The sequence below is a fragment of the Pieris rapae genome, chromosome 7 (assembly GCF_905147795.1).
Source record: "Pieris rapae chromosome 7, ilPieRapa1.1, whole genome shotgun sequence".
Lineage (NCBI taxonomy): Eukaryota > Metazoa > Arthropoda > Insecta > Lepidoptera > Pieridae > Pieris > Pieris rapae.
The window spans coordinates 7,063,483-7,178,747 of record NC_059515.1 but is presented as its reverse complement, the minus strand read 5'-3'; the positions used below and the strand labels follow the sequence as shown (position 1 = coordinate 7,178,747).

At 31.9% G+C, this 115,265-nt stretch overlaps 8 protein-coding genes across 9 annotated transcripts; 4 read left to right on the top strand and 4 right to left on the bottom strand.

Moving 5' to 3' along the window:
* Positions 1–530: 530 nt before the first annotated feature.
* LOC110996959 (probable serine/threonine-protein kinase mps1) lies at positions 531–23,400 on the bottom strand. Of its 2 annotated transcripts, XM_022264872.2 has the most exons (10): positions 23,310–23,400; positions 23,061–23,205; positions 21,887–21,988; positions 19,779–19,962; positions 18,931–19,004; positions 18,773–18,865; positions 17,624–18,045; positions 16,098–16,173; positions 15,163–15,361; positions 2,754–2,864 (listed from the first exon to the last, which is right to left on the bottom strand). In XM_022264872.2, the coding sequence occupies exons 1-9, from the start codon at positions 23,339–23,341 to the stop codon at positions 15,191–15,193; spliced, it is 1,299 nt and encodes a 432-aa protein (XP_022120564.2). In that variant the 5' UTR covers positions 23,342–23,400; the 3' UTR covers positions 2,754–2,864; positions 15,163–15,190. The 2 variants fall into 2 exon arrangements, with proteins under 2 accessions (XP_022120563.2, XP_022120564.2); XM_022264871.2 differs by lacking the exons at positions 15,163–15,361; positions 16,098–16,173; positions 17,624–18,045; ... (4 more) ...; positions 23,061–23,205; positions 23,310–23,400 and adding an exon at positions 9,920–10,024 and having other exon boundaries at positions 531–2,864.
* Positions 23,401–25,938: 2,538 nt separating this feature from the next.
* LOC110996942 (all trans-polyprenyl-diphosphate synthase PDSS1) lies at positions 25,939–60,580 on the bottom strand. Its single transcript, XM_022264848.2, has 8 exons — positions 60,329–60,580; positions 49,282–49,467; positions 45,547–45,686; positions 43,093–43,234; positions 30,706–30,795; positions 29,287–29,418; positions 28,280–28,474; positions 25,939–27,730 (listed from the first exon to the last, which is right to left on the bottom strand). Exons 1-8 carry the CDS (start codon positions 60,476–60,478, stop codon positions 27,509–27,511), a joined length of 1,257 nt encoding a protein of 418 aa, XP_022120540.1. The 5' UTR covers positions 60,479–60,580; the 3' UTR covers positions 25,939–27,508.
* Positions 60,581–62,668: 2,088 nt separating this feature from the next.
* LOC110996949 (39S ribosomal protein L32, mitochondrial) lies at positions 62,669–64,532 on the top strand. Its single transcript, XM_022264856.2, has 4 exons — positions 62,669–63,008; positions 63,094–63,330; positions 63,410–63,537; positions 64,345–64,532. Exons 1-4 carry the CDS (start codon positions 62,918–62,920, stop codon positions 64,480–64,482), a joined length of 594 nt encoding a protein of 197 aa, XP_022120548.1. The 5' UTR covers positions 62,669–62,917; the 3' UTR covers positions 64,483–64,532.
* A 139-nt stretch (positions 64,533–64,671) lies between these two features.
* On the bottom strand, positions 64,672–66,729 carry LOC110996948 (protein spindle-F). The gene is made up of 2 exons (XM_022264855.2): positions 65,593–66,729; positions 64,672–65,292 (listed from the first exon to the last, which is right to left on the bottom strand). The coding sequence occupies exons 1-2, from the start codon at positions 66,326–66,328 to the stop codon at positions 64,943–64,945; spliced, it is 1,086 nt and encodes a 361-aa protein (XP_022120547.2). The 5' UTR covers positions 66,329–66,729; the 3' UTR covers positions 64,672–64,942.
* Positions 66,730–66,888: 159 nt separating this feature from the next.
* On the top strand, positions 66,889–69,151 carry LOC110996946 (major facilitator superfamily domain-containing protein 9). The gene is made up of 5 exons (XM_022264853.2): positions 66,889–67,237; positions 67,315–67,446; positions 67,598–67,727; positions 67,959–68,177; positions 68,412–69,151. Exons 1-5 carry the CDS (start codon positions 67,196–67,198, stop codon positions 69,116–69,118), a joined length of 1,230 nt encoding a protein of 409 aa, XP_022120545.2. The 5' UTR covers positions 66,889–67,195; the 3' UTR covers positions 69,119–69,151.
* Positions 69,152–69,184: 33 nt separating this feature from the next.
* Positions 69,185–69,626, bottom strand: LOC110996947 (protein PET100 homolog, mitochondrial). Its single transcript, XM_022264854.2, has one exon. It carries the CDS (start codon positions 69,471–69,473, stop codon positions 69,258–69,260), a length of 216 nt encoding a protein of 71 aa, XP_022120546.1. The 5' UTR covers positions 69,474–69,626; the 3' UTR covers positions 69,185–69,257.
* Positions 69,627–73,704: 4,078 nt separating this feature from the next.
* LOC110996958 (tRNA-specific adenosine deaminase 1) lies at positions 73,705–75,187 on the top strand. Its single transcript, XM_022264870.2, has 2 exons — positions 73,705–74,728; positions 74,892–75,187. The coding sequence occupies exons 1-2, from the start codon at positions 73,803–73,805 to the stop codon at positions 75,184–75,186; spliced, it is 1,221 nt and encodes a 406-aa protein (XP_022120562.2). The 5' UTR covers positions 73,705–73,802; the 3' UTR covers position 75,187.
* A 9,276-nt stretch (positions 75,188–84,463) lies between these two features.
* Positions 84,464–94,466, top strand: LOC110996961 (ras-related and estrogen-regulated growth inhibitor-like protein). Its single transcript, XM_022264876.2, has 6 exons — positions 84,464–84,759; positions 88,762–88,818; positions 89,943–90,019; positions 91,583–91,764; positions 92,591–92,777; positions 94,057–94,466. Exons 1-6 carry the CDS (start codon positions 84,696–84,698, stop codon positions 94,123–94,125), a joined length of 636 nt encoding a protein of 211 aa, XP_022120568.1. The 5' UTR covers positions 84,464–84,695; the 3' UTR covers positions 94,126–94,466.
* The last annotated feature ends 20,799 nt before the right edge of the window (positions 94,467–115,265 follow it).

Genomic DNA, 115,265 nt, shown 5'->3' with positions numbered 1-115,265 from the left:
CACAAAAATTACATCAATTACACTACATAAAAAATATAATTACAAAATTACTTATTTACAAAATCTAAATATAAAAAATAACAACCACCGCACACATTTCTGATGACTTTTATTATGTGTTGCCAAATAACAACATAATATCATTTATTGGGACCGTTCTTTAAAGAAGACATTTACCTAGCGTTGTCAAAGAGAAAAATAGGTATGAAAAAAGTGAACAACAACAAAAAATTAATATTATTTTTTTCAAACAAATTAAATATTTCAATATCTAATAATTTTTGTATATTTGCAATTGAAATTTGAATTGCGTATCGTCATTCTTGTTAAGTGTAGTTAATAATTTCTAGTTCATGGCTGTAGTTGACATGTATAATTTAAATAGCTTCGTATACTCAGATAAATCTAATGATTAAGAATTGAGCGATTCTCTGTAGTTTTTCCAATTCAGTAAATAAAACATGGGACAGGATTGTTTTATAGTTTTTGTATTACATATTAAAAAAACACATTTTTTATATTATTTTATTAAAGACAAAGACATAGGTTACAATATTTGTATACAATATGAAATCAAAACATATTATTTCGGCGGCAGTTTTTAAATGCTTATTTAAGTAAGTATCATTAGTTGTATCTTGAATTGTAAAAAAATATCAACCTATGGCAAAAGACAAATTCATTCTTAAGTATAAAATAAATATTATTATTAAGTAGTATTTAGCCATTTTAGTCTATCTTAAAAATAATCTGTAATACAGTGCAGACGACTATTTTATTTTATCTTTACATATTAATCAATAAAGAAAAAATACTACTCTAGAGAGTATGAACATAAGTTAACAAACCTTTGTAAATGTTTAATGGGCTTTTTTAGTCTCCATTTGTCTCTATTTCTTTATTAATATATAAATTGATAATTGATAACATTTCTATACCCTACGCCTTATAACTAACACTAAAATTACAAGAGTTTTCTTAAGCAAAAAATAAATTCATTCGCTGTAATAATTAAATATAAGTAATTTATGTGAGGTGTAATATATTTTCGGTAATACCAGATCCTAATTTTTTTTTCATTCGAACTTAGTCTTTCAAGCCTAAACCCACTATCTTTCTAAAATCTAGGCATTCTGAGGTAAAATATGTTTATATTATTTACAACCTAGATAGTAGTCAAATATTTTTTGTAGTATGCCCCTCTAACGCTCGCGTATCGCATTTATTCATTGCGTTTGAAACGGTCGTACATGTCGTCTGCTATCAAAATTTAATCGGTTGGATATATTTACTGGTACACCGTGATTTAGAGATAAAACTTTAGTTACAATATTTAAGTCTTCATGCGCTCTACCATTCAAACCAGTTTGGACTAATAACTGTTTTAATTCAGCATCTGGACTATATTGGTTCTGCTGATTTATTGGAAAGAATCCATTTGTATGAACCGGACTGAATGTATTAAATCTATTGTAGTTTGCGTTATTAATTCCGAAATTACCTACACCGCTTTCATGTCGAAAGACGCGATTTCCCTGTTTCGCTTGATTAAAATTTTGATTCTGAGCAAAGTTTTGGTTTGGTTGTAAGAAACCGCTTATTCCTTGAGGAAGGTGATTGTTTTGTAAAGGAAATTGTTCCGATTGTTGGCTACGTAAATGAATGAGAAAATCTATAGCCTCTTTGTTAGGTAATGCTTGATTAGCTAACGCATTACTTTGTGATATTGCTACACTTGGTTGAATAGTTATCTGAGAAGTAGGAGGCTGAATTCCTGATGGATTTAAAAGTTGCTGTACATTTTTCTGTTGTGCATTTTGTTGTTCCACTTGTTGCCTTTTGTATTGCTCCTGCTCAAATTGAAGAAGTTGTTGTCTTTGCGCTTCCTTTTGCTGAAGAAGAAATTGCTGTTTACGTAATAACTGTTCTTGTTGTATCTGCTGTATCTGTAATAGCCTTAGCTGTTCTTCTAGAAACCTTTGTTTTTCTTCAAGTTGCTTTTGTAAAGTTAGTTGTTGTGTGATGTAGTCGGATTGGGAGATTTTAGGGATTCCGTTGTTATTTGATACATCTTGTTGGCGATTTGAATCTAAGGTTTTCAAAGCATCTTGATTTGTTGTCTGTTGATATATAGGTATAACTTTTTTGGGAATGCCATGCGCGTCTTGATGAACTGTAAAAGCTGCGACGAGTGGAGCCTGATAGACTTGAACGTCGCGTTTATCAACCTCTTCAATATTTGTACCATCCTTATCATGGGTCGGTTTGGGCGTAGTGGTTGTAGTTGTTGTTGTGGAGGTAGTTGAAGTAGTTGATATCAAGCGTGGTTTTGATGTGCTTATTTTGTTTGCTTGGCTGCTTCCAAAATTTGATTTTGATGTGAGGCTTCTAATTTGCTGAACATTTACTCCCGACTCTTTGGCTTGAAATATCTCTTTGAAAGGCGTTTGTGTTGGAAGTGTTGCAGTTATATAGTTTTCTACATTACCTACTGTTGTGCTGAGAATAGATATCTTGTTGTCTAACAATGTCGGTGAGGCATTCGTGTTATTTCTAAAAGCTTCTTGGCCGTTTACGACGAATGAGTGAATCTGTATATTTTCTTTTGGCTTCCGTGTTCCGAAATTATTTTCACTTGTGCTCAGAGTTTCAGAACTTGAAGATGAAGCATCTGTCGGTTCTGGGTCTGATACACTTCCGCTCTCTTCAAGATCGCTTAGCGCTTTTAGTAAAGCTTTTCGAATATATGGATCCAACCGTACAGATGGATTTGGTTCTACACTATTTAATTTATCAATAAAACCATCGGTCGTGTAAGATTCTTGAGCTGCACTTAATACCAGTATGACTGATAACAATAGTATCTGCAAAAAAAAAAAAAAGTTTATTTTGTATATTGAGCATAGACACAAAATATAAATATTTAAATCACTATTTATAATATTTAAAGCCTAAAAGAAAATGTAAAACATACATGTAAGGTATGTCTTCTTATATAAGATAAGTATGAATATTATTATTGAGGTCATAGTGGTACATGTCACAAGTGATCTTAGTCGATCGCATCCAACGCAGTTCACGTTATTCGACAAGGCTTCAATTACCAAACAGTATGACCCAACGCTTTCTCTACTTAAAATCACGAATTTTCAAACAAGTGTCAAAATCGATACCAAACGATTGAAAATAGGATATCAGAGAAATAATAAGTCAACTTCGTTGTTTTATATGATTCAAATTTAAAACCAACAGATCACAGTTTGAAATACTCAGCTACTAAGTATTTACATATTATTTACACCTAAGTATTTATATATTATTAACATAAGTCTTATGTAAGCATACAAATTTATTTTTATCCAAATTTTCATTCACGCTGTATGTTTATCTTTCTTATTAGAATGATAATAATAATTTATAAACGTACGCTGCAAGTATCGGCTCACTTTTCTAGTAACTATTTAAATTAATGCTAAACTAAAATAACGTAACTTGTCATTCTTTTGATACATATTTTACGTAATTTTCAATGAGAATTCTGAAGCACAGATGGGGTGGTACCTAACCAAAATCTATGATTATCCTATATTTTACCTTATTTTGCTTATAAAACATTTAGTCAAGACTGTTTTAATAATGTAGTGGATTTTAAAAGCTCAATTAACGGCCATATTTTCACAGCTATGCCGTCACAAAAATGTCAATGCAATTTGAATAAAATTGACCCCATCTCAGCAATACGTTTAAGGTCCCTTAGTTCACATAAACACAATCATTCGTCACATTATGCACGTATTACTTACAAGTTACAAGCAACTTCGGCATTTATCTGTATACAATGGTACGTAATTACATAATGGTAATGTCAACAATAAGAAATTTCTCTTTCAATAACAAGTATACGAAGATCACTTTAATATGAATCTTACACACTTCACTGAAGATTATAGTATATAGTTCATACTTCATTCATATAAGAGCCGTTGAACCTAAAATAATATTCTCAAAGGTTTTATGCGTGCCATAAATTTCAGATTTACGGTACACAATTAAATGTATATTTTATATCTTTACTAGCTGACCCGGGGAACTTCGTACCCCCAAATAAATGTGTTACAGATTAGGTGAATTTATTATTTTAGAAAAGTTATACAATGAGTACAAAATACAAAATGATATTCACTACTTTCTTAAGAAATTAATAAATAAGAGTCTGAACGCACGCATAAATTTTGCCAATATATATTTTTTTCTGAAATTATTACAAATTTTCAAGTCTACAATTCGCCCTAATCCGAGTATTGTGGCAAATCTTGTCAATTCGAAACTTTTATTAAAATACGTTCTGTGATTTGAGAGGAGACTTTACACTTTACCGTGTCGACGGAGTGAAAATTAAATGTTTGACAGTTAATATGAAATAAACACATGAACATTCTATTTTCTTTTAACTTTAAAAAAAATCGGATAAATACAACAAATTAAGAACAGTGAAAATAGGCTTCTCGAGTTATAACAATTCGAACAAACCCAACTTTCTTTTATATATTAAGTATGCAATATTGCATGTGACTGTATGAATATTCTTCTGAATTTAGCGTGATCAAATATACTTCAATCAATGTCAATTTAATTAATTAAGAGTTTTGGTAAGTATCGATTTCAAGCAATTCTTTTCCCATAAATCATCTTTGTCACTGCGTTCGAGCCGACGGTGATGACTGGTGGCATTTAATAGAATCACCGTCATTGCGTAAATGATTATACAATGAAGTGCGTAATACACGAAAGAGGGGTCATCAGATTCCTAATTAAATTAAAATGTTTATTAATTTTAGTTATAAAGCTTCGAAATCAGATTGTTCGTGTCTTAAAAGGCTGTAATTAATGCCTATTAAGATTGAGATCGTAATTTCATAACTTTGAACTAAGTAGATACTTAAATAAGCACGCTTTACAATAATGAATGATGGCTGTAGCTTTCTCCGAATTATTTAATTTATCTATGTCAAATCTTATACATACAATATCAATATATGGTAATGAAGACTACTGGTGTGCCTCCCACAATTCATAATTGTATACTATTCTTTGTTGTGGACCAATAATTTAACATATATAAATACAATAATTTGAAGTTAATATATACAAAATTGTTGTGACTTCAACTAAGCGAGATATACTATTCTAAAATAAAAATAAGGTTCGATTCCGAATATTTATTTTTATTTTAGAATAGTGAATTGTACAGACAAAATCTAAAAAGTATGCTTTGGATCGCTCGCTCTAGTTTTGTGCAATTTGGAACAACATCAAAACCGTTACAAAGAGCTCAAAATGATGCATTTTTGAAAGGAACGATCAAGCCAAATTTAAATATGCACTTGGAGCGAATAATTTGGCTTTTACGTAACAAAATGTATACTAGAAGTTATATTAACTCATTCATAACTCACAGCTTAGTCGTAGTATTACTAAGACTAAGCTATGAGTTTTCTATAGAAATGGTATTGTAATACCAAAACATAATATAATAAAAACACTTCCATACTAGAAATGTCTCCACCATAATATGTCTTTATCATTATTAAACAATGATTTATTAAAATTTTCGAAAACAAGGATAAATTTGCTAAATGACTATCGATTCCTTAATTCGCTATCAAAGAACTTTTGATTTATTTACTAGCCTTAATTTACGCTTACGTACGAATATATCAAATGTGTTGTACCGTTTTAATGTTAAATTTACAAAAGAATGCTAGATCTACTCGATACAATTCTTATATGATGAGAAAACAAATTAGGTAATGTTCTACAAAACACAAAGCTCTCATTATAAGTTTAGTTACGCTTAGAAACATTGCATTTGCGTCACCTCATTAGAAACAAGATTATAGTATTATACTATAATCTTGTTTCTGAACGCATTGTTTTAGGTTTAAAAAGTAATATTTTATTACACCATTTTATTGCGCCGTTACAATGTAACATTTTTATTACTCTACATGACGAATTAATAATCACTCTAATATTATCGTGTATCTTACATATAATGCCACAATATTTATATGAACGTGGTTTAAAAGATAAAATCGTTTTAATGTCCATCTTTATCTACCACTATTTTTATTAAGATATATTTTTAAAACTAGCATTCGCATAGTGATATGTAAAGTTATTTTTCAGACGGCCTTGTGTTGTGACAATTTTAGTATACGAAATTGAAATATATATATATCCCCACTTGCTTTGGTGGGAAGTGGGCACGACCCAAGTATATTTGCTGGGGCTTTTTTTAAAGCACACATTATATTAAGTATATTTGGAAACACTACCTTTACATCTAACAATCATGTTATTAACATCAATTTCAAGTGTATGTGGAATCTTAGAGTACCATTCATAATACAACTATAAATTAAATATATCAATTAAGTCAAAAGTGACCTTACTTTTATGACTATCATTTAAAAGGCTCGACGTAATGATAAAGATTCTCACTTGCGAGTTGATTATTACTGGTATTAGCTAAGATACCCTAGAGCGAACCAACTATTAAATATAGTTCTCACGATTGTTAAAAACCGTTATACAGTATCATTAAAATCTATTAAAAGTTTAATCTTTGAGAATATGTGTGTAGCTATTTGGCTGACAAAGTTGTGTGTAGTACTTCCAATTTAACCCACTTCTTGGCGGTAGGTTTGATGTCGTAACTTTCTATAAAAGGACTATATATTTTACTGTCAACTGTCAATGGTCAATAGAGAAATCTCGAAATGATGACCTATTGTACGCTATACTTGTTTTATTCCTATAGAAACATAGAGTAAAAATAAAAGGTACATACAGATACATCAGCGAGTTCATTAAAAAGCATTCAGCATGTACCAAACTCAGTGTTCATAGATTTTACATCTACACTATTTTACAAAAGTAATTTATTTACTTACATTAAAATTGTATTAACCAAATGGAAAATGAAATGTATCAGCGCGCAAGACTGCATTATTTAAAACCTTCGATTTCTATATTTGCATTTTTTGGATTTGAAAACCATTATTATTAAATTAATTATGTTATCAAATCGTTGTACGAAAAAAGTACATTTTTTTAAAATTAGAGTAACCAATGATCCTACATGACTCTAGTATGGAAAGTAGTAGTCTGCCCATAGAAGTGGTTTAAAAGATTATGACAGTATGAGTTGTTTAAGTTTCTAAGTTTATAAGAATCAGGAAGAACATGTTATCCCTAACAATAGTTAAACATTAATTGTTAAAACTCGTTGATTCATTTAAATTAAGGATGATATCGTGAGAAATGTGATGACCAAAATTATTTAACTAACTGCTTTCACTGTCTCACGACTAGACATACAAGCATTATTTTTTACAGAACCTGCTTCTTTTGTTAGATTCAATGCTTTTTAAGTTTTGAATATTGCTTGATAGCGCTGCTTTTAGAAGAAGGGGCGCCCCAAAAAAAGGTGGATAGAAGAAATAGAAGCGGTAACAGGAAGCGAATGGAGAAAGAAAGCCCTGGACAGAGTTAGTTGGAAAAAGCTGGAGGCGGCCTTTATCCGCGAAGGTACAGAATTTAGCTAAGATATGGGATATATAACGAGATAAATAAAATAATGTATGTGTGCCTATAAATTCCAGAAGATATTTTTCTCAACCATAGAGACCTAGAGGCCTTCAAGAAAAGACCGTAACATTCCCTCAACACCCGCAAGAACGCCGGCTTTGAATGTGTTTATGGGCGGCGGTTAGACTTTAAACATAATTTAGTTGTACTAGTATTTTTTAAGATAGCACGTCTTAAAAATACTAGTCAGTACGTACATACATAATTTCATTTATGTAATAAATGCATATATTGGTTTATTTTTAATTTTTATATTTACTCTAGTTTACCACTTCATACAAAGTACTTAATCTACGGTATATGTTACAAACTATTTTATCTAAAATGTATCACAATTACGGTAAACATAAATTATACAAAAAAAAAATTAAATGATTAAATATAATTTCGAGTTTTCACGAACCAATCGGTTGACAAAACCGATGACGTAGGTCAATTAATAATAATTCAATATAATTGTAAATTTCAGCTAAGGAAAAAACAATTGAATTAGCAAGTCATGGCTGCAATTATTTATTTACATATATTTCAACATGACCACTCTCATAATTTCTTGTAATGATGACTATTAGAAACTCGCTTAATTAGGCCCATTACTCCTTTTAAGGTAGCAATAATTACTCCAAAATAAAAGAGTTTGACGATAATTATATGTTCTTAAATGCACTGCATAATGCCATGTACTACAACCGGCGATAATAAAAATACACCGAATTTTTTGACGGTTAACATAGATAACATTAATCTTAATGACTATCTTACAATAATCAGACATTACCTATCATAACACCATTAATATAAATAAAACACACGAATGCTCATCGTCTGAAGATGAGTTCTATAATCATTCTTACATTTATCATATTTAAGTTTCTTGCGTAATCATCAATTTGTTGATAGTTTTAACATGTTCGTTATTCCACTTCCTCAAGAGAGTGTCGTAACGGAATAAATTTGCGATTTACCATATAAATGAATGGTTTATAGATCTTCTAAGTAGTTTTTATAACCTGTTTAGTTCAAGATTGAAATATTTTCTGATTTAATATTCCTAATAACGTTATTATGCAATTCGTCATATGTTTATTAATTACTAGAATTTTTAATTGCACCTATGGCGTAACTATTGCGTCTCTGGTATAATGAGGATTCAAATCCGATCTGGAATTTTCTCTTATGATCTCTTGTCCTCTCTTTTTGCTCTCTTTTACGTTTTCATATTGAAGCCTTATAAAATACTGAGCTTGCCAAGTTACTGATCACTTCCGGTAAATACGAGTAGCTTTTATATTTAGAGGTCTATGGCTACATTATGTATTTCTACAGGCTATCACTTCCCACCTACAAGCGTATATGTAAAACTATATCAGGTAATAATAATATCGTTTACACATTACATGTTCCATGCGGATTTTTAAAATTTTTTGTGCATTAAACATAACATTAAATTCTAAACAATTCTTACGGGTTTTATCAAAAATATTGATAATTAAGTTTATAAGTTATATTACTGAGGCATAATAAATTACAGGTAATTTTTTTACTACAACATTTTTTCTTGTGTGTGGCTCCAAATTTTTTTGGCATTACTTTGAAAATCATTAGTATTTATATACATATTGAAAATTATCCAGCGTTTACTTAAAGCATTTTAACAAGAAAATAGTGGCAGATTTTTAACAACTGATTAATTAAAAATATAAAGTGATAATAGGTAGAGTTTACAAATTCCATCTCCTCCCAAATTAAAATTCAAACTTATAATCCCGGTACGATTAATTTGTATTTTGTACCAATGCTATTAGCGCATTATTTCCCAATATAGTCGAGAACATAAATTTACGTAACTCACAATTAAAAGAAAGCTTTCATTTCTATATGCATCATAGTTTCTCTTAATGCAACGGTCATAACACAAGCGCACATCTTTAGAATCCTTAATAGTAGTGCTCTTCCGACAACTTGTAAACGCCAGATCGCATCACGCATGCACTTTACGTAATATGGGAGAAAGCGCACCTTTTGTGAATAGCTTTTAAAATTTTCATTGCGACTTACATTTTTTTAAATAAATTATAGCACAATCTTCATTTAGGGTAAACCCTTAAGGTTAACATTCGAAATTTATTCTTTATTTAAAAAATATTCAAAAATAGTATTTGTGAACGCAACTAAAGAAAAATATTTTTGAAACCACAGATTAATTATAAATGTCATACCGTAGACACAAAGCCACAATAGTATTAATTAAAACACATGTACTCACTAGACGCATCGTGTAAGCCGTCGTTCACAACACCAAAGTGCACTAGCGGCTTCGTCGCTGTAACAGTGTCAACTGCGTGGAAAGAACATCTCAGACCCCCGCTATTGTACGGATAAGGATGTTGATAGATCATATTTACTGTTTACAAAACCATTCAATAAATGTCGGTTAAATATTTCAGTGTTGTGGGAATGTTACATATTCACCTCATTAGTTTGATACATGTTTAAACCTAATTATTTATTTATTAACACTTCGTTGCAATACATAAAAGGAAAATATTAAACATAATTTAATGACAAGCAACTGGCGGCCTTATCGCTTTAGAGCGATTTCTTCCAGACAACCAATTATGCTGATGTATAAGAAAAAGAGTTACTTTGGCAATCCAAAGTTCTCAATAATACATCACAAGATTTTACTAATAACACGGTATTGTTTAATGAATTTAAACACGAACTTATTTTTATTTCGAACGAACAAATTGATTTCTTATAAATATTGTCATTAAATTTGGGTAAAACATATGAAATTAAATTATAAGTAAATCACGTAAGATTAATTGAGATATATTTTTAATGTGTAATATTTTTAGATGCGTTTTGAATTTATAACACATTATGTACACTTGAATCATGTATTAAATAAACGTATCGAATATCAAGAGTACTAAGAATTGATCAGAATATCTAGAGAAAGCTATGTAATAAATTCTTGTCGATAACATTTGACACGGGTAATGCATTGAATACTTTAGGATCGATACTGTTTCTTAACATGAATGAATTTATTGAAATACATAGCGCGATATCTTTTTGCATTTGTATGTGTCAATAATTTTTTTCGGTAAACGAATACATATGATTGTATTGTCTCTGCTTTACGCGAGTGCTCAAGTTATAAAATATTTCGTGAGATTTGTAGCAGTTTAAGTCAGCGACAGACCACCATTTAAATGAAAATATTATTACTTCATATTAATTTAAATTAATATTATTATTTAACATATTAAAATAATCAATTTTATCCTAAATCAACGTTTAAATCAATGACCAGCTACTATTTTAATGTAAAGCTTTATCGACGGTAACAACTTTCACGTACAAAAGAATTCAACGCATGCTGCTACGTTCGATACAAAATTAAATTATAATTTAATAGTAATTATACTGTTTCATTAACGCAAAACGTTTAGCATTAGCACGTTTATAGTTAATTATTTTAGTTAATGAATTTTAATATAATTAAGTGTCGGAAACTGATTTTTTTAAATACTATAAAAGATATTTATAAATAAAAATATTTTATTAGAAAAAAGTATCTGATTATTTCGTTAGAGTTATACATTAGTTGAAATAGAATATAATGAATACGTAAACTTGTGAAATTATTAAATTATAAAATTATAATTTTTACCAGTATACATTGTTTTCAAAATTAACAATGCTTTCATAAACTTGGTATTGTATCATAGCTAATATTACAAAGGCGGTCCTAAGGTCAAAGCAGTAACCGGTCTACTCTCCCAGAGGTCTATGTACTTTCTTTTCCATAAACTTGAGAGTCTGGTGAATGAATCTTGGGATGTGAAATGTCAAAGTTATATTTCACCCGCTTTATTGTATTTTTATCCGAGTGTTGGTGTTAAAAGGTAAAATTTATCAAGATATGTGTGTGTACTTTGTATGAAATTAAAATTGTTTTCTCTCGTAATACAAAACACATCTGGGCTATAAAGTATTTGTAAACTGTAGGAAGGATTGCGGAAGCTCAATTAGTTTCTTATGTTGTAATGGTTGTAGATTCACACAAAATTCCATGAAATGGAGGAACGGATATATATATAGAAATGCCATAGAATAAAAAAAAAGTTGGTAACATTTACATATTTTTTTAATACTTCATTGACAAAATCATTCACTTTAATAAATACGGCGTTTTAATTGTGTAATATTTAAAATTACGAATTTAAAAGCTCTAAGATTTTAGCTTCAGAGTTCTACAGAGATAAAGAAGATTTTGGATATTCTAAATAAAAAAATATTAATGAATGTTAGTATTAGGATCTTTGTTATTTCGTGAGCATAATAAAGCTATTAATCAGTTGGAAATATTAGAGAGTTCTTGTTACCTTTGTATCATGAACAATGACCAACTAGTTTGTCACTCAATATGATTGGGTTAACAGGGGTCAAACATGACGCTTTAATTACGATATGGGTTTCGTGATCTTGTAATGAAGGTTTCGAAAACTGATTAAGGTACCTAATTATTATCATGTCAAAATAGAAAACACATACCTAACTTTTAGTTTATGGTAGAAATCGTATATATTCAATTCTATCATTATTCTGACAGCATCCCCTTGCTCATGCTCCCTTGTCATTCCTAGATTGTATTTTTCTATTAATAATGTCACTCTTTTCTTCTAATATTTGAATAAAGAATCAAATAATTAAAGGTTAATAAAATGTATTTATTTAAGATAATTGTGAGTCTTTGGTGATTGTTTTGTCAAGGGGTATTAAAAAAAATACCCAGACACATTACCGCAACAAAACCACCTTCAGTATTTTTACCATGAATGTCCATGTAGACCATGGTAATGGGCATTTAAGTTAGCGATAAAATTCTCTGGGATGTAAACGCTTATATCATTTCTTTAAATTGAAATCTCATTTGCTAAGTTGTTAACAAAAATATTAAATTTAGTATTTTGTTATTGCTAAAATAAATAAACTCTACTAAAGTAGCACACCATGAAAAATTGGTTTTTCGGTGATATTAAATAATAAATTGCATAACGCAATGAATCACGAATTAAATACTTTGTGACACCCTGACAAATGATTAAATTGTCGCCACGCCTTCTGCGCCGAGTTTTTGCCGCTTATGTGTATTTCGTCACTTCGCTTTCTCTATATTTACATATTCTTACGCACTTTTGTTTACTTAAAAAAATTTCACTATGAACTATCGACATGTAGACATTGTAGGTTCGGCTTTGTGTTTGCAGATTTCACAACCTGTTAGTATAATCCGAGATAAAAAGAAATGTTATATTCCTCATTTTAGTTGATGTCAAATATTCTAAATATACCATCTTATACTACTAGGAGCAGTGTTGGCCTAGTGGCTTCAGCGTGCGACTCTCTTACCTGAAGTCGTAGTTTCAATCCCCGGCTGTGCACCAATGGACTTTCTTTCAATGTGCGCATTTAACATTTGCTCGAACGGTGAAGGAAAACATCGTGAGGATACCGACATGTCTTAGCCTCAAAAAGTCGTCGACGTGTGTCAGGCACTGGAGGCTGATCACCTACTTGCCTATTGATCAAAAAATGATCATGATTCAGAAATCTGTTTCATGATCTAAAGAAGACCTAAGTTGTAGCGCCACTGATTTATTTTTATTGTCCATCTTATACTAACTCCTAACTTTTTTATTCGAATAATGATACTTAAAAAAATATAAACTCAAAGTAATATTTTAAAGATGAATTGAATTTGTTTGACTGCGCTGGCTTTCTTAAATTAAAGGAACTGTGTTTCTTAAAACAGATTTTTGTAAGGAAAGTCAATTTATGAAGATCTTAAATAAGAAATTTGAAGTAGAAACAACTCTATGTAAAAAATTGATAAATATTTTGACCATTTACACGTGTCAAGGCTATAATAACAATGTGCAACGATGATGTTACATCAAATCTTTGTCTATGGCCTTTATAACAATAGATGATTGATTTTGTACACTGTATTTTGATTACATTGTTCTATAATGAACGCAGGTGCATGGACTGGTCATTGAACCTACAAGATATGTGGGAATTAAGCTAGATTTAATAAAAAAAATATATGATAGGAGCTGATGATAGAAAAATATTCTGAATTTTACTTTCGTCAGCTTCTATCATTTTATTTAACACAGATACAGGCAAATAATGTTTTGCGTCTATAAAATTGTTTTAAATATTACATTTTATTGCAACAACTTCCTGCCTATATGAAAATTTATTCGGCTTATAAAACCGTGAAGAAATTATTTGTTTGTTATTTATTAAGTTAAAATGTTTTATAAATAATTTTGGGACGGGAATTATGAAAGCTTAACACTAAGCTAATTATCTACTTGATTACAGTGTTCGTATATATCAATAGAATGTGCTTCAAGAAACTCGGGTTCATATTTTGAAGTGAACTAATTTCCAAACAGGAAAAGTCTCTACTACAAAACTGACAAGAATCTGTAATTATCCTAATAATAAACTATCTCTTTATTATGGTCAATTTGGAACGCACTGCTATTTTTATTTCAAAATCATCTGCAGGGCTATTCTGTATCGGATCTCGAATCACCTCAATACAAACATTTCTATAGTATTCTCTAATATTCGTATATGTCAGTATCTGACAACTCGAACAGATAACCCAAATATGCAACAGACTAGCACACAATCTTGTTAAGTTCTAAATACGGAGCAATTATTGTTTCTCATGCTTAAGCTCATATGACAATAGTTTCGAATCGACCAAAAGCTTAGCAGTGCGAGGTGGATTCGTGATCGACAAACAATATTGACAGAATATGCAGTTACGATACGATCATTATTTTTTATTAGTAGCTTCGGCGTGCAGCATCTATTTTTATTACCAGAGCACCAATAAGGCTCCAAATAAAACATACTCGAAGTTCGCTTGAAAATATGTGAACTTTTTCGAAGTTATGCGTGCCTTAATAAAAGATTTAAGTAAATAATATATTATTTTAAATCAGATTCTATTCATATGATTGAATTAGACTGATCGTTTCATGTCATGTAAAATAATATATCGTATGAAGTATTGCAGCTATAATGAAATTGTTCTAGAAACAGAATGTTTGAAATTCTTTATAATACTGGGCGAAGTCATAAAAAAAGGCTTCTATTATCATTATTATACACATATGAGTGTCAACAAACAAAAATGACTGAAAATCTGTAATTAATGTTGGTAATGGCTGGTTGTTGTTGGTTAGTATTGAGAATCTAAGTTACATGTTGAAATTATGGAGAGAGTCGTCAATAATAGCCTTATTATATATGTACAAATAGCTCAATAAGCAAAAATACAAGAAAATTTTTTTTAATACAGAGATACTATATTTTCTAGTTCCGCATGCCTACATTGTAGAGATTATTATTAATTGATTTAGTTTTACTATGTGTAGAACCTGTCTTAAAGGTAAGTATACCAAAACTTACCTGTCCTAATCAGGAGCAGAAACGCTAATTATACGTTTTCTATGTAGTCATTGAAGGGTGCGACATATAGTAACTGAGCGAGGTTGCTCCGCGCATATCTACCGCGCTGTTGGGGTGCCCCATGCCCCGGACGGCCCCATAGAGATGACCAAGTAGCGTGATGCTGTTTCACGCTCTCCGCTGAGTTGCGACGATTCTCCTACAACAGACCATAGTTACATAAGGCTCAGGGGGTTTAGCGAACAAGTTAGGATTGTCCTACTGTAGTCGTTAAAAAATTAACTAAAAATAAACTAAGAAAGAGCGATTCACCGAACACAATGCAATAACCTTTCGGTTCTAATTTAAAGAAGTAGTAAATAATACTAGAAAAATAATTTTTGGCATTTAAAATAATAATATTTTTTAAATATTAGGTCCTTACATATGATATTGGCATTTTGTTGTACTAGCCACTTTGACCTCAAATATATCCTCTTTGGTAAGGAATTCCAAATTCAATTTTTTCACAACTATTTACAGGGCATTTGTTTTTCAAAAACTATGATTTATTTCTTTCTTTATGTTACTCTAAGACAGAAACCAAATCATGCCCCAATCGAAAATTTACTCCGAAAAGATAACTCGTGAGCGTTTGGTGAAAGAGTGGTGGGGTCGTTCAGTATAACTTTCTTAATTCTGGCCAGAAGATTACGGCAGATGTCTATTGTCAGTAACTAAAAAAACATGATGGAAAAGCTCGCTAAAGAACCAAGCCTGTTGGCTGATCAATCACTCTTTACTGCTGCTTCACGACAACTCTAGTCTACGAAACGACGACACACAGTTCACAACAGAATTGCAGAAGTGCACAGATAGCAATGGTACTATAATTAATTCTATGTAAAAAATATTCATCTGTAAACGTAATATATTTATTATAAGTGCACACTTACTTCCTTCTGTAAACATTTCACTCGCATCTGTTGCTTTAGTTGCCTCAAATAATCATCCGTCGATATATCACGCCATCTGTGTTTTAAATATAATTTTAGTTTTCGGCTTCACCATTTCATTCAGGCTGTGCACAATAAACTTTCTTTATGCCCGTTTAAGACTTGCTCGTACGGTGAAGGAAAACATCGTGAGTGGCCTACACGCCTATCAGAAGAAAACTTAAATCACGAAACAGATACTGAAATCTGAGGACTATACCTAGTGTTATAGAACCACAGTTTTTTAAAATTACAATTAAATATTTTTCTGTACTTTACTTTAAAAGTTTTTTTTTACGCACTCGACATTTTCATAAGAGATATTCAATTTTAATGCGGCCTTGATAGAATATTCTAGTCTAAAATTGTGTTGAATCTCATCAGCAAAAGACACTCCGTATTCATTTCTTTACCTTGAGTTAAATAGCTAAGTTTTTGATTATTATGAATAAATAGGTTTAATTATTAAGAACAAACTTGAATTTAATAGTCGCAATTTACTTTACACTTTTTCTTAAATGGGAGGCAGATAAACGTCTGGCTAAGTAAAAAAACATACTATTTTTTTTTGTACTAGTATAAGGATATATAATAATAACAAAAAATCCAGAAGTGCTATAAAATGACTTCAAAAGTAATTTTCGATAACATTAATTCTAAAGACAAGTTGGTGATCAGCCTGTGTTTTGAGATACTCTGGTTTCTTCACAATTCCTCAACGGTAGGAGAAATAAATGCATAGAAATGTCAGTGCATAGCCGCCGAACACACGACCTCTGGGTTAAAGGTCATTTACTAGGTCAATCAAAAAATAGCATAATCTTAATAAATTAAATGGGTCAATGCTGTATACAAATGCATCATGCAGACGTATTTACAAATAAAGCCTCTAGCTATGGCTCGCTTTAATGTCAAATGTTACATGGTGTAAACAGAATATTCATTAATGAAAACTTATGTCTTTATAAGCAATTAATTTCTAAAATTGTTGCGTAATTTCATATCTGAGAATACGATTATGTTGACGAAAGCGGTGACATCATGGCAATAGCGATCCAGGTGTTAATAATTTATTTAAAGTAAGATATTATTTTAAAGACAAGGATAACTAATATTCTCAATGGGCTATTTGGGAGTAATGCAATAAAGTGTTAAAGAGCGTTATCGGTGGCCGAAGGGCAAGTGTATTCCTATGAATAAGTATAGCAATTTTTTTTGAGTTTATTGCCTGGTATCTAAACCTTTAGGCCAAAATAACTATAGCAATACAGTGAGGAAATGCTGCCAGCATTAAAGGTACACTTAGTTTTAATTTCTGATTATCAATAATTATTGCTATGTAGGTTAAGTATATTGAATATTATGTAACTTCTTAATTGCAGCAAAATTTAATACATAACCACTTATATTTACTTATATATAACCGTTAAAAATGCTAAGATAAATATCAATGTAGGCAACATCCGCAGTACTAAAGTAAAACTCACTGGCATTTCTCCTCCGGAGGTCGCGTGACGTCACTAGAGGGCAGAGTTCGGGCGCCCACGCGTCTTCGTCGCGCCAAAAGCGGCACTAATTCTATGCCACCGGTCAAACGCAAAATTGTTTCTTCAGGTGTCAGCTTCTCATTTTTATCCTCAGCTCTCCGTAACCGATCGCCGTTTGGTATTCTTTTCACTAACTTCTTTTTCTTTTTACCATAGCATTGTATTAGCTCTTTTTCCCGCTCAATTCGCTCCTCTTGGGAACGATTTGACAGATTGATATTTGGCAACTTGTCACTTTGCTCTTTAGATGTCAGTTTTTTATAATCATCAGCTCTCTTTACGTTTGGCAAAGTAAGTGAAGATCTTTTTAGGCGTCTTTGGTCTCCTTTTATGTCATTGAATATTTCATTATCTGTCCAACCCTGTAATTTATGATAATATAACTTCAAGTATATGTAAATTCACGGCTAGGAAAAGAATTAAGAATTGAAATACTCCTAGAATGTAGTATGAAGCTGTAAAACTGATTGATATTTACGTTTCATAGAGTATGCAAATATGAAATAAACAATTATTAATCAGTACTTACAAAACACTCAATCTTTTACGACCTATAGTGAAATTTTACAAAATAAGAGTATTACAATGTAACTACTTACTTACTTTTTCTAGAATCAAATAAAATTATAATTAATGCACTTTTAATTGAATATTTTTAAATTAAGTTACATACATATCTAATTTAACCTCGACTGTCGCTGCATGGGCTATTAACACCTCAACTAATTCATAATTGAAAAGCAAGGGAAATAATAATAATTGTATGTAACTCGACTAAATAAATAATAGATTCGGGAAAGTCTTTTCGCATTATTGTAGGTATGAACTACTTTGGATATATACTATTTGAATCTGGCAGGTTTTGGTATCTGGTGGTGTAAAACTTTAAATTTAAAAGAAGATAAAACCAAATTCAAATTAGGAAAAAGTGTGATTTTTATTTAATTTTCGTTTAGTCAAGATGAGTGAATCTAATGAAAAAAATTGATACATTTTAAAGTTTTACCACAAAAAAGGTAAAAATGCAACGCAAGCTGCGAAAACAATTAGCGATGTTATGATGATGTATGACGAGAAGTTATATTTTACCATGGACTTTGAAAAGTTTAATCCAATATTACGTGGATTCCTCCAAATCGTGCCACCTGGACCTGGCTTGCCCCAAGGTCCTTCCATAGAGTGCTAAAACCGACCAATCATAAGAAATATTTAATTAATTTAATAGAAATTTCTGTATAAGTTTTTACCATTTTCCGTTCATATTCCAAATTATTTCTGATCTCATCTTTAATAACTTTTTGTCTTTCGTTAACTAATTCATCTGTAATATGTAAAACAAAATGTTAAAAGCAAGTAAATACATTTCCTTCATATTGAAAATGAATGGCGCGAATTTGCCGTATATCACTGAGCATGCGCTGAATTTGACGGTACCACAGACAACATAAAATTAAAATATGCCATAGACGTGTTTCTACTAAAGTAATTGTGACACTGACTTCTTGGTCTTGGTCCTAGGCCTAGGGTATACAATATATTGTTAACAAATTTACGTGATAAAATTATAATTGGATTAGAAAATATTTAAATTTTCATTTAAATAATGTACTTAGTGCTTTTTCACTAATTTTTAATTTTAACACAAATTAAACTCTGGGTTCATTATGCACATCGATATTGATTCATTTTACAGTTGTAAATATGATTTGAAAAAAAATTGGTATTAGTAGGACACTGAGTGTTAGTGATATTTAGTTTACATGGCGCTTTAAATAAAGGTTAATACCTTAAATCACTATTTTATAGCTAAGTATTTGACGTACATGAAGTACGTTGAATATATATTTGTATTGACATCATTTAATACACGGAAAAGAGTGTATTTTTCTGCTATTTACGCTTATGTAAAATCTACAGAAGTACGCTTTCCAAAATCATAATGAACCGATACGGGCATTTCAAACTATAAAAAACTGTCTATTTCCAACAGGATTCCGAATCTCTAGTCGATAGCCATCTTGGAATGTGCGTCAGTTTAATGACGTCTAGCAAGGTTGGTACATAATTTGTATAGTTAGTGGTAATAGAAAGCGACCTAGCATTTGTTTATAGGCCTGCTGTTGTTCCGGGGTTTGTCTGTATCTGATGTCATTTTCTACTGATCGTCTCAGGATTTCGGCAAAGCAGAGTTGAGGGTCCTCGCGAAGACGCAAGTGTCCATGACGCTGCCGTCTTTGTGGTGATGACCACCGTTGGCATGACTCGTGTAGAGAAATACCCTGGAATTATCACCTTTACATGAATACTTAGTTAGTAGAGACAAGTTTAAAAACACAGTTCTTATTATGTATGACTTCATGTATTTGGTATTATTTAATTTATCAAGCGATGACCAACTGTGCCATGGAAACGGTAAAATATGGACTCGGCTTGTCTTAAGTTATATAGGTACACGTAGAAAATGAAATAATTACGATGAATTGGAATAAAACCATCAATACTAAAGTGAACATCAATTGAATACTTAAGTTTTAAATTTTATCTACAATATTTTTAATAGACAGGAAATGCTGCCAGCATTAAAGGTCCATTCGGGGACCAAACGTTATTTATTAAAAAAAAAAAAATTAAATTTTCTATAAGTATATCGATTTTAAATAATTATTAGTGTTAATATAAGGTTAAGAAAGTAGTGCTGGCCTAGCTGCTAGCGTGCGACTCTCATGCGGTCGTAGATTCGATACCCCGGGCTGAGCACCAATGCACTATCTATGTTTGTATTTCCATTCGCTCAAACACAGAAGGAAAACATCGTGAGGAAACCGGCATGCTTAAGACTTAAGAAGTCGAAGGCATATGTGACGCACAGCAGGCTGATCACCTACTTGCCTATTAGATTGACAAATAATCTTGAAAAAGATACAGAAATCCGAGGCCCAGACCGGGCGAAAGGCGCCATTGATTTTTTTGTTTAAGTTTAAGAACAAAAATAGTAGGTAACCTAAATACTGTATATATCCATGGAAATAAATACATAAAGATATAAATCTTTAAATTAAATTAGTAAAAACACTGCAATATTTTCCATTCACATCACATGATTTAGAAATCCGAAATGGTCGTGAAATATTGAATTAATAAATTCTAGATGAGCAGTCTGATACTTAACGTAACATCGAAAATTCTGCGACACGATTACGAAATAAGAAATCAAGTTGTGTGTCGAAAATGAATCTGCAACGTAATAAATTTAAAACAACACACGCTTCCATACTTATACCTGGGTTATTAGCACAATTTAATCAAACTTACATCACATGACCCTTTACCTTTTATAGCTTATTGCATTCTGTGTCTTTACAACGTGACTGCCTAAAGCTCAATGTCGCTATTATGATTAATTATAAATAGCTTACACGATAATAAATAATACGCATGAAGTATATAACCGTTTTTCCTACAAATGTTTACCAAATAGTTGGTACTTTACATGAATTCCAATCTTGCCGATTCAATTATTATGGCTAATACGTAATATTCCGTTGACATAATTTTCTACAGTGAAGGTAATATTCACTAACAGTTTTCTATAATGTTCTGATACTATGTTTGCGATAACTGACTTGCACTTATTATAACTACACTACGTATTTAATAAACCTATACGCCTACTACTACCCATCCTCAAAAGGATTAGTTTTTTTAGGCATGTATAATTTTTATATACATTAAGTTTGTAAGTTAGTTTGCTACGAGACGAGAATCTACAGAAATCTACAGTAATATAAAACTTAGAAAGACTATATGTTTAAAGACAACCGCAACGATTAAAAATTAAATTTAAAAAAATAACCTTTATGATACATTAAGTCATGATATCTTTATTTTAAGTCTTCTTTAAACGATACAATTTATTTTGGTCAAAAATAGCATTCAATATATTATTATTAATATTTAAAAGTTTATCCAAACATTCGCATGCTTGACGTTTTTGTAGCATTACATTTTACTCAGAAAGTCTCTGCTATCATTACATGTTTTCATTGTTCACCCTTGAGACCATTCAATGGCTAGTCTTATTTGCGCGAAAATATTTTTTAGGCGTAGAAAATTAAGTAGCAGACTTTTCATTGCAATTTAAAACATGCACCATAAAAAACTACTATGAAATTAAGATGCTAAAAATTATAAAAATTTATTAACCTTTAGTTCATCGTCTGGGTAGATACCTTCGGCGCGAATATCGGAAAAACGAATTCCACCAGCACGACCCCATGGCTCGTATGAAGCCAGTTCTTCTCTTGCCTATATTCACACAAACTTTTACAACGGCTTAGTTTAAAAAAAAAAACAAATGACGACATTTTTAAAATTAGAAGCTATCGACTGATATGTTTTCCCGCCAAGTATACACCTTGACGTTTATCGACGTCTAGAGGCTTGAGACAAATTTACTTTTCGGCAGGGGTGACCCACTAACGCCAGAAGAATTTTGTATGAAAACGGTCACGTGACAAAGCGACAGCTAATGTCATTTCCATACAAAATTTGTTTACCGTGTGGTAGGGTTTACATTGACAATAACACCTAACATCTCATTGTTATGGCGTATGTGTAAGTTACCAACGATACATTATTTATTCGGTATTGTTATAATTCGAATTTCAGTTGTCTCAATGCCGTAGTTGTTAGAAACATCGTTTTTTATTATTAGAAAATATTTTTCTAGTATTTTACTAGGAAGGAAAATATTTATGTTCTATTTATTGACTTGTTAACTTTCTCCACCGTCCTAGGAAAATACACAATTCGTGGTTGTAACTTTATGTTGTTTTCTGTTTATTGTCACTTATGCAATGAGCAATAAAATTATGAATACCTACTGCAGTTGTTGCGTATAGAGTGGAACAAAGAGCTGTTAAATCATACTATATTAGCACATTATGTCACCGCTTACAGTAAACAGTTTATCATAAAATAAGAAAATCATTTGTTAAGTGTCATCAAAAAGTATAAACTAGGCAATCTAGTAAACAGATAACTTATTTTCATTAAATTGACTGTAATGTAGCCTAAAATTATATATTTTTATTAGCTCACAAATATCTAGAATAGATATTCTCCTTTCATTATAGCGTATACACCATAAAGTAACAGTAAACAAAGAACTTGAGTGTGTGTGTATAGTGTCTTTTTAATTCATCTAAAATTCGCCCACTCCTCAATTACTGTCCGCAATTTTGTTAATCTTGTTTATTTCATTGTACCACAAATGTATTAATTTACATTTTGCTGTGAAGAACTCCAGTGGAATTTCTGATTGACTGATTTAAACACTGCACATCTTCTATGTATTTTATTAATAATTCAAACTAACCTGTTTCTGGCTTTCGTACTTTTCACGTTTTAGCTGCTGTCGACGCTCGCGAGCTAGCCGTTCCCCTTCTAGCCGAGTTTGTTCAGCACGTCGTCTCTGAAATGCTCGTAGCCGCACTGATCCAGACGAGGGACCACTAAGCCGCCTTACAAACAAAACACATCTAATACTACGAAATTTAAATCAAGCAAAATTTGTTTTTTTTTTGTCGAAAAACACATTGCCATTCCAAATTTGAATTTTACCTACCTTCTTAAGCGTTGGTATGGGACATTAAACATTTATAGCACAAATTTTAATAACTAAGCAATTAAGTATATAAAGATTTAGAATTTATTTCAATAAAACGAATGTAGGCTGTAGCTATCCGTTTACAACTGCCAACTTTGCTTCTGAAATGACCTTACGTTTGAATAAATTCAAAGTTGCACGCTTAAGGAAATGTTTCCATTGTTAGTTTTCTTTCGAATGTTTTTATTATTTTTCACTTGTGTAATACAAATAACTAATAAATAGCTTTAGTGTTGGCTTAATACCAATTTTTCTTTCTATGTGCCTTTTCAACACTCGCTCCTATGGTGAAGAAAAACATCGTGAGGTGACCTTAGACCCAAAACTCGAACAAGGCACAGAAATATGATCACCAACTTGCCTATTAAACAAAATAAATGTTCACGACACAGATACGGAAATCTGAGGCCTAGACCGAAGGTTAACTAACACATATTAACACAGGGGTTTTTTTGTTTTGTATGATAAATTTCGACACTTTATGTTATGAGATATAACAGGGGCAAACGGGCTCCCCTGATGTTAAGTGATACAGTCGCTCATGGATACTCACATTTAAGAATTGGTAAATAAAGTTACTGTTAAATCAATTGTACTAATTCCAATAAAACATTTTCATGAAGGGTGACTCAAAATACTACAAGTACTTTATCAGTTGTATAGATAACTCAAGTTCAATCCATCGATGAATAATATAATAAAAATATCCAAATAACCTTGTATACAAACAGAATATCTTATGAACCCACGCATTGCATGTAAGAATTGAGACTTGCAAAATATTTCAACGGAACTATATTTAATGTATACATAATATCGTTTATGAATGTAAATTGTCATTAAATATATTTATACGGCAAATTATCTGAGCGATATAAATTATGTATCCGAAAAACACTCTTTAACAAACAGAGATATATCAGACTACACAATCTGTTAAAATATATTATTAGTAAATTACCAACAAAAGCAGTTTTGTGTAGGCGTTCTTAAAACACAATTATATTCAACATATATTGTGGCTCCTTTTTAAGGACACTTTGAGAGTAAATATATTAATAGTTATTTCATAGATATAACACCGTATTGATAAAAAGGGTACCTGTATATTTAGGGCTTATATAAACGCCAATTTTTATTATTACTAATTTATTTTGATTACTTTGTTAACGTAACAATATTAGTTTAGTATTTACAGTAGAACGATCGAAAACTGAATTAGAATGATACTTGACCTATAAAGAACATTGCAGGTTTGAACGAAGGTTTTTTATATATTGTAAGTATTTTTTCGGAAACACCGACCGGGCCGTACCTGTCACGAGGCGATCAATATCCGCAAGCACGATACATTGTACTCAATATACTAATACTTCAAAGAGAATATATGTACTGCGATAAATGTATGAAGTCGATATCCTGTATAATTAGATGGTTAAAATCTATACAATTGTCAATACATTAATGATTCATTTAATTTTTAAGTAACAGGGAGCAAACGGGTAGGATGCTCATTTGATGGAATCTCACCTTGTCAGAAGGCTCGTAAGTGCGTTGCCATCCTTTTAATACCTATAGCATGGCTGTATAGCTAGGGTGCGGTTGAGAATCGCACGCTTAACCGTTAGGCCATAGTTAGGTTAATGCAGTATATGAAAGACGAATTTTCTATTTATAAAACTAACTTCATTTTATAGTATCTGATATCGACGTTTAGTTTACTTATAATATTTTTCTATTGTGTATGTATGGACAGTACCAGAGATTCAGCAGCCGCCAAGTACATTCGCTCTTTGAATTAAATTCATTTTTGTTACATTTAGCCGCTGCCTCGGCACATAGTTTCTTTTTATTTACAAGAACATATTTACAAAGTTGAATTATGTGAAGACGTCAATTCAGAATCTAAACAAGAAATTAATGTTTGTTTACATTGGAAGCGTTACAAGGAAAGCGTGAAGGAGGAAACGGGCTTACATCAAAAAAATCGACGGCATTTGTGAGGCATTGGCTGATCACCTACTTGCTTATTAGATTGACAAATGATCATTAAATCCCGCCCAGAGCTAAAAAAAGGTTATAGCGCCACTGATTTATTTTTATTTTGACGTGAAAACGTCTTATAAAACGATGGATCTGGCTGCACGCACGAAATAAAATGACGCATGCGGCGTTACCTCGCTCTGAGGCGTTACATTTAAGGCTTGAAGTACAAACGAGAGCAGGGAACGAGCGACAAGCTACAAAGAAGCGACAAAGAAGCACAATCGGCCTCCGCGTTCGTTTGTTAAAAAAATGACATAATTGTATTATGCGTACAAATAAATGTAACTTGATCAATTCAATTGTGATTACCGTTTACTTTTTCTATATCCATACAAAATATCTATCAAATAAATTAAATTAAAATGTTCTTTTGAAAAATGCAACCATTCCATCAGTATTTTCTTATGACTTTACAGACAACCAATTTTTTAATACTTAATTTGGTTACTTGATAACTTATCATTGTCCAATTTGAAAATTTAATAGTAGTATCAGATAAGCTAAAGAGGAAGTAAGGGTTTCATTGAGTAAAATATAGTCATAAATGAACCATATTTATTTAAATAAAACAATGTGACTGTAACTATTATTTATAAAATTATTCATGATTTAGCACTTTACACATCAAGTATTTACAAACAATATGAGCTACATACATGACTACATACATAATATAAATAAAATTCATCGTCTCCCTTTATATATGTATACAACTTCCCATGACACAACGACCTCAGCGATTACATACAATATCGCTACAATAAGAAATATCATATGGGCGTATAAATTAAAGCGATAAAATATGCGATGATAATCGGTCGTCGAGCTCCAAACATATAACATTATGACTATATGTATTTTTGTTAAGTATATGTGCTACGTGCACTTTTACGACAATCGTAAATTCGTAATATCAACGTTATTTCATACATTATTTACAATAATATCAATTTTAACTGTACTAAAACTCTTAATTGTGCAAAAATATAACAGTAATACTATAAGAATACATATACGCCTCTTATTAACGTGTATATAAAGAAATTGAGGTAATCGGTTCTGAAGATACTTGTGGGTAACTCCAATCATTCCCAGTATACAGAAAAAACCGAGAAAACAATTTTGTGATACAGTAAGTTTTCAAATCTCATTGCACGTCAGAAAGAGTACTAAATACATCTATATACATCGAAATTAACTAAAATAGCCTTTTCCGCAAATTATAAGAAAAGTTGAGCATCATACAATGATTATAGCGATATTTGGCGACAAACAAGATCAATTGTAAGCACTCGGGTTAGTGTTATTCACATCAATAAACCGTTATAAATACGCCCTAGCGTTTACAGTTTTACAAGAGAAAACTTAACATAAATCAGGTCACAGAAAGGATAGTCTATGTTTCCGAAAGCAATCTAATAAAACTTTGTATAATCTGTGGTTTGAAGCGTGAATTCGATACTAGATGGCGCAAATCGAAATAATCATATACTGTCACACACGCGATATATGGATACACATTCAATCATCAATCACACATTCTCGTATATAATCTATTATCAATAATTTCTCGTCACCTTCACAAAAAAGGTATCCAGAATTCTTTTCCATTTGAACCTTTAACTAAAAAGGTAAAATGTTATTGAACAAAGGTAAAGGAGTCTAGCGATGTCAGTGATAGACTTCAGACCAAGGTAACAAACGTGTCGCAATTAAAACTGATCTTAAATCGAATCGATCTTATCAGGTCTTTAAGTTCCGTCTTCAAGAGAACTGTGGATGCCTTTCTAAATATCATAATTCTACGGTTCTGTAAAGTCGCCCGAGGAATAAACACTTAGAAACCAATATTTGAAGATAATTTACAATATCGTAACTATAGCAAGGTAGAACATTTTAGGCATATTAACGGTGATAATCCTTTAAACAAAACCCTATTTCTAAATTACAGTTCAAAACACAATAAAGCTTATTGAAAAAAAAATCACCACTTTTCCATGAAACAGAATCTAACCTTCAGTGAGTTCCCGGCCTATCGGTACATTTGTACCGCAAATCTTCCTCGGGCATCATTACCAAGTTCCCTATACTACACTTATCTTTAAGTCCCTCTATTTGATCCTATTAAGCACGAGGTCGGTGGTAACAACTAGGCCTTTTTGGTAGGGCGAGTCCGCGAGTTCAGAGGCTAAGCGTGCGGCCTCTAAGCCGTGTTTGCGAGCGAGGAAGCGGGTCTGCTCGAGACCACGCGATTTGTGCACCAGTTCGAAGGCTTTCTCAACGTCACCGGCCTCTTGGAACCGCCTCATTATCATTGGATTCAGTTCGGGATACTGTGGAAAGAGTGAAGTTTAAAACAAAACTATTTTAAATATAATGTAGTACAAATAAACCGATTTTTAAAGTGAAACTTCTTAAGGCGCATGGGGGTATTTTTTTACGGTATGTCACGAAGATGTGCAGCGTTTTTGTGGAAGAAAAAGGAGAGAGCGATTGAAACCGTTTGAGAGAGAGTGAGAAAGGGAGATCGAGAAAAATACACGCTATTGATTGATGTTTTCGTTTAGTAGTTACATATCAGAACTTTAGATGGCAATTCTGTCGCTTAACGTCTTGTGCAGTAAACGCAGATTTTTGTTTATTTATCATTAGCACGTATACAGTGTGTAGTGTATATATAGAAATGTATATAAATACATGGCGTGTTCATGTACTGGTACATGATCATCTATTGGGGCTTTTACCTTAGTAATAATTAATTTACAAAGAAGTTTCTCTTCTGACAAGTGTTCTTTGCACACATCTGGTTCTTTATAAGAAAAAGTTAAGCTTAAGTTAAGCCCTCAAAAGTACACATTTTGCAATTAATAAAATAAACAAACCTTTTCACACGCGAAAAGCACCGGCGCAGTAGCCAAGCCAAGTTTTAGGTCGGTGGCAGTGGGCTTTCCCATTGCTTGCGCTGAAGACACGAAGTCCAATAGATCATCAACCAGTTGAAAAGAGAGACCCACATTACGTCCATATTGGAACGCAAGCTCGCATGTGCTTTCGTCTGCGCCGCTTAGCAGCGCCACCTGCGATTAATATTTTGTTGTTTGAATCCCGTAACCCGCTAACAGTGCATTAGAGTTCACAAAAATTACATACTTTGGATTGTTGCATATTTACTTTATTACAATATTAAGATTACAGCCAAACAAACTATAGTGACGTAACCCGTATGACCCAACGTAACAAAAGTTAAAGCTCATTTACACGATGCCAATTTCTTGAACATTTTGAAAGGAATCTTTTCCCATTGATCAAGAATGTTACGTTTTGTTTAGTCTATGCAACTCATTTATTGCATCGATATATATATATATATATTATATAGTATGCTACAAGGCAAGAAACTGTAAATTTTCTTTTCACAATCTCTATATGCATAGGGCAGGGAGCCACTAAGATGGCGCTTTAGTCGAGGATTATACATTTAAACGCGCCACTAGAGGGCTCTTATCAAAATTAAAACATAAAATTATAGTCTAGTTATAAGTTAATGTATTTTGTGTCTAATAAAGTTATTTCTTTCTTTCTTTCTTTCTTTCAAGTAGTTGAAAAACACTTGTGAATTATGGGGAATGAATTTAGTACTCAATAGAGATACGCCGCCGTATCGATTGTAAATTTATCTAAAGTATGCATCTGTCACTTGTCATCACAGCGTAAACGCAATGCGACGGAAAGAGACAAAAGAGTATTTTAGTGGAAAAACAGCAAATAAATAGACGGAATAATTTTTCATAAATGCAATTTTCGTGAATGTATGAGAGACACAAATTTATTACATAATGAAAACGTGGCATAAAAACAATGATATGTATTTATAATTAGTTTAACTTACCGCTTTGACCGAGTTGGCGATGAGCGACGCCGTTTTCCTGTAATTCTTGGTGAGGTAGTGTGAGAATCTCTCGTTTTCTGTCTCTTTGCTGCCGAGCTGCATGAATTCGCCTTGAACTAAGTCAGTCACCACCTGGAATAAGAAATAAATATTCTACATATCGAATACCACTAGTACAAAATTTAATGAATTTATTAATCTAACAATATCTTTGCGATTCCTTTTTCCCTTGTATTTTTCCTTATTTTTTATATTTCCTTTTGTGTAAATTTGGCTATATATTGTATAAATATATTTAAACTTCCTGTTGAGCGGCAAATAGTTAAATACATAAAACCTTCTACGTTCGTTCACTGTTAACAGTTGGTAACCAAAAATTTTAATAATAATTTAAGTAAATCACTTTGATTAACTTAAAAAAATATTTAGTCTCTTTCTATACAATTAAATTTACGATTTTGATTTGGCGATAATGACATTTGGCGAGGTGCCTAGTTCGCTTCAACGTGTAGTACACTCTTAATGCCAAAGGGCTCGCGAATGCGCTGATTGACTTTTAGAAATTGGTCCACTATTTTCATCGGAAATACCTCAACGGGCAAGTCGTTACGCAGGGACGCGAAATTTCGTATTACATGGTAATCCCAACTATACTTTTAATGTTTAATGCTATATATTATCATTGAGTAGGCTAGATGATATTTCTAAGATTTAAAATTGCTCCGAGCGTGATAGCTCGCTATTAAAATATATAAATTAGATATAAACAAAAACTATGTATTGTTTCATGCAAAATCGCGTGTTACACTAGTATTTGAATTGAAGTGTAATAACCCGCTTCCTAAAATGATATAAGCACAAATGTTTATTTTCCACCATTCCAAATAGTCACTCGAGTGTGAAGTCTCATTTGCATAGAAGAGTCATAACTCAAAAATTATCAGAACTAGCTGAAGCTCGCGATTTCATCGTAGCATTAAAACAGTCACATTTACAAGGATTTTTATATATTTTAATTCCGATGTTCGATAAATGCGAAGGTAATCAAAATTTTATTGTGTCATTAATGTATATAATAATTGAAGCCCGCGATCACTGGCTACTTATGAGACGCTGTATGATGAAATTAATGCAAATTTTATTATAAGTTCTTACTAATAATCACAAAGAATACAACAAACAAAAATTTTTTACGTTTTGCCACGTTTAATTTTCCGATAATTGTATAGAGATACGACGGATTCTAATTTTTCAATTGTGTTTCTAGAATCTATAGCTATCACAGAAAGCGACTAAGGTTCGTTTTTCAAATTCTTCACAGATCATTAATTATAAAATATTTCAAATTTCGAAGTTTATATGTTTTATTATTCTGGTATGTTCCACATAAAAATAAACGATTTTTGACTTATCTAGTACCTGGCTGAGCACCAACGTAACTTCATCACTGCGCAGACGAGCTATCATCATCGACGCCACAGCGAGGATGAAGTCGCCAGCCATTGCCACCTGGAAAAATAAATATAATTTATGAGTAATGTGAATGCTGTGGCAATCTAACAGGAAATCCTAAAGAGAACTAAACCTTTTGAGTTACTAAAACTAGTGTAGGGAATAAAAAAGCAACCGTGGTATCGCGGACATAAGAACATAGTATCAAAACATAGCATAGAACACTAAGACTGTTAATAAACATTACTTCAATTTAAACTATTCATCAGTATTGTACAAAATTAAGTCAACATAACTTATTAACCATAATTATTGTATAGGCTAGATTGTTATTCATGTAAAGTCACACTCTCCTTTGTAAACTATTAGTTCTAAGAACTAATTTTTATATAATTTTTCAATAAAGTTCAAAAAAATTTCTTGAAAAAGCTTCAGTTTCTCAAATTAATATAAACAGTAGTTTAAATCGATACCATAGCGTAGGGCACTTAGGTTATATTCTTGACGAAACAATTATTGTTTCGGGAGTTAGTATTGCTTTAAAAATGACATGCTTTGGTAACTGCAAAATCTGTTTTTATGATAAACTATTTTATACGTCCTAAGACCATACCTATCTATTCTACTTAATATTTAAGCCACTTTAATTCAATACAGTTAAAAAATTACATACATTGATTAATGAATTTATTGGTCCTTGAAACAAATTAAATCGCGGGCGTGTTCACATTCGTTTTAATATTGACGTAATTATAATAACGCGACGCAATTTTTTTAGAAACTTAGAAAGTGGTGAGAATAATATATAACACCCATTCATAAATTGTATTAATAATTACTTCATTAAGTAAATTCGTCATTAGAAACCTAATTATAATAAATTAAATTATATTGCTCTATTGAAACCGAAAGGAGACTTTCTTCAAAGATGTGTGAAAGTTGTGCGAAAAATCAAAAGTGATTGGGACAGGTCAAAGTCGTATTACTATTTAATATAATATTTAAAACTATTGACAAAATCATCTCAATGTGTATATGATTTTCCTTATTATCATTTCTTTAACGTTTAAATAAAACTCAACTGATTTGTATGTAATACATTATTTAACACGGCATCAGGGATAAAATGTCCCAAAAAATTATTTACTTTAATGTTTTTCTGTATGAATAAATTATTTAAATTATAACTATAACTTCATTTAAATAGCTAGATTTTAGCTTAATTTAAATTATATTTATTCTAATAATTTAGCATTCTAAGTTTGATTTCTTTGATAATTTCCGAATAAAATGTTTATTTAGTATGTGAACATTTCGTATTCAGAAAAACATTCTTTTTAACCAGTTGTATTTCGACGGAATCCAGTTCAATGACAACCACCTGCCAGCTACCAGAAGATATTGGACCTAACCGTAACTGGGACACAATTAAACTAAATTAAGTATCTAAATAATATATACTCCAGTATTTCTAAACTAATATATAGTTAATTGGTCTGAAAACTTAATTGGCTTAAACCAAAGATGTTTATATGTATATATAATAAGTACCTGGATGGCCGAGCTTTGCTCGGTATTTTTATTTTTTTATAAATTGTGTTTTTGGAAATTATATATAAGTACGAATTACACACTAATAAAATGATGAAATATGAACAATATAGATTATATATGCTGGAATAGCTTTAGTGTTGTTGTGTCGTTAAAGCAATTTAAAAAAAATAGTATTATTATTCGCCGATAGATGTCAGGAAGATTCATTTTTCAGTTTAAATTGGGACTACTCAAACACCACCTTTTTGTTATTTTCTATAATTTATTCCTAGCTAGATCGAATTATCGCCCCCGAAACCCCCCGTATACTAAATTTCATGAAAATTGTTGGAGCCGATCCCGAGATTCCAATTATATATTCCAATTGTATAACTTCTGAATTTAATTGTTATTTTAATCACTGTTTGTGACGCTCTGGTGATATTTTAAACACAACTTTTGCGTTTTCTTTTAATAAAAGAGAAAACGCTGTACCTTATATATTAAAAATGTCTTAATTACACAGTAATATAAACGGAGACTAGAAGTTAGAATAAATATTACGTGTGCGCTCATTTCTCCCGCCACCAAGAATGCGTAGAAAGTTGTGATCCGTCCGCATACTAATACCGTTCGACGGTTTCGCCGGTGACTTGGCACCCCGCTCCGCTCATTAACAAACACTGGCCACTGGTTAGCCTACATTGGCTGACCGGCTTCGGCACTCCTACTCAGGTATGCAGGGACGAGTAAGGGGAAGCTAACTGGCACACCTCATCCGACCCGCCTTTAGATTTGGCCTTGACTAAGATACTTTCATTTATGATCTCCCGATAGCGTAACATTAAGTAGAGGAAAAGGAAATCATTCCAAGTGATTGCTTCGAATGTTTGATTGGTACGGATTTTTAAACACGAAACTAACTGTAACCATAACAAGCAGTAAAATTTTTACTTTTCCGCAATGAATTATTACATATATATAATAAGACTGTTTCATTTTTATTATTTTTAATGTTTCTAATTTACACACAATTTAGAACATTGTAGACCGCTCAATACTGTTTTTAAATGGTCGACGTTATTTTTTCTTATTGAAACTAAGTTCATTACAGACATAATCATTCTAATTCTAAACCTCCAATATTTAATAATATTTGGGAACTTTTATAAAAAAATACGAATACTCTATATAAATTCAATCTTTGTCCTGATATTAATTTCATGAACCACTGTGTATGACGCTGGTATGAAAATATAGAACTTTTATTTTTGATATATGCAGATAATTCCTATAAAACTATTTATTCAAAGGTAATATGTTTTCGTGTTGTTCCCTACAAACTTTCAAACGCCTTTTAAAATCGTTGTTATTATTTTGTATGTACTAAACTACTGTGTTTACATTTTCGTGCCAATTATATTTTGAATTGTGTTACTCATACTTTCATAAAAAGTTCTTATCTGTGAAATATTTATGACTTGCATATATTTTTAACATAACTGGTATTTGTGATGTGATCGTCATATTTCATAAATAAACAACTATTTATATATTCGTAAATGCTAGTATTTCTAAAATGTCATGAAACAAATAGAAAGTCGAGTCGGTAGTCGTTGTAAAACATGTGAATTGGATCGAATTATATCGGTTTCCGATCACGAACGTCACTTGGAATTTACAATTACAATATTAATTTTGTTTATAACAGTTTAAATTAAAGGTTTCTTGTAGGTAGTAGGTATTTGTTAATAAAATATAAAATAATAAAATCCATTTCTACAAATAAAATTTAGTCTCTCACGGTCCACGTTAGTAGAAAAGCCCAAAATGTCGAATTGCGTTTTAATCAATTAATGAGTTTTTAATATGTAGAACACAAGTAAATATTTATTTAAAATAATTTAAATACGTCTATTAAGGTTTAAATGTTAGATCTATAGCAATTTACTTTACACGTCATGTCTTGTCCAAACATTTGAAGCAATACGCCCTTGAACTGGCAAGAACTATAAGATTTTAAATAAAAACTCGAAATCAATTGCAAAAGAGGGTTAAGAAACATAAGCCGTTGTCAAAGACAACGTCATATTATTCGTAATCCTAATATGCATTTCATTTATAAAGCAATTTTACTATTTATATGCATTTGTATTTCGAATTATTTTTAAATGCATTTGCCGCGGTCTTGACAAGACTAATAATGTTACAATAAAACCTATGAGGTTTTCAAATGTTCTGTAAAAAAAACTATTTTCTAAGAAAACATCTCGTTTCAACATCACACAATCTTATTTTTTTTATAGAACAGGGAGGGGGCAAACGGGCAGGAGGTTCACCTGATGATAAGTGCCGCCCATGGACACTCTTAGTGACAGAGTGCTGGCGAGTGTTTTGCCGGTCTTTTAAGAATTGGTTCGTTCTTTTCTTAATGGACCCTAAGTCGAATTGGTTCGGAAATACTTCAGTGGGCAGCTGGTTCCACAAAATGGTGGTGCGCGGCCAAAAATGCCTTGAAAAACGCGCAGTTGTTTTATATATAAAAACAATCTATACCTCAACTAACACTATTTCAATGTTTTATTACTATTGCCTGGGCAACCGGGAAAATAAACTACCTAAAAATAAGAGTAGTTGGCCTAGTGGTTTCAGCGTGCGACTCTCATCCCTGAGGTCGTAGGTTTGATCTCCGGCTGTGCATTGATGGACTACCTTTCTATGTGCGCATTTAACGTTCGCTCGAACGATGAAGCAAAACTCGAGAGGAAACCGGCCCTTAGGCCCAAAAACTCGACGGCGTGCGCCAGGCACAGAAGGCTAATCACCTCCTTGTCTATTAGATTAACAAATGATCATGAAACAGATACAGAGGTATGATGCCCAGACCTAATAAGGTTGCCACTGATTTATTAAAAAAAAAAAGAAATTATAGACATTTAATTTAAGAGTCTCCATCTCAATTAATAAGTGTGATTTAACAGAAATTATAACGGCAAGGTGCGCGTATCGCGTGCGCTCTATGGTCGCTTGTGGCGCGTGTCGTACGCGCATCGTTGCGCAAAACGTGCACGCATTAACACACTTTCTGCAACCGCCCCTGTCCGAACTCCATCGCATCCGTTATTCTACCATCGTCTTATCGTTAAATAAGGCTACACCACATTAATTAGGTTTGATTTATTGCTGGAATCTATAAATTCAAGCGCGAATACTAAACAGTCAAAATATATGAGATGAATATTAATGTGTATAACCTTTTTAGGCAATAAATATAAAACGTGCATACATAATTGTTTTATTGGCCGTATTAAGTTTTGTTTTGTCTGTGCATGCCTTTGATATATGTCAAATGTTTCCATAAATTAAACGCTTACTTACAGATGCAAACAAATAAATTTAATATGTCAACGAGAAAGTGTAAGGTCATCTAACTTGATATTGCGCAGGCTTCGCACACATGACGAAAAGAGTGAAAGCCTTTCACGAGATCGTCGAAAGTCCCAGCTACAAGCTACATGAATAATTTACCAGAAAAATCTCTACGATTTCACGCCAACTTAATTCCCAATGCGTTTGAGTTTCTCTACAATTCATTTACACCGACACATTAAAATGCAGGATTGCGCCTCCTTACATCACAATTAAATACACATGTGTCAAGTGACACATATTAGTACTCTAATAATAATGAACGCATTCAGTTAATTTAATACTTATTTCAGTACAAACAAAGATTATTAATGCCGATCTAAATAACATTAAGTGAACTTGTGATTTATATTCGATGGACAGTTGCGGCAATATTTTCACAAGCTCTCGTGTAGGCTAAGTGGTAGCGTGTGGTGTTTCGCAAGGCAGCCTTGACAGTGGTGGTAGACAGGTGGTCGGAAGGTGAATGTGGATGTATGTCACGGCCGACCTTGACTCCCCTCTCAACCCCACTTCACTGGCCATCCAAATACTTAGACGAGATATCAAATATCTGGTTATTGCAAAACTTCAGACAACATTATAGTTAGCGTAGACGCTGTCGACATTTTCAATTAATTTGTTTAAAACATAGGATGATTATTTATGAATCTATGTAATAAATTAAAGTAAGTTTTCGTGCGTGAAGGAGTTCACTTGTTCGAATCACTAAAAACAAATTTGTGTATAACAATAATTGGAAATTTCAATACAATATTAATTTTGCCTCTATCTGTATAGTAATATACACTACTTACTATTTATACATGCGTTACAGGCCCATAAGGCTTTAGAATTTTAGGACCAAGGATTCGTCTAAAATTGGCGTTTGAATCGAGATTTATTCGAATTAATGTCGATTCGAGTATTTCGCATCAAGTGAGTGGTCAGCCCGGTATGGTTGCGAAACACACAGGCATGTAGTGGCGATTAGTGGCCAACAAGTGGGCATCGTTACAACACACCTAGATACCACTCACATATGGTCACTCAAAGAGACTACTATTATATCCTCTCAAATATTTCATACGTAACCTGTGGTTATTGACATCGTATTTATAAACAAAAAATAAGTTTAAATTATACTCTTTTTAAAACATATATACAAGTTTAGGAACTTTATAAATCCACGCGATGGATTTAATATCTCTAGCAATTCATAATCTACAATACTTCTTTGATATATAGTTCCCTGGTAGAAGAGAATGTATCGAGTTGTGAGTACGTGGCTTTATCGCCTTATCACGGCTGTTTACCAGCCACCAGGCACAATCTGATCACCCACGGCTGATCACTCGAATAATAAACGATCGCGAAACGGATACAGCAATCCGAGTCCATGACTGAACGGTTATGGCGCCTTAAGCATTTTTAGAACAGAATGTCCTATACTTTGTTAGAACGCTAACCAATGGTATGTTATGGTATGTGGACTCTGTTTCCTCCTTAGACGCTCAATAGGTCCGTTGTACATGAAGTCCCGGCTAACTAAGCCAGGCTTACTCCTCCTTAAAGCACAGAAGCTTCCTGGGCACTTCGCAGGATCTTCGTCCGAGGATTTCTGTACGTTGTTTGGCCATAGCCTGGCATTCCAGGACTACGTGGGTGACTGAACGCTAAACAAAAAACCTAGACATCCCGGCAAGCTGGTTTATCACCCTGAGAAGCAGAAGATTTGCCAACAGTTAGATGTGATCTACATGCCCTCGAACAGTGATATAGCAAAGGTCATTTCCACATAGCAATGTAATACTTTACATAAACTAATAATAATTTCCAAATACTACACATTTTAAGCAAACAAAGAATGAAGAGTGTTTCACCTTGACCCATAGATTTATAACAAATATATTAAAGAAAATAAATTGTGTAACAGTAGTATTACAAAATATTACGTTTTGTATCTTGAACTTTGGCTTCAGATTATTTATTAAGAAACAAAAAGATACATCAGTAATAGAAATAAGAAGTTAGACTAATTGATGTTTCCTACAACAGTCTCACAGATAATTAATCATATAGACACATGACAGCAGAACAGTAGACAAGAAGATAATAGAGTATAAAGGAGATCACATATAGTTCTTAAAGAATATATAAGACCAAACAAAAGTATCAGAATTGTTTTTATTTCTTAAATGAAATTTAAATTGAATTTTCTAGAATTCTATAAAAGGTGGAGCCCAATATAGGTTCTAGGAGTGGGTAGGTTCAAAGTTCGGGGCGTGCGGAGAAATCTGGCAGGAATTTAATGATAATCGCTCAGGGTTCAAAACACGTAATTTAATGCACACATATTTTTCTTAACATGACACAATCTATCAAGTGACTTCTTGGGCTCAGTGAAAGTAAATACTAATTATTTTTAAGAGTAAGGACGTCTGGTTAAACATGAGCCAACATATAATTGTAAAAGGCTTCTCATTATTTCCGAAATGACGACGGGTTGATTGAAGAACAGAGTAGCCCTTTAGTTAATCAATGGTAAATTACATTTTTAACAACACTATTAATTACATATTTTTAATCACCATTTATAAACAAGTAAATACTGACTCTTAATAAAATATTTCTTGCGTATGTTGATTTGGCTCTTGTAGCCACAAAAGTGAACTAGTTAACTAAATTTTACGAAATATGTTTTTTCCAGAACCGCTTAGTCAGCAGAAAGTTTTAGCTAATGAGTAGGGAAAGTTTTTTTGCTCCCTTTGGTTAGGTAGAAATATTTTCTTGTCATGATTTAAAAAAAACATACAAACGAATAAAATAATATATTTAGACATTGATTAAATGATCTCGTTGCCTTATTATAAACTGTAGACTAAAGACTTCGTTTGTTAACGAACTAAAATTCGTATATTAAAATACATATTAAAAGTACAATTACTTATATTAGCGAGATAAACTGACTGTCCTACCTTAGTAGTTTAAAAAAATGTGTTACGAAGGCCTGTAGTACCTCACGAACCACCATAAATATTATTTTAACAAGCAGAAAGCTAAGCCACTGCCTCCGTCTCACTGTAATCAAAGCCTAATTAAAAAGGATTCAGAATTTAAACTGTATTGTTTGGAACTAAGACCACAGACTCTAAATTTATCGACACGACACTCAGGTATAATATTATCATCTATATGAATATAAAGGTTTTTTTTATTATGGCCCGCACGGTTTGTATATTATGATTTATGAATGTATAACTATATGAATGAACATTCCACCAAATTTGATTGAGTATATGCTAATAAAATTTATTTGAGCAACTTAACATATTAATCTTAAGTATGGATAAGGATGTTTAAATACACTCATAAAAAAATATGAAAACTGATTGATAAAAAAAATAATTATCATAAATAAATATCCAAGGGTCCATTCAAAGAATGAGATGGATATATATTTACAATCATTACTCAATCAAATTCAGACATGTCCGCTGACACCCAGTGAAAATTACCAAGAAAATTGACATATCAACGTGTCGAGAGCCATAATTAACAATGATTACTGCATCTTTGCAGGAAAGGCTATATCATTTTTTTCTTACACCAGGTCACGAATAGCCAGACACGAAATTAACACACGAATTACAACAGCCCAGCTGAACTATTAAAGAGCCAAATGTTATGCAATTAAAATATACAGTAAACTCAAACAGTAAAGGGACACGAAAAGTAACAAGGAGATATGGAAAGAATACACAAGAAATTTGCTAAAAATTAGGCTGAAGTTAAAGGGAACAATTCAAAAATAGGACTCAAAAATAAGGATATAGATATGCAAACTTAATAAGACAGAGTATTTGATTGTATTGAGTGATTAGTAACGATCATTTTAAATATGTATCAAAATGTGAATGGTTAAAGAAGGAAGTTCAAGTTGGCTCCAATATATTGGCAATAAGAGTGAAAGCTTCGTGAGGCGACCGGCCTTGAAACTAGAATACGAGAGTTGGTATCCGATGACAAACTGTAAATTAAATCAAATATTTCAACACAAGGTTCTAATGACTTACAAATATACATTGTTTTACAGATGCCTAAAATTTATCATCAAATAGCAAATGAGGTAAATGCTCTGGGAAAATAGAACACAAAAGGAATTATCAACTGTAAAGAATTTATCTTGAACTTCATACTGAACTATTCACGTATTCTAGACGCGTGCGGACTTATTAAAACAGTGTCCCACGGAGTCCGGCAAACAATAAGTACAGAGACATATTCTGAACAATGGTCACATACGATAGGAATCGCCAATTCGTTGGTGACGTTTATTCGCATCCTTGACTACAATTGTCGCATCTACAAAGCTTTTACAGAATGCGCATATTTAAATTAGAATAAAAGGAAAACGAGTGTCAACGACCATCACTCAATAGAATGTGGTAGTGGACACCACATTCCACAATACAAAGCACAAATACGAAACAATAATAGCAATTTGTCATCAATGTGAACCACGTAATACATTTACGACATCAGTAAATATGTCCACAATGTGCATAGTAACGTGAGCGTAAATGATGTACAAACAGACGCACCCCGATATCATTGCGAAGCGATCTTCTGCTTAGAAACGGTAGGTGTAAATTCAGACAAAAACGAAAAATCAACATTACATTAAATTACATAACAAATACAGGTTATTAGAACGTTTATGGGATTCCACTGAATCAATATCGAGTACTCAAGGACGTGTAAAATTAAACTTCGCCTATAGGCCGATTATATTTGCCAATAAAAGCAAATCTGACGTAACAAAAAATACGAGCACCTTAGGCAAGGCTTTGGTGAAAACACATTCATTCAGCGGAATCCAAAATTAAAGTAGCTACAATAATCACCAAGCTTTTAAAGGAAATTCTACTATAAGATAGAAGCCAATAGCCGGAAGATAATAGCGTTTATCCTTGAGGACAATCACAGTATGCGTACAAGTGATCTTAGACAATGAAGATTTGCTATAAAATATGTATGTTGTTTTTTAAACAAAGGTTTATAGATCAGGAACTAAACGAATGCAAATCCAGAAGACGCTATAAATATGCAACGATTGTAATACGTTTAAGAGATAAAGTTAACGTGCTCGTAATGAATTTTTAATTTTAATTTTGATAGCTTTATCTTTGACTAGCAGACTCGGACAAGCGTTGCTGTGGCTAAGGTTTTTGTTATATTACATAGTAGTAAATTAATCAAGGGAAACCGTAGGAGAACTTATGTGAAACGTTGGTACCACGACACGGACCTAAACTAAACTACCTTTAACTCAGCGCCATCTGTTAGAATTGTATCAAATAATAAACAAATGTTAATGTTATCGTAATTTTAGTAAGGATGCCTATTTTTGTTGAAAATGAAATATAGCCTATGTCACTCAGGAATGATGTAGCTTTCCAACAGTGAAAGAATTTTTCAAATCTGCCAAGTAGTTTCGGAGCCTATTCAATTCATACAAACAAACAAAAAATCAAACCTTTCCTCTTTATAATATTAGTATAGATAATATTGTAACAGTTACAGCCATTGTCAAGCTTATCGTGAATTGACTTTTTAAAAGTTATTAAACGTTAAGCTTTGTTGAGTTAAAGTATTGTTATAAACATAACTGTTTTTTAGATTTTAATCAAAACTTAATTAAAAACGAATGAACACTTAACACGCAAATAATACTATTACAATACAATTAAATAGAGTTCTACTCTTAAAATAATGAGTTATAAATTATAAACCGATTGAAAAATTACAAGATGACCGCGAGCCACTTTCACCAAGGGTCGTCAGCTTTCGGTGGCTTGTTTCTCTAGAGTCTATACAATCACTCCGATGTTTACGTACACTATAGCCATCTCTCTCTGTCTAACGCGAGAGAGAAAGGTGGCATCGTCTGCCCCAGTCGCTCGTACGCGGACTACTTCCCACATATTGTATTCTCTTTTTATGTAGGGCGAGAACCTGAACGTGACTTAATGACCCAAATTCCTCAATTATTCAAAATACCACGCCAGTTGATTTTATAGCTATAATGTGAAATCAAACATAATAAATCCGTTTTTAAATCATCGTGTTCTTTGTATATGTAAATTCCCGAACAATGTGTGCTATATGCAAACAGTGTTATAAAACTAATATTTTTTTATGTCAATATGCTTATAGGACTTTGATATATCCGTGTTCCAAAAATATTGCGAAAACGGATACCACGAAATATCGCAAAAGGTGAAGAAAGTAATGATTATACGTTAGTCATGGTTGGAGAATGCTACTACGAGATCGGTGTGACTAATATCAGGTGCCTTCAATGGCCTGGTAGTGTCCTACATTTTCAAATCGTTGCAAATAATGCGATTAAATTCTGTGATATGTGACAAACATTTTTTTACACCACAGCAGCACAAAACAGAAGAAAAATTAAAATAAACAAATGAAGACAACGGATGTAAATGGACGATCAACCAAAGATAAATATTTAAAAAAAAATACTACTACGTTACTAATTGGTACGTTATATCATAATAAACTTGATATTCCAAATTGAGAGACATGCTAAGTTGATGAATCAATCGAATCGTTGATTCAAAACATCTCCGTCGGACCTTGTTTATGACAGGCTCATGTCAGCGACAACGTGTCATAGCAACATGGTAACCAAAAGTCAGGCGTAATTATCCATTGAATCAAAACGACGCATACATATGAAGCCTAACCATTCCATTCACATACATATTGGACTATAACTTTTAAGATTCAGTGCCGAAGGTTACACGGGCGTCTATTAAATCTCCCTTGACGTTACAATAGCAACCATTTCAAATTTATTTATTTATAAAATATTCGTGTCACGGCCGGTTATTCCCGATGTGTGCATCGAGCGACATACAAATTGTTGGACCTTGTGAAGGCTGCATTATATAAATTTTAATAAGTTTAAGATTACAGAAATAATATTTATTTTAATAAATGAGATTAGTTTTAATTCACTTATTAGACTTAAGTTAGGCTGGATCGTAATAGTAAATGATGTCTTCGTATAAAGACAATTTAAAAAAAGAATAATACAATAATGATTTTACGAATTACCGTCACTATTTTATTTTTCACAAATACGTTGAAACGCGTGACTGCGGGTACTTACAAACATTTTTAAAAATTTGGCGTCATGATTGTAAATTTAAAAGCATTATATACAAATTATTTACTGACGTTATAATTGTATATTGGTATAATTAAATATTTCGATTTTGAATGCATTGTAACGCAACCATAAGTCCAATAAATTACCTGTTCGTTCAAAAAAGGCTTAGGGCGGAGCATGTTATGAGAGATTACGTAATTGTTATATTGACTTACCTTCTTGTGATTCCAGAGCACGTTGACGGAGGGTTTACCGCGGCGGAAGTCACTCTGGTCGATGACGTCATCGTGGATCAGAGAGGCTGAGTGGATCATCTCGCTGATCATGGCCACCTGTCGCTGAGATGGCAGCAGTGCACTAATATAAACAACATATGATGTAATGATTAAAACGAAATTAAGAGCTGTCGAAAATTGAAATTGAAAAATTAAAGAGTACGAGGAAAACAGCAGTCGTAGGTTCGATTCCCGGTAATTAACTTGCCAACTTGCTGTCTTGCCTAGAACCAAAAAGTCGAAGGCGTGTTTCAAGCACATGATCACCTTCTTGCCTATTAGATTGACAAATAATCATAAAACACATACAAACTCTGGAGGCACACCAAAACGGTCGTGCCACTGATTTATTTATTTTTTTTACGAGGGGGAAGATCTAGCTTCTAATATTTTGAAATTACATAATTTTGAAATTAACATCCGTTCAGATATAGCCTTGGAAATTTTTCTTGAATGACATTATGTAATTGTGTTTTCCCAACGCATTATCATCTTTATGTCAGTAGGATAATATTCACTACTCTCGGATAGTACGAAGACGCGCTAATTATATTAGAACTGTACATATAAGCTATAGTTTATATAAGGTTCATATTATATAATCACTAAAAATAAAATATATTTAGAAATTATTTCAAGTTCAAAAAAACCGTTACTACTCGTAAAATTAACGGGGGCAAAAAAATTCACTCTAAACTAAGCAAGTAGGTTAATTATTTCCGCGTTTTTCCGAAGTTTTACACATTAAAGATCCTTACATCATTCGAAATGACATGAGTTTACATTTAAACCGACTTCAAAAAAAGTATCAGTGTAATATGTATTTGAGTAATGATTTATTTAGCGTACCAAGGAAATTTGGAACATTTCCTGGGATTTTTTTATGACTATATTCCAATTTAGGAAATTGTTCAACGGCTCAAATCAGTACAGTAGTTTTTAGATAATCGTCTACACATCTCTAGAAAATCATTTTTATTATGATTACATATGTAACATTAAGTAGGGGTACTGAACGCCGGGAGAATTTAAATAACTTTTATAAGTCAGTAGCTGACCTAGCAAACGTCGTAACATTTAGGGGGATGAAAAATAGATGTTGTCCGATTCTCAGACATTCGAAATATGCACACAAATTTCATGAGAATCGGTCGAGCCGTTTCGGAGGAGTTTAACTACAAACACCGCGACACGAGAATTTTATATACATATCTTTCTTTCTATGTCCGCAATTAACACCCGCTCGAACGGTGAAGGAAAACTTCACAACGAAACCGGCTTGCCTTAGACCCAAAAGACAGTCAGGTCAGGAACAGGTGACCGATTACTTGCCTATTAGATTGACAAATGATCATGCAGTTTCTGAAATCTCAGGCCTAGACAACTATGCTTTCGTGATCTTAGTCTCATCAGAGTTGGGGAGTTATGGTATAAAGAGCGCAACCATACTATCACAATAATATCTACTCCGCCCTGAAGCACATTATGAATCACTTTAATTCCTTTGTCATTTCATAATCATTACATACCTGATATTAGAACATTTAATAAGTGATTCTACCCACAACCGGGTTTTACACGCACCTTACATAAAATGTTAAATATTCCTCACGTGTAAGATATGCGAATGATATATACGTGCGAACAATATATTAAGATCAATAATGTCTTTAAATATCTTTTCAAGGATATCTTATATGCACATAGATAGATTAGCTCATGAAAGTTGAGTAATAAAGACGTAACATGTGCATAAAACAAGTGTAATCTTCGACAATGTGTAATCAATCATGGCATAAGGTTTTTGTTCTTTATTACGCGATATTAGGAAACATAGAATTGTAGTGATACCTGGATGATATTGTAGTCAGGTTGTTATACAGTAAACAATAATAAAAAAACAAAAAGTTAAGAAAACAGTCTTGTGACCTCGTCGCTGTAAAATTAAAGCAATATGTACGTAGTGCGCTATTTTTCAAGAATCTTTTGTACATATAGGTACTCGTATATGTAGTTTATAATTTTTTTTCAGCAGACTGCGACCCCTATTAAATCAAACTCGACTCTCCGCTAAAGAAACGATGGAGTAAGGAAATAAATTTACTACATATTTGTAACCTGGGAAGATGCAATAAAAGAGATAGGGCGGAAAGATTGTAAATTAGTAGAGACAATTGGAAGAATTTTGAAGCCTTTACTCTGTCGAAGGTCGTAAATACTATTACTAATATTAAATATAATAATAATATTAACTTAATGTAGTCCTTATTAGTTCCAAATTTATTATTTTTAAATTCACAGTAACCACTTTACCTCGATACTATTTGGGATTTTTGTTTAAATTTTGTATAACCCAAAAATTTTGGAAGCTTTACTAAACAAAGTTCATCTCACCTGTTTTCACCATATACGTGGTAGTTGACAGCTTTTGCCATAAGTATGGCAACCATCGGCCTCAGAGCTTTTCCCTGACCGTCGAAATAATACGTAGCAATGGTGTTTAATTCTGGTTGATTTGTGTTGCGCTCCAACTCCTGCGAATCAGATAAACTAAAGTCGAGTTGGGATCACGTTTTCAATGACGTAGTATAATAACTATTAATCTTTAACCTAGGCGTCGATTTATTATTATCCATTCATACACAAATTTTATACAACAATATAAAATTTGTGTATGAATATAAAGCTTTCGTTGAAAACGTGTTGAAGCTTTTGACGTTCCAATATGTTATACAATAAGAATGTTAATGAACATTATCGTACAGTCAATCTATTGTTAATAAATTTAAAAATAAGATTAAAAACCATAATCATTAAAGGCTAAATAAATATAAAGTCTCTATACTTTTGTAGCTTTAACAATTACAATAAATTTATACAAAAAAAATCATAATAACATAATTGTCCTCGTTACTTCTAAAGACCACTATCTTTCGTTGACTTGAGAAATATTCAGATAAAGCAATGTAGTAACAATATGGATGATGTTAAACAATGTAAATCTCGAAGGAAATCACTAATGTGTTTGTCCTTGTGAATTCTATTGTACAGTGCAATCTCTTAAGACAGTTTAGTTCACTTAATTTAGACTTAAGACAAATTTCGTAACACCAGTAGCATTGTCGTCGCGATGTTTATTTGCACGTATTTCAAAGCATATTATGGATACAAAATAATAATAATTATTGGTAACAAAATGTTGAGTAAAAGTTTTTAAGTTTGACTTAATATTTTGCTATCATACAGATGCAGCCTTCATTTAACCGGCTCAATCCAAAGGAAGAGGTTATCAATTCCACGTGTAATAATTTTTAATATGTAAGAACATGTTAGTTGAGGTGGTCGTGATAGAATTTTTTTCAGAATTGAAATTATATGTGGTGCAAGGTATAATGGCTGTAACCCCGACAAGTACCTATCAAAATCAATGATGGACGACAAAAAAGAAAGGCGACGAGTTTCTTTCCAGTTATTATTCTTTTAAGACAGTAAATGTTACGATTTATTTTTTAAGCGTTCACACATGAATAAATATATTTTCACAATGAATATACGAGTTTTATTATTTAGCATGTTTACATACGACTTTGAAGGTCCTTTTGGTCAAGTAACTAAAACTAGGAAGTATTTGTCAAACATTTCAGTTATACTTTGAACCGTCTGATTTCCTATTACGGTGATGCTGAAACATATATGGTATCACGGTATTGTCCAATGCCACGCTATGCTAAAATTTTAATGATTTGTTTGTTTGTTACCGTTAAGCAACTCAAAACCGAAAATCCTTAACTATTATATCCTTAACTTAGCCTGCGTTGTTATCTATTAATTTATTTAGCCAAATAAAAAATTACGATTCTGCATCAAAAATACCAAAGAACGTTAGTCTAACTCGAGGTGATAAGAACCAATTAAAATACATAAACCGAGTTCGCTGCGGAAACAGTTTGAATACAAAAATGTCCGCAATATGTCCAACAAAAAAACTTAAGCAAAACTTTAGAACGTGAATTACCGAATTTGTGCGGGTGGAATCGCAGAAAACAGCTAGTTCTTAACATTTTATTAGGACTATGACTTGTCAAATTCAAAATATTACATTATTTGCCATGCAATGTTTTTATTAGCGTTGTAATATTGAGGTCTTGTCGAGTTGAGAATTACTTCTGAAGGTTACATACGTAATGGTTAACACTGTTAAATAGGTTATGCAAAAATATATATTCCATTTAGGAATTAAGTCTCTAATGTTCATTAAATAAGCCTTAGTTGATAAATCGAATTCTAAGCGAAATTCAAAATTTAAAAAAAAAATCGGCGAACTAGTGCTTCCTAATATGAAACCTTAATCAATTATTTAACATATTAGTTTAGCATTTGATTAAAGACCTGTATAAGTGGACCTTAAATAATATGTGTTTCTGGGAATCGAACCCAGGGCCGGGACTATATTCGAAGATGATCAATTAAGTCATGGAAGCAGTCAACGACCTGTATTGGTCATTCTTAAGTAGTTTTTTTTAAGTTACTTTATTCTAGTAGTTTCCGTTTGCTCTGCAGAACGAGTACTCTCAAATTAGAACTGTGCTAGCCGGTTAAAAGTTTAGTATCCATAACGACTTAAGAAGAAAGTTTCGCGTCACGGTAGGCAATTCGAAAAGAAGGTCATTGTTCGTTCACTGCACTTTACGCTTGACATCATAATACTGAAACATTATTGCACCAAGGTCATACTAGATTGGGCAGGGAGAATGCAATTTTATATTCTTTTACATAGTCCTACATTAGGACTATAATTATACAAATAACAGCTTATGATACGACTAATTTTAGAGAGCATCCTGTGAACATCCGAGTCAAGGACTTAGAATGACGAGATCTTAAAATTTTGCAACTAATGTGAGGTAAGCAGTGCAGAATTCGTGTGTCAATAAGTTGATTATAAAAAAATCTTATAAAAAAATTAAACTGCATACTATATTTTTAACAGTAAAACAAAATTGGTAGAATTTTTCCATTCACCGTAACGTCGACTAACATTACATAAATAATATTATACTTATTAATAGTAGAATATTATTTATGTTTAAAATTAACAACAAAAAAATTAAAAATATTATCTTGTACTCAGTTGTTGGATAACTGAGGTCAGAATATTATCAAATTCTGTAACGAACTTTGAAACTGTTCGCCTTATAAAAAATTGGTTCCAAAGCGTTGAAAGTCAGAGTAAAACTTGATACGACGCCATAACTAAAGATAGTAATAAAAGCGATATCTAGGAAACATAGAAAATCGACCAACTTGCAGCATCCACCAGCCTAGTTCGAGACAGGTTTTCCATACAAGAAAGTAGGCGAACTACTCAAAGCTATCATTTCTAAGCTCTTAACAAGTTTATAATTATATTTGCTTATTCGAATTCTTTAACTATTTGCATATGTTAAACACGCATTAATTGATCGATAATCACGTGTCATTACAATAGTCGTCCTTGTCGATTTTATAAGACATTTGTGGAGTAACACAAGTATTTATGATGTATTGCATCAAGATGTAGCATAATGTATGCGCTACGATGTCACATAACACATAATTAGCATAATCGTAGCTAATCGTAGCTGTGTAGCACATCTACGAATATTACTGTGCAAATTTTATCATTTTAATAATCAATATTATAGTTCCATACTTACGATAAAAATTTGGAACATACAACAACGATTTCTAAAAACTAAGTTAATATTTTAAAAATCGAACAAAACCTATTAATAATATTATAGTCATCACCACAAAATTGAATTGCACAACCCTCGACCGCTCGCGTGTCAACACGTGATGACTTTGACACAATTTTACTAATCGTGAACACTGCTTGACCTATTCTTAACATTTAAAATATACTTCATTTTGTATTGGACATACTTATATTTTATTAACAGCTTATGTTTCTCTATAGTATGATATACGTGTGGATGTCTTGCGTAATCACTAATATAATAAAGAAACTATTTCTCTCAAACATGCATCTTGTAGTTTTGTATATATTTACTGTCATTCGCTTTGATTAGATATATATAAATATTAAACATCTTTTAATAACACAGCAAATATAAGAAATATTCTCACCGATCGTATGTCTTCATATATTCCATTAAGATCGTCTTCGAGGAGGCGGTAGGGGTCAACAATCTGAGCACCGTAGTCTGGCAGGGAGCCTGTGCTTGTACTTTGCATGCTGGAGGCCAGGCGTCGCATCGCACCTGACGCAAGTGCTCCGGAGGATCCACATGCTGGCCCACATGTGGTTACTCGCTGAAAAACAACATAGAACTTATAAACTTACAATAAAAAATAATTTTATGTCGCTTTATAGATAAGTGGTGCATTTTACAAAAACAATTAATACATTCACCCAACACATCACATACATTATAACGAACTTAAAATCATTCAACACTGAACCACAGAGCACATGACACATCAGACCAGAGGAAAAAATTAACAATAGATTCTAGATGAAACTATATCATATGTCACTCATTTTAGACGTAAGCATCTCATCATTCAATAGATTTCTGTTATCTCATTTTGTATTCTATATTTTTCTTTTATTTTTACTTGTATAAGGAATTAGTTTAGTTTAGTATAAGAATAAAAGACCGGACTCACCGTCTGTTGATTAATGAACATTTAATGTAAATATTGAAACATAAGTAAGCTAAGAAACAATATTATATTATAATCCTGTAAAACACGTCTAGTATATTTAATTTTAAGAAACAGACCATTGTAAATAGGAGGCTGGGAGAAAGAATGTATCAAATAGCATCAACTCCCAGCCCCCTAAAGGCAAATTTGTAAACACAAAAGTTACTGTAAATAAAAAACGTGTATTTTTTATTTAGAGGATGTATGAATGAAAAGAAAGGATCGTCGTCACCCCGGTGATAAAGTAGCCGGGGAAGGTAGGCTTATTAGGAAAAAAAAAAGTGGTGCATTAGCTATAGGTCTACCATACCAGTATTTTTATACCAATATTAAACGCCACATTAATGGTAGACCTACATGTTGTGTGGCTTAAGAGAAAGAGGAACCTATATAAAAAGCGATTACACATAGCCAAGTGATACCTACAAGATTTATACTTAGAAGTATTTAAAATGTAACCTAAAAACGATGGTAATTAAGCGAGTTGTTAGTGTTTTGAATATAAAATACGTTTCACTTTTACGCATTTAATTTAAGTGTTTCAATGTCAAATAAAAAACTTCAAATATGATGAACCCCTTAGAACCAGACAACCACTTCATAATCTAATATAAAATTGCTAAAAAATAAATAGGTCTAATTAAAGTGTTTATCATTTACTTGAAAAAAATCCAATCAAATTTCGCAAGATGTTAATTTTCATATGATCTTTCCAAACACGTCTTTAACGGTCAAAGTTCGCCATCGCTTAGCGTTCCAGTTAAATGTCATTGTTTACTGTGTCAAAACAAAATCCTTGCAAATAAAAATTCTCTGTGGTATAGATACTATAATCTGACAGGGTGCGGCTATGCCCTTAGCTCAACGGCGGCAGTGACCGCGATCCGAGTTTTGCAATTGGTTTATGCAACTGCAGTCGAGTGCAGTCTACACCTGATGGGCTTCAACCGGCTGGCCGCTTGCAAAACCACCGGCACACGTATGCACGTATTGGCATGAGACCTTTACAGGCCTTCATAACTAATAAATACTCCATTCTTCACTTCGGTAGTAATGATAGTATCGATCTCGTTTGCAGGGAGACTCCATAACATGAGTCATTGATACAACAAATTAATATGTTTTTTTATGGCGAATTATTAAATTTACAGCGTATTTAAATTAAGACTAAATTTTAGAATTACTTGAATAATTTGCCCCAGTTCTCATTATATGACATAAAAATAATACCCGGGAGTATATTTTTGCAAGCAAGATGCATGCAATAACCGACTTATCATTTTGATCTACAGTTAGAAAAGGCACATAAAGTAACGGTATTAAGAACGTTATTTTTTTCAAGGTCCTTTACAAGGCTGCCTTGCTTTTATATTTTTTATCGTATACAGTTTTGTAATCAAAGTATGCGCGTAGCGACATTACGATAATTACTGTTTTCGTATGAACAATTACATCTAATATTTTACCGCAACCTCCTTTTACATTTGAATGACTACATTAACTTCAGTAATCTATGAGTAATTACTATTATTTGTAATGCACGGGAGGTTCTTGGAAATAAATTGCTATTATCCTGTGAATGACCTCAAATTTCAACTGCAATATGCATTACGTTGTACCATATTTGCTTCAAAATTTGTGTTCGACTTTGGTAAATATTGGAATATCATTGCACAACCATCTTATTATAATCTCTTAGCATATTTGTATAGTAAATATATATGTATGTCCATTCGAAAAAAATTCTAATACGTTTTTTTATTAACGGCCATCATATGAAGCGCAGACATAAAAAACGTAGCACTCAAGAACAATAATAAATACTGTTAACTGATTAAGTGTCATAGAATTTGAAATATCTCTATACGTTATCATCATTTTGCAAGACCTAATTCGGTTTTAACGATGATACATAACACGATTAAAAATTTCGAGTAATTCCACTACAAATTAAACACAAAGTTCCTAATACTTGCTTCAATAGACCTGTGCCCTACACAGCCTTTGATTTTAGCTTCAGATTTCTGTATCTGTTTCTTGATCATTTATTTTTCGGCAAGACGATGAGACTCCTACTTAACGCCGTCGACTTTTTACACCAATGTAAGCTAAACTATCCTAGCGACGGTCTGGATGATCAGCCCAACACTGCGCGGCTTCAATATACTTGCGTACACATGAAATTGATACGGCCATTCAATGTAATGAAATGAAAACCGTGAACTCATCCATTCTTAAAGCAAATGAGGTGTCGAAATACATTAAAACGCTATCTCTTTGGCAATCTCGAACTCATTATGGCACCTCGTGTCATGAATAGCAACTTCCATATGATTTCACACACGTCATAGGCCATAGTATTTGACGTCAGTATAATGTAGAGTGTATTCGAGTCATAATTTATTAGACTATGTATTTATAAGGAATCAAGCTAATACTTTGTGGCTTAGTTTTACAGGATGTTTAGTATTCTTACGAAATAATTATCTAGAAAATATGATTCCACAGAGCACAAGATCTTTATCAACTCTTGATATCTTGTAAGGAAAGCATGCTTCCCGTTTATAGCGAGAAGATAGGGCTGTTGGGATTTTGTGGGTAAAAGGTTCATTGCACCTCACGAACACAGACTTACACTCTCCGCGTTACTTTAATAAGTTTAATAAATAAATAAATAAAAGTTGCCCCCTTCGCGGGGACTTCTAATTGGATATCTCAACAATAAAAATAGGGCCCAGAGGTTAGTCGAATAAAGACATAATCAGCAAAATTAAAAATATTTTTGTTTAAATTAAAATTAATTTTGTTTAAAAAAAAAAGATAAAGACGCAGATTCATTGCTACATATATTATTCGAAATCCTTAAACTTAAAATATGCCATACGTGTAACTTAATTATAAACCTTTAATTCCTAAAAGAAAAACTTTAATAGTAATATAGTATTTAGCAATAAAAAACGTTTTGTTTGATTTTATAAGTTCACTTTGTGAAATATTACGCAATATATGATCCTCATACTAAAGACTTAAGGCAGAGATTTTCTTACAGACAATAGGGCAATTTAAATTCCTTTCTATGGGCATCCTCCTACTAAAAAATCAATCTAATTGCGTAGCTTATTACTATTACTCATTTGTCTCTTCACCACAACGTAATACAATTTAAGAGAAAAAGACAAAAGAAATTTATACGCCTTCTCTGTTTGAAATAATTTAAGTCTGTAATTAAAGTAGAAATTTATCGGTAAAATTTTATACAAAAATAACAAAGACCAGATTGTTATGTAGCATTACACAATGCAATACAAGTTTATGCGTTATGCACTACACTAACAAAAAATCCAATAGAAATATACGACACGCCAATCATTATTAATTCTTGATTTTATAGAAATTATCTAAATACAAAGAACGACGGTTTAAAAATACAAAATTCTTTTATTTATCGGTCAGTTTTATTTATCTCCACAGACAGGTTGCATACGAGACACGAATCCCATAACGATGTGTGATTACTATATTTCAGAAGCCTGTGAGTATATGTGTGCAATATCGAGAATTAATTATAATAAATTAAATAATGAAACATTCAATTAATTTATAATAAATCACATACAGACAACGACGCCTTGAACATTAAACGGCAGCATGCTTTGTTTTTGTTATAGTAAATTTTATTTATTGCCATAAATACGACTACACGTACTCTATTATGCTCCTGATAAAGTGAATTAAACTTCAGGACCATGCGACTAAGTTATCTGTTTTGTAGCAATAACGAGAATTAATTATAATTATTAAAAAATAATATAGATTTACTGATATGTTTAAGCCAGTTAATGTTAGAATGTATTTCTTAACAAAAATACCTTGTAAATTTTTGTATATAACAGGGTTTTTCAATTGGACCGACCGTAAAGGTGATTGATGTATTTTTATACAATCATTACACAAATTAAATTTAAACATTACCGATCAATAATGACAAATAACATCCAAGCACGTAAAATTGCATGAGTCCGCACGGTACATAACAATTAAAACATGATAGAAAGTGACTGAGTACATCATACACTTGCGATACCTATTCTTAAAATAGAAACAAACTGCACGTGCCAAGGAAATTAAGGAAGCTACATAATCACGTGAAAACAAAGTGAAAAATTTAGTGGGGCCCACTAGACAGTAGTCCAGTTTCAGGCATTCTCAATTGACTAAGAAAGCAAAGTCCATCTAGCTGTACCTCAGGCATACAGTGCCTCTGTTGTTTATGAATTTTGTAAATGTAAGTTTGAATTTAGAACAATACAGTGAGTCTGTTGTTTATGAATTTTGAAAATTTACGTTTGAATTTAGAACAATGTTTTACGTACGAAAAACCTCTACGCTTTATGTTAACGCATTCAACAAGCATCTATTTTCTAGTGCGGCGCCTGTCTATATTCTCCTTATAGTCATTGATATGGCAACTGAATGAATAATACTACAATTGTATAATTAAATGAAAATACCCATTAATAACGAATTCAATTTCCGTAATCTACAGTTGTGAATAAATTACTACTTAACAGGCGTGATCAGTGATGACATTCAAGTTATGCATTCTTGAATTATTCAGTACGTCGGTTTCCCCGGCGACAAATTGTTTATCCCCTTATAGAAAACACGTCAGCGATCAATCTTTTTTTATACAAGATCGTCCAACATTTTAAGTACAGAATCTTCTTTTGGAATGGTTTGATCATTCTACTAAAATCTCACAATTCTTAAGTTGATTACAAATTGAAAAATCATTTTCATGCTATACAAGAACAAAACAATCGTACTCAGATAAAATCAGTCTATAAAATTATCATAAATAAGAAACGAAATGTATTGGCACATTAATAACGAATGATTTAAAGACGTTCACAGTTTTTAACTTCCAAATCGACTGAAGATCCTAGAGAAAGGTTTAACTTACAAGGTTTATCTGGTAAGTAAAACCTTTCTGTAGGATTCTCTCGGAGCTTTTTCTTTGAAGGTAGGATGAAGGTTCTTATAACTTCTGCAACGCACTGGCGAGCCCTGTGGCATTGATAGTCCATGAGCGGTATTATCACATCATGTGAGCTTCCTACCCGTATTCTATAGAAACATTGGACATGTTAAGATTTTCTTTAGAAGACATTCTTACTAGATGTCCCTAACTCTGTAAAGTTGTAAACCCCTTGTGAAATTTCATACCAGAAACAAAGTTGACAATTACTTATGATTAGTATAAACTACACAAATCTATAAGTATCATTTAAAATAATAAATAACAGTCCGTAGACGCTGCTACGGTTGACTTGTCCGCTACAAGCTTTACGAGTTTAAAACAATAACGCGCTAACAGTGCGCAAACGCATGTAACATGATTTCAGAATGCTAATAATTAATTGACTATAATACTATTGTATAATTTTTGATTAAAATTAAAATTATTTAATCAAAATCATTTGAAGCAGGGTTATTATAACGGTGAATAAATGTAAGTAAAATTCAATAACTTAAACAACATTCAATGATAAAAGTATGTAAAAGCAACGAAAGCCTATAATAAAAATCATAAGTTAACAGTACTAATTGTTTCCGCATTACGAGGATTCCTTTGACGAGTAAAAACCCTGTCAAAAGCAATAACATTAAAAGAGGAAAATTTTCCGTGTACATTTAAATAAGTTATCTCGGTACTTCACCATAGCCCGGACATGCCTGTAACCTTGAAGGAAGAATTCAACTTTAGAGTACTTAACATTCTTGTTACAGGTTGTATAAAGTCATCTTGTAATGCAATCAATTTTAAGCTCGACCATTTATACACTCCGTGCGTGCTTTTATATTTATCGTATTTATCGTCGAAATTAATCGCCATAAAAATTACATTTATTGTTCCTTTGTTTGCTTTCTATATAAGGACGTATAATATCAGTATTTTGTTTAAAATATCTATTGTATTTACAATATTTTATGTTGGTCAGGGCCTTAACTAGCTTTTTGTATTTTAATAAAATTGCTTCTTGTGTCACGAAAGGTTAAATATTTCAGCAACATAACGCTTAAAATATTTTTGCGAAATCACTATAAGTAGTAGTAAATAAAAATATTTCCATGGAAAATTTCAATGCGTTCAAAAAGGTTTGACATTCACAAGAGTTCGACATTTATACGTCAAGAATTTGAAAATGTATTTTCAATTAAGTTCCTTTCAATAAATCCGTTCTCTAGATATCGAAATAAGGTAATTGGAGGTTATAATAATTGAGGTACGAGCCAACCGGTAACTCGGTCAAAGACCGCTCCATCGAATGAAAGGTTAAAATCGAAGGACAAATGAGCTTTTACAATTTATACTTAGATGAACATTTGTAGCTAGAATAGTAAAAACGGAATTGGGTTCAGGAACACAAAAATGGACAAAAGTATTCAGATTTTATCCATTTTTGTATTGCTGATTAAAAGGAACCTATATATGTATATGACACTTTTGTTTAAAACTACTGCAACTGTAGCTACAACCAAAATATAATATAGTCATTGCATTTTTATACTGCCTAAAATATTTAAGTCTATGACATATTTTATTTTGATTAGCCTTATTTGCAATAGCATACAATTGAATTAATATGAATTAATATAAACCACATCTTTTATTATTATGTTAATATTTAATAACAATTTAATCGTTTCTTAGAAATGCGTCACAGTAAAGTTATATGCCTTACGAATAGATGTTAATATAATATACACAGAAGTAATCCCGTACCATCTTATTCAACAGTAATTAGAAAATATTTTATGTAATTAATAATAATAATAAGCCTTTATTCATCCACATCTTATAGACTTATAAAAAGGTACATTCTGAGATATCCGGGAGAAGGCCACCTCAAACTTTTTCCACCTTATTTTTTTGTGCCACCGTCATCCAATTAATTCCAGCTATCCTTTGAAATTTGTCTGCCTATCGCTCTATTAGTCTGTCCATGTTCCTTTGTCTTTTTGGACCTGTCCAGGCGGTTACTGTTATATATCATCATCATCTGTATAGCAGGCTACGTGCACTGCCTATAGACATTTAAGTAGTGAGGCATGTTGCACTGCATCATTTTTTGTAATTAAAATATACGAAATTCTAATATTTATCAGTGAATATTCAACGACGTATAAGTATATGAATTATATTACCTTCATCCCAAGTATTTATAGAGACTAATGTCTTGTTTTGTAACATGCACGGTTACGCTCTCAAAACTCTTAAAGTGTATATTTTTTTCATAAGTATTATCACTGTCAACTTGAACGCTTTTAAAATTGGGTCTCAACTTAATCAACACGCGTTCCCTAACTGATTAGTAACATAATAAATGCCGAGTTTTTGTTGAGTCTTAATGCAGTGGTATATAAGTTCAAAATATTTTACGTAAATCTTAAAATTGGCTAAGGAAATACAATTGCGCTATGAAGTAGTGATATCAATCAATTTACAATTTTACAAAGCTCGCAAGTTGCCGGTCGTCTAACGTCCGAACCCAATAACTAATCCACAATCTCAAATTGTTTTCAATCAGACCGTGACAGTCGATGGATCTCCTATCTGCATCCCAAAAACCAAACCCTACGAAGACAATCCATTTTTGCCGACGGATAGGATGAAATATCTTCGCTCTTTACACTAATATTTGATTATCAATATATAAATTAAATAAAGTAAATAAAACCATACAAATAGTATTAAAATATATGAAATAGGGTTTTTAATTATTTTAAAAACTGATGAAAGTTAAAATCTTGAGATATTGGCACAGTTGAACTGTCATTTTCAAACAATATCTAACCATATACAGCGATCCGACCTACCATGGATAGCTTGTATCCATAGATGGCTATTACAATCCGTCGATGGTTATTGACACTTTTATAAATATTTGGATTAAGATGTCTATCTCAGATGGTCAAAAATAGATTGAGATAGGGTTTGAGTTTAGTGGGCAGCGGGTTCCAAAACCTACACAAAATTATAAGTAAGTGCACACTTTACTTAAAATTTATAGTTTACAGTAATTATGAAGTTATGTTTGTGGAGCATCGTAAAATTAATTCCCAAGTGTATTTGTTTAAGCAACTAAACAACAAAATGAATTTAATGAAAAATCAACTACACGCCCACATTTCTGTCAGTAATTAATATTGCGTTTACAGATGATTTTATTGTTTGCAAGTCGAATAAAGTGTAGTTGCTCAACCGTCTAATTGCATTTAGAAAGACATTTGGTAACGCAAGATTGTCGTTGATTTTGCACTTTATATGATACTACGAATAATTTTTATATAACACATTATAAGTACCTTAAAATATTTGTTTTATGACAATAATTTAATTGAAAATACCCAATGTATTAGATGGTATTTATTAATGTAATGGTCTAAAGTGAGTGTTATTAAAAGAGTTAGACAGTGTATTTAATGCTGTATTAGAAAATATGTTCTTATGTACCCAAGTCGGACAGTGAATAAGATTAACAATAAATAATTGCAAAATATAGGAGGGGCCTGCATGTCACAATCGTAAAACCACAGTTTTCTGTGAGAACTCTGATGACCAAACAAATCACAAATTCAAATTCTATATCAAACATTAACAGTATTGTATAAATTGATTGATTGCGAAAATAAAAATTTGTCGTTCTCGGGAATTGATAGCTATATATTTTAATAGTAAGTAGTAATAGAAATATTTGTGTAACAGTATTGTACAGCAAATACAGCTTTTTTCGCCTAAAAATATGTATTGTAATCACGTAAGAATCAAAGAAAATGTTGTAAGTCGAAAATAACATATGCTGTGTCGCATGCGTTGTTGCAAACTCTTATACAATAATGTCGACTGAACAAATAGTTGTGTGTTCCGCATTTCTAGTAAGCTTCATTACGTGCAATTTATTCGACAGAACAAAAACAAAAACGAACATACAAGAGTAAGTAGAGTACTGTACTATGCAAGCTGTTTTGGTTTCGTTAAGCAGTTAGTTATTTAAGAGTCTAAGGGATTTCTTCTGACGACTTCAGGCAGTCGTAAAAGTCGTATATATCTTGAATATTTTACAAGAAAATTCTCAAGTATTTTATTCAGTTTTTATTTCTTTTATTAACTATTCTTTAATAAACGAGGTCAATGTCCGCGAAAACTAGAATAAAATAAGAAAGGCTATCAACCAAACAGCGACGCCTGCTACGTGACGTTAACAAGTCAGGTGGCTTACCCAGTTTCGGAGTTATTAAAAATTCGTCGAATAATTTCACAACTTTCACTAAGTAAAATTGTTTACATGAGCAATACATCCCTAGTCCGAAAATATTACACATAAACTATCAACGACTATTAAACTCTATTAAATTTTCAATTTAATGCTACAGATAAACATGACTATACTCGTAACTAAGGATACTAACAAGGATACTCCAGCATTCGTATAAATTTTCCTTCAATTCGAATAAAACCGTTCATTGTAATCAATGGGCGAATTATTCAATTGAAGAAGAAACTAAATGGAATATTAATGTGAAGAATAATTGTTGTTTAGAAAGTCCACTATACTATACGAGTATAAAGATTTTTCATTGCATGCTCGCACGCTGCGCGAGAAAGCACGAAGAGTCGCGATCGAACTCAGATCGAGGTTCTAATGATTTTTCTATTTTTAAATGTGTACTAATTATATATGGTACATAAGTCGGGATTCCGTCCAGCGTTCGCTATTCTAAGTTTCTAAGGACATTTGTGATAACGGAGCTGAAAAGTATAAAATGTCCTGTTAACTAGAGCCTAGAGTTTTGTATTTCTGAAAATAAACACGATTTATATAATACCTATTTTTATCCTAAAAAAAATTGTCGAAATGGAATCGAGAATAAAACCAGTGACTACATATTTGGCTTATCGAATTAACATAAAACTAGGTAAAGAAAGGGGCGAGAGTTTATTTGTCGAAAGTAAAAGTTATTAACATGGAGAAAATCGGCGAACAAACTCAAGAAACCTGTGCCCAGTGCCGCTAACCGACCTACTACTACTGTACCTACTGCGACGAAACGCAGTTTCACTTTTATTTTATCAATATTTTTATTTGTAACAATGACAAGGTACTGTGTGGGTAATTTTATATATATCTATTACAAAATAAATGTATATAGTGGTAAAATAACATAAATTTCTAAAAATTATCATAGACGGACTCATTCATAAATTGTGTAAGAAAAATACGAATTAGATCAGCTGACTTATAGGTTAATGTCATGCTGTTATGTAAAAAGGATTGCTGTCAGAAAACTAATGTGTAAGAGTTTTGTTTTTATCAAACGATGTAGAAGTACAGTAAGCATTTTATTATGTAAATACAGTAAAGATAATCATGAATTTTGTAAGTAAAATTATTTAACTAACCTGACATGTCTTTCCAAATATCCGCAATGGTGTTGGTCCGGGAGGTTTAAGTTTCACAAATACAGTCTGCCTTCGAACTTTAGGCCCGAATTGACACATAAACTTATCCTGAACACGAGCACAGAGCCTACTAGAACTTAAACACGCCATAACTACAACTGCAACGAAACGTTTGAAGACATGAACTACCTACATATCTTGCTATCAAACAAGCACTCGGCCTTTTACTCCCTCCTTGTAACTTACGACAGCTGATTCTGATTGATAATAAAATGTCACGTCAAGAAGGACGTCTTTTTTGGACGTCACTGTCAAGCTTATCCACAGATAGCACATCTTTTATAATATATACTAAACATTATCAAATTTATATAATATACTAATGTACTTCTTTTAATGAATCCAGTTTGAAGTTTATTAAGATTGAATATAATGAAACGTACTCTTTCTATAAAAAGGGATCTTTACATCCTGTGTTTCATTTTAATTAAAACATAATAATAGTTAATACCGTTCAGCACAAGAATAAGTTTTGTAAAGTGAGAAGACCGTCAACAGACTAGATCTGTGGTGAAATTTCTCACATATAGGTTGTCATGTGTAAGTTGGCGTGTGGCAGAAAAAGGTACTAATTTTGACAGTTGTGTTGACAGTTCTAACAGCTTGGTAGCCTCACGTGTGTCGGTGCTAATAATTTGTGTTTTAAAGTGTAAAAATCATTACGAAACATGCCAAAGGTAGTGCGGAGTGCAGCTAGAGAAATTATTCTAGCTGTAAAACGTTTTTGTGAAGAGGAGAAACGTAACAATGGGCCGATTATTCCATTTCAACAAGTGAATGCTCGAACAGCGGCTTTGACAGGTAAAGTATTGCCAGTTAAAAGTGATATTTATATCCCCAAATTTAGGGAAAAATAATAATTGCTTTTGAAAGTAAATGTGATTGATGGATAACTTAAAATATTTTTTGTTTTATTTAAGGTGTTTCTGAAAGAACCGTGAACCGTATAGTTTCAGAGGGAAAAATCATGGAAAGTAATTTTACAGCGAGAACTGAAGTCCCTAATCAAGCAGCTCAAGGACCTTCCACATCCACAGCTTGTGATGACAATTCCACACCAGAGAACACTACTTCCGAGGCTAAGACGATAAAACTAGTCACTCCAGGTAAAAGTAGAAAAAGAAAATTAACTGTTTCTGATTTGGATGACTTTGATCTTTGTGTTATTAGACGCAAAATCCAATCTTATTATTTAAATAATTCCGTCCCTACTCTCAGAAAATTACATTGTGATCTAAAGGCAGACATCAATTTCAAGGGTAGTATAGAATCTCTCAGAAAAATACTACACAAGTTGGGATTTAGTTATAAAAAGAATAAATCCAAAAGGATGGTTCTCATGGAGCGATATGATGTTGTTGCCTGGCGATCAAGATTTTTACGAGAAATAGACAATAATAGAAGGAGTGACAATCCGAGGCCAATCGTTTATTTGGACGAGACTTATTTACACCCTGGCTATAAAGTTAAAAAATGTTGGCAGTCTGAGGAAACTGAAGGTGTCCTTACAGAAGTCTCAGAAGGTCAGAGATGGATCATAGTGAATGCCGGAAGTGAGAAAGGTTTTATCCCCAATAGTCTTTTGTGTTTCAAATCTAAGACCAAAAGTGGAGATTATCACGACGAGATGAATGGAGATAACTTCAGTAAATGGCTACAAGAAAAGCTTATCCCAAACTTAGAGCCCAATTCATTAATAGTGATGGACAATGCGTCATATCACTGTATTAAAATAAATAAACGCGTGACAATGAACAGTAAGAAACAAGAGATGCAAGATTTCATAAAAAAAAACAATCTTTCATACTTGGAAACCATGAAAAAAGCAGAATTGTATGAAATTATAAAAACAATCAATCAGGAGAATGTCTACTTAATTGATGAAATATTAAAGAAACATGGTCATAAGGCTGTAAGACTTCCGCCTTATCATTGTGACTTTAATGCAATAGAATTCATTTGGAGTTCGTTCAAAAGAATATTTGCAGACACAAATGTTACTGGCCTCTCTGAAAACATGGAACAGAGAATCCATAGTGCATTTTCCAAAATAACTGCTGAAGAATGGCAGAAACACTGTAATCACGTTATAAATGTTGAAAATAATTATCGTATGACAGACAACCGCCTTGAAACAGTAATGGAACCATTTTTAATTGATTTGAATAGCAGCGACTCAGATTCTTCTGACACAGATGACTCTGAAGAATTCATGGAAGGAATAATGCCTCTAACAGACCATAATTACTATAAAAAATAATTTTTTGTTATTGAGTTTTTTATTTACCTTTAATGTAATATCTAAGAATATCCATCAATCCAAACTAAACAAAAAAAGTGGCAACACAGAGGGTTGTAGGAGGCGCCGCCACTGGAACGCCAACTTATACTTGACAGTCTATATTACGATTTACGGTGAACTGTGAACATAACCTATCAAGATAAAAAGATTTTTATTAATTGTTTAATTTATCGAAAATATACCTGCGTTCTATAAATTTATGTAATTAAATTTTCTGCAAAGTTAACATGATTCCTAGAGTGACACGAAACGTTTTTAAGTTTTTTGAAGTATTAGAAAGAAACATTTCAAAACATTTCTTTGGTCATCCGCCAAAGGGTAATATTCGAGAATTAATATTCGCTAAGTACCTAAATGATAAACGGTACCTTTTTTATTCAAATGTAATAATGTTTATTTTCAGAACTAGCTCTAGCATATGTGCACGAGAAGTCAGTATCGCAGCAAAAGAGATTTACACTCAAAGACATAGTTGGTGATGGATTTCTATTAGCAGTACCAAAATTTAGACGAACATTAGAGAAAAGGTGGAAAAGAAAATTTGGATCACCTGAGTATGTATGGAAAATGTTAGTCCCCCAGACAAACATTAAAGTCTGTCAAGATTGTGGACACTACCATGAAAGGGGAAGACTATGTGGTAATATAACATTTTTAAGATAAAATTATACTAACCTTTACCATATAAACATTCTTAAAAAAGTATATCTAATAAACAGGTCACTGTTACAAAAAGGTTGAAGCTGAAACAAAAGAAATACAAGCAAAAATAGTAGAAAAACTAGCTAATAAACCTATTGAAAATGATGTTATTGTCTTGTATGATGGGGAAAATTTACCAGATCAGGTACATACTTTAATATATTAAGATTGCAATTGAAACCTTTAATTTAAACTTCACAGTGAAAGCTTCATCAGTGGGAGATTGACAAATTTTCAAGGTGTTGGCTGTCAGTTTGTTAGCACTTGCCTCTGCAATCTAACTATTTTGCTCTTTTCTCTCATATAAAGTATGAGAGGAGGGAGGAAATGTCTATTACTGGTTGGGGTGCGGACTAGTTTTATTGTATTACTCTAGAATATGGTAGTTTACTATTCCAAATGTAACAAGTGAAGGTCATCAGAAAAATTTGTTACAGATAACAGTTCTCCTAGTAAAAAATAAGAAAACTGTCACGCAGAAATCATTTTTATGAAGTAGGAAAAAATTCAGTTTCACCCTAAATAAAATACTTTTATCATGGAATATTCCATACCATCAATCTCCCACTGACCTAATTAAGAATAAATACTGTTTCAATTAAAAACTTACACACACAGTCTATATTTTTATGACTAATTTATTATCATTACTATTTATTTTTGTTTGCTTGTTATTAATATGCAAAAATATTTTTTGCATGTAATAAAATAAAACTAAAGTAAACATGGAGCAGACTCTCTGAGTACAAGCATTTCATTTGGTTCACTTTTCGGACTTTTTGTACAACAAAACAATAAATAAATTATTAGGAGTGATAATAGTTACTAGAGAAGATTAAGGTAATGTTAGAATAACAACAGACCAAATGGGCATCTAAGTGCAGAAACTGAGTGCACATTACACACAAACATAATGTTATTATCACAACTAAATCACAACTTTAATTTTCAGCTAAAAGAGTTTTGGCAAGGAAAAAGGATCATAGAAATGAAAAAGGAAAGACCCCAATTTTTCAGTAAAAATCTTCTACAAAAAACTACACAGCAACCATCTGAATCTACTGATGTAAAACCTACAGATTTAGCTTAAAAAATATTATCTGTAACATATATTATAGAATTAAATTAGTCAAGTACAAAGTTTATTTTTTACTAATCATAATGTAAATATTAGATTAACTTCTCCATAAAAGCTTCCAGTTATAAGAATGTTAACATTGATTTGCTTTTTTATTTGTTTAAGTAATAAAAAAATAGATTAGATTGCTATGTAACAACATAATATAATGGTAAAAAGATCTGAGATAACAATCATACTCCAATGAATCTTGACTTAACAAAACAAGTTTTTTAGATAGTTGTTTCTTTAATGACATACCTGTAATATCCAAGGCATATTTTATAAATCATAATGTTACATGCTAATATCTAATTACTCAATAATACATACTAATTAAATTATAATACAAAAATCATAATTTTTATTAGATTATTCAGTTCATTACTAGAACCATTATTTTAATACAACAAAGCTAACATTTTACACAATATTAAATAACATTTTCAAATGAGTTATGAATGTCTAAATTTTCTAATGAATCAGTCTCTGTAACCCCAATGAAGTGACTCTCTACATGTGACTGGAAGTCTGCAAATCCTACATCTTCTTTATAAGTTTCACCACACATTGGACAAATTTTATCATAATCTTCTTGTTTATTTTCATTGCTTTCTAAACTTCCTTTATTCAATGTACTATTTATGTCCGAAAAATTGTCAAATAATATTGAATCAGTTTGTGTTGCAAAATTAACTAAATTATTGACGACTTCAGTTTCCTTGTCTTCCATTTCAATAGGTTTACCTTTATTTGCTTTACATGCAAGACACATATAGCCATCTGCAAAAAGTATAATATTTTATCATGTAAAACAATGTTTCAAAAAACTAATTTATAGATGTAAATAAATGTTTTTTATTCCAAACTGTAAGTATAACATTAACTAGTAGAAATCTTTTCAAATAACATAGTGGTGTTGGGATTCATCACCAAAGAAAAGGTAATAAATAAAATGTTGGTATATTTGGTAAAATAAAATTATAGTTTTGTCAGGTTCAAACACTGACTCACTTGTGTTAATTATCATAGAACAGGTAAACTATTTGCTGTTTAATTTCTAAATTAAACATTTCAACTTACCCCTTAATAAACTTTCTATTCTAGCTATCACACTTTTTAAGTCCTTTTCTTGCTGTGCAACCTCTTTTTTTAATGATTGAAACTTTTCAGCTTGGGTCTGAATCTCTTTTAAAGAATCTGTTGATGGATCCTCCATGTAATGAAATCCTATAGAATCAAGATTCAGAATACAATCATCTTCCATTCCTTGAAGTTGTGTCATTTGTTCATATTGATCAACCAATTGAGACTTTTCTTGTAGAAAGCTATTTATTAACTTTAATGAAATTTCTTCTAAACTTGGTTCAGGAAATTTTTCTTGAAATTGTGCAGTTTTAGGATTGCTTTGAATATATGTATTAGTATGAACTAATGGTTGCTTTGTGTATTCTTTTTTTTCTGGTCCCTTTAATGTAGCAATTTTAGTCCACAGGTTTTTATTTTCACAAGAAACCATGAATACATGATGTAAAAGCTGCGATTTTTGTTTGTTTAATTCAGCAATTTTTTCTTGTAATGCACATTTTTCATCGTCTCTAAGTGGTGTATATGATGCATTTTCAGTGACTTTTGTTATATCAAGTTTCAGTTTTATATTGTCACTTTCCAATGAATTAATTCTTTTTTGGAGAAGTAAGCACCTGTCTCGCATTGCATGAAGGGCTAGTTCGTGTACACTGGGGTTATTATAGTCACCTTTCAAGGCTGTCTGATAAGTTGAATCATTATTAAAGCTTACAATAGATGACGACTCCATGGTAAAAACTAATTAGTATTATAAAGAGGTAACTGTTCTTAAATTAGCTTTAAATGCTATCGCAGCCCGTCGCAATTCGCATCAAAGTCTTTTGAAACTTTTCCAAATAAATATAATTATTGTTTAGTTGTTAGTAAGGGTCGCTTTATTGGTAAGGTCTTCTATAATGTTTTCTAAATTTCTTTAATATACTATATATTTGGTAATTAATAAATAATTAAAATTTCGTGCAAATGCTGTTTATAACTTGGCAGCACACTTGTTTGTAAAATTTTATCACAGACTAGGAGAAACATGAAATTGAGTAATAACTTCACTGCTAACTGGTTACGCTTTACACAATAAATTATCTACCTATTATGACCTTTCCTATATGCATATGAAGGATCACGATATTATTGTTATGATGAATGATGATATTGTATAAAGTATGTAGTAAAGGTATAGCCTTAGAAAAAAAATATAATTTGTCTATGGTTTAAAAATCTAGACTAAGTTCATGTGCCTATTATGTTCTTTTTGTCTGTCGAGACGACAAAACTCTAAAGTCGAGTACTTTTTTACCTCAACTTGATAGTTGATCTGTGTTAAGTGTCAGTAACATCGGACAAACAACCACTATATTCACATACAGAATACTTATTAATAATTATTAGACGGTAGACCGCAGTTCATCTGTAGACTGCAATTAAATTTTATTATTAAAAAAATTAACCTAAGTTTTTATTTAATTTTTTAAAATAATGTTATACTCTATTAATTTTTAATTCCACTTAGTGGTTATTATCAAAAGCTTATTAAAATTAAAGCAGCAAACTTAGTTCTACTTCTCATTTAAGTTACAAAAATAGTATTCTTAATTTCAAAATGACTTACACCATTCCCCTAATAAAATTTGTCGCGTTTTTGGTAAGTATTTTTATTTTTCCTATATTAGTACATTATAATATATATTATTGAATTAAGGTGTTATTTATTACTTTCAGGATTTACTTGCAGTTGGACTAATTGTGCCTTTGATTCCCAGTCATGTGCGGCAACTGGGTGCAAGTCACATTTATGTAGGCATTTTGGGTTCAGTTTATTCTGGATTCCAGTTAGGTTCTGGTCCATTAATTGTAAGTCCTTTTTTTTAATATTATTGGCTATACAAAATAATTGATAAATTATATGTGTTTTATGAAAGAAGTGTAAAGCTGTGAAAATAATGAACATTTAACCAGTATTTTAAAATAATATGATAAGTATTTAAATTTATTTACTTTACAGGGCAGTTTAAGTGACTTAAAAGGCTGTAGAAGTATACTTATTTATACTTTATTAGTATGTGCAGGTGCATACTTATGTATGGGATTTACAACCTCAATAGCAATCATTATTATTTTACGAGCTGTTTTAGGTATGATACTTAAAACATATATGTACTTAAGAATTTTTAAAGTTTTAATGGTAAAACTTGTAACTAGATTGTAAGCCAAGTTGGCAAACTTCAAGGTCAGACAATGCAAATGGCAAATACGTTGATAAAATTGTATAAATTAATTACTTAGCCAGTTTTATGCATTACTTTATTTTATTATTGTAGTAATACTCATATAGAAATATGGTGTAATGGGTTAAATTTTAACAGGGCTATTTAAACAGACACAGTTGTTGACAAAAGCTTTAGTTCCTGAATATGAAAAGAATGAGAAAAAACAATCTGCTATTTTTGGGAAAATGGCTGCTATATCTGGAATGGGTATGACACTGGGTCCAATAATTGGAGGCCATATTGCTGAAGACTACCCAGAAAATGGATTTTATTACATAGCTGGAGTGGTTACTTTGTGCTTTATCCTTAATGCAGGTGATTAATGACAAAAATTTATCATTGTTATGGTATATTATCATTAATTTATAATACATTAAATTTGGTAATAACCAGAGTTAAAAATTGACTACTTTAAATGTTCCCTATTGAACATTCAGATATGTTTAATTGTGTTATAATTTGTGTATTCACAAGGCTCATTACTTTATTATAAAAACTTTATTTGGCCTAGGTATGCTGTAAATAAATAAATGATTTATTAACTTTCAGTTAGTGTCTATATGCTGCCACAATCAAATATCAAGATGAAAAAGACATCAGAAAAACAGATACATTCCAAACAAAATATCTTCCAATTAATATATAATAATAGTAAGGAGTCTGCTCTAGAGTTATCTAAAGTGGACTGGTCACAATACTGGGAGGTGTTTGTATTTAAGGCTTTATTAGGTTTTGCTATGGGTGTATACTATTCCAATTATGCTTTATATTTAAAAACTCAATATGAATTGTCACCTAAGCATATTGGTTATGTAATATCATTCCAAGGCATAATAGGTGCTGTTTCTAGCTTCTTAATGGGCTACATTAATAGTTATTACCCTAATGATAAGGATTTTAGCCATAGAAATTATCATATATTTTTACTATTATCTATTTCTATCTTAGGACTTTGTATATCTTCAAATATAATGTTTTATTCATTATGGCTAATTCCTATGTCAATAGGGAATGCTGTTGGTAGATTAGTAACTTTAGAAATGATCTTGAGGAAAAGTGATAAAGAGCATAAAGGTACATTGATTGGTGCTTCTAATAGTGTAGCTTCTTTATCTGGTGTTTTGTCACCTATGGCTGCAGGACTTATAGGTCAGTATTTAGGTGTTAAATATGTTATTTATGCATCTTTATGCTCAAATGTTATGGCACTGATATTGAGCTATAGATACAAAACTAGGCACATTAAAGTGGATTAAAAAATAAATGGAATAAATTTTTTATGTTGATAATGTCATGTTTTTATAATAAAACCCATTTTTAATATATATAAGTTTATAACTATTCATTATGTACAATAATTACCTAAAATAATGTTATAAGTTGAATGCATATTACTTAGTCATCCAAGGATTGCATTTGCTTTTTCCGCATGTCTCTTATAAGTTGGTGAAAAGCTTCTTTGTCTTTAACATTTTCTGGTGGAAGTATTTGCCGTTTAGTGTTTGTAACCCACTCTTCAAAATATGTTGGCTGATTAAAATAGAAAAACAATGCCACCGGGAACGAAGTATACATAGCCATCCTAGCTACTTCCAGTTTCCAGTTACCCATTGCGTTTTGATGACAAAATATACCAAATCTGTAGGACTCAAATAGTGACAGTAGTACGTTTTAATTATTTTTATTTTACTATTAACCTTTTTATTCTTAAATCAGGTTTTCAGTTGTACCGAGTTCTGAGTTCTGACAATAACAGTACACTGCACAATGTCATCAGTCACAGTATCTCTATGATCAGACAGGCCTTACATTTGACAGTTTCTCAACAATTTGGCTATTTTGACGTTAGCGATATGCTACAAGCAGCATTGCCAACATAGGAAAAGTTCGTGGATCAACGTCCTTTTTTAAGAGTGAAATGAAGAGGCTAGGGTAGGTAAAACTGAATAAAACTAGTTTTTTTTTTCATTATTATATTCTAGTTAATAAAATTTGTACATGTTTTTATTAAAAAGCTTAATATGAGCTTGCGTTGCCTGAGGTTTACTATTTAGACCACTTTTTGTAAAAGTAACATTCTGAGGGTTTTAATAGACAGTCTGTTTCTGATGCTAGTTTTCATCAAGTTTATTGAAGAAAAAGTATTTATAACATTTGCACTACTATGTGGTAATGTTAATAACTTTTGTGTAAATTGGGACAGGAGGAGTTACTGCTGTATTATTATTTTTTATTTTGGCAATATGACGCCAAACCCATCTGCTTTGATTAGCTGATCCTCTTGAAATTGAAGATTTATGTATCTTAAAGTTCTCCATTCCCGGTCTAACTCTGTCAAATTTGTTGAACATACATTTTACAATTTGATGAAAAATACGTAAGATTCCTTGACTTTCGAGATTCGGTGACTGAAGTTCGTAGGTTTTCGGGAAAGGCCTAAAATGCGTAGATCTACATAAAAAGACGTAAGAGTTGGGAACGCTGACTACATGTTAAATGTTGCATTGAGTAAAAAACAGGATGCGAAAAAATTAAATTGTATTGGTGGTTTACGCATAAGACTTACAGTTAATGATTTTTGCGGTCTTTTTTTTTGATAAAATATAAACGGATGTTTCCACATATAGAGCATATGATAAATAACATAATATACAATTCCCTTAACCTTAAATATGCTATTTGGCCGGAAATTTATGAAATGGTTTTGTGTTCCTATCGAATCAACACAGAATTCTAGTTCTATATATGCAAAAATAATGAAATAAATAAAATAAGATTTTAAATTCGTTTCAAAATACATATTACGAAATAAAACTTCAAGAAATCGTCGCTCCGAGTAGATAATTGTGTCACGTGACGTAAAATTAATTAATTAATTATTTATTTATTTCTTATTTTACTTCACAACGCGTTTTAAAGTCATGTTTTATACAGAGTAATCTCAATAACATCTTAATTTTTACTCTACTCCTTTTTTAATTGCGTTAAAAACAAAATATAATTTTCATATTTATCACAGGAGGATATCAAAAGAAGGATCTATTACTGAAACAGTAATTTTTGTTCAGGGAAACTGTAATGTACAAAAATCTCATAAGCTGCAAAATAGGTGCTTAGGCATTTTGTTCGCCACAAGAATTTAATTCCAGCATCGGTAGGAGCAAGCCTGTGATCATTGTGAATGATATTAGGTACCTGTCTGCCCTGCATAGAATTGAGCCTCTAATAACATGAAATAGGGAGTGCATTACGTTTGCATTACCTATCAGATGCCGTGCAGGCGGAACGTGCCGAGTGCTAATGTAAGACCGGCACGATTCCGATTTGTTATCAACGCCATTGAAACCCGTAAGGGCTTTTATGCTTTTCACATTAAAATTAAGTAGAAGTTCCCGTCAGCTACGTTAGCGCAAAGTATTAATTTAATTCTGAAGGTTTAATCTTAACCGTTAGATCATTTTTAACAACGAGTTTTCTAAGGACGCTTGGAACGAAACTTACTCAATCAATTCAACCTTTGTGTATGAAATGCAATTATAATATAACATGCATATGATTAATATATTTAAATAGTGTACAGCCCTTATTGACATTGGAACTGATCTGCATTTACTTTATAGACAATAATATTATATTGTTATTAGACAAGTAGGTGATTAGACTTCTGTACCGTCACGACGTTGATATGTGTCTAAGACAATGTTTTTCCAGATTCCTGCCGAAGGTTTTTATTCAACATAAAAGCAAGTTTTATTTGCGCGCAAGAAAAATCCGTTGGTGCTAATTCGGTGTTCGAACATAGAGGTCGAGTTGGTATTCGCACTCTTATCCACTGCCATTGCACTTATTTGTCATTGTCTCTGATGTTTTAAACCATTTCACAGAAAATTGAAAAAGAAAATAATTTTCATGTAACGATCAATATATTCTCTCCATAGTCCATACACAAAACATGAGTTGTTGAATTTTACATATTATAATATAACAATGATCGTTCGATCGATAATATTGAACTTTGAAACCCATCAATATAATTTGATACCTTTTTGATCAACGTTACCATGGGCCAGGCTTTTGATATTCAAATTAAGGCGCGAGATCGAAATCGTCATCTCGGTTTATAATGAGCAATGGAGTGACAAACTACCCCTCTTTCATCAACGCCCACTTGATTGTCACTGAGTGTGGGAATCATATTATATATATTCCGACAGCAATAATTTAAATTACGTTTGAGAAAGTATTGTAAATTCCCGTTATTACAGTAGGTACTATTATATTGCGTTATAAAAACTCTCAAGTTTAACAAAACAATTTTATAACATCACTTTTGTTTACACCCAGCACCGGGTATCTAAAGGCTGCCAGACGTATATTATTTTATCAAAGAATAGACATTGCATTATAAATCTAAGCCTTTTGTAAAATTCTGACGACGTTAAAGTAAAATATTATTTTGTACTACTTACTATGATTGAAGCTGCAGTTGAGTGTTGCTAGTGAGATGTATTGTTTTGTGATATAAATTATTGACGTTAAATACCAGTGGCCACTGTTTAGATAAACTTTGTTATTTGTGTACTAAACGTGCGCACGTTCATAAGCACGTAGACACGATGTCGTAGAGTCAAGTTAAGTCATTGCTGCTGCCGCGCTACTTTATAATTCTATGTAAATAAAAAACGCGCGTCTGCAGCGCTACACCCGCGGCGGCGGGTGATCACAGAAAATACACTTCTTCTTATTTAAGTATTTTCCCGCGTAAGGTCGTTGTATAAACTTACTAATCCCAATGAAAACAAAAGGTACTGGTGGTCCATTGCTTGTAATTGGCAAGGCATTGACTTCTGTAAACAGCCGACATCATCAAAAAAGTGGAAAGTTGCGGAGCCGGAAGATGACACTAACAAAAATTTAAACGTTCTCTTGAAAACAATTCAAAGAAAGGACGAATCTATTGGACATGATGGTGATCGGTGTTTTTTTTTTATTATCACAGTTTAGTGATTTATATATCATCTATCGGAAAATATCCGAATACCGCAAGACTAATGCAAAGTACGAAATGATCGGTTTGATACGACGATTTATCAATACATAAACAATAATTTTGACTATCCAGCCAAAGCCCAGCCTATTCGTCAGCACAATATTCACAATTGACTGATATGTCTGAACCGTCTATTTATGAGAATAATATCTTTTCGAAGAGTAATGAAATTTTACAGCAACAATATGTAAACTGTGTAATGTGATTTACTTCATAAATACGATTATGTTATGAATTTGTTGGCAATTTTTATCTACGTCAGTGTTATAAATGGTTCCTCTTCAACACAAATAGTGGATGGTTGTATTTGTTTTCCAGTATAATGTTCTAAACGGGAAGTAATCCTTTCTCGTTTTAATAGTAACACTAAGAGCGTGTTTCTTCATAAGAGTTCAACGTGAAATGCCACAAAAAGCCTCTTTCTTACCTTAAAATTAAAAAACATTATCTTTGAATATATTTTCCTACAGTCGACCGATTATTTAATTAACAAGCTCGATATATGTATAGCTAAGTGTTATATATATATATATACTACTGACTACTTAAACTTACAGAAAAACGACAAAAAATAGTAACAAGCGCACGAAATTTCGTAACTGAATGATTTACGGATTCATATTATCTGTGGTTGACAGTTGAATCAACACTCAACATATGAGTCTAAATTTACTCTTTGAACATTAGAATTTAGAATTACAGGACATACAATTTCAATGTTATTTATTGTTCATAAGTTACTTTTTATAATAATATTTTTCATTCCATATTTTTAAGTACTTAATTATGTTAATTGTTGAATAATACTATACAACAATTTTAATTCAAAATGTGGATCACTTGAGAAAGTTAAATTTCAAATATTCAATAAATATTTATAATACTAAACAATGAATCGTTATAAACAATGTATCGTTGATGAAATCGTTAAAGATTGCATACAATTATTTACTAGTATATCAAAAACGGGTAAACCCCTTGAAAACGAATGGACAGTTTTGAGTTGTATAATCCAATATGATGTCGAGAGCGCTAAACATAAAGTAGTAGCTTTAGGCACAGGATCTAAATGCATTGGAGCTACTAAAATGTCTCCTTTGGGCAACATACTAAATGATAGCCATGCTGAAGTAATAGCACGTCGTGGGTTTCTTTTGTACTTATATAAAAATATTCAGTTGTGTTTGGAAAGCAAAGATTCTATATTTGAAATAGTTGAATCCCAGTGTAGATTAAAACAAAATGTTGAATTTTTGTTCTATTCATCTCAGTTGCCATGTGGAGATGCATCCATTATTCGTACGGATGATATTGAGAACATTGGAGATGTAGTATTATGCTCAAAGAGGTACGCTCAAGATGATTTAAGCATAGTTCAAATTAAGAAACCAAGAAGTGATGTCTTTAGAACAGGGGCAAAGTGTTTGGAGAACTCAACTCAAGATCCTAAATTACCTGGCATAGAGTATCATTTATTGGGACAAGTAAGGACTAAACCAGGCCGGGGAGATAGGACTCTGTCCTTATCATGCAGTGATAAAATAGCCCGATGGATACACATAGGCATTCAAGGTAGCCTAATATCACTGCTTATAGCTGAACCAATTTATATAAAACATTTAATATTTGGTGGTGGTATTCCATATTCAGAAGACAGTTTAAAGAGAGCCCTGTTCACACGAGATACATATTTGGAAGCAAAATTAGGTTTAAGTCATCATATTTATCAAAGTACAATTACATTACCTTGCATCAAATCTGATAAAAGAATTACACCAGCTCCCAGTAGTATTATTTGGGTGAATATAAATAATGGGTGAGTTTAAGATAGTTTAGAAATCTCATGTTTTGTTTTATAAGTCTACATCTAAAGCTTGTTGTTTGTTCATTAATTTGATTTAGTTTTATTGATGACAAAATTTATTTTATTGCATCATTTAAAATTTGAACAAGAGAAGTTAAAAAAACCTTTATTTCAGATTATCTGAAGTTGCTGTTCAAGGAAAAAAGTTAGGTGTTACAAAAAAGAAGGAGAAATATCCAAATAATTATTTATGTATATCAAAATATAATCTATATAAAGCATTCATAGAAATATTGCTTAGCAATAATAAGTTGTACAAAATTTGTGAAAATGAAGAATTGAAAAACATAGCTTATAATGATATCAAGAGAAGGTCATCAAATTATGTTACTAAATGGTTAGAAGTTAAGCAAACCTTTTTTAAAAAATGGACTACAAAACCAGACATTTTTAATTTCAAAATAAATTAAATTATTATTAATAATCGTATTTTCTTTAATCAATTTAGGTATCACCTTATTTGTAGTATATTTCCTACTATTTTATTTTGTTGTAGATTCGATGCATGCAATCCCTACTAAGTTTATATTTTAATATCTATTAGATTGATTGATATACAAGCGAAATATCACATGTTATTACACTACAGTCAACAAAAACTATTAAAGCTTCTTTGCTTAGGAAAACAAAAGAACTTATCATATTAATATTAAATAAGTACAAAGCAGTCATAAGTCATCGAAAATCCTGGAAAGGGGCCACCAGCGAACAATAGCTCCTTTATAAAAGGATTGTGTAGGTAGTTATTAAGGTTTTATTAAAACAAATTGCCGCGTAGACAAAACACCGCGCGTCCCGTGTTCCCCGCCTACACTAGGTTTATTATCCTAATATTGATATTTCTTTTATTATAATGCTTTAACATACGCCATTGTACTTACGTAACTTGTACAAGGTGTTTACAATGAAATGTAGAAGAATTATTTTCATAGGATAAACTTGGACGCTGTTCAAACTTATAATTGTTTAGATATTTGACTATGCTTGCTGATATGATAACATTTTGAATAAAAACAAACTTCTTAGCTCTCTCTCTTCGGCGTTCCGAGCTTTTCAGTAAGGCGCCAAATAAGAAGGTAATAAATGAAACCAAGAAAGTTGATCGATAGTAATATCTAGATCTTGTCCGGTAAAGCAGCATTCGATAATTATTTATGTCTATATAAAAACACATTTAGCAAAGCAAATAGCGTGAACTTTAAATGTAGTTCAATATGTTTCTTTTATAGAACGGGGCGAACCTAACCTGTTAAGTGTCTTTTCTTGTAGTAATTAATACTTTAACTGTTAACAATGTTTTAGTTCTCAAGGTCACAACTTAAGAAAACGCTGTTAGATGTATGTACATATTAACAACGTCTAATTCTTGTACTTACTCAGTGAGTTTATTTGGTTCAATTCTTTGAAAACGAGAATTTGGAACAATTTGCAAACTTGGATTTTAAATCTTTTTAAACTTTGGACCCTTAAAAAAACGTGCGTCTTACGTGCGAAGAAAAATCATGGACCGCACATAGCACACATTTTACTTAGTTTGATTTATTCTGTCGTGTTTTCAGAAATGCGGCAATCTATAGGTACTACTTATATAATTAGCAGATAAAAAGCACTAAGAGGGTGCAAATGCTAAGTTAAAATAGTAAAAAAAATGCTAACCGTTATGGCTAGGCACTGATGGAAGTCAGTTGAAGGCCTTTATTGGCATAGTTACAAAACAACTTTCAGGATGATTTTAACACATGGACTTGCAATTTCGTCGGGTAAGTATCAAACTGATTCGTCCGGCCCAAACTGTGTTCAAGTTCACCCACTTTCTACCGGAAGGCAATTAAAAATAATTTGCATTTCTCCTTGTGTATAGATATACACCGAAATATACTATTACTATCTGTTTCGATATTCGATATTGGTAATAATTCTGTAATTATGATTCTATTTAATATTATAAATATTTGTCTTTAAATGATGGATTAAGTTGAACATTCCTGTTAGGTCCGCCTACATGCCACGACAGAACAATGCCCATCATAATAGATCATAAAAATAACAGGTGTGTACCAAGATTCTAAATTAATAGTCCCAGAGGTCGAATCACATCCAGTTATGCTTAACCGTGCATATTATCACTTAAGTATCTCATATTAAATAATAAAACCCTTAGTAAGGAAAGGTATTGTTGTAATTTTGTTATTTATGAATAGCAAATATAACGGCTTGGTCATAAATTGGATGTTCTTCGTGGTTTAAGCTATCGAGCACCGAGGGGTGTGCCTGATCACGACTCAATGTTTATCCACGACAAATTGCTACGCTCAAATCCTAAAGAAAGCTGACACCACCTACCATTGCCACAATAAATCATATCTGACATTTAAAATACAGACTATTATTCAAAGTTGACTTTTTGAATATCAGCAAATTTTAATGTTAATGATTAATTAATTTTCATTCAATTTCCTTACAATTTGTCGTTTTTATATTATAACGAACGCAATACGCAATCGAGCGTCATAAATGTTGTAAGAATTTGAGCGAATTTTTGGCGACAACTGTTGATGAATAAACAAATAGTTTTCCTTGAAGCTTGACCATACACGACTGACGTCAGAATACATGTAAAAAGTAGTTGAGTTTGCGATAAAACTAGACAGGAATCACTAGTTTCAATTCCATGTACAGAGCTGTACAGTTAGATGGCTGTGTGGTCTATTTTCCATCAAGCGTTTCATTTTGCAGATAAATTGACCAATATGGATGAGTTCAATCTAGACGCATCAGTTCTAAAGCTGTTTCGTGCTGTGCTTGACGGATTTAGGTCAAATGTATTTATTTTAAAAGCAGGTCGAAGAAGGATTAGTGTTGCCCAAAATCGGTCTTGGTCTTGCAGTCTTGGTCTTGTTCTTGCATTTTTGCAAGACCAATACCAATACCAAGACCGCCTTATCGTAGCAAGACCAATACCAAGACCGAAGCCTGCAAGACTTGAGCAAGACAATACTTAAGCCTGCAATACTCTTGCGTCTTGCAGTTAAGACAAACTGAGATTTGGGCGTTATCAAATTTCTTTAACAGATTTTCAACTATATCCAAAGAGATTTAAGGTTCAATGTTGATTGGGAAAATGTGACGTTCTGCGAATAAACTATTGGTCGGTCGGTGATATACATATTTGATAATTTACCGACAAAGACGCCGCGGTTTGCAACAAGTGTATCACAGCATTTGACACTGTTTGAGCGCCGCATTCGCCGACAAAGAGTACGGACAGAGGCACACAAAATTGTTACCTATTTTGGTAGGGTTGGTACAGGAGGATATAATTAAATGACCGTGAAGATGTCTAGCAGTAGGTAGGTATAAATTGAATGCTCTAAGTTTCTTGTACAAATACATTCTCACACTGGCTGTCGGGCGACATGATAATTAATAACTAAGTAGGTATTGCATCTATTGAATTGCGAATATTTTGATTTCGAAATAATCATTGTTAATATCGGTAAATGATAGACAGTGAGTGATATACCTAGGTACTAAAGTGTGAGCAGCAACATTGAAAATTGTATATGCCATGTTAGTGCTTTCGTTTCATTAACTTAAGTTTATTTTAAAAAAGCTTTCAAGTAAGATTTAGAGTTTACTATTCAATTACACACAATAAATTATTGAAAAACAAAAAATTATGAAAAATATATTAAGACTGAGTACTTAGGGAATTAGTAGAAAAAATATTCTATCGTGGATACCCAGTTATTAAAAAAGTGATAAACGTTGTGTTTACTTAATTTTATTTTTCTGTGCTAATGCCAACATTGACAATCCTACCAAAATAGGTAAAAATTTAGTCCTAGACTTTGTGTTGCCGCCGTCGCGTCGCTTTCATGTCGCCGTCACTGCCTATGGTTCCAAAGAATATAATAGGTTTTTGGGTGCTCAAAACGGACGTAGATTATGTTTTCCTCGCAAGGAAGATTTTAGTCGTAAGGATATTATAAAAAATTTATAATAATATACCTAGTTTATATTATTATTAATACCTATTATACCTTTTTGAAGGACATTGCACTGCAAATTTGGAAGTGGGTGATTTAAACATTAACTTGAAACGTGGAAACCTCCAAATATGAGCGACGTCATATTGCTTTACGCATTTGGTTTTAAAATCACACATTTCCAAAAATCGAGATTTGCAGTGTCGGTTTATCAACTTCTATCATATCTACTCTAGTAGCTAGTAACCGCCATAAAAACAGCAGGCAACATATAGTTCCAATAAAAAAGGAACATAATTAACAATATTATTTGCATAATTATCTACACTTTATTTTTGCGTAGGCACAAAACCTATATGATTTTGATTCTGATACTTCTGTTTTTTAATCTTTCAAAGATTTATTCTATCTATCAAAGAATGCCGCATTTTTTTTTGTCGGTCTTCGGCTTGTGTGCTTATAAATATGAGTTTTTATTTCAATTTCAGTCATTTCCAATTGAGTTTCGCTTCGAGTCTATCTTATTTATTATTCTCGCCCATTTACTAGCTAGATACTCTAAATTCTTATTGCTTTCTGAGTGAATGTTTACAATTTGACATGAGTGACGAATAAATAGCAATAGGCTAATAGGTATTTACAAGTCTTGCGAGACTTGCGAGACTCTTGCTGCAAGATCAAGACCAAGACCAAGACTGAGAGCGCAATACCAATACCAAGATCAAGACCAGGTATATTGACGCAAGACCAATAGCAAGACTGGTCTAAGTCTCGTCTTGGTCTTGCTTTGGGCAACACTAAGAAGGATGCGGTGTCCCCTTTCGTAATATTAAACGGTAATTGTTTATGAACCTACTCACGTTGAAAGAGCTAAGGGATTTATTAGCTACCAAATAAAAATATCGTAATTTCTCGCCTTTTTCAGCTGGCGATTCTTATAAATTAAGATTATTTATGAAGAATTTAAGTATTATGCGATCAGGAGAATAAATTTTATACAGAAAACAATAACATGTGTGATTTTAAGCCAGAGATATCACAGATGTGGAGTTACCAAATATAAACCTTTTGCAAAATATTACGCCTTACGTCACGACCGTAGTGGTAGCCGTAGAGATTTAAAAATGATTAGTAAGTTCTCGATCAAAATAAACTTTTTCTGTTACTTATATAAAATACATGGGTTAACATGTTAGCAGTTTGTTCATTTATAAACCAAACTTGAGAATGTCTGATATATCCTTGGCTCAGTTTTGCACACGCATAAATAATGTTCAGATTAAACCGTGATTATTTATGAAGCTTCCTGAGGTTAGCCAATTGTCAATTTTATTGTTCACGGAAATGATGTCTGTATTATTGTGGTTAGTCAAGCTCAGCGAAAAGTTCTTAGTTATTACTTATTTTGTATTCCTAACATACATAATAAATTATATTATACTGATTTAGATATCTGTGTAGATCCTTAATTTGAGTATTTATATGATATTTCAAGAAAGATGAAATTTGTCGTAATTATGTGAACATTCTTTTGAAATCAGGTTTATATATAAAAACTTTATAATAAGTGATTTTTAAAGTAACATAAAAAGTTCTTAAATATAAGTCAGATTTTTAAATATTCTTAAACTTAGTTTTATGGTACATAAATACTACAAAAATCCCTAGATACTATATTACTAATGACTATTATTATAAAATTCTTGAATGGCATCAAAACCCAGAATATGTACCATAGAGAATGAATTGGCGCGTCTTGCCATTATTATACTTTACTAGAACTATTACTAGTAAAATCTTGTCTGGCTCCAAGCGCACATAGGTATTGACACTAAAATGCACAAAGTTTCGGAACTTTAAAAAAAAAGCTTCCAGAAGGTCACTTTGAAGTTTGTAATTGGAGCATTACGATTTGACCGTTAACAATTTTTTACAAAAACAACCCTCTTTAAGTTTATTTGTGATTTTTCTTGAGACATTGATTGGGACTGTTTATTGTCTTTTATAAATTGATTTATCTTGCAAAACGTTTTTGTTCTTGATGTAAAGATGATTCGCTACACATCAGTTTAAGGTCTTACCAAGGTAGATTAAAAATAACCAACGTAATTCAAATAACGAACATAAATCATTCCAGAATTTATTTAAAATAAAAACGTGCGTGGGATTTTTAAATCGCTTCTGATGTATACATTGAGAGTACATTCTCAAGATCAGTAGGTTTTAAATTATCTATTTATTTGAGGACCTGAGGGGTAAGTGTGTTTTATGAGCACGATATGTAGAGTAAATTTGTAGCGACGCCTATAATGTTCGGTTATAAATCAGTACGATGGGGTCAAACCCTGAAACGCGCTTACAAAGTTATTCTGAACTTCTCGACTGTATCCAGCCAATGCATAGACTGATCATGGATTCCCCTTTAGGGCGGCGGATGAGCAATATCTTCCATCCTCCACAAATTATATTGTATATAATTAGTAGATACTATTATGCTAATAATACATATGTCATCAAAACAGAAACTGTAACCTAAAAAAAGTTACACCTCTAATTGTTGAAGTGCTTCTCCGGGCTTTCTGAAGTCAGATAAAAAATGACAATTGTAAAGTGGTCAATTCGATAAAGTAGTTTTAATGCTTTCTTCAATTTTTTCTAGGGTGAATGTCCTATTCGATATTTGAAATTTCAAGACAAGTGCCAAGAAACTTTCTTTTTGTATGGACCGAATACCTGAAAGACTGATCTGTGTTTTCAATTAACATTTACTTGTTTTATTGCACGTACATTTTCAAAAGAGAGCAGGATAAATAATGTTTGGTTTTTATCAAGCCCCGATCTTGGAACATTAATTTTTAACGACGTGGTTGTTCGCACCAATACCTTTGAACTTGGTATTTTTAAATTACAAAATCATTTCGAAAGATATTGATAGAATTCCGCTTACATAAATAAAGTATTTAACCTTTACGTAGTCCAGAGGTTTACGTGGAGTTTACCAGACACATTGCGTAGTGTTGTAGTGTTTACGGTCCAAATATAAATTTTCAAAAATTGACTACCCTCTTCCCGGACATAACTCTGACCTCACGTTTTCTTTTTTGTGCATCCCTATGCTACTAAATTAAGCGTAAGCCCCTTTGGCTTAACAGTCTCGAGTCTCAAAATATCGGCTTCTATCTCCATGGCTTCGAGAATTCAGGACGGCTTCGGAATATCCTATACAATATGGGGGTAAAACTTGTGGAGGAAGAGAGGTGCTGTCCTTCCTCCAACCTAAGGATAGAGGATGAAGGATGCCTGACCTTTCTAAAGACTGTCCGTCCGACCCGATGACCCCAGTAGCTTAAATAGAAGTTCTAGATAATCTTATCAACTAGAAGTGCTGGATTTTTTGCTCGTTTCAGAGTACACAGTACGCCAGTGTAATGTTTGTTGCCGCAGATTGTAGATGTCGCTACCAACTCACCTTCATTCAATCAACAATCTTTTTTTAAATTACAGATCAAGCTCTTAATACCTATGGCGAAATAAATAGACATTAAAACTTATTTTAAGTCTATTAAGCTTACGAAATCAATCAAAAACCAAACATGTAAGATCAGCTTGTTCAAGATCATTGTTTTGTAATAACGCTAACTCGTTCAGATAAAGATATGCATTGTTTAATGTTCTAGTGTGAACGCTATAATTGTCGAGTCAAATAACGAGTTTTAACACGCTATAATATTTACGAAACTTGCTCACGACAAAGGTAAATTCTTATTTATTGACATTGTTACCCAAGCTGTTGATAAGTAATTTAATTAGAACAGAAATAATTGAATATGGCAATCGATCTATAGAAACGATACTTAAATTTTAGCAGTCATAACATTCAGTACTTATAATAAATAACATTGTATTTTATGTAATTGTTGCACAAGACGATTTTATGGTTTCATCTTTCATTGAAATATAAGCTGATTTTTGTAACAGGATTTGATCATAACCAGCCGAGTGGATTGCAATAAAATATACGTCTGCGATTTTCATCTTTTATGTGGTCGTAATTTACGTAAATAAAATATTATGTAACAATTGTTTAACTGCTTTTGTGTAGTAAATAAAATAAATATTTATCTGTTTCTGCCTTTATAAAATTTCGATGCAAGAATCAATTTTAATTTAAATTGCATTCTTAATTTAATTCTGGAAAACTTTTCCAGTCTTAAAACAGGCATGTACTTACATTATTATTTTACCTATAAACAAAAATCCGTGTATAGATGATTACATAAACGCAGTTCTAGGAAGTTATATTAACGGCATGCGCGTCGGGAAGCCATGCTTTTTTCGACAACCTTCCTTAATGAGCAGAGAAACTAGCAATTACTTCTATGCAAATGCGTTTTCTTCGCTCTAAAGTTCATACGTTTGATATATTAAGCGTTAATGAGGCAGACATTTAACATTTACAACTTTATATGCCTTTGAGATTCGTAATCATAATGTTGTAGAATTAATACGCCGTTAATGTAATAATAATATAATAATAATAATAAGTCTTTATTCATTTAAGTTGGTACATTTTTCTTTTCAGTGTAAGATTTGGGAACCCTTTTAAGTAAATATACCTGTGTTAGGGTTCCCAGCTCTTCCATAACAAAGTTAATTACATAAAATAATTTAACCAGTTCAATTCCTTTTTATTTTTTACTTGTTAAACCGTTATCATCACACCTGATTGTGTGCATGAGTAAGTGTGTGAGAGAGTGAATGAGTGAGTGAGTAGGTGAGTGAATGTATGTATATACATATTTTATTATTAATCGATTTGGAAATAAAAAAAGTACGTGTAAATGTGTCTGAGCAAGTCTGGTTATAAATTGAATTTCACTGTCAGAAAACATATATTTAATAGTTATTTTATTTAAGGAATCACCAAATTACAATTTACAATCCGTACATATTTGTAGGGGTTTTTTACATTTACAAGTAAAAAGATTTTATGCAAGTAATATTTAATCTAATTTCGCAAGTCTTGAGAGGTGTTAATTAGTCGGCTTAAGTTGTGCTATTTGTCTAAGTCTACCTGCTCTATCCGTAGGACGACGCGCAGCGTGGGCGGATGGGATCCAATTACGTCCCATTGCAAATTAATTTATAGCGGCGGGCGCCTGAGCCACTCTCACCTTGACACTCGGACGCACCCAATCTGGGCGTCCAAACCCACGACAGGTTTGCGCAAGCCCTAAAGTAAAGCCTTAAGGATTAAATCGTTACTTTCCCCGCGTTCAGTATGCATTCATTATTAATATTACAAATATCAAATTACCGATAAAAAGTTGCGATTGAAAACGACAAGCGGGCGTGAGGCGTTTATTAAAGGGTTTAGTTTAAAGGAATTTATATCGATATAATTTTTATATATGGTACAATAAAAATGTACGAGGAAGATGAACCGATAAACAAAAGACAAATACATATAAATATTTTTATAAGTAAACAAACGGGTTGCGCACATTATAACGTCAACTTAAACTTCCTGAATCAATCATTATAGACAAAATGATGTGTTTCAGCATGCTATTGCCCGATATGTATCGCGATAGTGACGCCTGCATTCCATTATTCCATATAGTATGCGTATACGTAAAACTAGAACGGAGGCTGTATTATCGGAGGCTGCGCTTGCGCTTTTGATGTAAGCAGATCCGAGAAGCCGGCAGTCGCATAAGAAACCTTGCGGCAGATAGTCGACTCAACACGGTCGCACCACCGCTGTCGACCGGCCGCGTCGCTTTCTCGAAATTATTTACGATAAACACCCGATATTATTGCATTTTACGATTGCTACTTGTGTATTGTGAATATTGTGGGTAGTTTTGTGAAGAATAATGTCATTTTAATTATTTTGAGACTGTGTAATTTAGAAAAAAACTGCCCAAATGAAGATGACTGTAAATCGAATAAGAGTGGTGGTGCTCGGCAGCCCTCGAAGTGGAAAGTCGGGTTAGTATTATTAGATTACAAACACAAAAACGAAATTAATTTTACCAAAGAAACAAATATTGCGTTTATATAATAATTTCGTAAGTTATAAAAATTTGTTTAACAAGAATTTATGCTCTTGATAACCTAAAAAATGGCACTTAAAATAATGTTGAGTTGCATGCGATGGTTGCTCTTTGCCTTTTGCAGCTTCGAACAGATGGTCGAGTTATAAAATTTTTATTTGCAACAAAGGTTTGGTTATTAACACAGTATTCAATTACGGCGTAAATTACACATCTTGTGTACGAACATAACAGAAGGATTAACAATATATCTAATGCCTAGAGATATATAACATTAGCGCGACTGTTTACTCGCAGCATTCCAAGTATTATATCAATGCATTCCTTTTGAGGACGCGCTTCATTGTCACCTGATAACAGATAAAACGCTACAAAGGAAATATTTAAGACCTGATGAATTGCCGTGACGTAATTATAATTATCCGTAAAATATTTAAGTTGGATCAACGACCTCGAAAACTTGGTTGAATGGTCGTTTAAGTTACACAACGTCTTTGGCGCCGTCGCCGGGAAATCGCTTGACCTAGCCTCGACTCTGGTAATTGCCGCCCTAATTGTTAATCGCTGACGGACAAGCACGCTTGCGATGCACTAGACGTAGACAGGATGCATTTTTAGCGTGGATCCTGCGTTGCATGTCGCGACGGCTGGCGCCTGCGGATGCGACCGGGTTACATCGATAAGCTTTTCAAATTGTAATTTTAATTAAATCAAATGTATTTTAATACAAGGAATTCGTGTGAAATATAACAATTGAAGAGTTCTTTTATTCTATTTACCCAATTCGATTTTTATTCGAATAATTTTAAATACAATTTATGCAAGGGGAACGGCGCAGACGCATGCAAGCGAAAGCTGATGGCGTCGAGTTATTTTTAGAACGTGACATAATTGCGATCATTAAGTTCGCTGGACTCGTAAATATGAGAATGAGATGTGTTTCATAAGTTGACCCCTTCGGAAACAATTGATCATGCGGACGCGATGCAAAATTATGTTGTACAATGTTTTCGCTTTATTAACAACTCACTTATTCTTTATGTAACTACTTTCAACGGGATAAAACCAATATAACGGTGAAAAACGTCATATTTAAGTTAGAACTGTTTTTTATAATAAGAATTGTGAATGTATGTTTTTAGAAGAGGTAAATCTAATCTAATTAATAAAACCGTAAAAGGAGACGTACGATTATGTGTAATTTTCTATATAATATATTTAAAACTATATATTACTTACCACAATATGAAGACATGTGGGTAGATTTATTTTTTTGTTTGTTTTACCATTTTTATCATTCAGCAATTCAATGTCTTTTTGTACAAATTCAGATTCGAAACTTTTGTCGGTAATAGGACTGGCTTACAAAAATTATTACAAAAATACCTATTACATTAAAGAAACAAAAATATATAAAAAAGGGCTTACTATCTCACTATAGGATTTAAAATAATTTTGTTAAAAATTGAAACATAAATTCTAAATACAAAACAAAACGTAGAACCGTTAAATCGTTAATGGCTTTTGGTGACCTATGTTAACAGATACCATACATCGACGCCAAGCAATAGGTGATGGATTGTGTCTTTAATCTATTAATTACCCATAGATTCCTACACACCTATTGTCTATGCAACGATCAATCAAAACCAACGGTGCCATGTTGTTTCATTATCGTAATTTGTCTTATACGGTTAAACGGTTTTTTAAATATTTTCCTCGTAATATTTAGAACCCATGTAAAATGATCTAGCGGTGTCTTGTTTACTATTGAGAATAACATGCAATGTGTAATAGTAATTTTGATACTAAACTTATAATCAAATTCAATAATCTTCAAGCACGATAAACATAACAATTTTCTACGTCCAAGAAGTAATAGTACGATCTAATTTGACTTTTCGTAATAAAACTCGATGGTATGTGCTACTGTGGAGGTCTGTTTATAACGGAAAAATCACAATACTTCCGAATAATAGGGAATGAACTGGTATTTATCGAAGTTACTGTAAATTAAAATTATTATGTAGTACGTTATTACGTCAGTACCCCAATGCTGAAATATTATATGCCTATTTAATTGATCGATTTCTCGTATAACTTAGTCATTATTGTGTTTTGTATAAATGTGTATAATAAATTTAAACACTATTGCATTACGCACTGAGACATATGTATACAAATTCTTGTAAAACTCACAACTTTCAAATTGAAAATTAAAGTATTGAAATGTAAAGTTCAGTCGGTATAAAGGCATTAACCGACTCCTACACATTGCATATTAACACTACATTAAATTACCTTATTACTAACTGTTTACATTTCGATTTTCGACTCAATCATACCTTATCTCGCGTAATCGGATCGCGGAGAAAGTATTTTAATAACTCCGAATCGACGACAGAAAAAGAAATAAAATGAAAATGAGAGTGTGGAATTTCGTGTGTTTAATATATAATGTGCTGTAATTCGCCCCCATTAGGCTTTAACATAATGGCTATTGAGTGGTTATTTAACATTTTATTATTCCGATAATCGCTTTACTTGTAATTTATTGCGTTTAAGCTTAAAGGAGTTCCGTATTTTAAGCTTTTAAAAGACATAATGGATTTCCAGGCTGCCACGGTTTCACCGTCACGATGTGAAATTTTTACGCGTCATTTTAATGTAATATCAACTATAAAATTACAGATAATATTTAAATTATTTAATTTGATTTATGTAATATATTCCGGACATAAAAATTCGTAAAATGTAAACAATGTATAGATGAAAATTGTTTAAAAAACCATAATATATTTTAATCTAACTACAAATCTACATATTTCATCAGTCTTCTACACTTTCAACAAACATTATCAGACTTATAGTCATGAGAAAATGGTTTGCAACTTTAAACATAACCCCTAAAGTACGTACTGAAGATTTAATAATAAAGAAGTATAAAAACTACGAACAATTCAAAACTTTCTTTTTTGAAATTAATTTAAAAAAAATTGGAAGTTTGTAGATATTCCTATATAATAGACCGCATTAAAAGATTTTAAAGTTATACAGATAGACCATCTGACATCGACATTCCATTAACTCTGTCCCAAGCTCCATCAAGTTCAATATTGATTTCTAACTAGTGCACTTGGAAATGTATTTCAAGTCCATTGTCATGCGACATTATTGCGCAAACGCCGGGCACGCATCTATTACGCAATTGGTTCAGCTCGTGACTTGGACGATCCAATCTTGTAGATCGATATTCGAGAAATGAAGGCTCTTTAAACTAATTATTTGTTACCCTTTCACGATAACTAAAGAACCGACTTGAATATTTATATAGGATGCTATAGGCACTACAAATATAAATCAGTATTCACAAACAATACTGATTTCTCATTCATTTATTTTAAATACTAAGGACATACATAAAAAGGCACAGAGTACAAATAGTATGCAGAAGCAACATTACAAATACAGATTATAAAATAACACATTCTATTTTTAAAATCTAAAAGTTAGGGAACACATTTTCTTGTTAAAATTAACCACGTTTATTTATGTGAAAGTATCTCCAAAACTTAATAGCATTTTTATTTATAAGTTCATAAAATACATCTTTATTATACAACGCGTAGGCTTCGAGTAGGCGATAACAATGAAAGTTTTTACAGTCAAAACATGAAGTACATTGTTGGAAAGTAATTATTTCACAGCTACTAGGATCCAGTAGCTTTTCAAACCTGCAGAGTCATCGGTGTTGATAACTATTACTCCAGGAGTGCATCGAGAAAGGACTTATAGAAAGTCGAGTTTAATGACCGCTTGATGACGAAGAACTATTTTGTGTACTTTGTTCCTTACATTACAAATAGGCCACGCTCACTTTCCAATAGTAGGAAGTTGTTTTAATTAGAGTCATATTAATTAGTATTGTTTGTTGCAGCGGTGGTTGTGCGTTACCTCACGAAGCGGTATATTGGTGAATATAGTTCAACCGGCGGTAAGTGACATTTATTAATTACATAAACTTATTATAAGAATTTTCTAGTTGGCAAGTCGATCCATATTCTGTGCCTTCCAGCCCGAAAGATAACTCATATCCCAGGCTATTGGCTCTCCTTTCAGAAAATGCATTTTGGCCAAAACTCACAGATATCAAGATTGAGCATTATCGATTTTTCTTTAGTTTTTTTTAAATATTTTGGAGTTGTGCTTGCCTAAAAGTATTTATCCCAATGTATTAATGTGCTGAGCATTGGGATACTTTTATAATAAATAAATAAAAATTAGTAAGTTGCTTGATTCAAATTATGTATTTGCAAATCAAACATGATATAAACTATATTGCTCTAGCTGGTAAATATTGAATCATACTGAATTAAAAGTGATTAAATGCTCAAGGCAAAATGCATTGTTTTCTTTATAGGAGAGGCCATAATCGAGAATACAATACATAACCAATAATATAATAATACAACTGGACTTCTCTGGCCTTTAAAATAATGATATAATATTTCCCAATGTCATGTACATCATGAAAGTCAAGCATGAATGGCCACATTAGAATTATTATAAGTTAAGATATATAATATATCCGATTAATGCTGCTGTGCAAATCAATTCATTTATATGAACTGCCTATTAAGATACGGGAACAAAACGTTTCGATCGTTTAAATCCAGTAGCTTAATTTACACAATTAACGTCAATTTACAAGATTATAGCACGTTTTTCTTCGAATGTATAGGGAAACGAATTACTTCCGTGCCTTAACTACGTCATAATGACGTTTATAATTTACGTAAATATCGTTAATTTTCGTCAATGAAAGTCAATGACAATTATTACGTATTAAACACGTAGACCTTTAGTATACGAGTATTGTAACCCTAACTTGTTAATGAATTTTGAACCTACATAAACTTATTGTTTTTTTTTTTCATAACTAAATTTTTAGTTATCTGAACGTGACAAAACAATCTGTTTGTTATGAGTAAGATCGGTAAAGTTTAATTTTCACAACATAAAATGTCGATTGGTATCTTTTAATCGATGTAACTTAATCTCTTTGATAACATTTAAGGCTAAAGGGCAAAATTATAAATGTAAATTATCTTGTTTCAGATTTTCTTTATCAACATCGAGTGGCATTCGATGGAGCGGTTTCTGAAGTTGAAATACTTGACACATCAAATTGTGCGGTGAGTGAACAAATTTTATTTTCCTTTTTTACTCTCGAACATCAGACATGTTACAAGGAGGACATCCAGATATTTATGGAAATATGTTATGGATAAGATATCTGTGAAAATTACATCAGGACTTAAGAAAGCGCAGCTCTAACCAGAATCCATGCCAATTCCTTACAATCGCGTGCCCGTAATGTCGAAATTGAAAAAGTGGCATGGGTCATATTCAAACTCAAAAATATCTTTATTAATCAAGTACAGTTAAACTTTCCGTCACTCTTTTAATCGCAAGTTTTGAGTCATACAAATTGTTGGAACTGGACCAAATCAATCCTAAGGATTAGGATCATTTAAGTATTCGTCACTTTTATAAAAGGCTTCATTGATTAATTTACTTTTAACGGGGGCTTTGCATTTATTCAGCGATAATTCTCTAATTTCGCTGGGGAGTTTGTTGTAAAAATACAATTTCCATATAAGGAGTGGTTTATCTTCTGGAGCCTGGTTGAAATGCCTGGTCGGCAAAGCAACCGCGAATGTACTCTGTAAAAATAATCATTTTCAGTTTAATACAAAAACCACCACTTTAATTACTGGGATTAGTTAATGAAAGTCAGTAGACTTTTAATATTATACGTATCAGAGGAAAAAACACAAATTAACTAATTTGAAGTAGAATCGTCCAACAGGTTTAACAAATTAAATAATATAAAGTTACCAAGTTAAGCAGTAAATCGTAATTGGCAATAGCGCCTTTGCTTGATTTGCTTTCATGACCAGATGATTAAATTTTATCGAGAGCTTATTAATGAACCGTTATCTAATCCCAGATTAGATTAATTTTGTACGACATCTCCATTACGTATACCGTCTTATAACATTAAGATTATTGGATCTTATAGGAAGCGTAATCGTGTGATAGATTCGATTAAAGCTAAGACAATAGAGATTTTAATCTGACAGGTGTTGCATTAACTGCCTGCAGTTCGTACGATTTAATTACGAGGAAATTACAAGGGCTCGCCGAGCTGTCTTTTAGTACGTACGCAAAGCCGATTCTAAATGAATGAGTTATGTAATCTAAAATCTCCCGAAAGCGAAACACTTAGTCATTGTTTTGATTGGCAAAAACAAGTTTTGTTTTCATTTGTGTGCAGTTGTTTTGTTGCGTGTTAATTTTATTCTATTGTCGTTGACATGGCTTTTATTTATCTTCTAAGAACATCAGCTAGTACATTATTTATTGCATGAATTTGCGCTGTGCAAGCGGAATGTACTCCGATGTGCAACTTTGTGTAAGGTGTGTAAGACAGATATTTACAACCTTAAGGTTGAAAATTATTGTTTTTAACATTTGAATAAATTGTAGACTGAATTGTGAATTGTATATTCGTAATCATTTAGTTTGTAAAGTGAGTTAGCATTAATGTTTCTTTGTATTGTTTTGAACTTATTAGTAGAATTAAACAAGTTACGAATGTTAGTTAAAACATTAATAAAGGTTTTTGAATATCCATACACTAGTTCTTGAAATCAAAAACCAAAGTGTAATAATTACCCAATTTTTATTCTTAGATCCGTGGTTGCCTTGGAGACCATGTGCGCTGGGGTGACGCCTTCGCTGTAGTCTACTCGGTCTGCGAACGGCGGTCATTCCTGGCTGCTGCTGAACTACTGTCCCTACTGGAAAGGACGAGACTACCGGGCTGTGCCGCTATCACCCTCTTGGGCAACAAACGTGACCTCGAGCACGCCAGGTGAGATAAACTGCAATTGTATGAAGTCATATCACTTGTATGAAACACAATATTTAATAATATAAACCGTTTTTAAGCCTTTACTTATTGAGAGAGTTTTTTAAGTGAAAAAGTGCGAAAGGTTTGACTTGTAAACAAACGTGTGGATTATTTTAAGAATTTATCACCTATGTATTCTCTTCTAGTACATTGTTAAATCTCGAAGTAAAAAGACTACTACTATACATTTGATGTTATTGATTTTTTAAGACTATTTCTCTATGTAAAGCTATTCGTAACTTATCTCTCGATAACTAAAACATATCCGTATGAATGCCTACATCCTGCAAAAAAAATTTTACTTGACACATAACTTGTACCAAAAATTTCGTCAGACCACAAATCTTTGTACAATATACCACGATTCGTTTCACATTTATTACACTTAAATCCTTTGCATGTATCCTTTCGCGTTGGGCAATATCTTAAGCTCCTTACCATGATTAATTCAATGTACTTTGTTTACACAATCAAACCGTAATAATTGTCCTTAGTTTATGTTAGTCCTGAATAATAGCCCTCAAGAGCAATAATGACTTCAATTAATATACTTCAAAAGGTGCGCCGTGAGAAATTACATTGGCGGACTTTCATATCTTTAGTAATTTTTAGCCGACAACGTACAATCTTAAACCTAATTAAAGTAGATCAGATCAAAATTAATTTAGTTACATTAAAGATAAAGATAGACTTTCTCGTTTGAAATCGAGGATCGGTCTATATATTTCCTACATATTATCTTTGAGTATTGTGATCAGTGGAGATAATGGATGTTTTTCCTTATAAGGGAGGTCCATGCGGAAGAGGGTCAAGAGCTGTCGCTCCGTTTCGGGTGTCAGTTCTACGAGGTGTCAGCAGCTGAGTCGAGCGCGGGTGCCGCGCTTGCTTTCCACGCCCTTCTTCGGGAGGCAAGGGCCCTTGCACTCTTATTACCCGCTCCTAGACGAAAACTCGCCGCATATTCTGTTTCTAAGGTAAAACAATTACATAGTTTTTAGTCTTAATACTCGGCTTAGTTGATTAATAGTAAAGTGAGTTTAAAATCAATTGAATGAAGTGTACTATTGTTAATAACTTATATTACCGCGCATGTCGTAAATATGCTTATGTAAATAATAAACATGCCTAAAAAATTTTCAACATTAAAACGATTTAATTCAAATTAAAATTTCATATTTAAATCAAAACTAACTTTAGCAATTTATTCTTCTACCACTTTTTTACAAAATCTTTACTACTAGCGAAAATCTACATATATATACACAATTATTTTATTTAGATAATGATTATATAATAAATTCAAAGTAAAAACATTTATTTTTTCTGCTACTTTTTTAGCTTAGTAAAAGAAAGTTATGGCACCTCTCATTCGAATTCTTCGCGAGTATAACAGAATAAACACTTCTTATCCAGAGCTTCACATATTCTGGAGTCTCTTAACAATCCTTTTTAAGAAAAGTCTTTTTAAAGAAGTGTCTGTCTGATACCCGCTGTTGTGCTAGTAAAGACTAAAATTAAAGTGTAATATTTCATATACATTTTATAGATATAGCATTATATATGTGGTGAACTTTAATAATAAAAATCTTTATAAAACATTGGCTACATCTCTAGACACGATTTGAACATCCTCAATAATAATTAATAAAAACATTTCACGCTGTATTCCCAGGACTTGTACTAAAAAAAACATTAATCATTCTTACACGTCGATCTCTCACTTGCCACAGTTTAAACCAGACACGGATGCTCACAGTTATCACCATCATAATGCTCGTAGTTATGTTAGCGATTTTCTTTAGCATTTCTAGCGATGGCTTTTCCCATGGCACTTTTCATAATACGTTATGTAAACTGTAATCTTACATAACGCGCTGTTGCGTACACCAGTACTTTGTACTTAACCTTCGAATAATTCTATCTAATTAAGGCGGAATTGTACGCTTTAACCGCTGAAATGGACATTACTTTTTCGACATATTACTCTTTGCAGAATAAAAGCGCATACAGCGCTTACTGGGTCATGGATTGTTTTTTATTGTTATATAATAGGGACAAACGGACAGGAGCCTAACACTGCCAATAGACACTCACATTGCCAGTGGGCTCGCAATTGCGTTGCCGGTCTTTTCAAAATTGCTATGCTATTTTCTTGAAGGAAAAGAAGTTAAATAGCTTTGGAAATACATCGACTCTTTTTTGAGGCTGCTATTTTTTAGATTTATTTGTATTTATATATTATTTTATTTACAGGTAATCGGAACGATTTTTGGCAAAAACAGCAAGAGCGTTCGAAAAAAACGACCATCGCTTAGTATATAAGTAATTTATTTTTATTTATAAGCCCATAGACTGTTTTAGGCTAAGTGAAATTAAATAATAGGTTCTTATGTGAAATTGTGATACTTACATAAATATAGTGCCTATGTATTAATAAATATAATATATATCATGCGAGTTCAAAACTTACATAAATTGGCTAATAATTTACATGTTTTTGATTAGAGAATTATATACATAGCTAAATTCTTTATTCGTATATTTGTAAATAATTATGTACATAAACATCGAAACCTCGCACAGCGACTACAGACTTGTACATACCGAGAGTTAATGTTCTCTAAGATTTATAATTAAGTATATAATAAATTTTTATGATTATATCCACGACTTTTATTTCTTACTCCTAACGGAGTTAGCCACAAACAATGATTATGCACTTTTAAAATTGCTTTCGCAGAATGGAATTGCAACATTATAACAACTGAAATATTATAAACAAATTATTTAATATCGAAAAGTAAATAGTAATTACAAAAAATTACAACTTGTTACTGTAATACTAATAGCATTATGAGTATGAGTTAGTAAAATAAATATGTTATTTTAGAATATAAGATACACATATCACTTATTCTACGTCATTAAATTTGAATGGGCATCTGGTCATCGGTATACAAGACATAGTGTGTAGTAGGTTGAGAGAAAAAGCCGGCATAAAAAACTCGGGGTACTCCTTAAAATAGCAAATCATCAAACAACACTTATTTTAAAACAAATATCGCAAATTAGTTAGAAGTAGCCTGCCTAGCACTAGTCCTACGCCCCAAATTCTTTTACCATATGCGCCTCTACTGGTATTTGTCTATACAGGGAACTGTAAAATGAAACAAAATATGTTAATGAAACATTAGGTATGTAACCTAATAAAGGTGCCAGTGTAATTATTTATTTATTAATACTTCGTTGCAATTACATAATAAACTTGACAAAAATTAGCTCTCTAATCTCTTCCAGGAAACCACTGTTGAAAAAAATTAAAAAAGAAAGAAAATTATTTACACACAAATAATACAGTAACTAAAAAATATATAAAAAAAGAAAAAAGTAAACTAAACTAAAAGTATACATGAAAAATATAAAGTGGACATGAATCACGACAATTCTAGATCAGTCTCACATCAGTTAGTACGAAAGTTAGGGATAGGATGTGTACAGGTAATGTTAGTACAATAGACATGTGTATGTGTATGTGTGTGTGGGGGACTCTTTTTCCGCAATTAGACTCTTATTTGGTCCGTTGTGCGTGATACATTAGACATTTAATTATTATAATGAAAACGAGAATAAAGCAATTTCCCGCTATCAAACGCAGTGCAAACCAAAGGAAACAGTGACCTGTAGGAAGCACATTCAGCCTCCAGCGTGGGCATGAAGCTGGAGGCACTACGATCTACTTCTTGTGCAATTCATCTTTCAATCTGGACACTAACAAGGTGCCGCACAATAAAACAACGCAACACCGATATAGGGTAACTAAACTGTAACAGCCAACTAGATTTAATCTTCCAATGGTTTTCCTGAGGTATTTCAGAAGTCAGTGTCAGAGCCGCAGGGGACATGGCATGATGTCAGAACTTTATTGATCGCAGCCTAGGAGAGAGTGACGGCCTTGCGCACGAGTTGCAGTTACACCCACGTGTGTCTGATAACGTCTTAATGCTAGGCCATATGTAAAATGACAAGTAAAATCTTGATTAAAAAAACCTGCTGCTTCAGTCTTAAAGGGGGAGTGTACTTGATGGGAAAGTTACTTGTGAAGCATGGCGTGGTCTGCTATCATATTATATCATATATAATACTATACATATATATTCACAATGATATGTTAATATAATTGTTTTGTTTTGCTTTATGTTTTATTTTTTATTGTTTACAGATATAATATATATATAGAAATATATTATCTTTTTTGTGTCCTAACTAAATAAATATTTACAGCTCTATAGACGACGGTAAGTTTTTTGTGTCGTTCATTTATAATTAACGTTAATATTAACATTTTAATAAATTATGTGTCGCGCCTCTTAATAACATTATAGACTCAGCTTTCAATAATAAGACACATCAAATCTCTAATTTGTGTAATTAAACTGTCTTAACAAAAATCTAATTAGATTTGGGCAACAAGCGGAAACAGATATTTAGCTACCGGCTATATGTAAAACTGCCGGCAAGTTCAAGAGCACGAACATAATTTCGTTACAATTTATCCGGTTGACGGTCTGAATGTTAGAATAAGCAATAAATAATTGGCAGGCTCGCTTACATAATGCGTTATAAATGTTTCTTTGCTTGCTATCCATTTATATTAGATCTACAGGTGTATCGATGCGAAGATAAAACTAATAAATCGAATTCCTCGGACGTATTAGCTATGGCATTAGCGGCGCCAACTTTCCGTTCGCTTTTCAAAATACTTGGATTGAGTAAAGGAAATGAAAATAAGCGGACACCTGCAGTTGGTTCTCTCAGATTTCTAATGTTACATGCGTTTAAATTCTAAATGTACTTAACATATACTGCATTATACACGAAGGCATTCCCATTTCTTATCACATTGACTTTCCGGAGTATGTATAATATTTAACACATGTCATGTTTCACGTAATTGATGACATTAAGTGATAGATATAAGATTATAGTAAAATTTCGTATTATACAACATTGTTACCTGTTTCATAAATAATATCTAATCAGTCTAAATTATAAGTTGCGTTCATCACAATTTGTGATGAACGCAACTTATAATTGTTGAGTCACATCTCGTATAAAAGAAAGTGGAAAGAATTTCGTCTTTCTAATTCAATCAGGAGGGTTAGGAACATAATAACCTTTCCGGTGATCGCAGATTTAATGTCAATTATAGATTGTAATGAATCACTATTGATTGGTCAGTGAAAGCATTTAGATATAATCAGACAAGATCCATCGTATAACTAGGCACGATTTAATGATCTATCGACAGGTATTGATAAAGAATACAAAGAATATTCAGCAGATAACTCTATTTGTTTTAAAGGTTAAATGTTTGCTGTCATCAGACAAGGTTGAGTGAGAGATGTGGAGGCACCTAAACACATACTGTGTATAAAATTGTAGCATTATTATAGCTATGGTACATTTTATTGCATAGTGCTTTTTATTTAAGTTTCCATGGCATATTCTAATAAATTCTAATAGATCTAGTCTCCTATCTAAAAGCAGCTGAGATTCATGATCATCAAGGTAGAATATAAAATACAATTAAATATAATCTAACTTCCTTCTTTCGGGTCCTTCAAGAATAGAGCGTACCAATTATTAACAGGCCGGCAACGCACTTACGAGCCTTCTGGCTGAGTGACAGGTATCACTTAACATCAGGTGATCCTTCTTACATCCTCCTTAGTGATCCTTGTTAGTAACACAAAAATACATATATACAAATAAGTCAGTCTTTGAGAAATATCTCAATTATAAAAATTTTTTCTATTCAGACCATAGAGGAAGCGAAGCGAGAAGTAGAAACGAGTAACAAATCTTTTAACTGATTGAATTCCACTCAGAATATGATCAACTTATGACCGGCTACAATAGACGGGTACAATGCACGAAGGCACGTCATGATGGCGTTCAGCCAGCATCCTAGATGGAGCCGATAGTATTATCAGTCACTTTCATCTCTCGACTTTGATTTAACGATTACCAATGTCGTCTAATTGGTCGTATTTGTCTCGGGTGAGGCATGCATGGCTGCGGTTGCACCTGACGCTATAATGTGACGTGACATTTATGTATGAAGAAATAAAAATATGCTATCCTTATAAGAATTTCATTACCTTTTCTTTCTATGTTTATCATATCACATTTTTGTATTTCTTACCAATATTTTTGTTGTACTAAGACTGCTTATCCATACTTATTCAAACATGGAAGACGAAACATTGTTTAATAAATTTGTTATTTATTATTAATCTTTAAAATGTTTAACATATTCAAACACAAATTGTCGTGCAATGTAGCGTATCTAATCGTTTAGTCAAAAGTTCATCGCCCTATAAAGCGAATATACTTTAAACGAAATAGTCAAATAAGCCGATGTCCATGTATTGATCTCTATCGATTTGTATAAAGATATTCAAATGTGCTCTGACAGTTTTATAGATCTACGAACATGATTGGTAAGTGTCGTAAAAAAGAACAAATGTCGTGTGAATTAGTTCCATCGGCTTGAAGCACATTACTGTCATCCATAAAACGATGACTGCCTAGCAATTTATTGTGATGGTTTAAAAGTATATATGTCAGTACTCTTCAACATCCACTACCCTATTGTTATTCCCGTGAACCACACACCACAATCTGTCCTTCGTTTCATCTTTGTGGTGATAAACAAGGTTACTTTATACTTTTAACGTTTTCAAGTTAGTTTCATAATCAATCGTATCGTGTATCATTGTTATTGATATCGTCAAACAATAGAATATTGTCTTTTAAAATGAAAACTACAAACGATATCCGCATTTCGTAATACGCTAAAACTTATAAACCTGATAATCTAATTGTATAACAGCAAACCGGTAAGAATGGTATCGTTTTAAACTAATGGAGCCAAATTGAGATAATCAGTGGGCACCTGTCAAATAGTAGACGAATGAGAAATCATAGTTGGGGATGATTCATCGGAGAAAGTAAAAACTGAGTTATATCTTCTGGAATTGATTGCAAGGTTTTAATACAATTTACTCAATTCAAATTGCTGGATTTAAATATCTAGTTAACTGGGACGCTCTTGTGGATTTTTACCATATAAATCAAGACCGGTTAGCATTCTTAATGACTTCACGTGTATCAAGTTAATCTTTATCGCTGTTCCGTGAAGAGTGCAGATTTTAAGTCCAACAGTAAATCAGTTAAGATTGTTTGATAGTGTAAATTCAGTTATTCGGTCACGTCAATGCCTTTTCTGGCACACTTAACTCATTTAGACCTGGTTTGAGACCTTAAAAAGCCAATTATAAAGACGGAAATTAATAGGACTGAATTCATGATACATACAAAATCTACGAAGTCTCATCTAATTACGATTTACAAATGATATTGAACTAAATGTTACAAAGACATTATAGCATTTTGATGGTGTTGTCAATATGGTCAAATATTTATTTATTTATTAACACTTCGTTGCATTACATAAAAGGTAAAATAAAATATACATATTAAACATAATTGCGGCCTTATCGTTTTAGAGCGATTTCTTCCAGACAACCACTGTGAGTAAAGGGAAAAACCGCTGTGAGTATATTACATAAGGTAGGCAAGAAGTAATAAAAGAAATATCCTTATTAAAAAAAAATCCAACGATATAATGGAATTCTTAGGACACATTCGATGACCTGTTTTGTGTTGTCTAGCCATATTATATTTTTTTTTTAATAATGTACATAAAGAAATCTTCTAGTATCAACTAACTCTTCATTAAAAATATACATACTCGAAGCTTGTTTTGCGATAACACTAAACGGTTAATTTGTAAGTCACACGTTGCGTAAATCATGTCATGTTAGAGCTTAATGAACGTGTTTGGTTACTGATTACATTATTAGAAGTAATGGCTATAAATATATTGTTTAAAAAATGTATTACCTAAGCCATTTAACAATGCCACAGTACATTTCCTTCTTTGTTTTCTGTCCTTTGTTTTATTTAACTGTGACCTCACACTCAAACGCATTTTAAGATTATAAGAGAAGCCTGTGAGATGCAGTCGGATAGGAAACACAGATATCATATAATTAAATTACTTATATCTACTTTTTCCCAGACACGTACCTTCCTAGGATCTTGTTATGCTTGCGTTACCATTTAAGGTCTCTCTCTTTTAAGAGTAATGGAAATCTCCGATTCCATTACACTGAAAAGCTTGGGTCTTAAATATAGTAATTTCCTGAAGCTTAAAGATATCTTTAGTTAAACGCGCTAAACTCAGGTACGAATTGAAAATTTCTTTGGCAGTTGGAGAGGTAATTTGTTTTTTGAGATGAAGAGCGCGGGGCTGAATTATCAGATATGTAAAATATATAGAGAGCTTGAAGATCCAAACAGAAAAAAATACATAAGCAATCAATAGCAATTACAATGACTGAGCCTAATATTAGCAATTAGAATGACTGAGGCTTATATTTAATATATGAAGATTTTTATTAAGTAATGTAGTTTTAGATAATCAATTTGATTATGAAATATCGGTTACAATATAATTTATGAGGCAAATCATTTCTGTTAAATTAAACGGTTGAGTAATGTCAAATTGTCGCCTAATTCCCTTTGACAGAGTCAAAATGCCACAATGATTACAAATCTTTGAGACAAATCACGAACAATTTTCGTGTTATGTCCAATGATTCATTAATTTTATCCAAATTATCTTGTTAACGCTATAAAATGTGTATAATAAGTAAATATAAATGCAAATGATTAAAAGTTTGATGGTAAAATCTTAAGAATTTTATTCTCATTTATTTATGTAAGTAAGTAAGTATGTATGTGGTTAAATTAACAAAAATAAACTTCCAATGGCAAACAGTTTAACCAATTTCTTATTGACACTGGAAGAAACTAGCGTTTAAGGTACAGGCTAGACCTGGTTTAAACGGTAGTGCTCATAGATGTATATTATGTATAAGGTTAACCACACTGAATATTGTATATAGAATGTAATATTTGTTTTGAGTCAAATAAAGTTTATTTTTATATGAGTAATTTTATTTTACCCGACCGATTATTTTGAGCGTAAAAATTTAAATGTTGTGAATGGTAGGGACAGCAAAAATAACACTTTCAGTACATTTCAACAAACTATCATTTACAAATGCGTGCTTCGCTACTTTGGTACATTGCCAGGAGAGAAACGAATAGTTTCGACAAACTGGTGATGGTAGGGAGGACTGATGGTAGGTGTAGTCAGGTTCTGAGACAAGCTGACGATAGAATTTTGTGGAGGCAGCAAGTCGACGTATTAGTTAGGGCTTCCGCTATGACTATGCAGAAAAATAAATGTGGCCACAAAAATGAGTATTTGTAGTATGTTACATATTTTAATTGTTTAAAAGTAATATCTTTTATAGAGAAACTCAATAAACCAATTAACGTGGGTTGTGTGGAGGCGAAAAAGTATAGTCACAAAGAAAGTTTTCCAAATTCCATTCAAACGTATAGAGACATCACTTGACGTCAAAGTTGACGTTATGAATACAATATGTTTACTTTGTTTGCATTATAATATACACTTTTTAAACTTTCATTTTTGAATTAAACTTACTAGCGACACTCAATAAGTTTTGATTACTTGATTGATTTCCCTGAATAAGAACTAATAAAAAAATCTTAAATGTGATAACTAAGTTAAAACAAATGCATGTATATTTCATGTATATGTCCCCAATATTAAAGTCTTTGCGTATGAAAAACTTTCAACTAAGTTCACTTATGAAATATAGCAGAAAATATAAAGAAATATTATTGAGAACAAACGTACGAATGATATTAAAATTATTTGACGGAGCAAACGTTCAATCAGCTTTAGTATAATCACAATTTCAACTTTTTTTTACTATAACATAGTAAAACTCATATGGTAAGGATATGGAGAAGTGCAGCTTTGTTTAAAAAATGCAAAATTCATAACGTAAATGTAGAGAAAAAACGGCATAGATTAGACATAGTATATTTTTACTGTATACTTTACTAAAGACTTTAAATAAGGATAATAAAACAAATATTTATTTGTAACTGTAACTAAATAAAATATATTTTTGCTGCAAATATACCATGGATAAATACATACATTCTTTTCAGCTCTAGTATCTGTATGTGTGTATATAATATTTCTTTCTAAGTGCGTATAAATCAAATCAAAATATCATACATTCGTTTTACTTAATATACTTTTTAAAATGTCTTGTCAAATTACAGTACAATACTTAGTTATTTAAATTATGAATCCTTGCATATTATTAAAACTGTTAAAGTAAATAATGGTTTATTAGTTAAACAGAAGAGACTTTAAATATCTATTTACAGAGTGCAAATAAAGGGTTATCCATTTACGAACTTTACAAGGTTTGCCAATCAGACCTACCTTGAAAAATTCGTTCGCAGAAATATATGAGTGATCTTCTTCACGAAATTGTCAAGTCAAGGCTTGGTTTGGGAAAATCCATTTACGAAATAAAAATACGTTCGGTATCTCCCAAGCAGGATTAAATATGCTTAGCCAATGCCGTATTAGGTTCCTCGTGATCTAAAAAAATGTTGGGTTCAGACATGCCTAAAGCTAAATTGTAAATACAGTAATGCCCCATGCTCTTAAGGCCATAACCCCCCCTTTAACATCTCAAGGTTCAAATGGTAATTAGTTGTATGTAGTGTTTGTTTCGCTTGTGTAATATTTAAAGTACACAATGTACATTGAGACTTATTCGAGATATGTAGTAGGTTTCAATCCGAAGTTAAATTAAATAAATAATAAAATCAACGATTTCGCCTATATTTTGTATTGGACAGCAAACTGCGCTGCTAAGATAAGATAAGAAATGTGACTTTTCTATCACAAAGATTATTTAGCATAATTTCATATAACCGCTGTCTGTTGACGCCTGCGCCGGCGTAGATCTTATCAACTACACGCTCAAAACCGCTGGCGCCAACTTCTATTATCTATATTTATTGCATGCCGCCTTGAAGAAGATGTAAATCCAGCTTCTATTCTGAAGTTTATAGAGGTCAACTCCATCGTGCTTTACGGAGTTCGCGAATCTATTAGAAAATATACCCTTTTACAAGGTATTAAAGTCTGTATAAAACATCGTAAAGCAATAAAATATGCACAATTCGCTATCGATCCTCGACATCCGCTCATTACAAGGCGTCGGAATGCTGTTCATAATATTTCATAATATTTGCAACGGAATAGAATAAATATTATAAAGAACAATTTTTTGTTTTGTTTTTTAACTGTTCTTGAAGTTGTAATACTTCTCAAAAATGTTATCTTCAGGCATTTGTGACGGCAATAAAGTCTAGCTATCTATAGTCTAAAAATAGTATTAATTTTAACGCGTTAAAATATTGTTTGCTTATAACAACTACTGATTGAGTAACTAATCTATTTCGAGACCAAATTAATTAGTGTATAACCTTCAAACTTTTAATAAGTGTAAATAATGACTTTTTTATTGGCTTAATTAAATCGAAATAAAAAATTATGGTTTTTTGCTAATAATATTTTGCAATAAAAAGTTAGGTTATTTGGGTTAAGTATATCTGACGAAATATTTTGTATAGATGACGGAAATGTGGAAATTAAACACTTTTTAAATAAAATTTAAACGGTTATCGCTCCCCTTAACATACTCGATACACCTAAGATCCCGAAACGAGACTAACGATGATTTCTGTTTATCAAAATCCAATACGTTTTTGACATATGAAAGTCACACTTAGCGGTAAGTGTCCTTTCTGTATTTTACCCCTAGGTGTCCCTTACCTATTCATAGACTTTTAGACAGACTCGATTTTAATCTAAATAAGGCAATAAATGTTATAAGCAAATATTTCATTCCAATTTTCTTGACCTTCCATTTTTAAATCTTTACAATAAAATTATAAAGGTGCTAGAATCTCTTTTAAAGTTCGATACACCCGATCATACAGACAAATTCGTATGTCACAGAAACCGGATTGTTTTACTATCTTCATACAGGTGTAATTAAGATAGTGGTTAGCCAATGGCCATATAATTAGAGTAAGATTTACCGCTTTACGAGCAACTGCAGTTTGCCGGCAAATGTGTAATTAACATTTCATTTACAAAGGTGTAAATGTATGATCAGTTTTATTACGGATGAGACAGTCTTCGCACAAAATGCATATAATTCATTTTTAAAGATATTATAGCGGTATTTTTTCTATTGGAAGCGATTTCCGGTATTTATGGCGTAAACGTCATCAGGAATTCCATCATTTCACATTTCAGTTTCTCTCACTATTTCACCTTATATTTTTAGAACTAAGACACGCCTAACAATGATTTTCAAACCAGTGATTTAATCGCAGATAGTTGAAAATCATTCGCATCTTACACTACATAACCCACTACTAAATCAAACAATTACTAAATGCTTGAGTATTTAACCAATTTGATCTTAGTTTAAGATTTTTAGATTTATAATTTAGTTGTTATATCAATGTGTTCAAGTTTTTGTATGTGTTGGGAAACAGAATTTTGATACAGGATCCATATGGTAAGCAACAGTTGCTACGGATACACAGCTTGTGTGAAAATTTCTCACGCGATAAATGGCGTATCCTAATATTATATAATGACAGCGGCTCCCGATTCAGAAAACGTATCTAAATCTGTTTTTATTTTATCATTTGACAATTTACTTCCTTTCTTTTTATTTGCTATCGATCAGAGTTTTAACCAAACAATATTTTTTATCATTCACTTCTAAAGTCTCAATTAAAGAACAAAGAGAAAGGTGTTTGAACCTAACAATTAAATAAAACATTCCTTAACTTATCCCGAGGGTAAGAATAAATCGTATTGTCGAGAATATATTTTAACGTTTTCATAAGCTCCACCATAACACTGCTGCCGCTTGTCTAGCATTTTTCTACAATTTAAAAATAAAATTTTTAAAAACTTTTTATATTTTCCAAATTTAAAAATAATGCGTTTTTGTGAAATTTTTCTGAGCGAATTGCTTAGCCGAATCTTTTAAGAGTTATTAATAAGGACTACTAAGGTTCAGATTTAAAAGCTTTTGACAAACGAAATTAAAGCTACCCAGTCGAAACTCCATGCTCCATGCTTGGCATTCATAATGGCCCCATGCATATGATTTAGATTTCGATAAAGATCTTGTTACCCGATATAGGTCATTGTGGCTGCAGGTGGGTATTAAATACCCCTTTGTTCAAATTTTAGGGACATCCGTTTAGTTGGCCGGATTAAGTTTCATGGCAGTAAAAAACTGGCCATAAGACGGATGTCGTAACAGTCTTACGAATATTTTGATTATTGATTTTTGAAGATCTGAATATATATAATAAACGGAGTTATTGATAAATATTTTATATACCCGCTTAATGTGATATGTAATAGCGTATCTGGCGTTCACGTGAGTGGGGTCAAATTATCCATACACGTAAAACCCGATCTAAAGCCTTATGTCAGATTTATTCACTATTATTGTTTTTTTTAAAATAAGCATTCAAATATAAACTTATGATAATGAAACGGAGTAAAAGTTAATTTGATATAAACAGTGTTAAACTAAGTACTAAAAATAGGTATAAAGCTATCGCGATACTCATTGATGACCCTGTTATTTTATTGATAATCTTCTGTATTTCTGAATTTAATAAGTTTATTTAAGTGCATAACCAGAATGGTATGTATATAAAATAAATTAGTTAGTACCCGTTTGGGTTGATGATGCTTATCTTTAATGAAAATGTATTATTTTGAAAATGTTTTTACATCTAAAGACAGCTATCCACGATTAAACACAATATTAACTAATCCTTAAACGTAGACATATTAAAGAATGCATATTTGCAACACCAAAGTCAAGGCCACTTGTATGTAAAAATGTAAATTTGAGAACGAATATGAAATAAAAAGTCGGTCAAGGTCATGTAAACATGGATTTCTTTGTAAGTATATTACAACAGTTATCTACAAAAGCTCCATAAGTTACGAGCAATAAAATATCGGGGCTTTTAAAATCAAGCCTTTTAGAGGTACAAGAATTATTTTACATTATGTCTAAGATAAAGTACTATTCAGAAAGAGAGGTTAGTCGAGATCAGAGGAGACTGAAGAGCTGGCAGCTGGATATAGAATTGGTCTAGCTATTCAACGGGGAAACGCCACCAGTATCTTCGGAACCTTGCCAAATGGGACTCTTTTTAATAATATACCATTTTAGTTATTATACTATATTTGTTATGGTTTTTAGTTTTAGATACAGAGAATTTTATTTTTACGTTGCTTAATTGATGTAGTATTCAGATAATATCTAGTTAATAATTTAATTAAATTTTTAGCAATGTCATGAGTATATTAAGAATATAATTATTAATTGAATTTTTATTTTTTTTGTTTTTAAAACAATTAATAATACTGTAAGCGATTACAAAAAATATGTATCTGAAAAAAAAACGTATTATATTGATTGATTGTGTATATGATTTTTGTTGCAGGGGGTATGAGAAGTAAGTATACTTGAACTTGGATTTAGTGGTTTTCGATGACCCTCTCCTATGAGCATAATCTAACAATTTCAAGTCATGACATTTCCTTATTAGAATTGTTTAATCCATTTTTCGTCAAAAAAGATACATGCACAGACTACTAAAATATATTAAATAATATTCCCCATTCTTTCAAATGTGCACCGCATCGCAAAGATGCATTTCCAGTCTAAATAATATCCAAAATTAATGTGGACGTTACACTAGTTACATTCCCAAGCGAAGAATATGACATTTGATCACCTTAGATACCTACTTGAAGGGTATGGAAGATGTAATATGCAGATTGACAATGATTACAAAATGTGTTTACCAATCCTAATAACATCTAATTTGACATTAGTAACATAAATAAAAACGTTTAATCATTTTGACGTTACGAAAAGTGTTGAAGTAATCGTATGTTTTGCCTTGTACCCATTATAATGTCTTCATTGTTTAATTCCATTTATTAAAGGAGGGTAATTAATCTAATGTATTCGTGTGGGTCGGTGACCCGACGATCTATAGATTACTAAATCTCTGTATGTGTATTTTGCAATGCAACGAAGAAGCAAGCCTCACCTGTTAACAATTATTAGTTAAGTTGTTCTGTGCAAGTTTTAAAGTCAATCATCAATACATTGACGTGAGGTTATTCTTGGAACAGTCTTTTGTGTTTTGTGACAGGTATATTTTTATGAAATAGCTTAGTTGACGTATATATATAATATATATATTGGTAGGTCTATAGAATTTTAGGTAATTAAGTAATTTGCTTTGATGTATTGATAAATAACATTGTATTACAATATACATAAAGCCTAATTGTGTATGTTTAAACTTTTAACTTGATTCCGAGTTATGTGCATTGTAAAGAGATGGCGAGATAATTATAATAATTTAAATAAATAACAAAAATCTTAAGCGGGAATTAAATATTCATATACCTAACCGCTATATATTTACTCCGTTAAACTAGAGGTTACATCTGTGGATGAATGTCTTATATAACAGACGTTCCTTTAAGCGAAATTGATTCTAATGATAGCGTCACGTTTGTGTTGGCGGCTGATATTCATTTGTTTTCCTACTCCATTTTTATGGGCCTAATAATGACGTCGACTAATGAGTCTCATTTAAGCCTTTTGTTGATCACTTTCGATTGTATGGAGTATTTTCATAACTACTAAGAACTGTTGTAGCAGTAATGCTACGTTCACAATCGACATCGATATATTACGACTATATCAAATTCGATAATTCAAAGGACAATTTAGTAAACAGTTTTATATTGATGTAATAAAAAAATAAATAATAAAATACATCAATTATAATAAATTTATAAAATACATCACCTATATTGCTGTAGAAAAGAATTAGATTATCATGATTCATGTGCACTTTTTACTTTTTGTTTTTTTTTATGTATCCTATATCAGTTTAGTATTTTTTATTTCTTTTTGTTTCTCTTAAGAATGTTTTTTTCCTTCTTATTGTATTTGTAATATGTATTTTTGCAATTCTTGCCTACCTTATGTAATTTACTCACAGTGGTTATTTCCTTTACCCAGTGGTTGTCTGGAAGAAATCGCTCTAAAGCGATAAGGCCGCCAGTTGCTTTTCATTAAATTATGTTTAATTTTTTTTTTTTACCTTTTATGTAATGCAACGAAGTGTTAATAAAATAAATAAATAAATAGTTATAAGTATCAAACCTTGAAAATTATTAGAAAAAGAATTTGACAATCTTAACGATCTTTATGCCTCAGTAATACTAAAACTTGTAACATAAAGTAAAAAGTTGGAGATCGTAAGTTGGATTTCAGGTAATAATTTCGGTTGGTCCACTATTATTTAGGGTCCTTCAAGAAAAGAGCGTACCAATTCTTAAAAGGCTGGCAACGCACTCGCGAGCCCTCTGGCATTGAGAGTGTCCATGGGCGGCGGTATCACTTAACATCAGACGAGCCTCCTGCCCGTTTGCCCCTGTTCTATAAAAAAAAAACATTAGAAGTAACAGGGCTTCACATGTTTCGGGTTGCCAATTTAATATTCCATCCATTATTTTTATGCAAAGAAATACAAAAACTTTTTACTGAGCTCTTTTAAATTATAATCCATAGTGACAGAGTTCTTTAAATTTTCATATTTTATGAACAGGTTTGGGGTGAAAAACCTCAAATTATTGTTTACGAGCGTGTTTCAGTCTGAGTAGAATAAAAAGTTGTAACAAAACGTGTCGTAATGCTTACATACATAATGTCAGCATCTAAGTTTTCTTATAACGAACAAATAAAATTTAGCATTCGATAGTTAACTAAGAAGAGTAGCAATAACCAAGCATGACACAGGCAGGACATTATACTTGTATGTATATGTATTATTATTGTATGTATTAAAATAATTAATTTTTGGGATTGATAATATATCTTATACGAGTTTTGATTTAATATAGTTTAGTAGATCATCGACGAGAGGATAAAATTGCATCAAGACTTGTATATATTAACTTGATAACCTTCCAATAAGCTTAAAAAGCTTACCAGAACCTTGCCTGCATTCTCTTCAATGTAATCCTTTAGAATTATTTGTTTCTAGTAGAGGATAAAACCGAAGATGGGTTTTTTCCACCAATATGAACGCAACGCAACCATGAACAGGGTTTGTAACATTGCGCAATTTTCTCATTACGTTATTGATTTCACAAAGTTTTGTTCGCCGACACCCCGCTGGGAACTTGCGAGGCGGTCTTCAACACTCAGTTGAAGCCGTGAATTTGTTCCTACATGATTATTTAGAATATTCCAATGCGCCGGAGCATACAAAGTCGTAGACAAAGAATGTTTATGTCGGCATTGTTTAGCATAATGTCGCATTTCATGTTACCAGTTGTTAAAAGGCACGAGTATTTTATAAAATACGTAAGTGCTTACGTCTTGTCGAGCAAAGTTATTACTTATTATTCTTCGGGCCGGCGGAACAATAAAACTAATATATGTATTTTAAATATGTAAAATATGTTCATATGACGATTTAAATTGTGATTATTTATGAATACTTTTACTACACATGCTTCGTTATAATTCACAATGTTGGTGGTATATAGAAATGCTTAAATAATTCTAGATATTAGACATTCTAACTCGTAAAGGAGAAACGAACACGCATGTCTTATGTAATTGACATTAGGAAAGAAATATTTATTGCGGCTAAACTATTTTACAATATCCGTTGCAAACCGCCCACACCTAGAGACACCTATTTTATTCTAAAGGATTTTTGTTCTATTACCAGAGAATGCAACATTTGGTATCATTACTAATAACTAGCATGTGCTTGGTAACTAGTTTGAAAATAAGACAGCAATCGTGCGCTTTTATGCAGTTAGATTAATAGCAGACATTAATGAATGCCCCCTTTCATTTCACTAGTAAATTGGTGTTTAAAACTAAGTTCTAGTAGAACATATTAAATTGCATACAGTGACAAGTGTTTCTTATAAAACCCTTGATAACCTTTGACAGTATTATGAATATGACGAAATGGAACTAGTCCGTGTTCCACGAAGAGGCATAGATAAGGGATCACAAAAAGCACTGCATAACGTGAGTTTTGAGCGCAGAAAGTTTTGCAAGTATCAAGATAGGTTACCTCATTGTTTGAGATGCCAAGGGTTATTCCTTTCCTTTAATGAAAGGTGAAGGACGCGTAAGGAATGTGGTACACTTGTACCATGCTGTATACATTCTATAATTTTATTTAAATAATTATTATTATAGCTGACATTTGACATATTAACAAGATATTTTTATGTTATAATTAGTAGCAATTTTTATGAATTCTTCGGGCAGTTTTGAAGTCTTTAAGCTACCGTTTAAATTATAATAATAATATGTAATTAACAAACCATTATTTCTTACTCCAATGAATATAGAAACAAGTAATTGAGTCCATACATCATAAAGTAGGTTTTTGGTTAAATTAATTTTAATCCTGTTTTGTTGTAACGTTGGCCAGGACTTATCTTCAAAGAGTGGTTATCTATGTATGTATGTATATCTGAGTCGACTTCATGTACGTAAGTCCCATAGACGTAATAAACATAAATTTTAATTTTAATTTTTAAATTTAGTTAATAAATCATTTAGCTTTGTTTAGCGTAGCCCCCTTCTATTTGCTGTTGAACAGAAAGCATAGTATAATTTATTAAACTGTTTAGGTAATTAATATCCGCAAACTTATGCACATGTACTAGGAATTAATGAACGGTAGTAAGTATTTACGTCAATTTAGTAAGAAATAATTGCGACGTTTAACAGCTGGAAGTGAAAATCACAATTATGCTGTCTGCAAAGAGATTTATTTTAATGAACGACATTTTTGTACCCATCAAACGGGTTGTGATCCTAAATAATCCTAACTCATTAATACTTTCGCTATGGAAAAGTAATTTTCTAGAAAACGGTAGCACTTAAGCGTAGTTTTCTCTTTTTATCCCACAGTCCGCCCCGGGCTCAGTACAATAATATTTACTATGAAAATGACCCACTTAGGAAAATTTGATTTTCGTTTCACTTCGAGAAAGTGTATGCAGTTTGATTTAAATGTTCTCGTTATAAAATAATAATGTTTATTTGCGTAAATCGTTTGGGAATTCGAGAAAAGACCTATATAAAAGAACTTATACAAAGAACTATGAGCAAGAACTCTTTTAAAGATTTTTTTTTCAACAACAGGGGGGCGAACGAGCCCGCGGGACGCCCAAAAAGACAGTCTAAATAAGCTTTTTCATGTAGCGTGTTTAGCTGAACTGAAACACCAACACAATAGTTATAAGGTTGAGAAAATATAAATTGGCGCATCAGGCCTGAAAGATTTATAGATTTTATCGCGTCGTAAACTTTAATGATTGTATGAGCTATACGAGAGATATGAGTTGGGTATGAGTTTGTCATAGCTAAAGAACGTCTACAATATTTGCCCAAATTACGACCGAAGACTAGTGACCCAATACTGTCATCACGAATAAACTATAGCTTACAATCAATTACCTTGAACAATGTGTATCCTGCATATTTAACGCGATACACCGCACTTATAAGTGAGTCCTGATCATTCCGCACAATGTACTTATTTAATCAATCACATGTGTAGTTGAAGCTGCTAATTCATGTTATATGGCTTGCTGAGTATTTATTAATTACGGTTTTCCAAGACTACTTAATTACATTGAACAAGCTACACTGTCACTGCGTTATTTATGCCTTAAATATCTCTTTAATGTTTTGAAAAATTTCAAGTTAATAATATTAAAAAAAATCCACTAAGTTTCATAAGGAGAAGAATAGGCAGGAAACTTCATGCTTAATCTTTTAAAATAGTTTACATACATTGATTTTCTAATTATGCGAACCTAGAATAAAAAAAACTACTATACCAAAATAAAATGGCTCATGGTGTTATATACAAACAATGCAGCAGATAACTAAATTAATATGTATATGGATGATGTTCTCATATTATTATTAATATTTATAAAAATTAAAAATTATACCTACAGGCAAATAGTGTGTGAGTTACGTCAAAGTTGATTTCTTTAAAAAAGAAGAAAATTCATTTAAAAATGACTATATTAGCAACCAGTTGATTTTTGTGGTAGAAATCCTATGGACATGAAAAATCATGTTTCCAATCATTTTTATATAATCCAACAAAACTGTAATAACTTATCATTTTTATCTAGTATTGTTTATAAACCATAGATCATTCATTATTTGGAAGAGGTAACCCAGACGATGGATTTGGGTGTCATCATTGAAATCAGGTTTTGTATAAAACTAAGTCGAGGCCGATAAAGAAAGACGGCTCTTTCAGACTGCAGATTCAGAGTCCCGGTGTTCGCGTAAATTGCAAACTGTGGTAGTGATTAGATCTGCTATATATTATTGTGCCTAGTATTTTTTAATATCTGGGTAAAATTCAAATCTTTAGGCTGACCTATGTAAAATTAATAAAAATCCATAAGAAAAATCAGTGTTGGCCTTAAATCAGTTTTGTGTTCTTCCTTTTTTTGATAATTAACTATGCGATTAGCCTTCTGTGACTGACTCACGTCGTCGATCGTTTACGATTGATAAGCGCACATTAATAGAAGAATATGGTGCATTCTAGCATATGTCAAATTGTGTGTCAAAACGTGTAGAAATTGTCAATAAAACTTTAGTAGAACCAATAAACGTCAATAACAATTAATTTATGCAAATAAATTATATTTCCGACGTGTTTACATTTACAGCACAGTATATACATTTTAATATGTTCTTTGTTTCATGTAGTATTTATTGTCTGGTGCATGAAACAGATACAGAAATCTGAGCCAAAGACCAAGAGCCGTAACGCTATAGATTTTATTAAATGAAATATTATGTAATGTTTAGATTTACATGAATCATTTTAATCTTTGTTCTAAGCACCAAGTAATTACTAAGATTAGTTGCTGGCATGTTTTGTTACGACTTGATAGATGGTGTATACGTTTAATACAAAACAGTCTGCGTACACGCATGTTCTTAATCGTATTACATGTAGTAGACAAAAGAAGATTTATGTGCTCTCTCCTAACTCCTGTTATAGTTTAGGGTTCCGTGTATTATATCATTCGGTAATACAAATGTGTATATTAATAAACTTTAATGTTTTACGAGCTTTAGCAAGCAAGGTTACTTATAATTTGACAGTTTTTAAACATAGAAACAGTTAAGTTAAATTATTAATCAGTTAACGCGGCCTTATCGCAAACAAGCTATCTTTTCCAGGCAATCCTTGTGAGGAAAAATTAAAAATAAATACGAAGAGAATTCAAAAAGTATACAAGTCTTGCTGGTTTTCATTTACGGACGTCGAGGCAGTATATGAAATTCCACCCATGTTTTCCGTGCACCAACGCTATCAGGAACCACTTGTCAGTCGAGTTATTTCCGAACCTATACTAATTCTTAAACGGCCGGCAACGCGTTCGCAAGCCCTATTGCATTGAGTGTCGATAAAAAAAACTAAAAGATAATCTTAAGGCTTTATCAAGTACAATTATATATAAACGATATTGTTACGTTTAAATCTGGTAAAGTATTAATTAAATTATATTTCTCTATAAAGAAATCTATAGTTTACTCTGCTTGAGTGCTGTAATCTTGTCGTTAAAATACTTGTTATTTTTGTACAATACAATGACACACATCTAAAAGATATTTTTAATTTCTTAGCACCGAAAGCGCAAAATCATATAGAACTCCTATACTTCTTACTAAAGTTCTCTTAACGTTCAATACATCAATTAGATTTATGTATGCAGTTGAAATATTGTTATTACTGATTATTATTAACTTAATTTAAGCACAGAGCTTTATTTTGTAGTTTTGTCTTTTGTTAAAATGCCATTTGTATGCTTATGTTCTATCATAATAAATGTTAATGTTCTGTGGTCTCCAGTATAATTATTATTAATAATAATAATTTGTCTGCACCGTTCCACTCCTGTTGTAATCCTGTCTACGCACCTAATAAATTGTCTTTTTTGTGTTTATTGGACCTAGTATTTTAATATTAAGTTAAAAACAACGTATTAAAATACGTTATTTAGTTTCAAATCTACATACCTACATAAATTCGTATAAGTTATATCATAAAAATGAGGTACATAAAATCGTTCGTATACGAGGTCATAGAACCTCTCTCTATTAATCACAACACTTCAAGAGGCCTAAAATACAAAGAGAAAGAAAGTATTATGTAATGTTCGATGTGCGATAAGGATAAAAGTTTCACCATCTTATTAGTTTCCATTTTTATCTTGATGATTTAATTTACAACAACAATACAGTGCAGAAATGTCGCTATGTAATAACAAAACTACCAGGTTCGTAGAACCGGTAAAGAAATGGACAAAGAACTTTCTATGGAAGGTACTTACAATTGGCGGACTTTATTATTGAAAGCAAAGATTGTATCTATTGCTGGTTATTAGCGTGTGATTTAATGGTGCCGGTTATGGACCCACGGAGTCAGACCACCCCTTTCAAAGATATTGGCGCCAACAGCTAGTTTCGCAGAAACTGTAATTTACTTAATCGATATTATTTTCGTAGAAGACGTTGCTTTTATAACATTAACGGTACTTTTACTTTAAATATATTGATTACCTTATATAGAAAGAGAAAATTAAGATTGCTTTCGTTTCGTCGTCCTGTAACTTGTAAGCTCATGAAATTGTAAGCCCACACGTAAGATTAAGCAAAACCTGAATTTGTTCTTTCTCAAAGCTTATTACATCAGCGGTTCACAACATGGTTCTTGTTGTAATTAGAGAGATTAACACTTGTAGGACACTCTAATGTTGATTTCGAACACTAATTCCTGCGGACAGGTGTCACCTAACCCGCCCACACAGTGTCAATATTGCATAAGTGCATTAACTAATACAGTAATGTTCTTACGCCCCAAATAATTTGTGAGAACTAGTTTATTTAAAAATGGAAACAGAAAATCTATTGACACAACAATGTCATTTTAATGACGGTTGATACCGCATGTGCGTGGTCTATTATTACTAAAACCTGTAGTAAATAGATAGCTAAAGGACGACAGAAAATGTAAAAATAATAACATAGATGGACGCCATATTGTAGAAGTGTTGCCAACTCATTTAGAGGATATGAACTCAATGAATCTGTAAATATGGCGATATGTGAAAAAAATCCAAAAAAACATTTAACTATTGAAATCCCTAAAGTTACAAGTAAATCACGCCATAATATATAGTCATTCAAATTACACAG

Coding starts and splice junctions, on each gene's coding strand:
- LOC110996961 (XM_022264876.2), top strand. CDS start 84,696: ATGAAGATGACTGTAAATCGAATAAGAGTGGTGGTGCTCGGCAGCCCT. Junction 84,760..88,761: donor CCCTCGAAGTGGAAAGTCGG/GTTAGTATTATT, acceptor TGTTTGTTGCAG/CGGTGGTTGTGCGTTACCTC. Junction 91,765..92,590: donor CGTGACCTCGAGCACGCCAG/GTGAGATAAACT, acceptor TTTCCTTATAAG/GGAGGTCCATGCGGAAGAGG.
- LOC110996948 (XM_022264855.2), bottom strand. CDS start 66,328: ATGGAGTCGTCATCTATTGTAAGCTTTAATAATGATTCAACTTATCAG. Junction 65,293..65,592: donor AATAGAAAGTTTATTAAGGG/GTAAGTTGAAAT, acceptor TACTTTTTGCAG/ATGGCTATATGTGTCTTGCA.
- LOC110996947 (XM_022264854.2), bottom strand. CDS start 69,473: ATGGGTAACTGGAAACTGGAAGTAGCTAGGATGGCTATGTATACTTCG.
- LOC110996942 (XM_022264848.2), bottom strand. CDS start 60,478: ATGGCGTGTTTAAGTTCTAGTAGGCTCTGTGCTCGTGTTCAGGATAAG. Junction 28,475..29,286: donor TCGCCAACTCGGTCAAAGCG/GTAAGTTAAACT, acceptor TATTAATCGCAG/GTGGCGCTGCTAAGCGGCGC. Junction 27,731..28,279: donor TGCTTTTCGCGTGTGAAAAG/GTTTGTTTATTT, acceptor CTCTTTCCACAG/TATCCCGAACTGAATCCAAT.
- LOC110996949 (XM_022264856.2), top strand. CDS start 62,918: ATGATTCCTAGAGTGACACGAAACGTTTTTAAGTTTTTTGAAGTATTA. Junction 63,009..63,093: donor CTTTGGTCATCCGCCAAAGG/GTAATATTCGAG, acceptor GTTTATTTTCAG/AACTAGCTCTAGCATATGTG. Junction 63,331..63,409: donor TGAAAGGGGAAGACTATGTG/GTAATATAACAT, acceptor TCTAATAAACAG/GTCACTGTTACAAAAAGGTT.
- LOC110996958 (XM_022264870.2), top strand. CDS start 73,803: ATGAATCGTTATAAACAATGTATCGTTGATGAAATCGTTAAAGATTGC. Junction 74,729..74,891: donor TGGGTGAATATAAATAATGG/GTGAGTTTAAGA, acceptor CCTTTATTTCAG/ATTATCTGAAGTTGCTGTTC.
- LOC110996946 (XM_022264853.2), top strand. CDS start 67,196: ATGACTTACACCATTCCCCTAATAAAATTTGTCGCGTTTTTG. Junction 67,447..67,597: donor TAGGTTCTGGTCCATTAATT/GTAAGTCCTTTT, acceptor TTTACTTTACAG/GGCAGTTTAAGTGACTTAAA. Junction 68,178..68,411: donor GTGCTTTATCCTTAATGCAG/GTGATTAATGAC, acceptor ATTAACTTTCAG/TTAGTGTCTATATGCTGCCA.